The sequence below is a fragment of the Archocentrus centrarchus genome, chromosome 16 (genome assembly GCF_007364275.1).
Source record: "Archocentrus centrarchus isolate MPI-CPG fArcCen1 chromosome 16, fArcCen1, whole genome shotgun sequence".
NCBI classification, from domain to species: Eukaryota; Metazoa; Chordata; class Actinopteri; order Cichliformes; family Cichlidae; genus Archocentrus; species Archocentrus centrarchus.
Genome location: NC_044361.1, coordinates 15,957,704 through 16,101,882, shown reverse-complemented (window position 1 = coordinate 16,101,882; position 144,179 = coordinate 15,957,704). Strand labels below are relative to the sequence as shown.

The 144,179-nt window shown below is 39.8% G+C and overlaps 9 protein-coding genes, 3 long non-coding RNA genes and 3 pseudogenes across 19 annotated transcripts in view; 6 read left to right on the top strand and 9 right to left on the bottom strand.

Annotated features, from left to right (window-relative positions):
- LOC115794840 (C-C chemokine receptor type 2-like) overlaps positions 1–3,029 on the bottom strand; it is a 5,402-nt gene extending 2,373 nt beyond the window's left edge. For both annotated transcript variants that reach the window (XM_030750504.1, XM_030750505.1), the window contains exons 1-2: positions 2,897–3,029; positions 2,642–2,744 (exon numbers count right to left, since the gene is read on the bottom strand). The gene's annotated coding sequence lies outside the window, so the exon portion shown is untranslated. The remainder of the gene's footprint in view (positions 1–2,641; positions 2,745–2,896) is intronic.
- An 8,716-nt stretch (positions 3,030–11,745) lies between these two features.
- On the bottom strand, positions 11,746–14,238 carry LOC115794882 (C-C chemokine receptor type 2-like). The gene is made up of 3 exons (XM_030750572.1): positions 14,131–14,238; positions 12,901–13,053; positions 11,746–12,691 (listed from the first exon to the last, which is right to left on the bottom strand). Exons 1-3 carry the CDS (start codon positions 14,135–14,137, stop codon positions 11,787–11,789), a joined length of 1,065 nt encoding a protein of 354 aa, XP_030606432.1. The 5' UTR covers positions 14,138–14,238; the 3' UTR covers positions 11,746–11,786.
- Positions 14,239–18,468: 4,230 nt separating this feature from the next.
- LOC115794802 (C-C chemokine receptor type 4-like) lies at positions 18,469–20,886 on the bottom strand. Its single transcript, XM_030750455.1, has 3 exons — positions 20,780–20,886; positions 19,590–19,733; positions 18,469–19,367 (listed from the first exon to the last, which is right to left on the bottom strand). Exons 1-3 carry the CDS (start codon positions 20,784–20,786, stop codon positions 18,469–18,471), a joined length of 1,050 nt encoding a protein of 349 aa, XP_030606315.1. The 5' UTR covers positions 20,787–20,886.
- A 10,056-nt stretch (positions 20,887–30,942) lies between these two features.
- Positions 30,943–33,406, bottom strand: LOC115794886 (C-C chemokine receptor type 2-like). Its single transcript, XM_030750578.1, has 3 exons — positions 33,294–33,406; positions 32,099–32,236; positions 30,943–31,875 (listed from the first exon to the last, which is right to left on the bottom strand). Exons 1-3 carry the CDS (start codon positions 33,298–33,300, stop codon positions 30,980–30,982), a joined length of 1,041 nt encoding a protein of 346 aa, XP_030606438.1. The 5' UTR covers positions 33,301–33,406; the 3' UTR covers positions 30,943–30,979.
- Positions 33,407–36,755: 3,349 nt separating this feature from the next.
- LOC115794799 (C-C chemokine receptor type 2-like) lies at positions 36,756–39,543 on the bottom strand. Its single transcript, XM_030750449.1, has 3 exons — positions 39,415–39,543; positions 37,992–38,150; positions 36,756–37,741 (listed from the first exon to the last, which is right to left on the bottom strand). Exons 1-3 carry the CDS (start codon positions 39,419–39,421, stop codon positions 36,837–36,839), a joined length of 1,071 nt encoding a protein of 356 aa, XP_030606309.1. The 5' UTR covers positions 39,422–39,543; the 3' UTR covers positions 36,756–36,836.
- Positions 39,544–40,880: 1,337 nt separating this feature from the next.
- On the bottom strand, positions 40,881–45,254 carry LOC115794413 (C-C chemokine receptor type 2-like). 3 transcript variants are annotated; one of them, XM_030749916.1, is made up of 4 exons: positions 45,061–45,254; positions 43,634–43,883; positions 42,730–42,873; positions 40,881–42,584 (listed from the first exon to the last, which is right to left on the bottom strand). In XM_030749916.1, the coding sequence occupies exons 2-4, from the start codon at positions 43,638–43,640 to the stop codon at positions 41,689–41,691; spliced, it is 1,047 nt and encodes a 348-aa protein (XP_030605776.1). In that variant the 5' UTR covers positions 43,641–43,883; positions 45,061–45,254; the 3' UTR covers positions 40,881–41,688. The 3 variants fall into 3 exon arrangements, with proteins under 3 accessions (XP_030605776.1, XP_030605778.1, XP_030605777.1); XM_030749918.1 differs by having other exon boundaries at positions 43,634–43,795; XM_030749917.1 differs by having other exon boundaries at positions 43,634–43,737.
- An 11,086-nt stretch (positions 45,255–56,340) lies between these two features.
- LOC115794006 (C-C chemokine receptor type 2-like) lies at positions 56,341–58,712 on the bottom strand. Its single transcript, XM_030749232.1, has 3 exons — positions 58,706–58,712; positions 57,460–57,597; positions 56,341–57,236 (listed from the first exon to the last, which is right to left on the bottom strand). Exons 1-3 carry the CDS (start codon positions 58,710–58,712, stop codon positions 56,341–56,343), a joined length of 1,041 nt encoding a protein of 346 aa, XP_030605092.1.
- Positions 58,713–61,947: 3,235 nt separating this feature from the next.
- Positions 61,948–64,536, bottom strand: LOC115794822 (C-C chemokine receptor type 2-like; annotated as a pseudogene).
- Positions 64,537–65,773: 1,237 nt separating this feature from the next.
- On the bottom strand, positions 65,774–67,125 carry LOC115795095 (uncharacterized). Its single transcript, XR_004021224.1, has 3 exons — positions 67,056–67,125; positions 66,344–66,431; positions 65,774–66,246 (listed from the first exon to the last, which is right to left on the bottom strand). It is a non-coding gene; the product is annotated as an uncharacterized LOC115795095 (long non-coding RNA).
- Positions 67,126–70,938: 3,813 nt separating this feature from the next.
- Positions 70,939–72,965, top strand: LOC115794737 (uncharacterized). Of its 3 annotated transcripts, none has more exons than XR_004021197.1 (4): positions 70,939–71,002; positions 71,426–71,464; positions 71,546–71,575; positions 71,737–72,965. It is a non-coding gene; the product is annotated as an uncharacterized LOC115794737 (long non-coding RNA). The 3 variants fall into 3 exon arrangements; XR_004021196.1 differs by having other exon boundaries at positions 70,940–71,002; positions 71,426–71,460; positions 71,941–72,965; XR_004021198.1 differs by having other exon boundaries at positions 70,962–71,002; positions 71,426–71,460.
- Positions 72,966–82,484: 9,519 nt separating this feature from the next.
- On the top strand, positions 82,485–83,448 carry LOC115793992 (uncharacterized). The gene is made up of 3 exons (XR_004021151.1): positions 82,485–82,554; positions 83,177–83,264; positions 83,360–83,448. It is a non-coding gene; the product is annotated as an uncharacterized LOC115793992 (long non-coding RNA).
- Positions 83,449–85,148: 1,700 nt separating this feature from the next.
- On the top strand, positions 85,149–87,618 carry LOC115794005 (C-C chemokine receptor type 2-like; annotated as a pseudogene).
- A 4,439-nt stretch (positions 87,619–92,057) lies between these two features.
- Positions 92,058–94,372, top strand: LOC115794004 (C-C chemokine receptor type 2-like). The gene is made up of 3 exons (XM_030749231.1): positions 92,058–92,064; positions 93,116–93,253; positions 93,477–94,372. Exons 1-3 carry the CDS (start codon positions 92,058–92,060, stop codon positions 94,370–94,372), a joined length of 1,041 nt encoding a protein of 346 aa, XP_030605091.1.
- Positions 94,373–106,066: 11,694 nt separating this feature from the next.
- On the top strand, positions 106,067–110,445 carry LOC115794660 (C-C chemokine receptor type 2-like). 3 transcript variants are annotated; one of them, XM_030750277.1, is made up of 4 exons: positions 106,067–106,260; positions 107,625–107,726; positions 108,493–108,636; positions 108,782–110,445. In XM_030750277.1, the coding sequence occupies exons 2-4, from the start codon at positions 107,720–107,722 to the stop codon at positions 109,675–109,677; spliced, it is 1,047 nt and encodes a 348-aa protein (XP_030606137.1). In that variant the 5' UTR covers positions 106,067–106,260; positions 107,625–107,719; the 3' UTR covers positions 109,678–110,445. The 3 variants fall into 3 exon arrangements, with proteins under 3 accessions (XP_030606137.1, XP_030606138.1, XP_030606136.1); XM_030750278.1 differs by having other exon boundaries at positions 107,567–107,726; XM_030750276.1 differs by having other exon boundaries at positions 107,479–107,726.
- A 1,399-nt stretch (positions 110,446–111,844) lies between these two features.
- LOC115794661 (C-C chemokine receptor type 2-like) lies at positions 111,845–114,864 on the top strand (annotated as a pseudogene).
- Positions 114,865–144,179: the final 29,315 nt, after the last annotated feature.

Sequence of the window (144,179 nt, the reverse complement as noted above, 5' to 3'; positions counted from 1 at the left end):
TAAGGCTATAAGCTTGATATTGAAACAGCCACAAATAATTCAAAGAAGAACACAGCATATGTTTACACATACTCACACCTTCAGAAAATGGCTATTGGTTTTTGTATAAAGTCTCAGAGGGTTTGCTGGGATTGTTGCAAGCCAACACATCCCACTATGTACTGTCGTTGGCTAAATTCTTTGTTGTTACTTGATACCCGTATCCTCCCTGACCGTTTGTTGTAGAGACACTGATCTTGCACCAAATCAAACAGCTAAGCAGTGAGATGACCCTTTCTACTTTTTTAGTCTTTTCAAATTATTTAGGAATTTTTATTTGATTATAAGAAAAATTCCCCCCAAATGCCTTCCTGTTCAAGTGAATGAGAGGGCGAGAGTAGACTAATCAACCAGCGAAGTCGGAGAACCAGAAAAATTCCTGTGAAAAATTTATCTTCTACCTGCAGGTGAGTCCACAATTTTCACTCAACAGCCATCATTTCACCCCCAAATCACAGGAAAATGCATCTTCCTTATGAGGTCCTCCTCAATGCCAACAGATACTTTTTGATGTTGAAGCATGTGATTGCATCTTACTGCACCATATATTCTAATAAAAGCAGAAACTCTCTCTTTTATCACTCCCCTGACCATATTTTTAATACTATGAGTACACACGCACACAAAAAATAAAAAATAAAATAAGTCTGAAGAGCAACTTCTTGGAAGTCTCTCGATTTTTTAAAGCATGTGGATACAATTTACAGTTTGGAGTTTATAAGCTGCTTTGTGAGAGGTGTTGGCCACAATGGGCACACAGAATGCCATCACTGTGGCAACTTTAACTGCTGCTCTCCTGACAGGTGCAAGTATTTCCCACTTGATGAGATGATGCATTTGAATGCTGTCATCTGATTGGTTAGAATCCTCTCTCTCTCTCTCTCTGGTCTCTGTGAAAGACCACAGTTACGTCACTGCTCACCTCTCCCTGCGTCTGTGCCATTGCCATTGTCCGCATAGCAGAGCATCACAGCAAGGTGCTAACAGTATGCTAAGTGCACTGCAGTGGATGGTTAGCAGCAAAACACTTTGACAAAGAAAAAATAATTTACCATCATTTAACTGTAGGCTGTATTTTCAGGGCTTAAGCTGCTGTTGGAGAGCTCTTTGTGAAGAGGAACTGAAGTGCTCTTATGGTCAAAACCATCAGACTCTTCTGGGGAAATTTTTATTTATTTTTTTTACTTTGCAGAACACACAACCTGTTGCTGCCTCAGTAGGTTATTCTGTCTGTGTGACTGGTGTTTTAACACATTCATTTGAAAGCAGACTAATGTGTGAAACAGAGTTACACCCAGTCAATTACTTCAGATAATTACTTTAGGAACTGGACAACCTGTTAGTGTCTAGTTGGGCTAATTGTAGCTAACAAGCCTTGATCATATGTCAGAGCTCTGGGGAAAATAGACTATATTGCCAAAAGTATTCACTTTTCTGCCTTGGCATTCATATGAATTTGAATGACATTCTATTCTTATTCCATAATTCATCCCAAAAGATGTTCTGTCAGGTTGAGGTCTCTATGCAGGCTTCCACCCAAAACTCTCTCTCAGTCATGTTGGAACAGAGAGAAACCATCCCCAAACTCTTCCCACAAAGCTGGGAGCAAGAAATTGTCCAAAATGTCTTGGTGTGCTGAAGCTTTAAGAGTTCCTTTCACTGGAACTAAGGGGCCGAGCCCAACTCCTGAAAAACAACTGTAATCCCCCCCTCCACCAAACTTTACACTTGACACAATGCAGTCAGTCATGGACCGTTCTCCTGGCAGCCACCAAACCCAGACTTATCCATTGGATTGCCAAATGGAGAAGTGTGATTCATCACTACAGAGAACACATCTCCACTGCTCTAGAGTCCAGTGGTGGTGTGGTTTATACCACCGCTTTGCATTGCACTTTGTGATGTAAGGCTTGGATGCAGCTGCTCGGCCATGGAAACCCATTCCATGAAGCTCTCTATGTACTGTTCTTAAGTTAATCTGAAGCCCATGTAAAGTTTGGAGGTCTGTAGCGGTGGACACTGCAGAAAGTTGGTGACCTCTGTGCGCTCTACGCTTCAGTAACCGCTGATCCCACACAGGGACTTTTACATGGTCTACCACTTTGTGGCTGAGTTGCTGTTGTTCTCAATCACTTCTACTTTGTTATAATACAGTTGACTGTAGAATATTTAGTAGCCAAGAAATTTCATGACTAGACTTGTTGCACAGGTGCATCCTATCACGGTACCACGCTGGAATTCACTGAGCTCCTGAGAGCGACCCATTCTTTCAAAATGTTTGTAGAAGAAGTCTGCAGGCCTACGTGCTTGGTTTATACACCTGTGTCCATGGAAGTGATTGGAACACTTGAATTCAATGATTTGGATGGGTGAGCAAATACTTTTGGCAACTGAGTTTATAATGCTGAAGGATTTGCTTGTTTTTAACAATAAACTACAGATAAAACCAATATTGACAACTATGCCACTCTGCTCTGCTGAAATCAGGATTTTTGTGACTGACAAACTCATGTTGAAAACAAAAGCTGTGTTGAGAATTTGTATTTAAAATTAAAGTTCCTGCTCAGAGAGAAAGTTGGAAGCCAAGGAGTGTCTTGTTCACCTGCCATACTGTTACAGGATGAGCTGCAATGCTTCTATTGGCTGCTTCTCTGTCACTCACACATTTACTTCATGAAAGGGGCAGGTACTGATAACTACAGACACTGAAGAGAAAAATAGAGATGAACTTAACCTTACTGAAAGCTAACAATACACATTTGGTGGTTTATCTTGGATGGATGGATGGATGGATGGATGGAAGGATGGTAAGTGACAATTTGTAGAAGATGAGAAAACAGATGACTGGCCAACCTACCTGTCTGGAAAAAGCTGACATCTTAAAATTATTTTTTTGCTGTAAACTTATTTATGTTGTCTGTTTATAAAACCTGTGCTCGACAAATATGAATATTAACAATACTAAATGAAATTAAATTTTATTCATAAAGTGCCAAATCACAACAATCACATCAAGGAGTTTTAGACTGTAAGATAAAGACCCTACAATAATTACAGAGAAAACCCAACAGTCAAAATGACTCCCTATCAGCAAGCATACGGAGACAGTGGAAAAAGAAAAAAACTCCCTTTAAACAGGAAGAAACCTCCAACATAATCAGGCTCAGGGAGGGGCAGTCATCTGCTCCTTACTCCTCGGCCTCCTTTAGCAGTAACGGTACTTGTAATAAATGTAGTCTGTTTGTAGCTCTGGAGGCCAGGCTTTCTGAACTGGAGACTCGGCTCCGCACCCTGGAAAATCCTGTATCTAGCCAGGCCCCTGTAGCGGGTGCGGACCATGGTAGCTTAGCCGCCGTTAGCTCCCCCCCAGCAGATCCCGAGCAGCAGGGAAAACAGGCCAGCTGGGTGACGGTGAGGAGGAAGCGTAGTCCTAAGCAGAAGCCCCGGGTACACCACCAACCTTTTCACGTCTCTAACCGTTTTTCTCCACTCGGCGACACACCCGCCGAGGAACAAACTCTGGTTATTGGTGACTCTGTTTTGAGAAACGTGAAGCTAGAGACACCGGCGACCATAGTCAAATGTCTTCCAGGGGCCAGAGTAGGCGACATTCATGGAAATTTGAAACTGCTGGCTAAGGCTAATCGTAGATTTGGTAAGATCGTTATTCACGTCGGCAGTAATGACACCCGGTTACGCCAATCGGAGGTCACTAAAATTAATATTGACTCGGTGTGTAACTTTGCAAAAACGATGTCGGACTCTGTAGTTTTCTCTGGGCCCCTCCCCAATCAGACCAGGAGCGACATGTTTAGCCGCATGTTCTCCTTGAATCGCTGGCTGTCTGAGTGGTGTCCAGAAAACGACGTGGGCTTCATAGATAATTGGCAAAGTTTCTGGGGAAAACCTGGTCTTGTTAGGAGAGACGGCATCCATCCCACTTTGGATGGAGCAGCTCTCATTTCTAGAAATCTGGCCAAATTTATTAACCCTCCTAAAAACTGACTACCCAGGGTTGAGACCAGGAAGCAGAGTTGCAGTCTTACACGCCTCTCTGCAGCTTCTCTCCTCCTGCCATCCCCCCAAAACCCCATCCCCATAGAGTCGGTGCCTGCTCCCAGACCACCAAAAACCAAAGCTAAAATCAGCAAAAAACTCTTTAAGCATAAAAATTCAAAAACAATAAATAATACAGCTTCATCAACTGCACCAAAGAATAAAACAATTAAATGTGGATTGTTAAACATTAGGTCTCTCTCTTCCAAGTCCCTATTAGTAAATGATTTAATAATTGATCAACGTATTGATTTATTCTGCCTTACAGAAACCTGGTTACAGCAGGATGAATATGTTAGTTTAAATGAATCAACACCCCCGAGTCACAGTAACTGTCAGAATGCTCGAAGCACAGGTCGAGGAGGAGGATTAGCTGCAATCTTCAATTCCAGCTTATTAATTAATCAGAGACCCAGACAAAGTTTTCATTCTTTTGAAAGCCTGACTCTTAGTCTTGTCCATCCTAATTGGGAAAATCAAAAAGCTGTTTTATTTGTTATTATCTATCGTCCACCTGGTCCCTACTCAGAGTTTCTGTCTGATTTCTCAGACTTTTTATCTGATTTAGTGCTCAGTTCAGATAAAATAATTATAGTGGGTGATTTTAACATCCATGTAGATGCTGAGAATGACAGCCTCAACACTGCATTTAATCTATTGTTAGATTCAATTGGCTTCTCTCAAAATGTAAAGGAGCCCACCCACCACTTTAATCATACTCTGGATCTTGTCCTAACATATGGCATAGAAACTGAAGACTTAACAGTATTCCCTGAAAGCCCCCTCCTGTCCGATCATTTCTTAGTAACATTTACATTTACTTTAATGGATTACACAGCAGTGGGGAATAAGTTTAATTACAGTAGAAGTCTTTCTGAAAGTGCTGTAACTAAGTTTAAGGATCTAATTCCTTCATTGTTATGCTCTTCAGTGCCATGTGCCAACACAGTGCAGAGCAGCTACCTAAACTCTGCTCCCAGTGAGGTTGATTATCTCGTCAATAGTTTTACATCCTCACTGCGTATAACTTTGGATACTGTGGCTCCTCTGAAAAGGAAAGCTTCAAATCAGAAGTGCCTGACTCCGTGGTATAATTCACAAACTCACAGCTTAAAGCAGATAACCCGAAAGCTGGAGAGGGAATGGCGTCTCACTAAATTAGAAGATGCTCATTTAGCCTGGAAAAAGAGTTTGTTGCTCTATAAAAAAGCCCTCCGTAAAGCTAGGACATCTTACTATTCATCATTAATTGAAGAAAATAAGAACAACCCCAGGTTTCTTTTCAGCACTGTAGCCAGGCTGACAAAGAGTCAGAGCTCTGTAGAGCCAAGTATTCCTTTCACTTTAACTAGTAGTGACTTCATGGATTTCTTTACAAATAAAATTTTAGACATTCGAGAAAAAATTATTCATAACCATCTCAAAGATTATTCTTCATGTTCGGCTGTTTTCAGCACTGCTGGTATTTGTTTAGACTCTTTTGCTCCAGTTGATCTTTCAGAGTTAACTTCAATAGTTACTTCCTCCAAACCAGCAACATGTTTGTTAGATCCCATTCCTACTAGACTGTTCAAAGAAGTCTTTCCAATTATTGATGCTTCAATCTTAAAAATGATCAATCAGTCTTTATTAGTTGGCTATGTACCACAGACCTTCAAGGTGGCTGTAATTAAACCTCTGCTTAAAAAGCCATCACTTGACCCAGCTGTCTTAGCTAATTATAGGCCAATCTCCAACCTTCCTTTTCTCTCAAAGATTCTTGAAAGAGTAGTTGTAAAACAGCTAACTGATCATCTGCAGAGGAACGGTTTATTTGAAGAGTTTCAGTCAGGTTTCAGAATTCATCACAGTACAGAAACAGCATTAGTGAAGGTTACAAATGATCTTCTTAGAGCCTCTGACAGTGGACTCATCTCTGTTCTTGTCCTGTTGGACCTCAGTGCAGCTTTTGATACTGTTGACCATAACATTTTATTACAGAGATTAGAGCATACTATAGGTATTAAAGGTACTGCACTGCATTGGTTTGAATCATATTTATCTCATAGACTCCAATTTGTTCATGTAAATGGGGAGTCTTCTTCACACACTAAGGTTAATTATGGAGTTCCACAGGGTTCTGTGCTAGGACCAATTTTATTTACATTATACATGCTTCCCTTAGGCAGTATTATTAGAAAGCACTGCATCAATTTTCATTGTTATGCAGATGATACTCAGCTTTACCTATCAATGAAGCCAGATGACACACATCAATTAGTTAAACTGCAGGAATGTCTTAAAGACATTAAGGCCTGGATGACCTCTAATTTCCTGCTTCTAAATTCAGATAAAACTGAAATTCTTGTTCTCGGCCCCACAAATCTTAGAAACATGGTGTCTAACCAGATACTTACTCTGGATGGCATTACTTTGGCCTCCAGTAACACTGTGAGAAATCTTGGAGTCATTTTTGACCAGGATATGTCCTTCAATGCACATATTAAACAAATATGTAGGACCGCTTTTTTGCATTTGCGCAATATTTCTAAAATTAGAAACATCCTTTCTCAGAGTGATGCTGAAAAGCTCATTCATGCATTTATTACTTCTAGGCTGGATTATTGTAATTCATTATTATCAGGCTGTCCTAAAAGCTTTCTGAAAAGCCTTCAGCTGATCCAAAATGCTGCAGCTAGAGTACTGACAGGGACTAGAAAGAGAGAGCATATTTCTCCCATATTGGCTTCTCTTCATTGGCTCCCTGTTAAATCTAGAATAGAATTTAAAATTCTTCTCCTCACATACAAGGTCTTGAATAATCAGGCACCATCTTATCTCAAAGACCTCATAGTACCATATCACCCCAACAGAGCACTTCGCTCTCAGACTGCTGGCTTACTTGTGGTTCCTAGGATACTTAAGAGTAGAATGGGAGGCAGAGCCTTCAGCTTTCAGGCGCCTCTTCTGTGGAACCAGCTTCCAGCTTGGATTCGGGAGACAGACACCCTCTCTATTTTTAAGATTAGGCTTAAAACTTTCCTTTATGATAAAGCTTATAGTTAGGGCTGGATCAGGTGACCCTGAACCATCCCTTAGTTATGCTGCTATAGGCCTAGTCTGCTGGGGGGTTCACATAATGCACTGTTTCTCATTCACCTTATTTACTTTGTTTATACTCCACTCTGCATTTAATCATTAATTGATATTAATCTCTGGCTCTCTTCCACAGCATGTCTTTCTCTCCCCTCAGCCCAACCGGTCGCAGGCTCAGGGAGGGGCAGATGACTGCCCCTCCCTGAGCCTGGTTCTGCTGGAGGTTTCTTCCTGTTAAAAGGGAGTTTTTCCTTTCCACTGTCGCCAAGTGCTTGCTCATAGGGGGTCGTTTTGACGGTTGGGGTTTTTCTGTATTATTGTAGGGTCTTTACCCACACTACAAAGCGCCTTGAGGTGACAGTTTGTTGTGATTTGGCGCTATATAAATAAAATTGAATTGAATTGAATTGAATTGAATCTGCCACGACTGGTTGGAGCTGAGGGGAGAGAGACAGGACAAAAGACATGCTGTGGAAGAGAGACAGAGATTAATAATAACTAATGATTAAATACAGAGTGGGGTATAAACAGAGTAAAAAGTGGTGAATGAAAAGAAATACTCAGTGTGTTGGTCATTTTTTAGGGATCCTCATGTTCTTTTTGGACGAAAATTTAAACCCAATTAAACCCAAAGCTTCCAGAAAATCACTGGGATAAACAGGTTCCAGTGCAGGCTGTTTATTAGACAACTTAGTTACACAAAACACAGACAAAAACCATAACACAGGCAGTAACATAGTTAAGACTGAGATACACACACAGAGACAGAGAGAAGAAGAGACAAACAAAGTGACAGAGAAAGATGCAGAACCAGGAAGAGAAGAAGAAGAAGAGGACAGGAAAGGGTTAGAGCGTGAGACAAAGAGTAGGCCAACAATTATATCTTAAAGGTGGTAACTGCCCACTTCCCTTTGACCCCTCCTAATATACAGAAAGTCTCACCCCCTTAAACTTGAACCCCAACCAATCACCTGTTGAGGCTCTGCCAACTCTTTTCCCACGTGGGTTAAAGAAACAAACGTCACCAGGGTACCTCAGTGTTTACAACAGCTCTGGCAGATGTAATAGTGAAAGCTCTTCTTTCAATTAAAACCTCTGCTATGAAAACAATCCCCACTTAGCTACAATTTATCCCCTCATTAATTCATGCTACAAAAACACAGGTGGGTCTGCAAAGCTCCACTTTTGGAGACTACCTGTTATAAGACTTCCTAAAATACATCATGAGGTTACAATGTCATGTGAAACAGAGATGTTCCTGCATCCCACCAAGACCTCAAGTTTGTATGAGTAATAATGTAGATATGACAGGCCTTACCTTTACCCCAGTAACCTTAAAGCATACAGTGTTCATTAATTCAGTGTGTGACTAATATACTTTTAATACATGATATAAAATTGTGACAGTAAATACCAATATAAAAGAATATAAAAGAATTGTTGGGAAGAAAATTCCCAACAAGTGCATCATGGGAATCCCCCCAGCAGTTCAGGGTTCAGGGTCACCTGATCCAGCCTGAACTACAAGCTTGATCAAAAAGGTAAGCTTTGAGCTTAATTTTAAAAACAGAGAAGCCATCTGTCTCCCAAATCCAGATTGGGAGCTGGTTCCAGAGAAGAGGGGCCTGAAAGCTGAAGGCTCTGCCTCCTATTCTTCCCTTAAGTATCCTAGGAACCACAAGTAGGCCAGCAGTCTGAGAGCGAAGTGGTCTATTGGGTCAATATGGTTCTATGATGTCTTTAAGATAAGGAGGAGTTTAACTATTCATGTATGTGCATGTGAGAAGAAGAATTTTAAATTCCATTCTGGGAGCTGTTGAAGAGAAGCCAGTATAGGAGAAATATGCTCTTTCTTTCTATCTTCTCCATCGTCTCCAGCTTTCAGCTTATCTTCTTTAAGCTGCGTGGTTGTGAGTTATACCACGGAGTCAAGCACCTCTGATTTGAGGCTTTGTTTTTTGGAAGAGCATCAGTATCCAGAGTCATACGCAGTGAAGATGTAAATCTACTGATGAGATTATCGGCCTCTGTGGGAGTGCTCTGCACTGTGTTGGCACATGGCATTGAAGAGCATTATAATGAAGAAATCATATCCTTGAACTGAGCTTCAGCACTTTCAGAAAGACTTCTACTGTAATAAAACTTATTCTCGTTGTGACGTTGTGTCCCTGGGCAAGACACTTAACCCACATTGCCTAAGTGTATATGTGGTTGTGTGTTTGGTGGTGGTCGGAGGGGCCGTAGGCGCAAATTGGCAGCCACGCTTCTGTCAGACTGCCCCAGGACAGCTGTGGCTACATTAGTAGCTTACCACCACCATGTATGATTGAGCCTTGAGGTGTGAATGAATAGTGCATGACATTTTAATGTGTCTTTGAGTACCTTGAAAAGTGCTATATAAATGTAGTCTAATGCATTATTATTAAGAAATGATCAAACAAGAGGGGGTTTTCAGGGAATACTGTTAGGTATTCAGTTTCGATGCCATCTGTCAGAACAAGATCCAGAGTGTGATTAAAGTGGTGGGTGAGCCCATTTACATTTTGAGAGAAGCAAATTGAATCTGATAATAGTTTAAATGCAGCACTGAGGCTGTGATTTTTAGCATCTACATGGATGTTAAAATCACCCACTATAATTATTTTATTCGAACTGAGGTCTAAATACAGTCTGAGAAATCAGATGGAATACTGACTTCTTCCTGTGCTGTTACCTTAACAGGGAATTGGACAAGAAAACAAAGTTCCATCACATGCTTGAGAGTTCCTGAGACAAACCAAAGTGATGGGTTATGGAAGTTTAAACAAAATACTCTAGTACGTGCAGCTGGTCAAAGCTTATGTGTTATTGAATTATTTATAGGTAGGTGTATAAATGTAAATATTTATTTCTTGTGTTCTGTTTTGGTTCGATGCTGGTTTATGTAGAAATGTATCTTTTCATTTGGACTTGTTAAGCTGGAAGGTACAGTATAAAAAGAAGCCAGTTGCTTTCAAAGCGGTTTGGTGTGTGTGTGTCGGGGTATCTGTGAAGTTCCGATCAAACAATAAAGCAAGCTGGTGGATGAATTTTGGGATGATACCAAGAAAATATCCCCCACACCATTACACCACCACCAGCAGCAGCTTGAACTATCAATACAAAGTAGGATGGATCCATGCTTTCATGTTGTTTATGCCACATTCTGACTGTACCATCCAAATGTCACAACAGAAATTGAGACACATCAGACCAACCAACATTTTTTCATTTCTTACACTGTCCAGTTTTGGTGAGTGAATTGTAGCGTCAGTTGTTTTTAGCTGACTGGTGTGGTCTTCTGCTGATGTAGGCTATCTTCATGAAGGTTCAATTGCTTCAGGATTCAGATATGCTTTTTTCTATACCCTGATTGTAATAAGTGATTATTTGACTGTTGCTGGCCTATCAATTCAAACATCAGCATGGCATATTCATGCCGAGAACTGCCACTCACTGGGTATTTTTTTTTTCCTTTTTCAGACCATTCTCTGTAAACTCTAAAGATTGTTATGTAGATAGATCAGCAGTTTCTGAAACACTCGGTCCAATCCATCCACCATCAATAACCATTCAAAGTCACTAAAATCAACTTTCTTCCCCATTCTGATGCTCTTTTTGTACAAAAGCTTTATTTTTTAGTTGTTAACTATTTACCCCAAAATAAATTTTTTTGCATACTTTTCTAACAAATGTGCCTCTATGTGTTAATGTGAGGTGGGAAAATAGAAAGGGCAAAATGTATTCAAATGAAGAGTTTATTTTTTTGTTCTTTTCAGAATAATCAGATTGTTAACAGCAGCTTATCAGAAATTACAGAGCTTAACTTGCTAAACTTTACTTCAGAATACTCATATCTGATGAAATCTTTATTGTTGTTCATCCTTCACTAATGGCCCCCTATAGCAGATCATACTCCTGTTTTATAGTGGTAAACAGTTTCTACTTAATAAGTAAATTTGAGGCTATCTCACATCATATCTTGTGTTTTTGATCATCTCACTTTTCATGATTGTATACAGAATTTTGTCACTTAAATGTCGGAGGAACTATAATTTGAGAAAGAATCAAACTTGTGATTTTAGTGACAAAGACCACTTCAAGCTACTTCACTAAAAATGAGCAATGTAGTTGTCCATTCTGAAAAATTAAAGACCAAATTTGACTTTCATTTGAAGTAATTTCAAGATATGAAGTATCAGTTTTGTCTTAAAAAAGCTACCATACAAATCAGGACAAGAGAAGAGAGCGTGTCAGACTCATCTACATTGCCAAGATAACTAAAAAGAAGATCTGAAATAGCAAAAGTTACTGAAGCAAAAGAAAATAATTATTCATGATGTAAATGTAGGCATAGACACATTTGTACTGTTCATATATACAAAAGAGAGTCAAATTGCAATTCCATATCAAATTCCATTATAGATGTGCTTCTAAAACCAAGCTCCTTATTGCCATACATTTGAATGTAATACTTGTTCCACAGGCTCATTAGGAATATCTGAAGAAGAAATTAAACTTTTGCAGGCTAAGATAAGGTCTGCAGTAATAAGAGGGTGAAGCATTCATGCCAAATTAATTATAGCTGCCCCCAGCTTCTACATCACATTAGTGGAGGTGACTTCAGAGGACCTGGACATAACTGAGCTTCTCCTGAATGAGCTGTCAGACAAACCTCTGCTGTAACCAGGCACCAACTTTTTCAGCAGCTGCAAGGCTCTTCTCATAAACTTCTGTCCCACAAAAGCGTATATGATGGGATTCAGGCAGCAGTGAGTATAAGCAAAAGCCTCGGTGACTGTTATTGACATCCTTACATTTTTGTACCAGGTGTGATCGCTTGGGATTATGTTTCTATCCTGGAGAAATTTCAAGAAACGGGAAATGTTGTATGGGGCCCAGAGCAAGAAAAATACAACCACTATACAGATGATCAGCTTGACTATGCGGTGCTTCTTTGTGGTCCTCATGGTCACCAGCGTGGGGATGATCCTGGAGTAGCAACCTACCATCACCAACAAGGGAATCACGAGGCCCAGCACATTTACGGTGAACAGGTCATAGCGCTCCCAGACTGTGCTATTCTGAGGATAGTCACACTCGAACCTTTGGGAGTCTGAATCATTTTTCATTGCTTCTGTGAAGATAAAATCCGGCAGAGACACAAACAAGCTCAGCATCCAAACAAACACAGTCAGAATGATGGCTGCCCTCATCGTGCGATAACGTGCAACCCTGTGAGCGTGCACGATGATCATGTAGCGGTCCAGCGTCATGACAACCATGAAGAAGATACTGCTGAAGAAGCCAGTCTGGTGAGAGCCGGAGATTAAACGGCACATGAAGTCTCCAAATATCCACCGGCTGACCCTGACGTAGTGAGAGTAGAAAGGCAGCGTGAAGATGAAGAGGAGGTCGGAGAGAGCCAGGTTGAAGAGGCAGATGTCTGTCAAGTTGCTCTGATTGCGGTGCTTCACCAGGACACACACCACTAGTGCATTACCTTTGGGAGAAAAACATTATAGAGGTACCTGTCACACTGTCATATGTAAAAAATATCCCCTCTGTCTCTTTCTCTCTCTGTGTGTCTCAGGTCGCTGTTTTGCACATAAACACACCTGCATACATCGTTTACAGTCTTGGAAGGCAGGTCCCTGCACTTTGTAAACACAATCCAATCCCCACAGGATGCACAAAAGAGGACACACCTACCTATGAAGCCCAAGATGAAAACCAAACTATAGAGAGGGGTGAGAAACACTTGCTTGAAGTCCTTTACACTGCTCAAGTCATCAGGAGGGCAGGTTTCATTATACTCATAGAAAAAGGAGTAGTCGTATTCAGTAGTCATAGATGTGTTCTCGACTGCAGAGAGAGGGATTTGAAGTTATTATTGTTGCTATTAATTTTAGCATGGGCTGTGACAATTAAGGTACAAAATGGCATATCTAATAGGCTACACAGAGACAGTTTTATTGCTGTACACTGAGGCTGGTGGAGATAAACTGGACTTATTTTTGTGTACTCATCACATTAAAATCTCAAATCTCATTGTACATTCCATATAATGACAAATAAAGGCATTCTGATCTATTCTAAAATGTTTTCATTGGGACCAAAAAAAAAGAGGTGCCAGTTGAAGCAGCTACCGGTGCTGACACTGAATTGTTGTTTTTTTTTGTTTGTTTTGTTAAAGGTGATTTTTCCTTTGCTATGAGCACCGCAAATAATTCTCCATTGATCTCTTTTGTATTGTTGTTGTGGTCCCCGGTCAGCTGACATTGGGGGTGATTTTGCCACCTGTTGGCTGTCATAGGTACTCCCGCCTTGGAAACATGATTTTCATGAAGACAAAAGATACCATTACTTGATGAAAACAGGATTGAAACCTCCTATCTATGAGTTAAATCTGCGTCACTGTTGTAACTAATTTGAAGACAGGTCATATGAGGATCAAAGTTCATTATCAAAGTTCATTAGCCCAATGTCTTTGTATACCAACACAAAACTAAGACACTATTTTTGTTTTTATTTGTTAATTTATGTTATAGATTTCCCCTTTTTTGCATGTAAAGAAAATATTTAACATTATCAATATGATTTTTTCTATCTTATTATTATAATGTCTAACTCAGGAGACACATGATTGCAAGTGTAAATGCATTATGAAAGGTCACCTTCAAGGATACTGAGGTGGTGCATGTATTTTGTATGGTTTTGGAAACAATCAAAATAACAGTGAAAAATCTCTAGCTCATGAATAGAAAGAAAAATCATGAAGTAATTGTGACCTAATTTCAGTTACATGTGGATTGAAACTGCTGCAAAAATGTGTCCAGCTTTAAATATTGTACATTATCACACATGCATATTTTCAATAACGCTGCAAAATATTGCACTTTAAATGCACTGAATTCTGGATTACTGTAAAAATGTGTTCACCTGACATGGTGATATCTCAGTGATGGCTTTTCCAACCTGGTAGAGTCAGGAATTACTCTTCAAGGTTCCTTTTCTCCCCGTCTTTCATTGACGTGATGCCTTTAGATGTGCAGAAATGAACTAACAATGTTAAAGTCTGCAGTCCGTTAATGAGGTTCACAGAAACAGAAACGCAGATTTTGTTTCCTGTACGTCCCCAATTCAGATCTTTATCTTAACATCTAGACACCAAAAAATACCTCAAAGAGCAACACAGCACATGGTGACACAGATTCAGAAAATGACTGCTGGTTTTTTATTAAAGTGTGAGAAAGTTTATTATTATTTTTGTTATTAATATTATTTGTTTCATCGTCTTCTTGGTCTCATTGTTGTACATCACTGCTGAATATCATAGACTACACTCAAAGGACACTGTAGTAGGCACACCCTGGTAGTACTGGATTGGAAACAGTTTTGCCTTCAGAATTGCCTTAATTCTATTCAATTCAGTTTTATTTATATAGCACCAAAACACAACAGTCTCCTCAAGGTGATTTACATTGTAAGATAAAGACCCCACAATAATTACAGAGAATACCCAACAGTCAAAACGACTCCCTATGAGCAAGCACTCGGTGTGAGTGGGGAGGGAAAACTCCCTTTAAACAGGAAGAAGCCTCCAGCATAATCAGGCTCAGGGAGGGGCAGTCATCTGTTGCAGCCAGTTGGGGCTGAGGGGAGAGAGACAGGACAAAAGACATGCTGTGGAAGAGAGACAGAGATTAATAATAACTAATGATTAAATACAGAGTGGGGTATAAACAGAGTAAAAAGAGGTGAATGAAAAGAAATACTCAGTGTGTTGGTCATTTTTTAGGGATCCTCATGTTCCTCTTGGACGGAAATTTAAACCCAATTAAATCCAAAGCTTCCAGAAAATCACTGGGATAAACAGGTTCCAGTGCAGGCTGTTTATTAGACAACTTAGTTACACAAAACACAGACAAAAACCAAAACACAGGCAGTAACATAGTTAAGACTGAGATACACACACAGAGACAGAGAGAAGAAGAGACAAACAAAGTGACAGAGAAAGATGCAGAAACAGGAAGAGAAGAAGAAGAAGAGGACAGGAAAGGGTTAGAGCGTGAGACAAAGAGTAGGCCAACAATTATATCTTAAAGGTGGTAACTGCCCACTTCCCTTTGACCCCTCCTAATATACAGAAAGTCTCACCCCCTTAAACTTGAACCCCAACCAATCACCTGTTGAGGCTCTGCCAACTCTTTTCCCACGTGGGTTAAAGAAACAAACGTCACCAGGGTACCTCAGTGTTTACAACAGCTCTGGCAGATGTAATAGTGAAAGCTCTTCTTTCAATTAAAACCTCTGCTATGAAAACAATCCCCACTTAGCTACAATTTATCCCCTCATTAATTCATGCTACAAAAACACAGGTGGGTCTGCAAAGCTCCACTTTTGGAGACTACCTGTTATAAGACTTCCTAAAATGCAACATGAGGTTACAATGTCATGTGAAACAGAGATGTTCCTGCATCCCACCAAGACCTCAAGCATATATGAGTAATACTGTAGATATGACAGGCCTTACCTTTACCCCAGTAACCTTAAAGCATACAGTGTTCATTAATTCAGTGTGTGACTAATATACTTTTAATACATGATATAAAATTGTGACAGTGAATACCAATATAAAAGAATATAAAAGAATTGTTGGGAAGAAAATTCCCAACAAGTGCATCATGGGAATCCCCCCAGCAGTTCAGGGTTCAGGGTCACTTGATCCAGCCTGAACTACAAGCTTGATCAAAAAGGTAAGCTTTGAGCTTAATTTTAAAAACAGAGAAGCCATCTGTCTCCCAAATCCAGATTGGGAGCTGGTTCCAGAGAAGAGGGGCCTGAAAGCTGAAGGCTCTGCCTCCTATTCTTCCCTTAAGTATCCTAGGAACCACAAGTAGGCCAGCAGTCTGAGAGCGAAGTGGTCTATTGGGTCGATATGGTTCTATGATGTCTTTAAGATAAGGAGGAGTTTAACTATTCATGTATGTGCATGTGAGAAGAAGAGCATTATAATGAAGAAATCATATCCTTGAACTGAGCTTCAGAACTTTCATAAAGACTTCTACTGTAATAAAACTTATCCAACACTGCTGTGTTATCATTTGAAGTAAATGTAAATGTTATTAAGAAATCATCAGACATGATCAGACAAAAGGGGGTTTTCAAGAAATACTGTTAGGTATTCAGTTTCGATGCCATCTGTCAGAACAAGATCCAGAGTGTGATTAAAGTGGTGGGTGTGCTCATTTACATTTTGAGAGAAACCAATTGAATCTGATAATAGTTTAAATGCAGCACTGAGGCTGTGATTTTTAGCATCTACAGGGATGTTAAAATCACCCACTACAATTATTTTATATGAACTGAAGTCTAAATTAGATAAAAAAGTCTGAGAAATCAGATGGAATACTGACTTCTTCCTGTGCTGTCATCTTAACAGGGCATTGGACAAGAAAATAAAGTTCCATCACACGCTTGAGAGTATCCCCCATACCATTACACCACCAGCAGCAGCTTGAACTATCAGTACAAAGTAGGATGGATCCATACTTTCATGTTGTTTATGCCACATTCTGACTGTACCATCCGAATGTCACAACAGAAATTGAGACTCATCAGACCATGGTCAGTGACCATGGTGAGTGAATTGTAGCCTCAGTTGTTTTTAGCTGACTGGTGTGGTCTTCTGCTGATGTAGGCTATCTTCATGAAGGTTCAATGTGCTTCAGGATTCAGAGATGCTTTTTTCTATACCCTGATTGTAATAAGTGATTATTTGACTGTTGCTGGCCTATCAATTCAAACATCAGCATGGCATATTCATGCCGAGAACTGCCACTCACTGGGTATTTTTTTTCCTTTTTCAGACCATTCTCTGTAAACTCTAGAAATCTTTATGTAGATATATCAGCAGTTTCTGAAATACTCGGTCCAACCCGTTTAGCATCAATAACCATGCCATGTTCAAAGTTACTTAAATCAACTTTCTTCCCTATTCTGATGCTCTCTTTGAACTCCAGCAGGTCAACTTGACCATGTCTACATGCTTAAATTCATTGAGTGTCTGCCATGTGATAAGCTGATTAGATATTTGTGTGAATGTGCAGTTAAATAGTCATGTTTACTGATGTGAGCAGTGTGTAATTTTTCTTTGCATGGAACATTTTCAACTTGTATTTGGGGATGAGGTGACAAACTTTGCTCGGTTTGACAGTAGTTGTTATCGTTCAGATTCTCTGAATCTTTTAATAACATACTGTACCAGAAGATGTGAAAGTCCCCATGAAATTTATGTACAAAAGCTTTATTTCTGAGTTGTTAACTATTTACCCAAAAGACATTTTTTTTTTTTTGCGTACTTTTCTAACAAATGTGCCTCTATGTGTTAATGTGAGGTGGGAAAATAGAAAGGGCAAAATGTATTCAAATGAAGAGTTTATTTTTTTGTTCTTTTCAGAATAATCAGATTGTTAACAGCAGCTTATCAGAAATTACAGAGCTTAACTTGCTAAACTTTACTTCAGAATACTCATAACTGATGAAATCTTTATTGTCGTTCATCCTTCACTAATGGCCCCCTATAGCAGATCATACTCCTGTTTTATAGTGGTAAACAGTTTCTACTTAATAAGTAAATTTGAGGCTATCTCACATCATATCTTGTGTTTTTGATCATCTCACTTTTCATGATTGTATACAGAATTTTGTCACTTAAATGTCGGAGGAACTATAATTTGAGAAAGAATCAAACTTGTGATTTTAGTGACAAAGACCACTTCAAGCTACTTCACTAAAAATGAGCAATGTAGTTGTCCCTTCTGAAAAATTAAAGACCAAATTTGACTTTCATTTGAAGTAATTTCAAGATATGCAGTATCAGTTTTGTCTTAAAAAAGCTACCATACAAATCAGGACAAGAGAAGAGAGCGTGTCAGACTCATCTACATTGCCAAGATAACTAAAAAGAAGATCTGAAATAGCAAAAGTTACTGAAGCAAAAGAAAATAATTATTCATGATGTAAATGTAGGCATAGACACATTTGTACTGTTCATATATACAAAAGAGAGTCAAATTGCATTTCCATATCAAATTCCATTATAGATGTGCTTCTAAAACCAAGCTCCTTATTGCCATACATTTGAATGTAATACTTGTTCCACAGGCTCATTAGGAATATCTGAAGAAGAAATTAAACTTTTGCAGGCTAAGATAAGGTCTGCAGTAATAAGAGGGTGAAGCATTCATGCCAAATTAATTATAGCTGCCCCAGCTTCTACATCACATTAGTGGAGGTGACTTCAGAGGACCTGGACATAACTGAGCTTCTCCTGAATGAGCTGTCAGACAAACCTCTGCTGTAACCAGGCACCAACTTTTTCAGCAGCTGCAAGGCTCTTCTCATAAACTTCTGTCCCACAAAAGCGTATATGATGGGATTCAGGCAGCAGTGAGTATAAGCAAAAGCCTCGGTGACTGTTATTGACATCCTTACATTTTTGTACCAGGTGTGATCGCTTGGGATTATGTTTCTATCCTGGAGAAATTTCAAGAAACGGGAAATGTTGTATGGGGCCCAGAGCAAGAAAAATACAACCACTATACAGATGATCAGCTTGACTATGCGGTGCTTCTTTGTGGTCCTCATGGTCACCAGCGTGGGGATGATCCTGGAGTAGCAACCTACCATCACCAACAAGGGAATCACGAGGCCCAGCACATTTACGGTGAACAGGTCATAGCGCTCCCAGACTGTGCTATTCTGAGGATAGTCACACTCGAACCCGTGGGAATCATTTGTCATTGCTTCTGTGAAGATAAAATCCGGCAGAGACACAAACAAGCTCAGCATCCAAACGAACGCGGTCAGAATGATGGCTGCCCTCATCGTGCGATAACGCGCAACCCTGTGAGCGTGCACGATGATCATGTAGCGGTCCAGCGTCATGACAACCATGAAGAAGATACTGCTGAAGAAGCCAGTCTGGTGAGAGCCGGAGATTAAACGGCACATGAAGCCTCCAAATATCCACCGGCTGACCCTGACGTAGTGAGAGTAGAAAGGCAGCGTGAAGATGAAGAGGAGGTCGGAGAGAGCCAGGTTGAAGAGGCAGATGTCTGTCAAGTTGCTCTGACTGCGGTGCTTCACCAGGACACACACCACTAGTCCATTACCTTTGGGAGAGAAAAAACGATAAAGGCACTTGTCACATGTAAACAAAATACTATCACCTCTGTCTCTTTCTCTCTGTGTCTCAGGTCGCTGCTTGGCACATAAGCACACCTGCACGCATCGTTTACAGTCAGCAAGTTGGTAAATTGATTTCTATTCGAATTTCCTGCACTTTGTAAACACAATCCAATCCCCACAGGATGCACAAAAGAGGACACACCTACCTATGAAGCCCAAGATGAAAACCAAACTATAGAGAGGGGCGAGAAACACTTGCTTGAAGTCCCTTACAACGCTCAAGTCGTCAGGGGAGTAGGTTTCGTTATTGTCATAGAAAGAGGAGTAATCGAGGGATGTGGTGTTATATTCTGCAGAAAGAGGGATTTAAAATTATTATTATAACTATTAATTCCAGCACGGGCTGTGACAATTAAGGTACAAAACGACATATCTAATAGGTTACACAAAGACATTTGTATTGCTCTGCACTGAGGCTGGTCGAGACAAACTGGACTTATTTTTGTGTGCTCATCACTTTAAAATGTTTTCATTGGGACAGAAAAAAAGACGCCAGTTGAAGCAGCCCGTTTAAAAGCTACCGCTACTGACACTGAATTGCTGTTGGTTTTTTTGTTTTGTTTTGTTTTTTTGCTGTTGTTTGTTTGTTTGTTGGTTTATAAGGTGATTTTTCCTTTGCTATGAGCACCGCAAATAATTCTCCATTGATCTGATTTGTATTGTTGTTGTGGTCCCCGGTCAACTGACATTGGGGGTGATTTTGCCACCTGTTGGCTGTCATAGGTACTCCCGCCTTGGAAACGTTTTCAAGAAGACACAAGATGCAATTACTTGATGAAAATAGGATTTAAACCTCCTATCTATGAGTTAAATCTGCGTCACTGTTGTAACTAATTTGTAGATAGTTGATACGAGGTTCAAAGTTCATTAGCCCGGTCTCATGGTATTCCAACATAAAAGGCAGACAATTTATTTTTCATTTGTTAATTTATGTTATAGATGTCCCCTTTTTTGCATGTAAAGAAATTATTTAACACGATCAGCATGATTTTATCAATCTTATTATTATAATGTCTAACTCAGGAGACACATGATTGCAGATAAATGCATTATGAAAGGTCACCTTCAAAGACACTGAGGTGGTGCATGTATTTTGTATGGTTTTGGAAACAATATTCAAAAAAATAACAGTGAAAAATCTCTAGCTCATGAATAGAAAGAAAAATCATGAAGTAATTGTGACCTAATTTCAGTTACAACATGTGGATTGAACTGCTGCAAAAATGTGTCCAGCTTTAAATATTGTACATTATCACACATGCATATTTTCAATAACGCTGCAAAATATTGCACTTTAAATGCACTGAATTCTGGATTACTGTAAAAATGTGTTCACCTGACATGGTGATATCTCAGTGATGGCTTTTCCAACCTGGTAGAGTCAGGAATTACTCTTCAAGGTTCCTTTTCTCCCCGTCTTTCATTGACGTGATGCCTTTAGATGTGCAGAAATGAACTAACAGTGTTAAAGTCTGCAGTCCGTTAATGAGGTTCACAGAAACAGAAACGCAGATTTTGTTTCCTGTACGTCCCCAATTCAGATCTTTATCTTAACATCTAGACACCAAAAAATTCTTCAAAGAGCAACACAGCACATGGTGACACAGACTCAGAAAATGACTGCTGGTTTTTTATTAAAGTGTGAGAAAGTTTATTATTATTATTTTTGTTACTAATATTATTTGTTTCATCGTCTTCTTGGTCTCATTGTTGTACATCACTGCTGCATATACTACAGTCACAGGACACTGTAGTAGGCACACCCTGGTAGTACTGGATTCTAAATAATTTTGCCTTCAGAACTGCCTTAATTCTATTCACTTCAGTTCAATTTTATTTATATAGTGCCACATCACAACACACAGTCACCTCAAGGTCCTTTACACTGTAAGGTGACAACCCCACAATAATTACAGAGAAAACCCAAGAATCAAAACTACCCTCCATGAGCAAGCACTTGGTGACAGTGGGAACAAAATACTCCCTTTTAACAGGAAGAAACCTCCAGCAGAACCAGGCTCAGGGAGGGGCAGTCATCTGCTGCAACCGGTTGGGGCTGAGGGACGAGAAAAAGGACAAAAGACATGCTGTGGAAGAGAGCCAAAGATTAATGATAACTAATGATTAAATACAGAGTTGGATATAAACAGAGTAAAAAGAGGTGAATGAAAAGAAATACTCAGTCCATTATGGAAACTAACTAACTATACACTTGATCAAAAAGGAAGGTTTTAAGCCTAATCTTAAATACAGAGAGGGTGTCTGTCACCCAAATCCAAACTGAGAGCTGGTTCCACACAAGAGGGGCCTGAAAGCAGAAGGCTCTGACTCCCATTCTACTCTTAAGTATCCTAGGAACTATAAGTAAGTCAGCAGTCTGAGAGGAAAGTGCTCAATTGGGATGATACAGTACCATGAGGTCTTTAAGATAAGATGGAGCCTGATTATTCAAGACCTTGTATGTGAGGAGAAGATTTAAATTAAATTTTGGATTTAACAGGGAGTCAAAGAAGAGAAGCCAATATGGGAGAAATATGCTCTGTCTTTTTGGTCCCTGTCAGTACTCTGGATAAGCTGAAGGCTTTTCAGGGAGATTTTGGAACAGCCTGATAATAATGAACAATAAGAACAACCCCAGGTTTCTTTTCAGCACTGTAGCCAGGCTGACAAAGAGTCGGAGCTCTGTAGAGCCAAGTATTCCCTTCACTTTAACTAGTAGTGACTTCATGAATTTCTTTACAAATAAAATTTTAGACAGAGAAAAAAATTATTCATAACCATCTCAAAGATTATTCTTCATGTTCGGCTGCTTTCAGCACTGCTGGTATTTGTTTAGACTCTTTTGCTCCAGTTGATCTTTCAGAGTTAACTTCAATAGTTACTTCCTCCAAACCAGCAACATGTTTGTTAGATCCCATTCCTACTAGACTGTTCAAAGAAGTCTTTCCAATTATTGATGCTTCAATCTTAAAAATGATCAATCAGTCTTTATTAGTTGGCTATGTACCACAGACCTTCAAGGTGGCTGTAATTAAACCTCTGCTTAAAAAGCCATCACTTGACCCAGCTGTCTTAGCTAATTATAGGCCAATCTCCAACCTTCCTTTTCTCTCAAAGATTCTTGAAAGAGTAGTTGTAAAACAGCTAACTGATCATCTGCAGAGGAACGGTTTATTTGAAGAGTTTCAGTCAGGTTTCAGAATTCATCACAGTACAGAAACAGCATTAGTGAAGGTTACAAATGATCTTAGAGCCTCTGACAGTGGACTCATCTCTGTTCTTGTCCTGTTGGACCTCAGTGCAGCTTTTGATACTGTTGACCATAACATTTTATTACAGAGATTAGAGCATGCTATAGGTATTAAAGGTACTGCACTGCAGTGGTTTGAATCATATTTATCTCATAGACTCCAATTTGTTCATGTAAATGGGGAGTCTTCTTCACACACTAAGGTTAATTATGGAGTTCCACAGGGTTCTGTGCTAGGACCAATTCCATTTACATTATACATGCTTCCCTTAGGCAGTATTATTAGAAAGGATTGCATACATTTTCATTGTTATGCAGATGATACTCAGCTTTACCTATCAATGAAGCCAGATGACACACATCAATTAGTTAAACTGCAAGAATGTCTTAAAGACATTAAGGCCTGGATGACCTCTAATTTCCTGCTTCTAAATTCAGATAAAACTGAAGTTCTTGTACTCTGCCCCATGAATCATAAAAACATGGTGTCAAACCAGATACTTACTCTGGATGGCATTACTTTGGCCTCCAGTAACACTGTGAGAAATCTTGGAGTCATTTTTGACCAGGATATGTCCTTCAATGCACATATTAAACAAATATGTAGGACTCCTTTCTTGCATTTGCACAATATTTCTAAAATTAGAAACATCCTTTCTCAGAGTGATGCTGAAAAGCTAATCCATGCATTTATTACTTCGAGACTGGACTATTGTAATTCATTATTATCAGGCTGTCCTAAAAGCTCCCTGAAAAACCTTCAGCTGATCCAAAATGCTGCAGCTAGAGTACTGACAGGGACTAGAAAGAGAGAGCATATTTCTCCCATATTGGCTTCTCTTCATTGGCTCCCTGTTAAATCTAGAATAGAATAGAATAGAATTTCTTCTGTGGAACCAGCTTCCAGTTTGGATTCGGGAGACAGACACCCTCTCTATTTTTAAGATTAGCCTTAAAACTTTCATTTATGATAAAGCTTATAGTTAGGGCTGGATCCAGTGACGCTGAACCACCCCTTAGTTGTGCTGCCATAGGCCTAGGCTGCTGGGGGGTTACCGTAATGCACTGTTTCTTTTCATTCACCTTATTTACTTTATTTATACTTCACTCTGCATTTAATCATTAATTATTATTAATCTCTGGCTCTCTTCCAAAGCATGTCTTTAGTCCTGTCTCTCTCCCCTCAGCCCCAACTGGTCACGGCAGATGACTGCCCCTCCCTGAGCCTGGTTCTGTCGGAAATTTCTTCCTGTTAAAAGGGAATTTTTCCTTCCCATTGTCACCAAATGCTTGCTCATAGGTTGTTGTTTTGACTGTTGGGTTTTTTCTGTATTATTGTAGGTTCTTTACCACCAATACAAAGGTGACTATTTGTTGTGATTTGGCGCTGAACTGAATTGAATGAATTACAGTAGTCTAGCCTCGAAGTAATAAAGGCATCAATTAGCTTTTCAGTATCACTTTCAGACAGGATCTTTCTAATTTTAGAACTATTGTGCAAATGCAATAAAACACTCCTCCTAATCTGTTTAATATGTGCATTGAAGGACATATCCTGCTCAAAAATTATCTCTGTGTTACTGGAGGCCAAAGTAATGCTATCCATAGTAAGTATCTGGTTAGACACCATGTTTCTAAGTTTTGTAGGGCCGAGTACAAAAACTTCAGTTTTATCTGAATTTAGAAGCAGGAAATTAGAGGTCACCCAGGCCTTTATGTCTTTAAGACATTTCTGCAGTTTAACTAATTACATACAAAAATCACAACAACAGAATATCACATAAAAAAACATTCCCAAACCCATAACCACACACGCTTACATAGGTATACACAAAAGCAAATAAAACAAAACAAAAAAAAACATCAATGTTTACAAGTCTGTGTATATTTTAACAAATATTTCAGTCCATTTTTAAAACTGTTGATAGAGCTACAATTCTTAATATCGGGCAGAGTATTCCATTGTGCTGAGGCTTTCACAACAACTGCTGATTGTCCAAAAGCAGAATAACAAAAGGGTACAACACAGTGTTTAATTGAAGATTTTTATGTATTCTCTTGGACAAAAGTGAATAAAATGAAGCAGTGGAGGAGTGGCCAAACCATTTGAAATCCTAAACACATATTAGAAAATAATTTAACATTTTCAAATCTCATTAAATGATGCCTCTCCAAAATCTTGCAATATTATATTGCACAGATTTTTTTGTCCATCATTTTTAGAGTTTGTTATAAAGAAACTGCAGTGGTTTAACTGGACAACTGCTTCCCCAGCTTGTCCCCAACGTGTTATACAATACGACATGGGAAAAGATCACGGCATGTATGAAGGTCTTAGGGGCATCCATTGAAAGGTAGCCTCTAATGTGCCTGAAATTTATGAGATTGTATTTAATAGTTTCAGTCAATTTCTTTATGTGAGAATTTATGTTTATGTTTCTTTATGTGAAACTAAGATTTCATTTAATAATCATGCCAAGATATTCACAATTTCAATCTTCTAATTCTTAATAAAAATGTCTGCTCTAACAGACTGTTTTGCTTTGAAGAAGAACATTTCTTTAGTCTTACTTATACTAAGAGTGAGATAGGAGTGATCAAGCCACCCCATAATCCTTCCCATTGCAATGGTTAATTTCTTTGCTGAAAGCTCTGCAGTTTTTACATGTGCATATATGACAGCATCAGCCACATACATATATTAATGCTGTGGCAAACTTCTGGAAGGTCATTGATATAGAGGTTAAACAACAGAGGGCCTAACACAGAACCTTGGGGAACACCCAAAGAGCACTTAACATTATCAGACAGGATACTATTTACTTTAACACATTGTGACCTATCAGAGAGAAAACATCCATTTGAGGGCTTGAGATGAAAAATTTAACTTGGAAAGTTTTGAGAAAAGAACATTATGATTAACTGTGTCAAATGCCTTCTTCAAATCCAAAAAAACTGCACCAAGAACCCCTCCTCTGTCTATTGAAATTTTATCTGCTCTGTAGCAGTTTCATTGGAGTGGTAGATCGGAAACCAAATTGTATTGGATGTAGGTCACAGTTGCTAGTATGAAGGTAAGTCAAGTCAAGTTGAAAAACATCCCTACGTGTTGAACTTTTTATAGAGCTGATAATTTTATTCACTTCTGTGATGTGTGTTGAGGATAGATCAAAAGTCTTACCTGCCATAATGTGCATAATGGATGATTTAGACCCTTAAACTTAGCTTCAGTGCTTTTAGAAAGACTTCTATTGTAATAAAACTCATACCCCTCTGCTGTATAGTCCATTAAAGTAAATCTAAACATTAAGAAATGATCAGACAGGAGGGAGTTTTCAGGAGATATTAAGTCTTCAGTTTCTATATGTCAGAACAAGATCCAGAGTGTGGTGGATGGGCTCATTTACATTTTGAGAGAAGCCAACTGAATCTAATAGATTCAATTTTCAGCATCTACATGGATGTTAAAATCCCCCACTAAAATTATATTATCTGAACTGAGAACTAAATCAGTTAAAAAGTCTGATAAATAAGATAGAAACTCTATGCACCAGGTGGACAAGAGATAATAACAAATTACAGAGTTTTTTTAATATTCCAATTAGGGTGGACCGGGCTAAGAGTCAGACTTTCAAATGAATTAAAACTCTATCTGGGTCTTTGGTTAATTAATAAGCTGGAGTGGAAGATTGCTGCTACTCCTCCTTCTCAACCTGTGCTTTGAGGATTCTGACAGGGGTCTGGGGCCCAGTGAAAACTGCAGAGTCTGACATTTCGTTGGGCTTCTAATATCTAATTTTGCTTATTTAGATTCTTAGTTTATGTCATGTTCTGTATTTTGTTAGTTATTTATATTGCGTTCCTGGTTCCCTTTATTCCTGTCTCCAGTGTCTCTGTGTTCTAGTGTCTGTTTTGGCACTCTGCTTCATGTCCCTTTGCTTGTGTGTTCTTATATTTAGTTTTATTCCCAGTGTTGTGACTAGTCTGCGTCTCTGTCCCGTGCCTGCTCCTTTGAAGGACCTGGTGTAATTCAGGTCCTTCGAAGCCCACAAAAACGATCGGAAGTGAGCGGCTATGACATTGGATGGTTTAATTCAATTTCAATTCAATTTTATTTATATAGCGCCAAATCACAACAAACTGTCGCCTCAAGGCGCTTTGTATTGTGGGTAAAGACCCTACAATAATACAGAGAAAACCCAACAGTCAAAACGACCCCCTGTGAGCAAGCACTTGACGACAGTGGAAAGGAAAAACTCCCTTTTAACAGGAAGAAACCTCCAGCAGAACCAGGCTCAGGGAGGGGCAGTCATCTGCCGCGACCGGTTGGGCTGAGGGGAGAGAAAAAAGACATGCTGTGGAAGAGAGACAGAGATTAATATCAATTAATGATTAAATGCAGAGTGGAGTATAAACAAAGTAAATAAGGTGAATGAGAAACAGTGCATTATGTGAACCCCCCAGCAGACTAGGCCTATAGCAGCATAACTAAGGGATGGTTCAGGGTCACCTGATCCAGCCCTAACTATAAGCTTTATCATAAAGGAAAGTTTTAAGCCTAATCTTAAAAATAGAGAGGGTGTCTGTCTCCCGAATCCAAGCTGGAAGCTGGTTCCACAGAAGAGGGGCCTGAAAGCTGAAGGCTCTGCCTCCCATTCTACTCTTAAGTATCCTAGGAACCACAAGTAAGCCAGCAGTCTGAGAGCGAAGTGCTCTGTTGGGGTGATATGGTACTATGAGGTCTTTGAGATAAGATGGTGCCTGATTATTCAAGACCTTGTATGTGAGGAGAAGGATTTTAAATTCTATTCTAGATTTAACAGGGAGCCAATGAAGAGAAGCCAATATGGGAGAAATATGCTCTATCTTTCTAGTCCCTGTCAGTACTCTAGCTGCAGCATTTAAGCTTCATAGCTGTATCACCTGCTACTCCTGCCCTTACCTCAGCACAGCTCCTGTCACCTAGCAACCATGACAGCACGAATCACAGCTGTGGAAAAGACGCTGTTAAAATGGAGCCTGACCTTTTTTTTTGGGGGGGGGGGGGTCGTTGTTTTATGTCACCTTTAATTCAAAATAAGGTCTTAAAACAAGTACAACAAATTTCTACGTCAAAGAATTAAAATGAGCAAATCAGTCATTTCCAAATATACTGACAATGCTTCAATAAGACATTAAATTAATTAAAACTATTCAGTTATGAAGCTTAACTTTAATCTCAGCCACACCAGTCTGCTCAGGAACAATTGAAACACATAAAGCAATCATCAGATGGTAGGTATCATCTGAGGGAATTATATTTGTGTTTAACTTCCACTCAGCAGCGAAACCTGGTGGAAACAGTGAAGGAATTTATTCAGACCCACCTAAAACTCCCAGAAGACACAGTGAAGACCATCACTTTCCATCATGTTCACCATCTGAGCGAAGCGACCCGTAGGACACAGACCCAGACCAATTGTGGCCAAATTCAAACACTTCAAGCAAAAAGAGCTGGTGAAGAGGTGCGGCCGGGAGCTGAAAGGAACGGACTTCAGTGTAAACGATCAGTTTCCTAAAGAGATCCTGGAGCAACGCAAGGTTCTGTTGCCGATCCAACATAAGTACATCCAAGAAGGCTCCCAGGCTGTCATCGCAGTGGATAAACCATTCTGCTCTGATCTCCGACACAAGTCATTCTCATCAAGAGAACTGGTGGTCACTGGATATTTTTTCTTGTTCTCACCATTCTCTGTAAACTCTAAATGGTTGTGTAGATAGATCAGCGGTTTCTGAAACACTCAGACCAGCTGGACTGGAGCCAATAACAATGCCATGTATCTGTTGTATATGTAAATATATGTACACATGCATATATACATATATGTATGTTTTACTTTCGTAAACTGTTTTTAATTTTGATTGTTCGAAATAAATTCTAAAAAAAAAAAATCACTCAAATCAACTTTCTTCCCCATTCTGATGCTCTCTTACAACCACTATACAGATGATCAGCTTGACTATGCGGTGCATCTTTGTGGTCCTCATGGTCACCAGCGTGGGGATGATCCTGGAGTAGCAACCTACCATCACCAACAGGGGAATCATGAGACCCAGCACATTGGTGCTGAACAGGTCATAGTGCTCCCAGACAGTAATCACACTCGAACCTGTGGGAATCTTCTGTTTCCTCTCTGAAGATAAAATCTGGCAGAGAAACAAACAATCTCGGCATCCAAATGAGCACATCTAAAACCTGCAGGACACCAGCTCTCGCAGCCTGGATGTGAGGATCCCTGGTATACAGGAACATCTGTGCCGAGTAAGAGCTGGAAGTCCTGAAGTCAAAATGGGATGGGCGGTTGAAAATAACAGAGCTAAGATCCTGTGGGACTTCCAGATACAGACAGACAAACTTGTGATGGCTAACCAACCGGACATAGTAGTGGTGGACGAGAAAAGGAAGAAAGCTATAGTGATAGACATTGCAATACCAAGTGATAGCAACATCAAAAAGAACACAAGAAGCTCAAAAAATACCAAGAGCTCAGAGGAGAGCTACGTAGAAAGGATGTGGAAGGTGAAGGTAACAGTGGTCCCCGTGGTAATCAGAACACTCGGGGCAGTGATCCCCAAACTGAACAGGGAGAATGACTCAGAGAACAGTTTCCTGTTCTTAACTGACAGGAGCTTCACCACGTGTGGTCTTCTGCTGCTGTAGTCCTTCTGCTTCAAGGTTCAGTGTGTTGTACATTCAGAGATGCTCTTCTGCATGCCTTGATTGTAATAAGTGGTTATTTGAGTTACTGTTGCTTTCCTATCAGTTCAAAGCAGTCTGGCCATTCTGCTCTGATCTCCGACACAAACAAGTCATTTTCATCAAGAGAACTGGTGGTCACTGGGTATTTTTTTTCTTGTTCTGACCATTCTCTGTAATTTCTAGATGGTTGTGTAGAAAGATCAGCGGTTTCTGAAACACTCAGACCAGCCTGACTGGCACCAATAACAATACTATGTTCAAAATCAACCAAATTAACTTTCTTCCCCATTCTGATGCTCTCTTTGAAGTTCAGCAGGTGGTCTTGACCATATCTACATGTCTAAATGCATTGTATTGGCTGATTAGATAATTGTGTTGATGTGCAGTTGAACAGGCATACTTATTGACATGAGCAGCGAGTGTGGAGCTTTTCTTTGTATGGAACAGTTTAAACTTGTATTTGGGGATTCAGTGACAAACCGCTCAGTTTGACAGTAGCTGTTCAGATTCTCTGAATCGTTTAATAACATACTGTACCAGAAAATATGAAATCCCTAAAATCATTGATGCTTATATGGAAAAAGATTATTTTTGAATTGCTGAACTATTTGCCCAGACAGTCTTTTATGCAGTGGCAAAACCGTTTCCATCTTTACTTCTGAAAGAATCATCCTGTCTTTCCTCTTAAAAGAAAAAATACAGAGTGAATGGGCTTGTTGCTGCTATTCAGTTGAATTTATTTTGTGTTCTTTCAAATATACTTTGTAACTAATCTGATTGGCTGTTAACAACAGCTTATCAGAACTTGTCTCTTTACCATCTCTGTTTTCATGACCGCATGCAGAATTTATCATCACAGTAACAGTGAGAAATGGGAGGACACGCTCACTGCAAGCTATTCTTCTCAACATGAACAATGTGCTTCCCCAATATCATAAACCAGTTTATGACTTTCATTTGAAGTAAGTTCAAGAGCTGCAGCATCATTTATTGTCCTAAGAACACTACCATACAAAATAAGGACAAGAGATGAAGGGATCCCAGAATTAACTCACCTCCACTGCCAAGTAATGAGAAAAACAAGGAACCATAACATAATAAAATAAATGAATGTATAAGGTTAAACATCAGACTCTGTAGAAATATATGAATTAAAGTAAGACCGTGTACAGGTTTTGGTACAAAGAAAATCTGAAACAGCTGTATGCTCTTCTTAGTATGTTTCTGTGAACCTGGGGCCTCATAAAAAGTGTGTGAGGCATAAAACAAACTGCTAAGAGGTGCTATGAACAAAGTTTCATGAAGCCTGAGCAATCATTTTGAAATATTTACATCTGAATTCTTATGGTAAAAAATATATATGCGAAATCAAAGGGTCTAAATGTGTACAGACAGACTTTGATGATGAGACACTTGTGAAGAACATTGTGGCAATCAGAAGTGACCAAATTAACAAAACAAATCACTGTAAAAAGAAAAAGACAAAGTCTGAAGAAATAAGAGGGTGAAACATTCATGCCAAATTAATTACAGCTGCCCTCCACTTTCTACAGTTTAAAAGTGGAGGTGACCTCAGAGGACCTGGACATAACTGAGCTTCTTCTGAATGAGCTGTCGGACAAATCTCTGATGTAACCAGGCACCAACCTTTTCAGCAGCTGCAAGGCTCTTCTCATAAACTTCTGTCCCACAAACGCGTATATGATAGGGTTCAGGCAGCAGTGAGTATAAGCAAAAGACTCGGTGACTGTTATTGACATCCTTATATTTTTGTACCAGCTGGAATTATTTGGGATTATATCTCTTTCCTGGAGAAAATTCAAGAAAAGGGAAATGTTGTATGGGACCCAGAGCAAGAAAAATACAACCACTATACAGATGATCAGTTTGACTATGCGGTGCTTCTTTGTGGTCCTCATGGTCAACAGAGTGGGGATGATCCTGGAGTAGCAACCTACCATCACCAACAGGGGAATCACGAGACCCAGCACATTGGTGGTGAACAGGTCATAGCGCTCCCAGACTGTGCTATTCTGAGGATAGTCACACTCGAACCCGTGGGAATCTTCTGTTTCCTCTGTGAAGATAAAATCCGGCAGAGACACAAACAAGCTCAGCATCCAAATGAGCACGGTCAGAATGATGGCTGCCCTCATTGTGCGATAACGTGCAACCCTGTGAGCGTGCACGATGATCATGTAGCGGTCCAGCGTCATGACGACCATGAAGAAGATGCTGCTGAAGAAGCCAGTCTGGTGAGAGCCGGAGATTAAACGGCACATGAAACCTCCAAATATCCACCGGCCGACGCTGACGTAGTGAGTGTAGAAAGGCAGCGTAAAGACAAAGAGGAGGTCGGAGAGAGCCAGGTTGAAGAGACAGATGTCTGTCAAGTTGCTCTGATTGCGGTGCTTCACCAGGACACACACCACTAGTCCATTACCTTTGGGAGAGAAAACATTATAAAGGTACCTGTCACATGTAAAACAATATCCCCTCTGTCTCTTTCTCTCTGTGTGTCTCAGGTCGCTATTTTGCATATAAACACACCTGCACACATTGTTTGGGTTGGAAAATTGCTTTCCATTCCAGAAAGGGCAGCAGATCCCTGCAATGTGTAAATACAATCCTTTCCCTAGAGTGAACACAGAAGAAGACACACCTACCAATGAAGCCCAGGATGAAAACCAAACTATAGAGAGTGGTGAGAAACACTTTGTTGAATTCAGTGGGGATGTCAGGAGAGTAGGTTTCATTGTCATTATAATAGCTGTCGTCATAATAGTCCTCTGTGGCATTCCATTCTGCAGAGAGAGTTTTTTATTATTATTATTATTATTATTATTATTATTATTATTATTATTATTTCAACACAGGCTGTGAAAACTAAGAAACAGCACATACATATCTGGATACATATGCCTAATATGCTACATGAAAACAGTGACATCCTGTTACCATAAACACGTGCTGCTGCTGGTGGAGGTGAATAGAATTTCATTTCGGTGCTCACAGCATTAAAATGTTAGGTTACATTTAATAATGTAGCTTCAAACGTTTTCATTGGGACAGAAGAAGAAAGTGTCTGTTTAAAAACTGCTGACATGTTGTTTCTTTTTTTTTTTCCTTTGCTATGAGAACCACAAATGATTATTTCATTCAGCTCTGCTGTAGTGGGGTTTCAGGCCATAGTCAGGTGATAATTGATTGCCACCTGTTGGTTGTCATAGGTACTCCTTCCTTGGGAAAGCTCAGCACTCCTTCACATTACTGCTTTATGAAAATAGGATTTAAAGCTCTTTTATACTGTCTGTGATTTAAACCTGTAGCTATTCTGAAGACAGATCCTCTGAGGCTAATATAAATGAAAGAAAAGTTACTATTTCATTTGGTCTCTTTGTTAATGATAGTTTTTTAAACAGACACTTTTGGCATATAATGATATTATTATTAATATTATTTAACCATATTATTTAACGTGGGTACTATAATTTTACAATGATATTGTTACATTGTCTACCTTAAAAAAACACGTGTTTGTGGGCAAAATGATTTTAGATTGCAGCAAGTATTAAGGTCAACTTCAAATGCATGTGGCAGCGCATGTAGTTTGTACAATTTTACAAACATTGTTCAAACATAGTAGCCAAAAATCAAAAGATCACTAGACTAAATATAGACAAAATATAGAAATATAAATTATAAAGTAGTCGTGATAAAATTTCAGTTACAACATTTGGATTTAAATCAATAGAACAATGCGTACGGCCTTAAAGATTACAAAATTAGATTTTCAACAACTCTGAGAAATACGACACTTTAAACACAAAGAAATTCTGGATTACTGGAAAATGTGTTCACCTGACATGGTGATATCTCAGTGATGGCTTTTCCAACCAGTTGAGTCAGGAATTACTCTTCAAGGTTCCTTTTTCCCGTCTTTCATTGATGTGATGCCTTTCGAAGTGCAGAAATGAACTAACAATCTTAAAGTCTGCAGTCCGATAAATAGGAGCACAGAAACAGATATGTAGATTTTGTTTCCTGTATGTCCTCAAGTCAGATCTTTATCAGGAGTCTGCTCTACATCTAGACACCAAAAAATACTTCAAAGAGCAACACAGCACATGGTGACACAGATTCAGTTTCAGAAAATGACTGTTGGATTTTTCTTAAAGTGTCAGAAAGTTTATTATTTGTTATAGTTTTTGTTACTATTTTTACTTATTTCTTCTTCTTGCTCTCACCGTACATCACTGCTGCATATCGTGGGCTCTACACTCACAGGACACTTTAGTAGGAACACCTTCCTCGTACTGGGTTGGACCCACTTATTTCTTCATGGCATAGATTCAACTAGCTGCTGGAAACATTCCTCAGATTGTGGTTCATATTGATGTGATAGCATCATGCAGTTGCTGTATATTTGTTGGCGGCACAGTCATGAGGAGAATCTCCCATTCTATCACATCCCAAAGGTGCTCTATTTGATTAAATGTGGAGGCCATTTGAGAACAATGAACTCATTGGAGAAACCAGCTGGAGATGATTTGAGCTTTGTGACATAGTGTGCTGCACTGCGGAGAGCAGCCATCAGAGGATGTCATGAAGAGATGCACATGGTCAGCAACAATAGTCAGGTAGGTTGTAGTTTGTAAGCAATGATCAGTTGGTAGTAAAGGGCCCAAAGTGTGCCTTGAAAATATCCCCCTCATCATTACATCACCAGCAGCAGCTTGAACTGTTGATAGAAGGTAGGATGGATCCATCCTTTCAAGTTGTTCACAACAAATTCTGACCCTACCATCCAACTGTGGCAGCAGAAACTGAGAACCATCAAACCAGGCAACATTTTCCAAATCTTCTATTGTCCAATTTCAGTGCGTTTCCTGTTCTTAACTGACAGGAGCTTCACCACGTGTGGTCTTCTGCTGCTGTAGTCCTTCTGCTTCAAGGTTCAGTGTGTTGTACATTCAGAGATGCTCTTCTGCATGCCTTGATTGTAATAAGTGGTTATTTGAGTTACTGTTGCTTTCCTATCAGTTCAAAACAGTCCAGCTATTCTGCTCTGATCTCCGACACAAACAAGTCATTTTCATCAAGAGAACTGGTGGTCACTGAGTATTTTTTCCTTTTCTGACCATTCTCTGTAAACTCTAGATGGTTGTGTAGACAAATCAGCAGGTTCTGAAACACTCAGACCAGCCTGACTGGCACCAATAACCATGCCATGTTCAAAATCAACCAAATTAACTTTCTTCCCCATTCTGATGCTCTCTTTGAACTTCAGCAGGTTGTCTTGACCATATCTACATGTCTAAATGCATTGTATTGCCGCCATATGATTGGCTGATTAGCTAATTGTGTTGATGTGCAGTTGAACAGGCAACCTTATTGGCATGAGCAGCGAGTGTGGAGCTTTTCTTTGTATGGAACAGTTTAAACTTGTATTTGGGGATTCAGTGACAAACCGCTCAGTTTGACAGTAGCTGTTCAGATTCTCTGAATTGTTTAATAACATACTGTACCAGAAAATATGAAATCCCTGAAATCATTGATGCTTATATGGAAAAAGATTATTTTTGAATTGCTGAAGACAGTCTTTTATGCAGTGGCAAAACCGTTTCCATCTTTACTTCTGAAAGAATCATCCTGTCTTTCCTCTTAAAAGAAAAAATGCAGAGTGAATGGGCTTTTTGCTGCTATTCAGTTGAATTTATTTTGTGTTCTTTCAAATATACTTTGTAAATAATCTGATTGGCTGTTAACAACAGCTTATCAGAACTTGTCTCTTTACCATCTCTGTTTTCATGACCGCATGCAGAATTTATCATCACAGTAACAGTGAGAAATGGGAGGACACGCTCACTGCAAGCTATTCTTCTCAATGTGCTTCCCCAATATGATAAACCAGTTTATGACTTTCATTTGAAGTAAGTTTTTTTACTTCTGAAAGAATCATCCTCTTTCTTATTCATGATAGTAATAATTTACACAGTGAATGGTCTTGTTGCTGTTTATCCTATAACCTATTTTCCACACACCAAGGTATTTCTGTAGTTTTCTGGAAAGTGTACTATTTTGAGGCAGGAAAAGAGAAAGTAAAAATTTACTCAGGTGAGGAGTTTATTTTGTGTTCCTTCAACAATACTTTGTAAATGATCTGATTGGCTGTTACCATCAGTTATCAGGAATTACAGAGGTTAACTGGATCAATTTTACTTCAGTATAATCACAAATGATGAAATCTTTATTATGAAGAGGGAAATCTTTATTGTAGTTCCTCCACTAATGGTCCCTGGCAGTAGAACATGCTACTATTTTATGATGGGGACCCTAATAACCTACTTGATAAATTAATTTGGGACAGTCTCTTTACCGTCTCTCTTTTCATGGATGTGTACAGAATTTATCATCACAGTAGCAATGAGAAATGGCAGGACATGCTCACTGCAAGCTGTTCTTCTCCAATATGACAACACTGTTTATGACTTTCATTTGAAGTTAAGTTCGGGATCTGCAGTTTCATTTCTTGTCTTAAGAAAACTACCATACAAAATCAGGATCAGGAAACCAGTGTATAAGGCTGAACATCAGACTCTGTAAAAATATGTGAATTAAAGTAAGTGTACAGGTTTTGGTACAAAGAAGATTTGAAATACTAGTAAAAGTCACTGAAGCAACAAGGAGAATGTATTCAGGGTGTAAAACTCTACACTATATATACACACATATAATTATGAGACAGAAGTCAACACTGGAAAGGTTGTTCCACATCAACTTATCAAATTCCATTATAAATGATGGCATGTGAAACATGTAAAATGTACTTCTAGCACCTGACTCCATACTGGTGTACATGTGATTGAAACCGTTTTTGCACAAGTATAAAATGTTCTGTGTTATCTTCCTTGGTTTGTTTGTGTTGTTGTATGTTGTTTTTTTTTGTTGTTGTTTTTATTGGTATGTTTGTGTCAACTTGCAGGCACATTTAAAACGTGTGAAAAAACTGTGACAGCCTGCTGCAAACAACAGGTTCCATTTAAAACACCAGCAAGTGTCATTAAGCTTGAGCAGAAGAATGCATATTTGCATCACACACAAACACTTCAGATTCTGTAAAGCAGATGGCAGTGCTACAAGGTTACAATGATTTTATAAGTAAAGAGCCTTTACAGCTGAAATCTTACAGTCAAAACAAAAAATTATACCACTGCAAAATCAAAGAGTCTAAAGGTGTACAGACAGACTTTGAAGATGAGACACTGGTGAAGAACATTGTAGTATGAGGATAACAGAAGTGACCAAATGAATGAAACAAATCACTGCAAAAAGAAAAAGACATGGTCTGCAGTAACAGGGTGAAACATTGATGCCAAACTAATTACAACTGCCCTCCACGTTCTACAGTTTAATACTGGAGGTGACTTCAGAGGACCTGGACATAACCGAGCTTCTCCTGAATGAGCTGTCGGACAAATCTCTGGTGTAACCAGGCACCAACCTTTTCAGCAGCTGCAAGGCTCTTCTCGTGAACTTCTGTCCCACAAAAGCGTATATGATGGGATTCAGGCAGCAGTGAGTATAAGCAAAAGCCTCGGTCACTGTTATTGACATCCTTAAGTTTTGGTCCCAGATTTTATTGCGTGGGATTTTGTTTTCTTCCTGAAGAAACTTCAAGAAACGGGAAATGTTGTATGGGGCCCAGAGCAAGAAAAATACAACCACTATACAGATGATCAGCTTGACTATGCGGTGCTTCTTTGTGGTCCTCATGGTCACCAGCGTGGGGATGATCCTGGAGTAGCAACCTACCATCACCAACAATGGAATCACGAGACCCAGCACATTTATGGTGAACAGGTCATAGCGCTCCCAGACTTTGCTCTCCTGGGGATAGTCACACTCGAACCCGTGGGACTCTGAATCATTTGTCATTGCTTCTGTGAAGATAAAATCCGGCAGAGACACAAACAAGCTCAGCATCCAAACGAGCACGGTCAGAGTGATGGCTGCCCTCATCGTGCGATAACGTGTAACCCTGTGAGCGTGCACGATGATCATGTAGCGGTCCATTGTCATGGCGACCATGAAGAAGATACTGCTGAAGAAGCCAGTCTGGTGAGAGCCGGAGATTAAACGGCACATGAAGCCTCCAAATATCCACTGGCTGACCCTGGCATAGTGAGTGTAGAAAGGCAGCGTGAAGATGAAGAGGAGGTCGGAGAGAGCCAGGTTGAAGAGGCAGATGTCTGTCAAGTTGCTCTGGTTGCGGTGCTTCACCAGGACACACACCACTAGTCCATTACCTTTGGGAGAGAAAACACGATAAGGGCACCTGTCACATGTAAACAAAATACTATCACCTCTGTCTCTTTCTTTCTGTGTCTCAGGTCGCTCCTTGGCACATAAGCACACCTGCACACCAGAGTCTTTACCCTAAATTATTTACAGTCAGTAGGTTGGGAAATTGTTCTGTCTCCAGAAAGGGAGGGAGGTTTGTGCAATGTGTTAACACAACTGAGTTCCCAGAGCATACACACAAGAAGACACACCCACCTATGAAGCCCAGGATGAAAACCAAACTGTAGAGAAATGTCAGAAACACTTGGCTGAAGTCCTTCACATCGGTTATGTCGTCAGGAGAGAAGCCATCTATGTTGCCATAATTGTAAGAGCTGTAATCGTATGATGTGGTATTCTCTGTGGCATTTGCACCTGTAGAGAGAAAGAGAGAGAGAGAGAGTTTTTTATTATTAATAGTAGTATTTCAACACTATCTCAGCCATTTTCGTTGGGATAGGAGAATAAAATCCCAACTGAAGATACCAGATCAAAGGCTACTCTTGCTGAGCGGATGCTGTTTGAAGTTGATTTTACTAAGATCACCATGTTCCTTTCAGCTCTGCTGTTTTGGCCTTTCAGCCCACAGTCAGTTGATAATGGGGGTTATTGTGCCACCTGCTGGTTTTCATAGGTACTCCTGTCACAGCAATGTCCGTCACTCCTCACAGTGATGCCACTGCCCTCTGTTCTTTCTATGATTTAAACCTGTAACTAATCTGAAGACGGGTATATGAGGCTAAAAGCCAATTACCCCCATGTCACCATTTACCATCATAAACCTGGGCACTAAACATTAGTATTTCTTTTGTTCTGTTTGTGCATGTTACGATCTTTTTGAAAAACTTTTTTTTCTTTTGCATGTAATGAGATTATTCATAATGTTACCACAGTTGTACAGTATTATTATTATCCATGCATTCTCTTCCGCTTATCCTGCTCGGGAGGCAGGAGCCTATCCCAGCTCTCATAGGGCGAGAGGCAGAGTACACCCTGTACAGGTTGCCAGCCTGTTGCAGGTTTAACACAGAGAGACAGACAACCATTCACACTCACACCTATGGGCAGTTTAGAATCACCAGTTAACCTAACCCCAGTAACTGCATGACTTTGGACTGTGAGAGGAAACCGGAGTACCCGGAGAAGACCCACGCAAACACCACACAGAAAGGCCCAGGCCAAGGGGAAATCGAACCCAGACCTTTCAGCTGTGAACCACTATGCCACCATACTGCCCATATCATTATTATTATTATTATTATTATTGTTATTATTATTATTACATTACTTAACATTAAAGATAACATATACTTAACATATACATGTTTGTAGATGTTAGAAGATATAAAAGCCTTGTCAAAGGTCATCTTCAAAGACATTGTGAGAGTGCAGATATTTTTTAACTTTTTTGCAAACAATTTTCAAGCATAGTAACCTCAAATGAAATGTTCCCATGATTAAATATAGAAAAAGAAATCAGGAAGTATTTGAGGTATTAGAGCTTTTGAATTTAAACGCCTACAATAAAGTCTGCAGCCTTGAACATTGTGCATTATAACACAAATATATGTTCAAGAACGCTGCAAAATATCAATCTACAAATATTGCAGATTCTGGATTGCTGTTAAAATGTGTTCACCTGACATGGTGATGTTTCGGTGATTGCTCTTCCAACCAGGTAGAGTCAGGAATTACACTTCAAGGCTCCCTTTTCCCCCTCTGATGGACGTGATGCCTGTACACTCTCAAAGTCTGCAGTCTGATAAAGAGGAGCACTGAAACAGAAGTGCAGATGTTGCTTCCTGTATGTCCTTAACTGAGAGCTTTACCAGAAGACTGTCTGACATCAAGAAAGCCAAAAATAATTGCAAAACAGCTTGTGGTTAGATACATTTTCACACCTTCAAAACCGAATGTTGGCTTTTTTTTAAGCAACCAAAAAAAAAAAAAAAACGTTCAAACTGTTTATTTTTTCATATAGATTTACATTGATTTTTTTCTTTTCACTTAAATCGATTTGGAAAGCGTTGCGTTTGTTCAAATTATTTACAGTTTGAAAAAAAAAGTGCTTCATTCAATCAGAAAAGTTTGTGATTATTGATTATTTGGGTGGAAGTGAAAACCTCTTCCTTTGGTTTTGGTCATCACAATTTGCAGCTTTGATTAAGAAATGCACGTGCCTGATTTTAGTGTTTGTTCAAAGATTTCTGTTCAGAATTAGCTTTAAGTGTTTTGTGCAATATTACTCTAAAATAAAGCATACGTCTGTCCTCATGGTTTTGCTCTCTGTTTGCTGCCATTGTGGTACATCTCCACGTCATTTTTACCCAGACTGTCTTTTATGTAGTGGCATAAATGGCATCATGGTTACTTCTGAGACACTCATCCTGCCTTTCTTTTTTTTTTTCAAGTATGTCAATGAAGTATAGAGTCACCTGTAAAATTTCAACTGCACTCTTTATTTCATAGCATTACATATTTCCAGTTCTCTCTCTAAACTTTTGTGACTCAAAATAAGCATATGTTAAACACGCACACTTGCACGCACGCGCGCGCGCACACACGCACACGCACACACACACACACACACAGAGTTTCCGCATGTTGTAACTTGTCTTTGTACTATTTGAACTGCATATGACATTTGAATGATTTGCAAGACATTGCAATAATAATATTAATAATAACAATATTAATACACAGTGTCTCAGCTTTTTTGTGAGATGGTTGTTGCTTGCCCTGGAACTTACTTCCCCCCTACCAAGGTACTACTTTGGTTTTTTGAAAAATGTCCCTGTATGTATTAATATGTGTTGCCAAACAAAAATATACCTCTTATATAATTTGATAGGCTGAAAACAGCATTAAGCTTGTCAGGAGCTCAACCTGCTCAACTTTACTTGAGTAAAGAACATCCTGCTGTTTTTATGGTGAATAACAATTACATGCTTAGTAAATAAACTGGGGTATTTACAGAATTTGTCACTCCAGTGACAAAGAGACATGTAGGAAAGCACGCTCACTGCAAGCTGTTCTTCTCAAAATGTGCACCATCACTTATGGTCTTAAGAAAACCACCACACAAAACCAGGATGAGAGATGAGTCATGTAGATTTAATCAACTTTGTTGGCAAAGATTATTACAAATACAAGGAGTCATAATGCAAAAAAAAAGTAGTGCATAAAGTCAAACATGAGAGCAGATATCAATGTAAGACAATGAGCAGGTTTTGTACAAAGGGCATCTGAAAAAGCTGCAAATCTTACTGAGGTGAAAATAAAATGCATTCTATAAAACTCTATTCTGCACATATTTACAAAACTGGGACAAAACTCAACACTTGAAAGTTTGTTACATATCAATTCATCAAACTCCATTCTGAAAGATGGCATGTGACATGTGAAAGTGTGCCTTTAGCACCTCACTCTATATTTACATACATTTGAATGAAACGCTTTTTTGCACGTGAGAGTAAAATGTTCCATTTTGTCATGTTGGTGTTGTCTGTTTTCTATTTTTTGGTATGTTTGTGCTAAATTCCTGCTTATTATAAACATTTGTGAAGAAAACATATTGTTACAGGCCTCTGCAAACCACAGGCTCAGTTTAAAGCATGCAAGGTTCATTAAGTCTGAGCAGAGGATGAAAGGGCATTGCATAGCTGCATTACACAGAAAACACTTGAGATACTGTAAAGCAGATGGCAGCGCTACAGCTGAAATCTTATGATCAAAAAAAAGTATACCACTGCAGATTCAAAGGGTATAAACGTAAAGACAAACTTTGAAAACGAGACACCGGTGAAGAACATTGCGGTACGAGGCAGTTAGAAGTTACCAAATTAACAAAACAAATCACTGCAAGAAAAAATAAGATATGGGCTGCAGTAATAACATTCATGGCATCCACCCTTTACATCACATAAGTGGAGGTGACCTCAGAAGACTTGGAGATAACCGAGCTTCTCCTGAATGAGCTGTTGGACAAATTTCTGATGTAACCAGGCACCAACCTTTTCAGCAGCTGCAAGGCTCTTCTCATAAACTTCTGTCCCACAAAAGCGTATATGATGGGGTTCAGGCAGCAGTGAGTATAAGCAATAGCCTCGGTCACTGCTACTGACAGCCTTAAATTTTTGTCCAAGGTGAGGTCCTGTTGGATTATTGTTTTTTCCTGAAGAAACTTCAAGAAACGGGAAATGTTGTATGGGGCCCAGAGCAAGAAAAATGCAACCACTATACAGATGATCAGCTTGACTATGCGGTGCTTCTTTGTGGTCCTCATGGTCACCAGTGTGGGGATGATCCTGGAGTAGCAACCTACCATCACCAACAGGGGAATCACGAGACCCAGCACATTGGTGGTGAACAGATCGTAACGCTCCCAGACTTTATTCTCCTGGGGATAGTCACACCCAAGTCTTTGGGATTCTTTGGTTTCCTCTGTGAAGATAAAGTCCGGCAGAGACACAAACAAGCTCAGCATCCAAATGAACACGGTCAGAGTGATGGCTGCCCTCATCGTGCGATAACGTGCAACCCTGTGAGCGTGCACGATGATCATGTAGCGGTCCAGCGTCATGACGATCATGAAGAAGATGCTGCTGAAGAAGCCAGTCTGGTGAGAGCCGGAGATTAAACGGCACATGAAGCCTCCAAAAGTCCACTGGCCAGCGCTGGCATAGTGAGAGTAGAAAGGCAGCGTGAAGACGAAGAGGAGGTCGGAGAGAGCCAGGTTGAAGAGGCAGATGTCTGTCAAGTTGCTCTGGTTGCGGTGCTTCAGCACAACATACACCACTAGCGCATTACCTGTGGGAGAGAAAACACAAATAGTATGACTTTCATACTGTTGCATGTAAAATAGTAACAATAAGCAAGTTGGGAAAATTGCTTTCTTCTCCCAGAAAGGTCCCTGCAATGTGTAAACACAACTCACACAAGAGGACACACTTACCTATGAAGCCCAGGATGAAAACCAAACTATACAGAGTGGGCAGAAACACTTGGCTGAAGTTCTTTACATCACTGAAATTGGAAGGAGAGTAGTCACTCGGGTCATCATAGTAACCAGAGTAATCGTAGGATGTGCTGTTCTCATCTGCAGCGAGAGATTTTTGTGATTATTTTTTATTATTTCAACACATGCTATAAAATTTTACCATTAAAATGTTACATCACACTTAGCAATGCACATTATCAACAGTTTTAATCTGGACTGAAGAAAAAAAGTGCCAGTTAAAGTTATCTGTTTAAAGAAAGCTGTTTTTATTTATCACTTTGGTTGGCTGAGAGTACCATAAATAATGATCCTGTATTGTGGTTAAGGCAGTTGATAAAGAGACTTATTGAGACACCTGGTGGGTGAACAGAATTTAAACCTCCTGTCTGTAAGCCTACGTCACCACTGCAACTAATTTGAAGTCAGGTCCTATGAAGCCAAAAACCCCTTAGTGTCACAACATACCATTGAAAAACAAAGAGTGGATATTTCATTTGGTCTGTTTGTTTATGTTATCATAATTTTGCACCCCTTTTCTTTTGTAATCATATTATTTAACATGATTAGTGTTGAATTTTACAATAATGGTGTAAAAAAAGATGATAGAAGATATCAAAACCTTGTTAAAGGTCAGTTTCAACAACATTGTAAAAGTTCATATATATCTACTTTTTTGCAAACAATTTTAAAGCATTGTAGCCACAAATGAAATGTTCCCATGAATAAATATAGAGCTAGACTTCAGGAAGTATCTGTGGCTTTTTACACACTGTAACACAAATATTTTCATGAACTCTGCAAAATATGACACAATAAATATGATACACCAGATTCTGGATTACTTTTAAAATACATTCACCTGACATGGTGATGTTTCAGTGATGGCTCTTCCAACCAGGTAGAGTCAGGAATTACAGGTCAAGGCTTCTTTTTTTCCCCCCCTGTCTGTTACTGACGTGATGGCTGTAGATGCAGAGATAAACTAACACTCTTAAAGTCTGCAGCGAGATGATGATGAGCACTGAAACAGAAGTGCAGATGGTGCTTCCTGTGTGTCCTTAAGTCAGATCTTTATCAGTAGTATGCTGTTCAAGCTTTGAATGATACATCTAAGCAGGCAAAAAAATACAGAGCAGAACATGTGGTTAATGCATTTTCACACCTTCAGAAAACCAGTTGTTACTTTGAACAAAATGTTTATCATTATTATTTTAACATGTAGATTTCTATCGGGGGCGGGGGCATTATTCTTTGGTTTGCCATATTTCACATCACACATTACAACTTTGACTTCTATTCAGAATTAGCTTCCCCGTCTTCTGTGTGTGTGTGTGTGTGTGTCTACACACACACACACATATATATATATATATATATATATATATATATATATATATATATATATATATATATATATATATACACTTTTTGTGATTTTTTTTATTGTTCTTCTTCTTTTCTTTGTACATCTCTGCTGCATATCATTGACGCTTCATGAAATTATTCTCATACAGTCATTTCTGCGTATCCGTTGTACTCCGTTATTGTTGTCGTATGCATGGTCAACGGCGTCCTCTTGTGGTGGAGAACTATAAAAATAATTCCACCATCTGCGCTCTGTGGTTAATTTAGGTATTTACGTAGTAAAAGCTCACCATCCAATATCCATTAAGACCACTGTTTTTCGGGGCAAACTCATCAGCAGCTGACAATGTTGATGAGGTGAATAACATTTGGATCTTTTTTTTTTCCCCACTGCGACTTTTTAAGAGAAGGTTCCTGATACTCTGATTCCAGACACTGAAATATTTTTTGGCCACATTCACATGTCACGAAGTCACGAAGCTGGCAGTGGACGCAACATTACTACTCAGTTCAACCCTCATGAAACGCAACTTCTAAAACCAGATTAACACACAGCACGCTGGTCACTGAGTAGTCACACGAGCAGGAAACAGACTTTCTTTCTTTTTTGGATGGAAGTTAAATACTTCCCTGGCTAATCTGAACAATGTGCGTGTGTGCGGATGTGTCAGTGCCTGGAAAGTTTTTATTTTTGTTTTTTTTTTGTGAAACTGTTGCCTGAAATGAGTAATAATTATTATTATTACTTATAATAATAATAAGTAAAGAAAAAAGACTGTAATTAAGTATGGATCCAGTAGAGACCAGTTTTATTTCTCCCCCAGTAAGATCAAAGGCATAATAAGTCAGGATGTGTCCTATTGCGTAGAATGAAAGGACCCAAACGCAGAATCAGGCAGTATTAATCAACAGGAAACGCACCTTTGGAAGGTGGAAAATCCAAACAGGCAGTCCAAACAAAATCCAGATGGTGAAAGAAAAAAAATGCAAACTGAATCCAAGAAACAGGCAGGGAGCGCAGAAGTGAGATTACTGAAGAGTACGACAAACGCCACAACCAAGAAAGAAGCGAGACACGCCTATGAGTGAATACCCTGGACAATCAGGAGAAAACGTGTCGGACACTCAGCACAGGGAAACAGCAATGGAAGGAAGTAAAACTTGGGACAAGACACAAGACAGAGAAACTAATAAAGTAAAACAGGAAGGAACTAACTAAACCCTTCATAATAAAGGAATTATTAAATATGAATAAGCATAGTAACATGTACAAAATGCCTCTGTCTCCTAAACCAAGATAGTAAAAGTAAAAAAAGAGGGATGCTTGTGTCGTGGCTCCAGGGTTTTTGTGCTTTTGCTTAGAGTTTTTTGATGTTGTGAATATTTAGAGCTTCATTGTAACTTATTTTCATTGTTTTGTTTTTTTTTTAACTTGAGTACTGTTGCAAACATAGTGCGCACGTGCGTGTCACCCGTTTTCAGATCACCCCGGTTTCAAGCCTTTACATGAGAACACAAGCCGGTGTGTTTCTGAAACGGTCCGCTCTGGACCCTGTTTCCAAAAGACCCAAAGACCAAAAGATGTGTTTGTGTACATACCCCACATGCTTCCCTGGTCCATGTCCCTGTGAATATAATGTTCCCTTCATACTTTAGATTTCATATTTTTATTTATGGTGTTTTGCAACAGCCTAATTAAATGGCCCACATACTTAAGTATGCAAATATTATCAGCAAAGTTTTTTAAAAAAAAGCTTACCTATGAGTACTTTCATACAAGCTACTGTCATACTTGTATGGGTGAGATGAAGAATATTCCCACAGTCATAATCAAAGACTGCCTTGATTTGGATATTCTAGAAACAATGTGACTGGTACTGTAAGTTCAGGAAATTTGTATTTTACTGCATATTGTTTGAGGACATGTCCTTTTCCAACATGATGAGAAGTTTTTTAATTCCCACTTCAACTACCCATAAATAGGTACTGTAAATAGGCACAGTAGCAGGAGCACAAAATTTCAAGGAAATAGTTGCCATGCCATGCCAGCAAACAGGAAACATATTTGTTGTCATGGCCAAGATAAATTGTACTGTATCTGACATGTTATTATGCTGAGTGCTTCATTTCTCTGAGTCACAATTGCAGAAGGAAGAAAATGAAACTGCAGCTGGAATATCTGCATGACAAACATGGTAGGTTTGCAAACCTTTACCCCCTGAAATGACCTGGAAGGGATTTGGAACACATAAATAAAGATTAAGCCAATGTTTATATTGATACAGCTCATATTTTTACTTCATATTCAGTTCTACTCACTCTCACAAATCTACCCTTATTCAGCCATTTTATAGTAGATTTGCTGCTGTGTTTGGGATTGCTACACGTATTTTCAGCCAAGCTTCATCTGTCAGACAGATGGCCTCACATTTGACTCTATAATACTTTGGTACAGAGAGGAGCTCATGGTCTACTTAATGACTGCAAGCTGCCCAGGTCCTGTAGCTGTATAACAAGGCCAAATCCTCAGCCTTCCACCACCGTGCTGACAGTTGGTATGACAGCGCCATGTTTGGTTCTCTCCAAACATGGCGCTGTGCAGTGAGCTTATGACCAGACATCACCACTTTGATCTCATGTGTCCAAAGGACATTGTTCCAGAGGTCTTGTGATTTGTTCAAATGCAACTTTTTAAACCTAAGCTGTGCTGTCTTGTTCCTTTTAGAGAGAAGAGGCTTTCTTGTGGCAACCCTTTTAAACAACCCATCAGTCTTTTTCTAATTGTACTGTTTAACATTTAACATTTAACATGCTAACTGAGGCCTATAGAATCTGAGATCCCCATCTCAGTATTTCTCTGGGCATGGCGAGGTCTGATCTTGTAAATAAGATCATAAATAAGATCCTCTTTTCACAGGACTGCATACAGTCCTGTGAAAACTTTCACATAAATGTATCTTCGTAGTTTACCTCATGATTAGCTGTAAATATTTTTTAAAAAAAGAAAAAAGCAGCATATTATATCTTGTCTTTGTCTTAATTAATTAAATAATGGGTCTGAGTCATTTTTAAAACATTACTTTAATTTTTCTTTTCTTTTTTTGTCTTTCATGCAAGGTGTTAGTTTCTTGTAAATAGGCTTGTTTGCTGCTTATCCTGCCAATTACTTTCCCCCCACCAAAGTGTTGATGTGGATTTCTGAAAAATGTATCTTTATTTATTCAGGTGGGAAAAGAAAAGAAAGGGGGAAATGTATTCTATTACCTTTACCTGAATACACTCAGTAACAATAAAATCTGTATCATAGTTCCTCTTCTACTGATGGTCCCTTGTAAATAACGCTGCTGTGTTATGGTGATAAACAGTTGCTTACCTAATGAATTAACTTGTAACTATTCATCTTTTTTTCAGCTAAATTTTGCTTTGAGAAGAAATACAATGCAGTAACAGTGAGAAAGAGGAGAACATGCTCTGTGCAAGCTATTCTTTTTAAAATGAACAATGTACTTCTCTAGTATAACAGGAACATGTGCACATGAGTCAGAAATTTGCTTTCTGTGCCCCATTCTAGGAACCAAGTTCATCAAAAGTTTAAAAATAAACTAAGTTGATTGACTCTGAGATCAGCAACTCAGTTTCCTGTTCCAGAAGAGCTCATTAATGTAAGTTCAATGAACTCTGAGTATGTTCACTTCAGGTTTAAGTACAGAAAGAAATCCGTCATCAAACCATCATCTCCCATAGCCCCTATGTGGTGGTCTATGGGAAAAAAGTAGAGGTGGCTGAAGTTTCTGGTGAATCAGCTTGTTCATGTGTATCCAATGTTCTGTGGTTGGCAAGAATTTGGTTGGGCAGTCAATATAGGAGGAGGACCCGGTCCTCAGTTACTTTCAGGCTTTGTGACCACGGAACACTGGGTTTACTCACCCTATGTTGACTTTTGATCAACTCTGAGCTCAGCAACTCCGAGTTTCCCGTTCCAGAACAGAAAAGTCAGAGATAGTTCAATCAACTCTGAGTATGTTAGCCCTGAGTAAAGTGGGTGCATGAGTAGAGAAAGAAAGCCATCAGCAATGGAGATTCACCATAGCAATGGGTAACTAAAGAGCAGAGCATTCATTTTAACCCAGTGGATCGAGGAATATGATCACGTGTCAGTGCTGACTGTAACTGTCACGAACCGGGCCGCACGGCCATGACAAAAAAGGGAGACACACACAAATGCCAATTAAAAGGTTGTTTATTTTAAAGGAACAGAGGGAGAACTTAAACTAACCACGATATGTGTAGTCAGTACAGTCAGTGAGTGCATGAGTGAAGAAATAGTATATGCAGTGTTGTCAAGTGCAAGAAACCTGACCCAAAACCAAAGAAGTGTCTCACGGAGGAGAGCCCCACATCAACTGATCTGTGAGAACTTATATAGAGCACTGGCACACATTTGGCCCAGGTGTTGCCAGTGTCACTGATTGGCAAACGAGCCACTCCAGCTCTCTAATGCTTGCAGGAGTTCTGCGACACAAGCAGACCAAAAGGTAGGCAGAGTGGGTTGTCACACCCCCCTCCAAAAAACCAGAGTCCTGCACAGGATCTCTGGTCCCTTAAATAAAGTAAAATGAAAGAACAAATTCAAACAATGCATGACAATTTTACTTCCAGTGACAATGGTACAATCATTAAAAAATCAAAAATTAACACTTGAGCCTACATGTCCGCAGCCGCAACATCACAACGTTTAATGAGTTGGCCATTCAGATCGTTAGACTGGAAAAAATAATGGCCACCAGGGAAACCAAGCACAGATGTCAAACACAGCAGAGACTCAACGTTCAAAGCGTAGCATTCAGACAGCCACACACTGATCCAATAAGAAGTCCTCTCAAGATACTAACACTGTTCCATGTCTCTCTGCAATTTTGTTTACCCAAAAAAGCATTTTAAGACAAAGGCAGATAGACTAGCGAGAGACAAGTTACACAAGGAGGTTTACAACATGACTGGTTTTTAACCCCAGCCATAACAACCACCCTTACACAAATGTTGTACAGTCACTTCAAGCAATAATAACATACCCAAAAGTGCAACAGTCACAAACCAGAGGACCATCTAAACAAAGTTACTATTACTACTAAGTTACTATCCACAAAAACCCCAACAAAACCTATAGTAACAAATAATCCTCACCAAAAGTAACCTGTCGCAATCACAAACATTAAGTTACTCAAAATATTAAGCACTCTATATCAACTTCACTGAAGTAACTTCACAAAGACCCCTTCCTTTTGTTGGGGGATTTTTGGTATCACCTTTATACTGATATCTACTGTCACTATTTTTATATCATGTGATAAAAGTATATTAGTCACACACACTGAATTAATGAACACTGTAGGCTTTAATGTTACTGGGGTGAAGGTAAGGCCTGTTATATCTGATGCGCACATATGCTTAAGGCCTTGGTGGGAGGCAAGAACATCTCTGACCTTGACCTTTGTAACCTCATGTTGTATTTTAGAAAGTCTTATGACAGGTCAACTAGTGTGTTGCGCACTCAGGCAGGGTTGAGGTATTAACAGTGACTGCATGGTTACGTATCTAGTGTAGTGTGTTTTGGCTAATATGGACTCTCCCTCTGTAGGAATAGGAACATGGTTTTTTTGGACCTGTTGGTTTTTTGTTTTTTGTGTAGTGTGTGGTAGTGTGGGGAGGATGAGCCATTTTAAATAAAGAACACAGATGGTGTCAGGAAAAAATTAAGCCATTATGAATGGATCAGGATTGGATGACCTGGGAAATGACTGGAGTGTGAACTGGAAATGGGCCTTATCCTTTCTGATTCCATGATCCTTCTCCCTCCTGCTGTGCGAGTGGACTGTACAAGTGAGCCTATGATCCCGTTGGGCGTTTCCGGTTCTGAGTAGGTTCACTGAGACTGATGTACGTGATTTTCAGTGGAAAATATGTCAAGATTCATGCTCTGAATTTCGAACACCATAACTTTAAGCATTTAAGTCACATTTAAGCCACTTTAAATACATTTACTTCAGTTTTCAAGTCATAAAGTAATTTCAGCCTCATCAACATTTACATCATCTCCAAGATCCAAACATTTTTCCATCAGTGTGACTTTTTACAACACGACAAAAGATCCATCATTGATCAGTGTTTTATGTATTTAAAGCTTTATACATTTAAACTGTGATTGCTACAGTAACATATATTTCAGATGAACTGACTGACAGCCTGACAGCTGCTTTACTCTGCAAAGAGTCACAGAGTTACAAAGATGGAGACTTTATTCTGACTAACAGACAACATTTATTTTATTCTAAGCTGATAATAAATCTGTAATGTAATTGCTGTCTCCATCCTTATAGCCTATTGACAATAAGAGCTCATATCAATTAGCTGTGAAAGCGCTCATGTTGCGTGCGAGAAATAATGAAAGGATGTCTAACTGGGATTTCAATGCTTGTAAAAACATAAACATCTTCAAATTAATTCCCTCCTCTGATCGAATGAAGAAACAAATCAGTGTGTCAGACAGGTTCAGGTGCAGCAGAAGGGGAGGAGTCAGAGAGACACTCAGAGCTTGTTGAAGAAAATGTTCACAGAGTCTGTTACCATGGTAAGTGACTCACTGAAAATCCAAGTTTGTCTCATTTCAGGGTTAACAAACTCAGAGATTTAGCTGAACCTGCTTCCTGGAATAGAGACAGAGAAAAAGTTAATATGAGAAACACAATTAACTCTGGACATAATGAGACAGACGACATATTCAACTCATAGTGGTAGTTCTGTGTTCTTTGTTGGTGTTTTCCAAAGCCACAAAATCTTCTCAGTTTGTCCTTAGTTTAGTTTTGGTTAACTAGAGCTATCCTGTATTCACTGATCAGGCATTGTGTTGGTCCCCCTTCTGTTGCACTAACAGCCCTGACCCGTCGAAGCATGGATCCACTAGACCCCTGAAAGTGTGCTGTGGTGTCTACACTGGGAAGTTAGCAAACAATCCTTCAAGTCCTGTAAGCTGCGAGGTGGGGCCTCCGTGGATTGGACTTATTTGTCCAGCACATCCCACAGATGCTCGATTGGATTGAGATCTGAGGAATTCTGAGGCCACGTCAACACCTCAAACTTGTTCCTGTGCTCCCCAAACCATTCATGAACCAATTTTGCTTTGTGGCAGGGCACATTGTCCTGCAGAAAGAGGCCACAGCTATCAGGGAATACTCTGAAAGCGTGTACAACAATGGTCTGCAACAATGCTTAGGTAGGTAGTATGTGGCAAAGTGTCATGGTCCCCCAGTCCTCCTGGCTGGCTGACTCAGTTTCCCTCTCTAGCTTTCTTTCCCTCTCCCTCTCACTCTGTGTGGATGTGTCAACCACACCTTGTGTTCCAGGGGCGGGCCTTCTTCCTTCCAGCTTCATGCACCTGGGATGATTAACGTACCTGTGAGGAGTTATGAGATCAGTGGCTTTGGACTTACACCAGTTTACATTGCTGTTTTTTGCTGTTTCATTGTTGTAAATAAATGCACTGAACTTCATTCTGCAAGTTTGAACTTTGAGTCCAATTAGACAATCAATTATGACACAAATTAACATCCACATGGGCGGCAGGACCTAAGGTTTCCCAGCAGAACATTGCCCAAAGCATCGCACTGCCTCCGCTGCCTTTCTCCCATAGTGCATCCTGGTGGCAAGTGTTCCCCAGCTACCACTGTTAATGGTTTTGTATCGAACAGCTGTCAGCATGGGCAGAGTGACTGGTCTGCTGCTATGCAGCCCCATCTGCAACAAACTACAATCCACTGTGTATTCTGACACCTTTCTATCCGAACCAGCATTAATATTTTCTGCATTTTGAGCTACTGTTGGATTGGCCCACACGAGTCAGGCTTGCCTCCCCACATGAATCAACGAGCATTGGTCACCCATGACTCTGTCACAGGTTCACCACTGTTCCTTCCTTAAACTGGTCTGCAGTGGTCTTTTCTTGAACCACTGCAGGCAGAAGGATACCAGGAAGAGCTGCAGTTTTGGAGATGCTCTGACCCAGTTGTCTAGCTATCACAATTTGGCCCTTGTCAACATTGCTCAAATACCATTTTTCATGATTCTAACACATCAACTTTGAGGACAAACTTTTCACTTGCTCCCTAATATATCCCACCCACTAACAGGTGCCATGATGTTATCCACTTCATCAGTCAGTGACCATAATGTTGTGCCTAACGTTACGCCTTTTGTCTCATATTGATTTTTTGATGTCAATCCCAAATGTTTCCAGTCTACTGCAAAAATAAAGGGACTGGCCTCACTTTTCCAAAACTATTTTTTTTTTTTTTTTTGGGCAGGGGGGGGGGGGGGGGTACAAAAAAAAAGGGGTACCTCCAAAAGTAGGTCACTCGTGTTATCAGCTGGTTGTCTCCCACTGATAAAAGCTGATCTGATCAGGACCAAAAATGCGTCAAGCTCAAACCCTTTAGATTTTACTTTGAGGCCCTCAAGGCTGCATGTTTAATGATAGATTTCCTCTAATTTATTATACTTAAGAGTAGAATGGGAGGCAGAGCCTTCAGCTTTCAGACCCCTCTTCTGTGGAACTAGCTCCCAATCTGGATTCAGGAGACAGACAGCCTCTCTATCTTTAAGATTAGACTTAAAACTTTCCTTTATGATAAAGCTTATAGTTAAGGCTAGATCAGGAGTCCCTGAACCATCTCTTAGTTATGCTGCAACAGGCCTAGGGTGCTGGGGGGTTCCCATGATGCACTGAGTGTTTCTTTTTATTCACCTCTTTTTACACAGTTTATACCCCACTCTGCATTTAATCATTAGTTATTATTAATCTCTGTCTCTCTTCCACACCAGTCTTTTGTCCTGTCTCTCTCTCCGCAGCCCCAACCGGTCACAGCAGATGACTGCCCCTCCCTGAGTCTGGTTCTGCTGGAGGCTTTTTTTCCTCCCTATCGCCAAGTGCTTGTTCATAGGGGGTTGTTTTGATTGTTGGGTTTTCTCTGTAATTATAGTAGGGTTTGTACCTTACAGTATAAAACAACTTGAAGTGAATGTTTGTTGTGATTTGACACTATATAAATAAAATTGAATACCACTGACTGACCCACTCTTGCCTGATTAAATCAATAGAACAGCTCTGTGACATTATGCTTTGGTCCATCTGATGCTGCCAGGTTGCACCTCAGACTGTCCAGGAACTCAGTAATGCCCTGGTCCAGATTTGGGAGGAGATTCCCCAGGACACCTTCCATCGTCTGATTAGGAGCATGCCCCAACATTGTGAGACATGCATAGAAGCATATGGGGCCCATACAAACTACTGATTACTATTCTGAATTGCTGCAATGAAATTTCAGCAAAATGGGCCAGCCTGCTGCCTCGTTTCTTCACTTTGATTTTTGGGGTGTCTTTGAATTCAGCCCTTTGTAGGTTGATCATTTTCATTTCCATCAAACAATGTGATATCCTTTCATTACTAACACATTACCCAGTCCATATAAGTATAGATATCAGCATGATTTTTTTTTTCACCCGATTGAGATTTTATGTGTTTTCAGTGTTTCTTTTTGAGCAGAGAATAAAAGTCTTATTAAAGGTCAATTTGTCGCAGGGCATTTGTACTCTTCTGCAAACAATTTTCACTAGTAGTAGTGCAAAATAATGTGAACTCTAGTATTTTTTTTTTTTTTTTTTTTATTTTGGTATTGACGTGATGTCTGTAGATGTCCAGACCTGACACTGGAAAAAACAGCAGCTGAACAATGAGGAGGACAGAAATAGAAGAGTAGATATCATTTCCTGTGTCTCGCTAATTAAGATCTTTCCCAGACGCCTGTGTAGACAAATTTCACAGCATGTGGTTACACACATTCACACCTTCAAAGAGTTTTTTTTGCTTAAGGCTTGTTGTTGCTGTAGGCAGAATTGTTATCATACTTTATCACAAGGATTTCTATTCATTTTTGTTGTCTTTTTTATTTTTTAATTTGGAAAAAGATTTTCTTAAATTTCTTTACAGTTTGGATGAACCTTTAATTCAAAATTCAAAAACTTATAATTACTGTGATATCTGATTATCTGGGAGGAAGTGATAAATTATGTTGGTTATTAGAGTCTTGGAACCCTGTTTGTTTACATTTGATTATCACACCTTGTGGCTTAGATGCTTTATGTGCCTAATGTCCAGCTTGACATTTCTTTGTTTCCATTTCTTTCATTATTACCACTCTACTTCTTCTTCCTCTTATCGGTCTTGCTGCTGGACATATTTGCAGCATATTGTAGATTCTATATAAAGATCTTCAGCTTTCAGTGTGGTCAGTGTAATCGCAGACAGGATATTTTGTAACTAAATGCAGCCTATATCTTTTACACTGAGTTGTATGCACACACCATGCAAAGAGTGCTTGCTGTTTGCATGGTGTATGGCGACTTCTTGTGGTGGATAATGAGCTGTGCACAGTTTTCTCCTGGTACAAAGCATGCTGGGAGAAAAGATTTGAATACTCATTGCATAATTTCAATGAAGCTTTATCAGAGACATATGGCCAGATTATGCTCATAACCTTTGTTCAAATTGCAGCTCAGACTTTAGTAGATGTAGACCTGATAATCTACAAAATAACTAAAATAAATAAATTAAAATAAATAAATCAACAATAGCGTTTCAATTTTTAAAATTATATATAAAACACCAGCCCCCCAAATTGCCCCCAAACTGAACAGGGAGAATGACTCAGAGAACAGTTTCCTGGTCTTAACTGACAGGAGCGGCACCCGGTGTGGTCTTCTGCTGCTGTAGTCCTTCTGCTTCAATTTTCAGTGTGTTGTACATTCAGAGATGCTCTTCTGCATACCTTGATTGTAATAAGTGGTTATTTGAGTTACTGTTGCTTTCCTATCAGTTCAAAGCAGTCTGGCCATTCTGCTCTGATCTCCGACACAAACAAGTCATTTTCATCAAGAGAACTGGTGGTCACTGGGTATTTTTTCCTTTTCTGACCATTCTCTGTAAACTCTAGAGATGGTTGTGTAGATAGAACAGCAGGTTCTGAAACACTCAGACCAGCCTGTCTGGCACCAATAACAATGCCATGTATCTGTTGTATATGTAAATATATGTACATATGGATATATACATATATGTATGTTTTATTTTCGTAAACTGTTTTTTTTTCTTTTAATTTTGATTGTTCGAAATAAATTCTAAAAAAAAAAAAAAAAATCACTCAAAACAACTTTCTTCCCCATTCTGATGCTCTCTTTGAACTTCAGCAGGTCAACTTGACCATATCTACATGTCTAAATGCATTGTATTGCTGCCATGTGATTGGCTGATTAGATAATTGTGTTGATGTGCAGTTGAACAGGCATATTTATTGAGATGAGCAGTGAGTGTGGAGCTTTTCTTTGTATGGAACAGTTTAAACTTGTATTTGGGTTTCAGTGACAAACTTCGCTCAGTTTGACAGTAGCTGTTCAGATTCTCTGAATCATTTATAACATACTGTACCAGAAAATATGAAATCCCTAAAATCATTGATGCTTATATGGAAAAAACATTAATTTCATATTGCTGAACTATTTGCCCAGACAGTCTTTTATGCAGTGGCAAAACTCTTTCCATCTTTACTTCTGAAAGAATCATCCTGTCTTTCTTCTTAAAAGAAAAAATACACTGAATGGGCTTGTTGCTGCTATTCAGTTGAATTTATTTTTTGTTATACTTTGTAAATATCTTATTGGGTGTTAACAACAGCTTATCAGAACTTGTCTCTTTACCATCTCTCTTTTCATGACCGCATACAGCTGTATGCTCTTCTTAGTATTTTTCTGTGAACCTGGGGCCTCATAAAAAGTGTGTGAGGAATAAAACAAACTGCTAAGAGGTGCTATGAACAAAATTTTCTGTTTAAAGCACCAGCAAGTTTCATGAAGCCTGAGCAATCATTTTGAAATATTTACATCTGAATTCTTATGGTAAAAATATATATATGCGAAATCAAAGGGTCTAAAGGTGTACAGACAGACTTTGATGATGAGACACTTGTGAAGAACATTGTGGCAATCAGAAGTGACCAAATTAACAAAACAAATCACTGTAAAAAGAAAAAGACAAAGTCTGAAGAAATAAGAGGGTGAAACATTCATGCCAAACTAATTACAGCTGCCCTCCACTTTCTACAGTTTAAAAGTGGAGGTGACCTCAGAGGACCTGGACATAACTGAGCTTCTCCTGAATGTGCTGTCAGACAAATCTCTGCCATAACCAGGCACCAACCTTTTCAGCAGCTGCAAGGCTCTTCTCATAAACTTCTGTCCCACAAACGCGTATATGATAGGGTTCAGGCAGCAGTGCGTATAAGCAAAAGACTCGGTGACTGTTACTGACATCCTTACATTTTTGTACCAGCTGGAATTATTTGGGATTATATCTCTTTCCTGGAGAAAATTCAAGAAAAGGGAAATGTTGTATGGGACCCAGAGCAAGAAAAATACAACCACTATACAGATGATCAGCTTGACTATGCGGTGCTTCTTTGTGGTCCTCATGGTCAACAGAGTGGGGATGATCCTGGAGTAGCAACCTACCATCACCAACAATGGAATCACGAGACCCAGCACATTGGTGGTGAACAGGTCATAGCGCTCCCAGACTGTGCTATTCTGGGGATAGTCACACTCGAACCCGTGGGAATCTTCTGTTTCCTCTGTGAAGATAAAATCCGGCAGAGACACAAACAAGCTCAGCATCCAAATGAGCACGGTCAGAATGATGGCTGCCCTCATTGTGCGATAACGTGCAACCCTGTGAGCGTGCACGATGATCATGTAGCGGTCCAGCGTCATGACGACCATGAAGAAGATGCTGCTGAAGAAGCCAGTCTGGTGAGAGCCGGAGATTAAACGGCACATGAAACCTCCAAATATCCACCGGCCGACGCTGACGTAGTGAGTGTAGAAAGGCAGCGTGAAGACAAAGAGGAGGTCGGAGAGAGCCAGGTTGAAGAGACAGATGTCTGTCAAGTTGCTCTGATTGCGGTGCTTCGCCAGGACACACACCACTAGCCCATTACCTTTGGGAGAGAAAACATTATAAAGGTACCTGTCACATGTAAAACAATATCCCCTCTGTCTCTTTCTCTCTGTGTGTCTCAGGTCGCTATTTTGCATATAAACACACCTGCACACATTGTTTGGGTTGGAAAATTGCTTTCCATTCCAGAAAGGGCAGCAGATCCCTGCAATGTGTAAATACAATCCTTTCCCTAGAGTGAACACAGAAGAAGACACACCTACCAATGAAGCCCAGGATGAAAACCAAACTATAGAGAGTGGTGAGAAACACTTTGTTGAATTCAGTGGGGATGTCAGGAGAGTAGGTTTCATTGTCATTAAAATAGCTGTCGTCATAATAGTCCTCTGTGGCATTCCATTCTGCAGAGAGAGGTTTATTATTATTATTATTATTATTATTATTATTATTATTATTATTATTATTATTATTATTATTATTATTATTATTATTATTATTATTATTATTATTTCAACACAGGCTGTGAAAACTAAGAAACAGCACATACATATCTGGATACATATGCCTAATATGCTACATGAAAACAGTGACATCCTGTTACCATAAACACGTGCTGCTGCTGGTGGAGGTGAATAGAATTTCATTTCGGTGCTCACAGCATTAAAATGTTAGGTTACATTTAATAATGTAGCTTCAAACGTTTTCATTGGGACAGAAGAAGAAAGTGTCTGTTTAAAAACTGCTGACATGTTGTTTCTTTTTTTTTTTTTTTTTCCTTTGCTATGAGAACCACAAATGATTATTTCATTCAGCTCTGCTGTAGTGGGGTTTCAGGCCATAGTCAGGTGATAATTGATTGCCACCTGTTGGTTGTCATAGGTACTCCTTCCTTGGGAAAGCTCAGCACTCCTTCACATTACTGCTTTATGAAAATAGGATTTAAAGCTCTTTTATACTGTCTGTGATTTAAACCTGTAGCTATTCTGAAGACAGATCCTCTGAGGCTAATATAAATGAAAGAAAAGTTACTATTTCATTTGGTCTCTTTGTTATTGATAGTTTTTTAAACAGACACTTTTGGCATATAATGATATTATTATTAATATTATTTAACAATGTTATTAATGTGGGTACTATAATTTTACAATGATATTGTTACATTGTCTACCTTAAAAAAACACGTGTTTGTGGGCAAAATGATTTTAGATTGCTGCAAGTATTAAGGTCAACTTCAAATGCATGTGGCAGCGCATGTAGTTTGTACAATTTTACAAACATTGTTCAAACATAGTAGCCAAAAATCAAAAGATCACTAGACTAAATATAGACAAAATATAGAAATATATGTTATAAAGTAGTTGTGATAAAATTTCAGTTACAACATTTGGATTTAAATCAATAGAACAATGCGTACGGCCTTAAAGATTACAAAATTAGATTTTCAACAACTCTGAGAAATACGACACTTTAAACACAAAAAAATTCTGGATTACTGGAAAATGTGTTCACCTGACATGGTGATATCTCAGTGATGGCTTTTCCAACCAGTTGAGTCAGGAATTACTCTTCAAGGTTCCTTTTTCCCGTCTTTCATTGATGTGATGCCTTTCGAAGTGCAGAAATGAACTAACAATCTTAAAGTCTGCAGTCCGATAAATAGGAGCACAGAAACAGATATGTAGATTTTGTTTCCTGTATGTCCTCAAGTCAGATCTTTATCAGGAGTCTGCTCTACATCTAGACACCAAAAAATACTTCAAAGAGCAACACAGCACATGGTGACACAGATTCAGTTTCAGAAAATGACTGTTGGATTTTTCTTAAAGTGTCAGAAGTTTATTATTTGTTATAGTTTTTGTTACTATTTTTACTTATTTCTTCTTCTTGCTCTCACCGTACATCACTGCTGCATATCGTGGGCTCTACACTCACAGGACACTTTAGTAGGAACACCTTCCTCGTACTGGGTTGGACCCACTTATTTCTTCATGGCATAGATTCAACTAGCTGCTGGAAACATTCCTCAGATTGTGGTTCATATTGATGTGATAGCATCATGCAGTTGCTGTATATTTGTTGGCGGCACAGTCATGAGGAGAATCTCCCATTCTATCACATCCCAAAGGTGCTCTATTTGATTAAATGTGGAGGCCATTTGAGAACAATGAACTCATTGGAGAAACCAGCTGGAGATGATTTGAGCTTTGTGACATAGTGTGCTGCACTGCGGAGAGCAGCCATCAGAGGATGTCATGAAGAGATGCACATGGTCAGCAACAATAGTCAGGTAGGTTGTAGTTTGTAAGCAATGATCAGTTGGTAGTAAAGGGCCCAAAGTGTGCCTTGAAAATATCCCCCTCATCATTACATCACCAGCAGCAGCTTGAACTGTTGATAGAAGGTAGGATGGATCCATCCTTTCAAGTTGTTTACAACAAATTCTGACCCTACCATCCAACTGTGGCAGCAGAAACTGAGAACCATCAAACCAGGCAACATTTCCCAAATCTTCTATTGTCCAATTTCAGTGCGTTTCCTGTTCTTAACTGACAGGAGCGGCACCTGGTGTGGTCTTCTGCTGCTGTAGTCCTTCTGCTTCAAGATTCAATGTGTTGTGCATTCAGAGATGCTCTTCTGCATGCCTTGATTGCAATAAGTGGTTATTTGAGTTACTGTTGCTTTCCTATCAGTTCAAAGCAGTCCAGCTATTCTGCTCTGATCTCCGACACAAACAAGTCATTTTCGTCAAGAGAACTGGTGGTCACTGAGTATTTTTTCCTTTTCTGACCATTCTCTGTAAACTCTAGAGATGGTTGTGTAGACAAATCAGCAGGTTCTGAAACACTCAGACCAGCCTGTCTGGCACCAATGACCATGCCATGTTCAAAGTCACTTAAATCAACTTTCTTCCCCATTCTGATGCTCTGAACTTCAGCAGGTCAACCTGACGATGTCTACATGTCTAAAAGCATTGAGTGTCTGCCATGTGATTGGCTGATTAGATAATTGTGTTGATGTGCAGTTGAACAGGCATACTTATTGACATGAGCAGTGAGTGTGGAGCTTTTCTTTGTATGGAACAGTTTAAACTTGTATTTGGGGATTCAGTGACAAACCGCTCAGTTTGACAGTAGCTGTTCAGATTCTCTGAATCGTTTAATAACATACTGTACCAGAAAATATGAACTCCCTGAAATCATTGATGCTTATATGGAAAAAACATTAATTTCATATTGCTGAACTATTTGCCCAGACAGTCTTTTATGCAGTGGCAAAACTCTTTCTATTTTTGCTTCTGAAAGAATCATCCTCTTTCTTATTCATGATAGTAATAATTTACACAGTGAATGGTCTTGTTGCTGTTTATCCTATAACCTATTTTCCACACACCAAGGTATTTCTGTAGTTTTCTGGAAAGTGTACTATTTTGAGGCAGGAAAAGAGAAAGTAAAAAATTTATTCAGGTGAGGAGTTTATTTTGTGTTCTTTCAAATATACTTTGTAAATGATCTGATTGGCTGTTACCATCAGCTTATCAGGAATTACAGAGGTTAACTGGATCAATTTTACTTCAGTATAATCACAAATGATGAAATCTTTATTATGAAGAGGGAAATCTTTATTGTAGTTCCTCCACTAATGGTCCCTGGCAGTAGAACATGCTACTATTTTATGATGGGGACCCTAATAACCTACCTGATAAATTAATTTGGAACAGTCTCTTTACCATCTCTCTTTTCATGGATGTGTACAGAATTTATCATCACAGTAGCAATGAGAAATGGCAGGACATGCTCACTGCAAGCTGTTCTTCTCCAATATGACAACACAGTTTATGACTTTCATTTGAAGTTAAGTTCAGGATCTGCAGTTTCATTTCTTGTCTTAAGAAAACTACCATACAAAATCAGGATCAGGAAACCAGTGTATAAGGCTGAACATCAGACTCTGTAAAAATATGTGAATTAAAGTAAGTGTGCAGGTTTTGGTACAAAGAAGATTTGAAATACTAGTAAAAGTCACTGAAGCAACAAGGAGAATGTATTCAGGGTGTAAAACTCTACACTATATATACACATATATAATTATGAGACAGAAGTCAACACTGGAAAGGTTGTTCCACATCAACTTATCAAATTCCATTATAAATGATGGCATGTGAAACATGTAAAATGTACTTCTAGCACCTGACTCCATACTGGTGTACATGTGATTGAAACCGTTTTTGCACAAGTATAAAATGTTCTGTGTTATCTTCCTTGGTTTGTTTGTGTTGTTGTATGTTGTTTTTTTTTGTTGTTGTTTTATTGGTATGTTTGTGTCAACTTGCAGGCACATTTAAAACGTGTGAAAAAACTGTGACAGCCTGCTGCAAACAACAGGTTCCATTTAAAACACCAGCAAGTGTCATTAAGCTTGAGCAGAAGAATGCATATTTGCATCACACACAAACACTTCAGATTCTGTAAAGCAGATGGCAGTGCTACAAGGTTACAATGATTTTATAAGTAAAGAGCCTTTACAGCTGAAATCTTACGGTCAAAACAAAAAATTATACCACTGCAAAATCAAAGAGTCTAAAGGTGTACAGACAGACTTTGATGATGAGACACTGGTGAAGAACATTGTAGTATGAGGATAACAGAAGTGACCAAATGAATGAAACAAATCACTGCAAAAAGAAAAAGACATGGTCTGCAGTAACAGGGTGAAACATTGATGCCAAACTAATTACAACTGCCCTCCACGTTCTACAGTTTAATACTGGAGGTGACTTCAGAGGACCTGGACATAACCGAGCTTCTCCTGAATGAGCTGTCAGACAAACCTCTGCTGTAACCAGGCACCAACCTTTTCAGCAGCTGCAAGGCTCTTCTCGTGAACTTCTGTCCCACAAAAGCGTAAATGATGGGGTTCAGGCAGCAGTGAGTATAAGCAAAAGCCTCGCTCACTTTTACTCACATCCTTAAGTTTTGGTCCCAGATTTTATTGCGTGGGATTTTGTTTTCTTCCTGAAGAAACTTCAAGAAACGGGAAATGTTGTATGGGGCCCAGAGCAAGAAAAATACAACCACTATACAGATGATCAGCTTGACTATGTGGTGCTTCTTTGTGGTCCTCATGGTCACCAGCGTGGGGATGATCCTGGAGTAGCAACCTACCATCACCAACAATGGAATCACGAGACCCAGCACATTCATGGTGAACAGGTCATAGCGCTCCCAGACTTTGCTCTCCTGGGGATAGTCACACTCGAACCCGTGGGACTCTGAATCATTTGTCATTGCTTCTGTGAAGATAAAATCCGGCAGAGACACAAACAAGCTCAGCATCCAAACGAGCACGGTCAGAGTGATGGCTGCCCTCATTGTGCGATAACGTGTAACCCTGTGAGCGTGCACGATGATCATGTAGGGGTCCAGCGTCATGGCGACCATGAAGAAGATGCTGCTGAAGAAGCCAGTCTGGTGAGAGCCGGAGATTAAACGGCACATGAAGCCTCCAAATATCCACTGGCTGACCCTGGCATAGTGAGTGTAGAAAGGCAGCGTGAAGATGAAGAGGAGGTCGGAGAGAGCCAGGTTGAAGAGGCAGATGTCTGTCAAGTTGCTCTGATTGCGGTGCTTCGCCAGGACACACACCACTAGTCCATTACCTTTGGGAGAGAAAACACGATAAGGGCACCTGTCACATGTAAACAAAATACTATCACCTCTGTCTCTTTCTTTCTGTGTCTCAGGTCGCTCCTTGGCACATAAGCACACCTGCACACCAGAGTCTTTACCCTAAATTATTTAAAGTCAGTAGGTTTTGAAATTGTTCTGTCTCCAGAAAGGGAGGCAGGTTTGTGCAATGTGTTAACACAACTGAGTTCCCAGAGCATACACACAAGAAGACACACCCACCTATGAAGCCCAGGATGAAAACCAAACTGTAGAGAAATGTCAGAAACACTTGGCTGAAGTCCTTCACATCGGTTATGTCGTCAGGAGAGAAGCCATCTATGTTGCCATAATTGTAAGAGCTGTAATCGTATGATGTTGTATTCTCTGTGGCATTTGCACCTGTAGAGAGAAAGAGAGAGAGAGCTGTTTGAAGTTGATTTTACTAAGATCACCATGTTCCTTTCAGCTCTGCTGTTTTGGCCTTTCAGCCCACAGTCAGTTGATAATGGGGGTTATTGTGCCACCTGCTGGTTTTCATAGGTACTCCTGTCACAGCAATGTCCGTCACTCCTCACAGTGATGCCACTGCCCTCTGTTCTTTCTATGATTTAAACCTGTAACTAATCTGAAGACGGGTATATGAGGCTAAAAGCCAATTACCCCCATGTCACCATTTACCATCATAAACCTGGGCACTAAACATTAGTATTTCTTTTGTTCTGTTTGTGCATGTTACGATCTTTTTGAAAAACTTTTTTTTCTTTTGCATGTAATGAGATTATTCATAATGTTACCACAGTTGTACAGTATTATTATTATCCATGCATTCTCTTCCGCTTATCCTGCTCAGGAGGCAGGAGCCTATCGCAGCTCTCATAGGGTGAGAGGCAGAGTACACCCTGTACAGGTTGCCAGCCTGTTGCAGGTTTAACACAGAGAGACAGACAACCATTCACACTCACACCTATGGGCAGTTTAGAATCACCAGTTAACCTAACCCCAGTAACTGCATGACTTGGACTGTGAGAGGAAACCGGAGTACCCGTAGAAGACCCACGCAAACACCACACAGAAAGGCCCAAGCCAAGGGGAAATCGAACCCAAAACCTTTCAGCTGTGAACCACTATGCCACCATACTGCCCATATCATTATTATTATTATTATTATCATTATTATTATTATTATTATTGTTACCATTACTATTACAATACTTAACATTTAAGATAACATATACTTAACATATACATGTTTGTAGATGTCAGAACATATAAAAGCCTTGTCAAAGGTCATTTTCAAAGACATTGTGAGAGTGCAGATATTTTTAACTTTTTTGCAAACAATTTTCAAGCATAGTAACCTCAAATGAAATGTTCCCATGATTAAATATAGAAAAAGAAATCAGGAAGTATTTGAGGTATTAGAGCTTTTGAATTTAAACGCCTACAATAAAGTCTGCAGCCTTGAACATTGTGCATTATAACACAAATATATGTTCAAGAACGCTGCAAAATATCAATCTACAAATATTGCAGATTCTGGATTGCTGTTAAAATGTGTTCACCTGACATGGTGATGTTTCGGTGATCGCTCTTCCAACCAGGTAGAGTCAGGAATTACACTTCAAGGCTCCCTTTTCCCCCTCTGATGGACGTGATGCCTGTACACTCTCAAAGTCTGCAGTCTGATAAAGAGGAGCACTGAAACAGAAGTGCAGATGTTGCTTCCTGTATGTCCTTAACTGAGAGCTTTACCAGAAGACTGTCTGACATCAAGAAAGCCAAAAATAATTGCAAAACAGCTTGTGGTTAGATACATTTTCACACCTTCAAAACTGAATGTTGGCTTTTTTTTAAGCAACCAAAAAAAAAAAAGGTTCAAACTGTTTATTTTTTCATATAGATTTAGTTAATTTGTTACTTTTCAGTTAAATCAATTTGGAAAGTGTCGCTCTTGTTCAAATTATTTACAGTTTGAAAAAAAAAAGTCCTTCATTTAATCGAAGGGTTTATGATTACTGATTATTTGGGTATAAGTGAAAACCTCTTCACTGTAAAATTTGACAAGTTGACCTTACTTAAGAAAATCTTGGAAACCGATTGCCCTGAAAAATGTAAGTAAGTATAACTATTAAGTCTTATGTTTGTTTACTTAACATATACTTGTTCAGTGTACTTAAGACCTTGTTGTGTGAACTTAATCGTGTTAAGTTAAATTAACTTAGTTTAGTGAAGTTGTTTCAACTCAGAAATAGCAAGTAAATTGACCTGTTCTAAACTTAGCTACATCAAGTTAGTCCAACTTACATGAACAGTACAGTTTACTTAGTAGACTCTAGGAAACCGATTGCCTTAAATGAATGAAGTAACTACAACAAAACATGATAAGTTCACAAGGTTCAATGTTTTATTTTTAACAAAATACTATCCTTATATTCTTAACAAAAGGCCAATGTGGCCACACATGAACAAATACAAAACTAATCACGTTTTTACCCTTCCACAGGGCTCAATAACAGTAATACCAGAAAGATGCTTAAGTAAGCTTACAGGCTGAATGAGCAGCAACTGAAACAGTTTATTTTGAACTGTAACAAGTAGGCACTCTAGCACTGTAACATTTTTTAAAAAAGTGATTTAAGTAGTTATATATGGAGGACAGATTCTGACATACTTGGCAATAAACAGAAATAAATAAATAGCTTGATGAAGTAATTCATGTGCCAAACATTGCATCCAACAAATACAAAATAAGAACTTTACCAACTTATTTGATAATACAGTGCAACAATGAAAAAAAAAAATCAAATTAAAGTATGATAGTAAGTTAAAAAAAAATATTAAATGAATACACAATATGAAAAAACATAGAAATACAAGTAATGGCATAAAAAAAGAAACCAGACTGAGCATCAGTCTCTGAATGAAGTCAAAGGTGCTTTTTAGGACTGTCAGGATGGAGGGCATAGATCAGTCCAAATATGAAAGGCATAGATCAGTCCAAATATGAATGGCATAGATCAGCCCAAATATGAAAGGCATAGATCAGTCCAAATATGAAGGGCATAGATCAGCCCAAATATGAAAGGCATAGATCAGTCCAAATATGAAGGGCATAGATCAGTCCAAATATGAAGGGCATAGATCAGCCCAAATATGAAGGGCATAGATCAGTCCAAATATGAAGGGCATAGATCAGCCCAAATATGAGACAAACAGCTTGATGGTGGCGTTCAGTGTCAACCATGACAATTGTACCTTCCAGAATGATAACATGCTGGATGGTTCAAGGTGAAGAGCATTCGGACCTGGTTGCTGACTGACTTCAGGAATAACAGGCAATAATCCCACAGGAACCTGGGTGAAGTCTGCCACGGCATCTGAATCCTGTTGATATTAAGAAAAAAAAAGAGAAAAAAAGAATGGGGTGAAAATCTTGATTTCCAAGTGCAGAACCTCTAACAAACCAAATTGCAATACGTACAAAAGAGACATTGTAGAAGTCTCTTTCATCACCCCCGAGGAAAACCGAGACATCGCAGGACAGCAGTCCTCATGGCAACATCACTGGTCTACAAGAAGGGAAAAACAATAAAAGTAAGCAAAAGCATCTTCTGAAGAAAATGAATCACATTCTTCACAATAAGTGATACAAAATAATTGTTCTGCTCGTTGAGAGCACTTATTTAGTGGAATGCATTGTATTTTTTTCTTCCATGCTTCCATGTCCAGAGCATTATAAGCAAGCAAAGTCGTAAAAAAACAAAGAACGGCTCTCACTGGCCGCTTTTCCACCGACGGGGTTCTGGTGCCAGTATTTGAACCGTTCAGCAGTTTTTCCACTCGAGGCTTGTTCCTGAACGTCACATTAACCTCCATGACCGAGTGAAATTAAGGCTACACGAATGTTAGCAGGCCTGGTTTACGCTTACAAACATGCTAACATACTGCATTTGAAATACAGGTAATTAATGTTAAGAGCTCTTATCATGGACAAAACATTAAAGGCTCTCAAGTAAAATACAGTACATGGCAGTTTTAGCTAATATTGGCCCCATAAGCCCATGCTAACATTAACATTAGCATTAGTCTGCAAATACGTTTATGCATCATCATGCAAAACTAGCCTGTAACAATACATTGAATAATAAAGTCATACATGACACATAAAAATATAATGAAGATGAACAGCTCACCTTTAGAGAAGATTAGCTTCTTCCAATGTGTAAGTCCACAGGGTTTCTGGAAGCTTCCCGCACTTCTGTACTGCGCATGTGCACTGCTGAACTCACCCCAGCATTCACTCCAATAACAAAAATATTCAAGTCCAGTTTACACACTAGAACTTAGCCTTGTACCTTTCTCAGGCTAAACATGTACATTACTCACATTGCTTGAGTTAACTCAACAGTATAGTGAGACTTAAGTAAAGCACACAAACGTAATTTAAGTAAGAATAGGTATTACCTTTTAGAGTGTTCCTTTGGTTTTGGTTTTGAGACCTTTTGCTTTTCAACATTTTGCATCACAATTTGCAGCTTTGATTAAGAAATGCACGTGCCTGATTTTAGTGTTTGTTCAAAGATTTCTGTTCAGAGTAAGCTTTAAGTGTTTTGTGCAATATTACTCTAAAATAAAGCATATGTCTGTCTTCATGGTTTTGCTCTCTGTTTTCTGCCATTGTGGCACGTCAGTTTTGCCTCGACTGTCTTCTATGCAGTGGCATAAATGACATCATGGTTATTTCTGAGACACTCATCATGTCTTTTTTTTTCAAGTATGTCAATGAAGTATAGAGCCAGCTGTAAAATTTCAACCGCACTCTTTTATTTCATAGCATTACATATTTCCAGCTCTCTCTCTAAACTTTTGTGACTCAGAATAAGCATATGTTAAACATGTGCACGCATGCGCGCGCACGCACACACACACACAGTTTCCGCATGTGGTAATTTGTCTTTGTACTATTTGAATTGCATATGGCATTTGAATGATTTGCAAGACATTGCATTGTCTTTTTTTCAATAACAGTTTTAATAATAATATTAATACACAGTGTCTCAGCTTTTTTGTGACCCTATGGTTGTTGCTTGCCCTGGAACTTACTTCCCCCCCACCAAGGTACTGCTTTGGTTTTTTTGAAAAATGTTCCTGTATGTATTAATATGTGCTGCCAAACACAAATATACGTCTTATATAATCTGATAGGCTAAAAACAGCATTTACCTTGTCAGGAGCTCAACCTGCTCAACTTTACTTGAGTATACTCAGTTACTGAGAACTGTTGTAGTTCCTCCTCCACCAATTGTCCCTTATCCACAGTATTCCTGACTTCGCGCCACTACCCTTAATTCATAGCGGAAATCGGTTGTTTACTTCCGTTTGTGCTGTTGTTCACGGTTGCGGGCTTACACACTTGCCGTTCAGTTTAACATTTTAACACTGCAGTTTCTTTTACCTGGCCTAAATGGTACATCGGAGGTGGAGACAAGGAGGTATAAGGTACCACCTTCTGTCAAATGCATGTCAAGATCTTATCAGTAATAGATAAAGATCTATAGCATAGATAAGATAAGCAATTTTCATATAGATGACGTCATATTTTTAATTGAATGTAGATTATAAAAATTGATAATATTATGTAAGGGGTATATGGAAATGAATGTCAGGGTTGGTGCTTATGTGTCACTATAGGGGAGGTGGGTGAAAGTATACATAAATATATATATATATTTATATATATTTATATATATATATATATTTATATATTTATTTTAATTGGGTATTTTCTTTTTATTTTGTAAACATAAATAAATAAAAAGGCACAGGACTTGTCATTTCATTTGTGTGAGACATTACAGCATGTATAGTTTGTTTTTTTTTCTTTTCATTTTTCATTCAGCTATGACTGAAACATTTTGCTGTGGACCACATTGGAAATCTTTACTTAATTTTATTTGTATATGTTTAATTCCGTCTAAAAAAAGTAATGAAATCAAGATTCGTTTTACCCGATTTTCGCAAAGAAGACAGCACCAGGACACCGTTAGTGAGCCTACTGAGACCTCTGTGTGCCACCACGAAAGTGATCATAAAATAAGTCAGACAGAAAGGTCGGCAAGCCTGAACTTTCGCCCCCTCCTCCCTTCCTCTCTGCCCCCGCCTCTCTCTCTCCTGCTCCTCCTCCTTCTCAGTTAGGGTTTTGTGTTTAATTCTTCTGAGGAAAAAGAAAAATTAAAAAATGAAATTGTAAATTAAAAAATATAATTGAAAATAAAAGCAAATAAAATAAAGAAAAAGAAGAAAAGCAAATGAAAATATATAAGCAAAAAAAAATAAAAGTAAATGACAAAAACTAAAAAGTAAATGAAAAACAAAAAAAATGAAAGCAAATAAAATTGAAAATTAAAAATAAAATTTGAAAATAAAAAATAAAATTGAAAATTAAAAAATAAAATTGAAAATTAAAAAATGAAATTGTAAATTGAAAATAAAATGTAAAAACTAAAATGTAAAAAATACAATTGAAAAATAAAAGTAAATGAAAAAAATGAAAGCAAATGAAATTGTAAATTAAAAAAAATAAAATTGTAAATTTAAAAATAAAATTGTAAATTAAAAAATAAAATTTAAAAAGTAAACTAAAAATTAAAATTTTAAAAAGTAAAATAAAAGTAAATTAGTGAAATCATCTGTTTTTTTTTTTTAAAAGTTTCTGTTTTCTAGTTCCACTGACCTGTAACAGAAAATAGACACTAAAAACCTCCCCTCCCTCCTCCCTCCTCCCCCCTATGTTGAGCCTCTTTGAGATCTTATCCACCTCTCTGTATTACAGTGTATTACGGTATTGAAAAAAGAAAACCAATAATTTAGACTTCAGTGGGGGCCACACCTATGCCCCCTATTCAGGGCCTCTCTTTTCACGGTAACACCTCTGTTTGCTTTAGGTAAGATACAGAAAAATAACGGTCACCGAACCTCTTTAGCTTGCTGGACACATCTGTTTTTGTAAGATAAGAACCCCACACCCCTTTTCCATAAAATTGAAAATTAAAAAATAAAATTGAAAATTAAAAAATTAAATAGAAAATTAAAAAATAAAATTTTAAATTTAAAAATAAAATTACAAAGTAAATAAAACTAAACAAAAAATTAAATTTTTAAAAAGTAAAATAAAAGTAAATTAGTGAAATCATCTGTTTTTTAAAAAAAGTTTTCTGTTTTTCTAGTTCCACTAAAAAACCTCCCCCTCCCTCCTCCCTCCTCCCTCCTATGTTGAGCCGCTTTGAGATGTTATCCACCTCTCTGTATTACAGTGTATTACGGTATTGAAAAAAGAAAACCAATAATTTAGACTTCAGTGGGGCCCCACCTATGCCCCCCTATTCAGGGCCTCTCTTTTGACAGTAACACCTCTGTTTGCTTTAGGTAAGATACAGAAAAATAACGGTCACCGAACCTCTTTAGCTTGTTGTACGCATCTGTTTTTGTAAGATAAGTACCCCACCCCCACCCCACCCCTCTTCCGATCAATCAGTTTCGTAAATGGTCCAGACTTTTACCGTGAGCACATCAGAGCCTGTCTCGTTTATGAAAAAAACAACTGAACCTACTAAATAGAATAGAATAGAATAGAATAGAATGCCTTTATTGTCATTATACAGGATGTACAATGAGATGGGAGGGCCACTCCTGTTCAGTGCCATACAACAGAAAATCAAACTCTCTAAAATAAAAATAAAAATATTATAACCTAGTATAATCAAGAAATATACAGAAAAGCAACAATGTATAAAATATACAAAAAATAGAATGTATAAAAAATATATACATACATTGGTGCATCTGTACATTGTAAGAAAAGTAAATAAGTGTATACATATAATAATAATGAAGATGATGAATATTGCACTTGGCGAATGAATATTGCACTAGTGAATGAATACTGGATATTACACAATATAGGAATGTTAGATATTGTTCAGTATGAATAATCTAATATTGCACAGAGATGTGGGTGTTGCACAGTTACGGTGGGTGAGTGTGAGAGTTCAGGGTGGTGATTGCTCTGACAAAGAACCTGTTCTTGAGTCTGTTTGTTCTGGCAACCGTGTAAAACAAGTGATTGGCAACTTTAGTTAAGGTAAGTTACGTTTATTTCCCCTTTGTATGTATAGTTCCAGCCTCATAACTCAAAAAAAAAAAAAAAAAAAAAAAAATATATATATATATATATATATATATATATATATATATATATATATATATATATATATATATATATATAGGTTATTATAGATCACAGACCTGCCTTAGAAAGAAGAATGATAAAATCTGCCATTTGGGTGTAAAAGCTAACTGTCAAACACACAAACCTATAAAGAGCCTCAGTGTAAATATGTTGTTAGTTTGTTCCTCTAAATGTGACTCTTGGACGGTCGCTAGGATTTTTGTAAAGACATGGTTTATACAGGTATATCAAACTCTGTTTTTAGGTTGTAGGTCATTTAAAAAATACTTTCTAAATTTTTTTTTTTTTTTTTTTTTTTTTTAACTTTTGTGTTAGATCACACGCTCATGGGCTCCATTTCAGATACAGATGTCAGTAAGTTTTTTTTTTTTTTTTTTTTTCACGGCATGTCTTGATGAATAAGAGGGTCATAGAACTTTTTTTTTTTTTCTTCAGATGCTGGATTGATTGGGGAGGCGGATATTGGTATGTTTTGGGGTTTTTTGAGGGGTTTTTTTTTTTTTTGGTATTTTTGTTTTTCAGACAAAAAAAACAAAATGCTTTAAAAATAAGAAACTTTTTAAACCATTTCAGACATATTTGAGTTAGACCTCTATCTTCACATTCAGAGACCTTTGTCCCCTCAGTAACAGGACTGGGCTCAGCTTCTAAGGGCAGCAAGCTAGTGGAAAGCCAAAGATAGAATCTCCGTGGTGCAACCTCAATAGGAAAACATCTCACAGTTGACAGAAGTGACAACCCTGCCCCAAATTTTGTCACATAAGTTATTAAAAATAGGTGAGTATGTTTACTATGTTTGTTTTATTAATTTAAAAAAATCTGTCTTTCAGGAGGTAAAGGTGTTATTGGAGCTCGCATACCAATACGCAGAAGGACGTGGAGAAATGAGAGGAGGTGCAGGGGCCTATACACTAGGGTTCTTTTGTAAAACATTTACACCTGTGTTAGAATTATTAACCTTAATAAAACATTTACAGTCATGTCAGAGTTATTGACCTTAATAAAATAAGTTTTTTGTTTTTTTTAAACTGGATTTTATTGAACAATAAAATGTCTAGTAATGATTATTTTAGAGATTTAAATGCAGCTTTAGCCTTGTTAGAGGGTGAAAATAGAGAGAACGCTAGTCAATCCAATCCTGAAATCATCTCTTTGACTCCTGTTATTGATGCTGTGAACTCTTTCAACTGGCTACAACTATTGGACCCCCAACTCTCCCCGTGTTGATAATACATGAGATAACCCTATTGAACCCCCTCAAAATCAGACACCCAGTCATGATACATTTGATGTTTTTGATGCTATCGATAATGTTCTAGCTCAATTACAGTCTAACCAACAACCTATACCGTCTGAATTAATAGCCTGTTAAAGCAGAGACCCCGTGAAAATCCCTGTCCTTACTGTAAGGACGGCAATTGCAGTGAGATCAGCAAATGCACTGGGCTTGACATGCATGGAGTTCTGCTCCTGATTTATACTGTGTGTAGTTAAGTTATAGTTTTATTAAAAAGGCCCATCAAGGCCAAACTGTTATAATCTCTTGTGGTTTTCTGTCCTACTCTCTTATCTCTGCTGATTTTACTAGTACAGTCTACTATATTGCAATGAAATGCAGTATATTCTTTCATTTGGGACAGATCACATATTTTTAAATGACTATGCATAGTATATTTACATATTTGGTATTGCTGGATTTAGAAAATAAGCACATTAATTCAACAAGCCTACTGTGTTATATGACAATACATGCGACATAATAAAACTTGGGACTGAAGACTCAATTTTGTCAATACTTTTCAGTTGGGGCACTTCATACATTAAGTGACTTAACACCCTGATTATGCAGGCCATATTTACATATGTATTGATGGATTCAGCACAACCTCATCTTTCCAACAAGCCATCATATATGTTTCTATGACAAACCCTGGCAAAGCAATTACAAAGTAAATAAAAACATTTTGCATAGATATATTTTTTCCATGTTTGCCTATTTTAGGTATGTGTTCCAAGGTCTCTATCTACCATACTTTAAGATATTTCCATCCATTTTTTTCTAGTGGGTAAAGCAAAGTCCTGACTACATACATGCCTATTCTGAAAGCTCTCAGGCCTTATGTTATTAATCTACATCAGTTTTGGGGGTTAACCCCATATGGACAGGCTGTACTTGAGTTCTTTTTTAGTTTTGGGTATATAACAATATCTATCAATTTAACCATCTTGGCAGTAAAATATTTTTGGCCAAGAATCCATTTCGTATAGGGAAGACATCAGAGATGAGGAAAAACATGGTTGGGTTTAGTTCTACCTCCAGTAGGTGTATGTCAAAATTTGGGGGGGGCATTGTCACTAGCCTAGTGGATACAACGCCACATTGAGTGGGTGGGCCCCGTTTCTGTGATACGTCAGTGTATATGTCTATGGATTTACTGAGCTAGCGGAAATCCTGCTGACTGAAGGATGGAAGTTTGTTCATTCAGTCTGTTTACATGTTTTGTTATCTTACACAGGAGGAAGCACTTTTGGTGAAGTCTACTTCACTGCAGACTGTCTTTTTAAAGAATAAGTCAGCCTTTAGCTGTTTTTGCTCTGTATCTTTTCTGTTTACATTTTAATAGCACAGCTGTTAGTCTTTTCTTATGAAGGAAAAAAGCATTAATTTATTTGAGGAGCATTATTATTTAAATATGCCAGTGGTTTATTTTTCAGCAATCCCTCATGCACATCTACAGCTGAATGTTAATAAAAGTGTCTGTGTGACATTTGGGACATGTAGCTTTGACTCAGAAGTACCTTTTTGTTTATACCTTTGGGAAGAAAAAAATATCAAGATATATTTCTTATATCGCCATTCAGATAAAAAAATTTTGAGATATTATTTTGGTCCATATTCCCCAGCCCTAGTAGTTCTAAACATATTTAGGGTGTTTTTTCTTTACTTTTTGTCTCTTTTTCTTTACTTTTTGTCAGCTGGTTTACCAAAAGAAGCCATCTCATGCCATGATATGAGCTGTAAGAATCCTCAACATAGCGCTGAGTTATGCACTATGTATGAGAATGCTGTGACGCCCCTTCTTACCTCAAGTAAGCCTCTGTATAAAACCAGCTCACATGGTATCAAGCCAGGCTGGAATGACTATGTAGGAAAGCTTCATGGAGGGTCCAGAAGGGCTCTTAAAGCATGGGTTGATTTGGGTAAACATAGACATGCCCCTTTGTTTGAGTATTAAAAAACAGGCAAATGCAAATTTTAAATATGCTTTAAGATTTATAAAGAGAAACAAAAACACTATGAGGTCTGACTCTTGCAAGAAAGATAAAAAATAGGAGGATGCTGCACCTACAGCAGCATCCCCGACATCACCGACATCCCCGACATCACCGTTTACATCATTAAAAGATTGAACTTCCACGGTGTTACATATCGATGTTGAATGGGAAATTTGATATCTAATGTGAGAGGAGCATGGTCAGAGATGACAATAGGATGATAATTAACAGTCAGCACATCTGGAATTAGTTTAGTATCAACAACGACATCGGTGATGTCGGTGATGTCGGGGATGTCGGTGATGTCAGAAATGTCGGTGATGTCGGGGATGTCGGTGATGTCGGGGATGCTGCTGTAGGTGCAGCAGCCCAAGCAGCATCCCCTAGAAGTTGCTATATGACGCCATCACCTAATGTGCATAATTGATTATTTGCATGTAGTTGCAATCAAGGCTGTCGGGGGAAAGGAATATCATCTTTGGAGACTAAAAGGCCAGTGAAACACATAGAAAGTAGTGGACAGAGTTTTCTACTTGCATTTTTCAGATGCTCAGTACAAATGTTATCCATACCACATGCCTTATTGTCTTTCAGTGTCATGATTGCATTATGTATTTCTTGAGGGGAGACAATCACATTCTCATTACTATGTATGTCACCCACCACATAAGCGTTACTTTTGACACAATTAAACAGCTCAGTGTAGTGTTCCTGCCGTAACTGAGTAATTTCTTTTACATCTCTGACACCATCAATAGTAGTTGGAAGTGATGTTTTGCAATTATTTATTTTCTTAATTTCTAGTCCTAGACATTATTTTTTAACTTTCTTGCAAGAGTCAGACCTCATAGTGTTTTTGTTTCTCTTTATAAATCTTAAAGCATATTTAAAATCTGCATTTGCCTGTTTTTTAATACTCAAACAAAGGGGCATGTCTATGTTTACCCAAATCAACCCATGCTTTAAGAGCCCTTCTGGACCCTCCATGAAGCTTTCCTACATAGTCATTCCAGCCTGGCTTGATACCATGTGAGCTGGTTTTATACAGAGGCTTACTTGAGGTAAGAAGGGGCGTCACAGCATTCTCATACATAGTGCATAACTCAGCGCTATGTTGAGGATTCTTACAGCTCATATCATAGCATGAGATGGCTTCTTTTGGTAAACCAGCTGACAAAAAGTAAAGAAAAAGAGACAAAAAGTAAAGAAAAAACACCCTAAATATGTTTAGAACTACTAGGGCTGGGGAATATGGACCAAAATAATATCTCAAAATTTTTTTATCTGAATGGCGATATAAGAAATATATCTTGATATTTTTTTCTTCCCAAAGGTATAAACAAAAAGGTACTTCTGAGTCAAAGCTACATGTCCCAAATGTCACACAGACACTTTTATTAACATTCAGCTGTAGATGTGCATGAGGGATTGCTGAAAAATAAACCACTGGCATATTTAAATAATAATGCTCCTCAAATAAATTAATGCTTTTTTCCTTCATAAGAAAAAACTAACAGCTGTGCTATTAAAATGTAAACAGAAAAGATACAGAGCAAAAACAGCTAAAGGCTGACTTATTCTTTAAAAAACAGTCTGCAGTGAAGTAGACTTCACCAAAAGTGCTTCCTCCTGTGTAAGATAACAAAACATGTAAACAGACTGAATGAACAAACTTCCATCCTTCAGTCAGCAGGATTTCCGCTAGCTCAGTAAATCCATAGACATATACACTGACGTATCACAGAAACGGGGCCCACCCACTCAATGTGGCGTCGTATCCACTAGGCTAGTGACAATGCCCCCCCCAAATTTTGACATACACCTACTGGAGGTAGAACTAAACCCAACCATGTTTTTCCTCATCTCTGATGTCTTCCCTATACGAAATGGATTCTTGGCCAAAAATATTTTACTGCCAAGATGGTTAAATTGATAGATATTGTTATATACCCAAAACTAAAAAAGAACTCAAGTACAGCCTGTCCATATGGGGTTAACCCCCAAAACCGATGTAGATTAATAACATAAGGCCTGAGAGCTTTCAGAATAGACATGTATGTAGTCAGGACTTTGCTTTACCCACTAGAAAAAACTGGATGGAAATATCTTAAAGTATGGTAGATAGAGACCTTGGAACACATACCTAAAATAGGCAAACATGGAAAAAATATATCTATGCAAAATGTTTTTATTTACTTTGTAATTGCTTTGCCAGGGTTTGTCATAGAAACATATATGATGGCTTGTTGGAAAGATGAGGTTGTGCTGAATCCATCAATACATATGTAAATATGGCCTGCATAATCAGGGTGTTAAGTCACTTAATGTATGAAGTGCCCCAACTGAAAAGTATTGACAAAATTGAGTCTTCAGTCCCAAGTTTTATTATGTCGCATGTATTGTCATATAACACAGTAGGCTTGTTGAATTAATGTGCTTATTTTCTAAATCCAGCAATACCAAATATGTAAATATACTATGCATAGTCATTTAAAAATATGTGATCTGTCCCAAATGAAAGAATATACTGCATTTCATTGCAATATAGTAGACTGTACTAGTAAAATCAGCAGAGATAAGAGAGTAGGACAGAAAACCACAAGAGATTATAACAGTTTGGCCTTGATGGGCCTTTTTAATAAAACTATAACTTAACTACACACAGTATAAATCAGGAGCAGAACTCCATGCATGTCAAGCCCAGTGCATTTGCTGATCTCACTGCAATTGCCGTCCTTACAGTAAGGACAGGGATTTTCACGGGGGCTCTGCTTTAACAGGCTATTAATTCAGACGGTATAGGTTGTTGGTTAGACTGTAATTGAGCTAGAACATTATCGATAGCATCAAAAACATCAAATGTATCATGACTGGGTGTCTGATTTTGAGGGGGTTCAATAGGGTTATCTCATGTATTATCAACACGGGGAGAGTTGGGGGTCCAATAGTTGTAGCCAGTTGAAAGAGTTCACAGCATCAATAACAGGAGTCAAAGAGATGATTTCAGGATTGGATTGACTAGCGTTCTCTCTATTTTCACCCTCTAACAAGGCTAAAGCTGCATTTAAATCTCTAAAATAATCATTACTAGACATTTTATTGTTCAATAAAATCCAGTTTAAAAAAAACAAAAAACTTATTTTATTAAGGTCAATAACTCTGACATGACTGTAAATGTTTTATTAAGGTTAATAATTCTAACACAGGTGTAAATGTTTTACAAAAGAACCCTAGTGTATAGGCCCCTGCACCTCCTCTCATTTCTCCACGTCCTTCTGCGTATTGGTATGCGAGCTCCAATAACACCTTTACCTCCTGAAAGACAGATTTTTTTAAATTAATAAAACAAACATAGTAAACATACTCACCTATTTTTAATAACTTATGTGACAAAATTTGTGGCAGGGTTGTCACTTCTGTCAACTGTGAGATGTTTTCCTATTGAGGTTGCACCACGGAGAATCTATCTTTGGCTTTCCACTAGCTTGCTGCCCTTAGAAGCTGAGCCCAGTCCTGTTACTGAGGGGACAAAGGTCTCTGAATGTGAAGATAGAGGTCTAACTCAAATATGTCTGAAATGGTTTAAAAAGTTTCTTATTTTTAAAGCATTTTGTTTTTTTTGTCTGAAAACAAAAATACCAAAAAAAAAAAAAACCCTCAAAAAACCCCAAAACATACCAATATCCGCCTCCCCAATCAATCCAGCATCTGAAGAAAAAAAAAAGTTCTATGACCCTCTTATTCATCAAGACATGCCGTGAAAAAAAAAAAAAAAAAAAAAAACTTACTGACATCTGTATCTGAAATGGAGCCATGAGCGTGTGATCTAACACAAAAGTTAAAAAAAAAAAAAAAAAAAAAAAAAATTTAGAAAGTATTTTTTAAATGACCTACAACCTAAAAACAGAGTTTGATATACCTGTATAAACCATGTCTTTACAAAAATCCTAGCGACCGTCCAAGAGTCACATTTAGAGGAACAAACTAACAACATATTTACACTGAGGCTCTTTATAGGTTTGTGTGTTTGACAGTTAGCTTTTACACCCAAATGGCAGATTTTATCATTCTTCTTTCTAAGGCAGGTCTGTGATCTATAATAACCTATATATATATATATATATATATATATATATATATATATATATATATATATATATATATATATATATATATATTTTTTTTTTTTTTTTGAGTTATGAGGCTGGAACTATACATACAAAGGGGAAATAAACGTAACTTACCTTAACTAAAGTTGCCAATCACTTGTTTTACACGGTTGCCAGAACAAACAGACTCAAGAACAGGTTCTTTGTCAGAGCAATCACCACCCTGAACTCTCACACTCACCCACCGTAACTGTGGCAACACCCACATCTCTGTGCAATATTAGATTATTCATACTGAACAATATCTAACATTCCTATATTGTGTAATATCCAGTATTCATTCACTAGTGCAATATTCATTCGCCAAGTGCAATATTCATCATCTTCATTATTATTATATGTATACACTTATTTACTTTTCTTACAATGTACAGATGCACCAATGTATGTATATATTTTTTATACATTCTATTTTTGTATATTTTATACATTGTTGCTTTTCTGTATATTTCTTGATTATACTAGGTTATAATATTTTTATTTTTATTTTAGAGAGTTTGATTTTCTGTTGTATGGCACTGAACAGGAGTGGCCCTCCCATCTCATTGTACATCCTGTATAATGACAATAAAGGCATTCTATTCTATTCTATTCTATTCTATTTAGTAGGTTCAGTTGTTTTTTTCATAAACGAGACAGGCTCTGATGTGCTCACGGTAAAAGTCTGGACCATTTACGAAACTGATTGATCGGAAGAGGGGTGGGGTGGGGGTGGGGTACTTATCTTACAAAACAGATGCGTACAACAAGCTAAAGAGGTTCGGTGACCGTTATTTTTCTGTATCTTACCTAAAGCAAACAGAGGTGTTACTGTCAAAAGAGAGGCCTTGAATAGGGGTGCATAGGTGGGGCCCCACTGAAGTCTAAATTATTGGTTTTCTTTTTTCCATACCGTAATACACTGTAATACAGAGAGGTGGATAACATCTCAAAGCGGCTCAACATAGGAGGGAGGAGGGAGGAGGGAGGAGGGAGGTTTTTTAGTGGAACTAGAAAAACAGAAAACTTTTTTAAAAAACAGATGATTTCACTAATTTACTTTTATTTTACTTTTTAAAAAATTTTATTTTAGTTTGGTTTTATTTACTTTGTAATTTTATTTTAAATTTAAAATTTTATTTTTTAATTTTCTATTTAATTTTTAATTTTCAATTTTATTTTTTAATTTTCAATTTTATGGAAAAGGGGTGTGGGGTTCTTATCTTACAAAAACAGATGTGTCCAGCAAGCTAAAGAGGTTCGGTGACCGTTATTTTTCTGTATCTTACCTAAAGCAAACAGAGGTGTTACCGTGAAAAGAGAGGCCCTGAATAGGGGGCATAGGTTCTTTTTTCAATACCGTAATACACTGTAATACAGAGAGGTGGATAAGATCTCAAAGAGGCTCAACATAGGGGGGAGGAGGGAGGAGGGAGGGGAGGTTTTTAGTGTCTATTTTCTGTTACAGGTCAGTGGAACTAGAAAACAGAAACTTTTAAAAAAAAAAAACAGATGATTTCACTAATTTACTTTTATTTTACTTTTTTAAAATTTAATTTTAGTTACTTTTTAAATTTTATTTTTAATTTACAATTTTATTTTTAAATTTACAATTTTATTTTTTTAATTTACAATTTCATTTGCTTTCATTTTTTGCATTTACTTTTATTTTTTCAATTGTATTTTTTACATTTAGTTTTACATTTTATTTTAATTTACAATTTCATTTTTAATTTTCAATTTTATTTTTTTAATTTTCAATTTTATTTTTTATTTCAAATTTTATTTTTAATTTTCAATTTTATTTGCTTTCATTTTTTTGTTTTTCATTTACTTTTTAGTTTTTGTCATTACTTTTATTTTTTTTTGCTTATATATTTTCATTTGCTTTTCTTCTTTTTCTTTATTTTATTTGCTTTTATTTTCAATTATATTTTTAATTTACAATTTCATTTTTTAATTTTTCTTTTTCCTCAGAAGAATTAAACACAAAACCCTAACTTAGGAGGAGAGGAGCAGGAGGAGGAGCAGGGGAGGAGCAGGAGGAGGAGCAGGAGAGAGAGAGGCGGGGGCAGAGAGGAAGGGAGGAGGGGGCGAAAGTTCAGGCTTGCCGACCTTTCTGTCTGACTTATTTTATGATCACTTTCGTGGTGGCACACAGAGGTCTCAGTAGGCTCAGTAACGGTGTCCTGTGCTGTCTTCTTTGCGAAAATCGGGTAAAACGAATCTTGATTTCATTACTTTTTTTAGACGGAATTAAACATATACAAATAAAATTAAGTAAAGATTTCCAATGTGGGCCACAGCAAAATGTTTCAGTCATAGCTGAATGAAAAAATGAAAAGAAAAAAAAACAAACTATACATGCTGTAATGTCTCACACAAATGAAATGACAAGTCCTGTGCCTTTTTATTTATTTATGTTTACAAAATAAAAAGAAAATACCCAATTAAAATAAATATATAAATATATATATATATATAAATATATATATATATTTATGTATACTTTCACCCACCTCCCCTATAGTGACACATAAGCACCAACCCTGACATTCATTTCCATATACCCCTTACATAATATTATCAATTTTTATAATCTACATTCAATTAAAAATATGACGTCATCTATATGAAAATTGCTTATCTTATCTATGCTATAGATCTTTATCTATTACTGATAAGATCTTGACATGCATTTGACAGAAGGTGGTACCTTATACCTCCTTGTCTCCACCTCCGATGTACCATTTAGGCCAGGTAAAAGAAACTGCAGTGTTAAAATGTTAAACTGAACGGCAAGTGTGTAAGCCCGCAACCGTGAACAACAGCACAAACGGAAGTAAACAACCGATTCTTCCGCTATGAATTAAGGGTAGTTGGCGCGAAGTCAGGAATACTGTGGATAAGGGACAATTGGTGGAGGAGGAACTACAACAGTTCTCAGTAACTGAGTATACTCAAGTAAAGTTGAGCAGGTTGAGCTCCTGACAAGGTAAATGCTGTTTTTAGCCTATCAGATTATATAAGACGTATATTTGTGTTTGGCAGCACATATTAATACATACAGGAACATTTTTCAAAAAAACCAAAGCAGTACCTTGTGGGGGGGAAGTAAGTTCCAGGGCAAGCAACAACCATAGGGTCACAAAAAAGCTGAGACACTGTGTATTAATATTATTATTAAAACTGTTATTGAAAAAAAGACAATGCAATGTCTTGCAAATCATTCAAATGCCATATGCAATTCAAATAGTACAAAGACAATTACCACATGCGGAAACTGTGTGTGTGTGTGCGTGCGCGCGCATGCGTGCACATGTTTAACATATGCTTATTCTGAGTCACAAAAGTTTAGAGAGAGAGCTGGAAATATGTAATGCTATGAAATAAAAGAGTGCGGTTGAAATTTTACAGCTGGCTCTATACTTCATTGACATACTTGAAAAAAAAAGACATGATGAGTGTCTCAGAAATAACCATGATGTCATTTATGCCACTGCATAGAAGACAGTCGAGGCAAAACTGACGTGCCACAATGGCAGAAAACAGAGAGCAAAACCATGAAGACAGACATATGCTTTATTTTAGAGTAATATTGCACAAAACACTTAAGCTTACTCTGAACAGAAATCTTTGAACAAACACTAAAATCAGGCACGTGCATTCTTAATCAAAGCTGCAAATTGTGATGCAAAATGTTGAAAAGCAAAAGGTCTCAAAACCAAAACCAAAGGAACACTCTAAAAGGTAATACCTATTCTTACTTAAATTACGTTTGTGTGCTTTACTTAAGTCTCACTATACTGTTGAGTTAACTCAAGCAATGTGAGTAATGTACATGTTTAGCCTGAGAAGGTACAAGGCTAAGTTCTAGTGTGTAAACTGGACTTGAATATTTTTGTTATTGGAGTGAATGCTGGGGTGAGTTCAGCAGTGCACATGCGCAGTACAGAAGTGCGGGAAGCTTCCAGAAACCCTGTGGACTTACACATTGGAAGAAGCTAATCTTCTCTAAAGGTGAGCTGTTCATCTTCATTATATTTTTATGTGTCATGTATGACTTTATTATTCAATGTATTGTTACAGGCTAGTTTTGCATGATGATGCATAAACGTATTTGCAGACTAATGCTAATGTTAATGTTAGCATGGGCTTATGGGCCAATATTAGCTAAAACTGCCATGTACTGTATTTTACTTGAGAGCCTTTAATGTTTTGTCCATGATAAGAGCTCTTAACATTAATTACCTGTATTTCAAATGCAGTATGTTAGCATGTTTGTAAGCGTAAACCAGGCCTGCTAACATTCGTGTAGCCTTAATTTCACTCGGTCATGGAGGTTAATGTGACGTTCAGGAACAAGCCTCGAGTGGAAAAACTGCTGAACGGTTCAAATACTGGCACCAGAACCCCGTCGGTGGAAAAGCGGCCAGTGAGAGCCGTTCTTTGTTTTTTACGACTTTGCTTGCTTATAATGCTCTGGACATGGAAGCATGGAAGAAAAAAATACAATGCATTCCACTAAATAAGTGCTCTCAACGAGCAGAACAATTATTTTGTATCACTTATTGTGAAGAATGTGATTCATTTTCTTCAGAAGATGCTTTTGCTTACTTTTATTGTTTTTCCCTTCTTGTAGACCAGTGATGTTGCCATGAGGACTGCTGTCCTGCGATGTCTCGGTTTTCCTCGGGGGTGATGAAAGAGACTTCTACAATGTCTCTTTTGTACGTATTGCAATTTGGTTTGTTAGAGGTTCTGCACTTGGAATCAAGATTTTCACCCCATTCTTTTTTCTCTTTTTTTTTCTTAATATCAACAGGATTCAGATGCCGTGGCAGACTTCACCCAGGTTCCTGTGGGATTATTGCCTGTTATTCCTGAAGTCAGTCAGCAACCAGGTCCGAATGCCTCTTCACCTTGAACCATCCAGCATGTTATCATTCTGGAAGGTACAATTGTCATGGTTGACACTGAACGCCACCATCAAGCTGTTTGTCTCATATTTGGGCTGATCTATGCCCTTCATATTTGGGCTGATCTATGCCCTTCATATTTGGACTGATCTATGCCCTTCATATTTGGACTGATCTATGCCTTTCATATTTGGGCTGATCTATGCCCTTCATATTTGGACTGATCTATGCCTTTCATATTTGGGCTGATCTATTCCCTTCATATTTGGACTGATCTATGCCTTTCATATTTGGACTGATCTATGCCCTCCATCCTGACAGTCCTAAAAAGCACCTTTGACTTCATTCAGAGACTGATGCTCAGTCTGGTTTCTTTTTTTATGCCATTACTTGTATTTCTATGTTTTTTCATATTGTGTATTCATTTAATATTTTTTTTAACTTACTATCATACTTTAATTTGATTTTTTTTTTTGCATTGTTGCACTGTATTATCAAATAAGTTGGTAAAGTTCTTATTTTGTATTTGTTGGATGCAATGTTTGGCACATGAATTACTTCATCAAGCTATTATTTATTTCTGTTTATTGCCAAGTATGTCAGAATCTGTCCTCCATATATAACTACTTAAATCACTTTTTTAAAAAATGTTACAGTGCTAGAGTGCCTACTTGTTACAGTTCAAAATAAACTGTTTCAGTTGCTGCTCATTCAGCCTGTAGCTTACTTAAGCATCTTTCTGGTATTACTGTTATTGAGCCCTGTGGAAGGGTAAAAACGTGATTAGTTTTGTATTTGTTCATGTGTGGCCACATTGGCCTTTTGTTAAGAATATAAGGATAGTATTTTGTTAAAAATAAAACATTGAACCTTGTGAACTTATCATGTTTTGTTGTAGTTACTTCATTCATTTAAGGCAATCGGTTTCCTAGAGTCTACTAAGTAAACTGTACTGTTCATGTAAGTTGGACTAACTTGATGTAGCTAAGTTTAGAACAGGTCAATTTACTTGCTATTTCTGAGTTGAAACAACTTCACTAAACTAAGTTAATTTAACTTAACACGATTAAGTTCACACAACAAGGTCTTAAGTACACTGAACAAGTATATGTTAAGTAAACAAACATAAGACTTAATAGTTATACTTACTTACATTTTTCAGGGCAATCGGTTTCCAAGATTTTCTTAAGTAAGGTCAACTTGTCAAATTTTACAGTGAAGAGGTTTTCACTTATACCCAAATAATCAGTAATCATAAACCCTTCGATTAAATGAAGGACTTTTTTTTTTCAAACTGTAAATAATTTGAACAAGAGCGACACTTTCCAAATTGATTTAACTGAAAAGTAACAAATTAACTAAATCTATATGAAAAAAATAAACAGTTTGAACCTTTTTTTTTTTGGTTGCTTAAAAAAAAGCCAACATTCAGTTTTGAAGGTGTGAAAATGTATCTAACCACAAGCTGTTTTGCAATTATTTTTGGCTTTCTTGATGTCAGACAGTCTTCTGGTAAAGCTCTCAGTTAAGGACATACAGGAAGCAACATCTGCACTTCTGTTTCAGTGCTCCTCTTTTTCAGACTGCAGACTTTGAGAGTGTACAGGCATCACGTCCATCAGAGGGGGAAAAGGGAGCCTTGAAGTGTAATTCCTGACTCTACCTGGTTGGAAGAGCAATCACCGAAACATCACCATGTCAGGTGAACACATTTTAACAGCAATCCAGAATCTGCAATATTTGTAGATTGATATTTTGCAGCGTTCTTGAACATATATTTGTGTTATAATGCACAATGTTCAAGGCTGCAGACTTTATTGTAGGCGTTTAAATTCAAAAGCTCTAATACCTCAAATACTTCCTGATTTCTTTTTCTATATTTAATCATGGGAACATTTCATTTGAGGTTACTATGCTTGAAAATTGTTTGCAAAAAAGTTAAAAATATCTGCAGTCTCACAATGTCTTTGAAAATGACCTTTGACAAGGCTTTTATATCTTCTAACATCTACAAACATGTATATGTTGAGTATATGTTATCTTTAATGTTAAGTATTGTAATAGTAATAGTAACAATAATAATAATAATAATAATAATAATAATGATATGGGCAGTATGGTGGCATAGTGGTTCACAGCTGAAAGGTTTTGGGTTCGATTTCCCCTTGGCTTGGGCCTTTCTGTGTGGTGTTTGCGTGGGTCTTCTACGGGTACTCCGGTTTCCTCTCACAGTCCAAAGTCATGCAGTTACTGGGGTTAGGTTAACTGGTGATTCTAAACTGCCCATAGGTGTGAGTGTGAATGGTTGTCTGTCTCTCTGTGTTAAACCTGCAACAGGCTGGCAACCTGTACAGGGTGTACTCTGCCTCTCGCCCTATGAGAGCTGGGATAGGCTCCTGCCTCCTGAGCAGGATAAGCGGAAGAGAATGCATGGATAATAATAATACTGTACAACTGTGGTAACATTATGAATAATCTCATTACATGCAAAAGAAAAAAGTTTTTCAAAAAGATCGTAACATGCACAAACAGAACAAAAGAAATACTAATGTTTAGTGCCCAGGTTTATGATGGTAAATGGTGACATGGGGGTAATTGGCTTTTAGCCTCATATACCCGTCTTCAGATTAGTTACAGGTTTAAATCATAGAAAGAACAGAGGGCAGTGGCATCACTGTGAGGAGTGACGGACATTGCTGTGACAGGAGTACCTATGAAAACCAGCAGGTGGCACAATAACCCCCATTATCAACTGACTGTGGGCTGAAAGGCCAAAACAGCAGAGCTGAAAGGAACATGGTGATCTTAGTAAAATCAACTTCAAACAGCTCTCTCTCTCTTTCTCTCTACAGGTGCAAATGCCACAGAGAATACCACATCATACAATTACAGCTCTTACATTTATGGCAACATAGATGGCTTCTCTCCTGACGACATAACCGATGTGAAGGACTTCAGCCAAGTGTTTCTGACATTTCTCTACAGTTTGGTTTTCATCCTGGGCTTCATAGGTGGGTGTGTCTTCTTGTGTGTATGCTCTGGGAACTCAGTTGTGTTAACACATTGCACAAACCTGCCTCCCTTTCTGGAGACAGAACAATTTCCCAACCTACTGACTTTAAATAATTTAGGGTAAAGACTCTGGTGTGCAGGTGTGCTTATGTGCCAAGGAGCGACCTGAGACACAGAAAGAAAGAGACAGAGGTGATAGTATTTTGTTTACATGTGACAGGTGCCCTTATCGTGTTTTCTCTCCCAAAGGTAATGGACTAGTGGTGTGTGTCCTGGCGAAGCACCGCAATCAGAGCAACTTGACAGACATCTGCCTCTTCAACCTGGCTCTCTCCGACCTCCTCTTCATCTTCACGCTGCCTTTCTACACTCACTATGCCAGGGTCAGCCAGTGGATATTTGGAGGCTTCATGTGCCGTTTAATCTCCGGCTCTCACCAGACTGGCTTCTTCAGCAGCATCTTCTTCATGGTCGCCATGACGCTGGACCCCTACATGATCATCGTGCACGCTAACAGGGTTACACGTTATCGCACAATGAGGGCAGCCATCACTCTGACCGTGCTCGTTTGGATGCTGAGCTTGTTTGTGTCTCTGCCGGATTTTATCTTCACAGAAGCAATGACAAATGATTCAGAGTCCCACGGGTTCGAGTGTGACTATCCCCAGGAGAGCAAAGTCTGGGAGCGCTATGACCTGTTCACCATAAATGTACTGGGTCTCGTGATTCCATTGTTGGTGATGGTAGGTTGCTACTCCAGGATCATCCCCACGCTGGTGACCATGAGGACCACAAAGAAGCACCACATAGTCAAGCTGATCATCTGTATAGTGGTTGTATTTTCTTGCTCTGGGCCCCATACAACATTTCCCGTTTCTTGAAGTTTCTTCAGGAAGAAAACAAAATCCCACGCAATAAAATCTGGGACCAAAACTTAAGGATGTGAGTAAAAGTGAGCGAGGCTTTTGCTTATACTCACTGCTGCCTGAACCCCATCATTTACGCTTTTGTGGGACAGAAGTTCACGAGAAGAGCCTTGCAGCTGCTGAAAAGGTTGGTGCCTGGTTACAGCAGAGGTTTGTCTGACAGCTCATTCAGGAGAAGCTCGGTTATGTCCAGGTCCTCTGAAGTCACCTCCAGTATTAAACTGTAGAAGGTGGAGGGCAGTTGTAATTAGTTTGGCATCAATGTTTCACCCTGTTACTGCAGACCATGTCTTTTTCTTTTTGCAGTGATTTGTTTCATTCATTTGGTCACTTCTAGGGTTTAATCCCGGGATCCGGGATTCCCGGGAAATGCGATCAGAACCATTTCCCGTTTCCCGGGAAACGTTAGACGGGAAACCGGGAAAAAAGTCGCGCGCGTCGATTTAGAAAGCTTCAGAAAGTTAAATTTAAGGAAATATTGAGAGAAGGGTTCGTTTAATGCGAAAAGCATTACTCTTCATTTCAGGCACGTTCAGCCTCCGTTTGAGGCTTCAGCCTTCATCTCAAGCGTTTTAATAGAGGTATTAAACAGTTGTACTTTTTTCCTCTTTAATTTGTTGAAATCGTAGGCAATGTGTTTACCCTAAGGTATTTTGTATTATATAATTCTATATTATATATTGTTATATTGCATTATATAGCCTATAAAATATGCCTGCCCTGAACAATAAAGAAATATCTGTTTAACTTCGAGTGTTTCTTTTCCTCGTTTGCAGCCGCTTACTAACAATCATGAATTAGGATACGGGCCTAATGTGTGAAGAAATTATCATGAAATAGATTGCTTTAACATATTTCGCTTTTAAAATGGAGTTGAGGAAAATGTATATTTTTTAGGCTATAAGGATTGGCCAGTTTTTCAAAAGACGATTCACAGCGAACCTACTTTAACCCTCAGACACGGTGTTATAAATTTGTTGTTGCCAGAATGGCAATGACCAAGTCGTAGTGCATTACTCAAGGCCCTGTGTTATGCCATATTATAGTGTAGTACGGTAGTTAACTTTTCAATGACTATTACAGCGTTCCACTGGTGGAGATATAGCGCAACAGATGTCGCCACGACAGCGTGGCTGAGCCTTTATCAATGCTGTGGAGATGAACCGTATTGTTTTGCACCAGCAGTTGTAAAATAGCTTGGTATAATTCCATGTACAATGGAGGAATATTTGAATTATATTTGTTAAGGGAGTGTTGAGGAACGATACAACACCGCATAGCTCGAGCACTCAAATGCTGAGATGTAGGTTTTATTGCGTTAATCAAGCCGACGTTACCCCCTACTGGGCATAACAGGACATAGCTGGAAAGCTACCTCTACAATATCACAATAGGTTAAGGCCGACACAGGCTACAGAAGGCCTAATTAAAATAAAAAAATAAATAAACTTTTTCCCGGGATTCCCGGGAAATGGCTCGTCATTTCCCGGGATTTGATTCATGTCATTTTCGGGAAAAATATTAAACCCTAGTCACTTCTGTTATCCTCATACTACAATGTTCTTCACCAGTGTCTCATCATCAAAGTCTGTCTGTACACCTTTAGACTCTTTGATTTTGCAGTGGTATAATTTTTTGTTTTGACCGTAAGATTTCAGCTGTAAAGGCTCTTTACTTATAAAATCATTGTAACCTTGTAGCACTGCCATCTGCTTTACAGAATCTGAAGTGTTTGTGTGTGATGCAAATATGCATTCTTCTGCTCAAGCTTAATGACACTTGCTGGTGTTTTAAATGGAACCTGTTGTTTGCAGCAGGCTGTCACAGTTTTTTCACACATTTTAAATGTGCCTGCAAGTTGACACAAACATACCAATAAAAACAGCAACAAAAAAAACCAACATACAACAACACAAACAAACCAAGGAAGATAACACAGAACATTTTATACTTGTGCAAAAACGGTTTCAATCACATGTACACCAGTATGGAGTCAGGTGCTAGAAGTACATTTTACATGTTTCACATGCCATCATTTATAATGGAATTTGATAAGTTGATGTGGAACAACCTTTCCAGTGTTGACTTCTGTCTCATAATTATATATGTGTATATATAGTGTAGAGTTTTACACCCTGAATACATTCTCCTTGTTGCTTCAGTGACTTTTACTAGTATTTCAAATCTTCTTTGTACCAAAACCTGCACACTTACTTTAATTCACATATTTCTACAGAGTCTGATGTTCAGCCTTATACACTGGTTTCCTGATCCTGATTTTGTATGGTAGTTTTCTTAAGACAAGAAATGAAACTGCAGATCCTGAACTTAACTTCAAATGAAAGTCATAAACTGTGTTGTCATATTGGAGAAGAACAGCTTGCAGTGAGCATGTCCTGCCATTTCTCATTGCTACTGTGATGATAAATTCTGTACACATCCATGAAAAGAGAGACGGTAAAGAGACTGTCCCAAATTAATTTATCAAGTAGGTTATTAGGGTCCCCATCATAAAATAGTAGCATGTTCTACTGCCAGGGACCATTAGTGGAGGAACTACAATAAAGATTTCCCTCTTCATAATAAAGATTTCATCATTTGTGATTATACTGAAGTAAAATTGATCCAGTTAACCTCTGTAATTCCTGATAAGCTGATGGTAACAGCCAATCAGATCATTTACAAAGTATATTTGAAAGAACACAAAATAAACTCCTCACCTGAATAAATTTTTTACTTTCTCTTTTCCTGCCTCAAAATAGTACACTTTCCAGAAAACTACAGAAATACCTTGGTGTGTGGAAAATAGGTTATAGGATAAACAGCAACAAGACCATTCACTGTGTAAATTATTACTATCATGAATAAGAAAGAGGATGATTCTTTCAGAAGCAAAAATAGAAAGAGTTTTGCCACTGCATAAAAGACTGTCTGGGCAAATAGTTCAGCAATATGAAATTAATGTTTTTTCCATATAAGCATCAATGATTTCAGGGAGTTCATATTTTCTGGTACAGTATGTTATTAAACGATTCAGAGAATCTGAACAGCTACTGTCAAACTGAGCGGTTTGTCACTGAATCCCCAAATACAAGTTTAAACTGTTCCATACAAAGAAAAGCTCCACACTCACTGCTCATGTCAATAAGTATGCCTGTTCAACTGCACATCAACACAATTATCTAATCAGCCAATCACATGGCAGACACTCAATGCTTTTAGACATGTAGACATCCTCAGGTTGACCTGCTGAAGTTCAGAGCATCAGAATGGGGAAGAAAGTTGATTTAAGTGACTTTGAACATGGCATGGTCATTGGTGCCAGACAGGCTGGTCTGAGTGTTTCAGAACCTGCTGATTTGTCTACACAACCATCTAGAGTTTACAGAGAATGGTCAGAAAAGGAAAAAATACTCAGTGACCACCAGTTCTCTTGACGAAAATGACTTGTTTGTGTCGGAGATCAGAGCAGAATAGCTGGACTGCTTTGAACTGATAGGAAAGCAACAGTAACTCAAATAACCACTTATTGCAATCAAGGCATGCAGAAGAGCATCTCTGAATGCACAACACATTGAATCTTGAAGCAGAAGGACTACAGCAGCAGAAGACCACACCAGGTGCCGCTCCTGTCAGTTAAGAACAGGAAACGCACTGAAATTGGACAATAGAAGATTTGGGAAATGTTGCCTGGTTTGATGGTTCTCAGTTTCTGCTGCCACAGTTGGATGGTAGGGTCAGAATTTGTTGTAAACAACTTGAAAGGATGGATCCATCCTACCTTCTATCAACAGTTCAAGCTGCTGCTGGTGATGTAATGATGAGGGGGATATTTTCAAGGCACACTTTGGGCCCTTTACTACCAACTGATCATTGCTTACAAACTACAACCTACCTGACTATTGTTGCTGACCATGTGCATCTCTTCATGACATCCTCTGATGGCTGCTCTCCGCAGTGCAGCACACTATGTCACAAAGCTCAAATCATCTCCAGCTGGTTTCTCCAATGAGTTCATTGTTCTCAAATGGCCTCCACATTTAATCAAATAGAGCACCTTTGGGATGTGATAGAATGGGAGATTCTCCTCATGACTGTGCCGCCAACAAATATACAGCAACTGCATGATGCTATCACATCAATATGAACCACAATCTGAGGAATGTTTCCAGCAGCTAGTTGAATCTATGCCATGAAGAAATAAGTGGGTCCAACCCAGTACGAGGAAGGTGTTCCTACTAAAGTGTCCTGTGAGTGTAGAGCCCACGATATGCAGCAGTGATGTACGGTGAGAGCAAGAAGAAGAAATAAGTAAAAATAGTAACAAAAACTATAACAAATAATAAACTTCTGACACTTTAAGAAAAATCCAACAGTCATTTTCTGAAACTGAATCTGTGTCACCATGTGCTGTGTTGCTCTTTGAAGTATTTTTTGGTGTCTAGATGTAGAGCAGACTCCTGATAAAGATCTGACTTGAGGACATACAGGAAACAAAATCTACATATCTGTTTCTGTGCTCCTATTTATCGGACTGCAGACTTTAAGATTGTTAGTTCATTTCTGCACTTCGAAAGGCATCACATCAATGAAAGACGGGAAAAAGGAACCTTGAAGAGTAATTCCTGACTCAACTGGTTGGAAAAGCCATCACTGAGATATCACCATGTCAGGTGAACACATTTTCCAGTAATCCAGAATTTCTTTGTGTAGTGTCGTATTTCTCAGAGTTGTTGAAAATCTAATTTTGTAATCTTTAAGGCCGTACGCATTGTTCTATTGATTTAAATCCAAATGTTGTAACTGAAATTTTATCACAACTACTTTATAACATATATTTCTATATTTTGTCTATATTTAGTCTAGTGATCTTTTGATTTTTGGCTACTATGTTTGAACAATGTTTGTAAAATTGTACAAACTACATGCGCTGCCACATGCATTTGAAGTTGACCTTAATACTTGCTGCAATCTAAAATCATTTTGCCCACAAACACGTGTTTTTTTAAGGTAGACAATGTAACAATATCATTGTAAAATTATAGTACCCACATTAATAACATTGTTAAATAATATTAATAATAATATCATTATATGCCAAAAGTGTCTGTTTAAAAAACTATCATTAACAAAGAGACCAAATGAAATAGTAACTTTTCTTTCATTTATATTAGCCTCAGAGGATCTGTCTTCAGAATAGCTACAGGTTTAAATCACAGACAGTATAAAAGAGCTTTAAATCCTATTTTCATAAAGCAGTAATGTGAAGGAGTGCTGAGCTTTCCCAAGGAAGGAGTACCTATGACAACCAACAGGTGGCAATCAATTATCACCTGACTATGGCCTGAAACCCCACTACAGCAGAGCTGAATGAAATAATCATTTGTGGTTCTCATAGCAAAGGAAAAAAAAAAAAGAAACAACATGTCAGCAGTTTTTAAACAGACACTTTCTTCTTCTGTCCCAATGAAAACGTTTGAAGCTACATTATTAAATGTAACCTAACATTTTAATGCTGTGAGCACCGAAATGAAATTCTATTCACCTCCACCAGCAGCAGCACGTGTTTATGGTAACAGGATGTCACTGTTTTCATGTAGCATATTAGGCATATGTATCCAGATATGTATGTGCTGTTTCTTAGTTTTCACAGCCTGTGTTGAAATAATAATAATAATAATAATAATAATAATAATAATAATAATAATAAACCTCTCTCTGCAGAATGGAATGCCACAGAGGACTATTATGACGACAGCTATTTTAATGACAATGAAACCTACTCTCCTGACATCCCCACTGAATTCAACAAAGTGTTTCTCACCACTCTCTATAGTTTGGTTTTCATCCTGGGCTTCATTGGTAGGTGTGTCTTCTTCTGTGTTCACTCTAGGGAAAGGATTGTATTTACACATTGCAGGGATCTGCTGCCCTTTCTGGAATGGAAAGCAATTTTCCAACCCAAACAATGTGTGCAGGTGTGTTTATATGCAAAATAGCGACCTGAGACACACAGAGAGAAAGAGACAGAGGGGATATTGTTTTACATGTGACAGGTACCTTTATAATGTTTTCTCTCCCAAAGGTAATGGGCTAGTGGTGTGTGTCCTGGCGAAGCACCGCAATCAGAGCAACTTGACAGACATCTGTCTCTTCAACCTGGCTCTCTCCGACCTCCTCTTTGTCTTCACGCTGCCTTTCTACACTCACTACGTCAGCGTCGGCCGGTGGATATTTGGAGGTTTCATGTGCCGTTTAATCTCCGGCTCTCACCAGACTGGCTTCTTCAGCAGCATCTTCTTCATGGTCGTCATGACGCTGGACCACTACATGATCATCGTGCACGCTCACAGGGTTGCACGTTATCGCACAATGAGGGCAGCCATCATTCTGACCGTGCTCATTTGGATGCTGAGCTTGTTTGTGTCTCTGCCGGATTTTATCTTCACAGAGGAAACAGAAGATTCCCACGGGTTCGAGTGTGACTATCCCCAGAATAGCACAGTCTGGGAGCGCTATGACCTGTTCACCACCAATGTGCTGGGTCTCGTGATTCCATTGTTGGTGATGGTAGGTTGCTACTCCAGGATCATCCCCACTCTGTTGACCATGAGGACCACAAAGAAGCACCGCATAGTCAAACTGATCATCTGTATAGTGGTTGTATTTTTCTTGCTCTGGGTCCCATACAACATTTCCCTTTTCTTGAATTTTCTCCAGGAAAGAGATATAATCCCAAATAATTCCAGCTGGTACAAAAATGTAAGGATGTCAGTAACAGTCACCGAGTCTTTTGCTTATACGCACTGCTGCCTGAACCCTATCATATACGCTTTTGTGGGACAGAAGTTTATGAGAAGAGCCTTGCAGCTGCTGAAAAGGTTGGTGCCTGGTTATGGCAGAGATTTGTCTGACAGCACATTCAGGAGAAGCTCAGTTATGTCCAGGTCCTCTGAGGTCACCTCCACTTTTAAACTGTAGAAAGTGGAGGGCAGCTGTAATTAGTTTGGCATGAATGTTTCACCCTCCTATTTCTTCAGACTTTGTCTTTTTCTTTTTACAGTGATTTGTTTTGTTAATTTGGTCACTTCTGATTGCCACAATGTTCTTCACAAGTGTCTCATCATCAAAGTCTGTCTGTACACCTTTAGACCCTTTGATTTCGCATATATATATTTTTACCATAAGAATTCAGATGTAAATATTTCAAATGATTGCTCAGGCTTCATGAAACTTGCTGGTGCTTTAAACAGAAAATTTTGTTCATAGCACCTCTTAGCAGTTTGTTTTATTCCTCACACACTTTTTATGAGGCCCCAGGTTCACAGAAAAATACTAAGAAGAGCATACAGCTGTATGCGGTCATGAAAAGAGAGATGGTAAAGAGACAAGTTCTGATAAGCTGTTGTTAACACCCAATAAGATATTTACAAAGTATAACAAAAAATAAATTCAACTGAATAGCAGCAACAAGCCCATTCAGTGTATTTTTTCTTTTAAGAAGAAAGACAGGATGATTCTTTCAGAAGTAAAGATGGAAAGAGTTTTGCCACTGCATAAAAGACTGTCTGGGCAAATAGTTCAGCAATATGAAATTAATGTTTTTTCCATATAAGCATCAATGATTTTAGGGATTTCATATTTTCTGGTACAGTATGTTATAAATGATTCAGAGAATCTGAGCAGCTACTGTCAAACTGAGCGAAGTTTGTCACTGAAACCCAAATACAAGTTTAAACTGTTCCATACAAAGAAAAGCTCCACACTCACTGCTCATCTCAATAAATATGCCTGTTCAACTGCACATCAACACAATTATCTAATCAGCCAATCACATGGCAGCAATACAATGCATTTAGACATGTAGATATGGTCAAGTTGACCTGCTGAAGTTCAAAGAGAGCATCAGAATGGGGAAGAAAGTTGTTTTGAGTGATTTTTTTTTTTTTTTTAGAATTTATTTCGAACAATCAAAATTAAAAGAAAAAAAAACAGTTTACGAAAATAAAACATACATATATGTATATATCCATATGTACATATATTTACATATACAACAGATACATGGCATTGTTATTGGTGCCAGACAGGCTGGTCTGAGTGTTTCAGAACCTGCTGTTCTATCTACACAACCATCTCTAGAGTTTACAGAGAATGGTCAGAAAAGGAAAAAATACCCAGTGACCACCAGTTCTCTTGATGAAAATGACTTGTTTGTGTCGGAGATCAGAGCAGAATGGCCAGACTGCTTTGAACTGATAGGAAAGCAACAGTAACTCAAATAACCACTTATTACAATCAAGGTATGCAGAAGAGCATCTCTGAATGTACAACACACTGAAAATTGAAGCAGAAGGACTACAGCAGCAGAAGACCACACCGGGTGCCGCTCCTGTCAGTTAAGACCAGGAAACTGTTCTCTGAGTCATTCTCCCTGTTCAGTTTGGGGGCAATTTGGGGGGCTGGTGTTTTATATATAATTTTAAAAATTGAAACGCTATTGTTGATTTATTTATTTTAATTTATTTATTTTAGTTATTTTGTAGATTATCAGGTCTACATCTACTAAAGTCTGAGCTGCAATTTGAACAAAGGTTATGAGCATAATCTGGCCATATGTCTCTGATAAAGCTTCATTGAAATTATGCAATGAGTATTCAAATCTTTTCTCCCAGCATGCTTTGTACCAGGAGAAAACTGTGCACAGCTCATTATCCACCACAAGAAGTCGCCATACACCATGCAAACAGCAAGCACTCTTTGCATGGTGTGTGCATACAACTCAGTGTAAAAGATATAGGCTGCATTTAGTTACAAAATATCCTGTCTGCGATTACACTGACCACACTGAAAGCTGAAGATCTTTATATAGAATCTACAATATGCTGCAAATATGTCCAGCAGCAAGACCGATAAGAGGAAGAAGAAGTAGAGTGGTAATAATGAAAGAAATGGAAACAAAGAAATGTCAAGCTGGACATTAGGCACATAAAGCATCTAAGCCACAAGGTGTGATAATCAAATGTAAACAAACAGGGTTCCAAGACTCTAATAACCAACATAATTTATCACTTCCTCCCAGATAATCAGATATCACAGTAATTATAAGTTTTTGAATTTTGAATTAAAGGTTCATCCAAACTGTAAAGAAATTTAAGAAAATCTTTTTCCAAATTAAAAAATAAAAAAGACAACAAAAATGAATAGAAATCCTTGTGATAAAGTATGATAACAATTCTGCCTACAGCAACAACAAGCCTTAAGCAAAAAAAACTCTTTGAAGGTGTGAATGTGTGTAACCACATGCTGTGAAATTTGTCTACACAGGCGTCTGGGAAAGATCTTAATTAGCGAGACACAGGAAATGATATCTACTCTTCTATTTCTGTCCTCCTCATTGTTCAGCTGCTGTTTTTCCAGTGTCAGGTCTGGACATCTACAGACATCACGTCAATACCAAAATAAAAAAAAAAAAAAAAAAAATACTAGAGTTCACATTATTTTGCACTACTACTAGTGAAAATTGTTTGCAGAAGAGTACAAATGCCCTGCGACAAATTGACCTTTAATAAGACTTTTATTCTCTGCTCAAAAAGAAACACTGAAAACACATAAAATCTCAATCGGGTGAAAAAAAAAATCATGCTGATATCTATACTTATATGGACTGGGTAATGTGTTAGTAATGAAAGGATATCACATTGTTTGATGGAAATGAAAATGATCAACCTACAAAGGGCTGAATTCAAAGACACCCCAAAAATCAAAGTGAAGAAACGAGGCAGCAGGCTGGCCCATTTTGCTGAAATTTCATTGCAGCAATTCAGAATAGTAATCAGTAGTTTGTATGGGCCCCATATGCTTCTATGCATGTCTCACAATGTTGGGGCATGCTCCTAATCAGACGATGGAAGGTGTCCTGGGGAATCTCCTCCCAAATCTGGACCAGGGCATTACTGAGTTCCTGGACAGTCTGAGGTGCAACCTGGCAGCATCAGATGGACCAAAGCATAATGTCACAGAGCTGTTCTATTGATTTAATCAGGCAAGAGTGGGTCAGTCAGTGGTATTCAATTTTATTTATATAGTGTCAAATCACAACAAACATTCACTTCAAGTTGTTTTATACTGTAAGGTACAAACCCTACTATAATTACAGAGAAAACCCAACAATCAAAACAACCCCCTATGAACAAGCACTTGGCGATAGGGAGGAAAAAAAGCCTCCAGCAGAACCAGACTCAGGGAGGGGCAGTCATCTGCTGTGACCGGTTGGGGCTGCGGAGAGAGAGACAGGACAAAAGACTGGTGTGGAAGAGAGACAGAGATTAATAATAACTAATGATTAAATGCAGAGTGGGGTATAAACTGTGTAAAAAGAGGTGAATAAAAAGAAACACTCAGTGCATCATGGGAACCCCCCAGCACCCTAGGCCTGTTGCAGCATAACTAAGAGATGGTTCAGGGACTCCTGATCCAGCCTTAACTATAAGCTTTATCATAAAGGAAAGTTTTAAGTCTAATCTTAAAGATAGAGAGGCTGTCTGTCTCCTGAATCCAGATTGGGAGCTAGTTCCACAGAAGAGGGGTCTGAAAGCTGAAGGCTCTGCCTCCCATTCTACTCTTAAGTATAATAAATTAGAGGAAATCTATCATTAAACATGCAGCTTTTTGACCCTTGAGGGCCTCAAAGTAAAATCTAAAGGGTTTGAGCTTGACGCATTTTTGGACCTGATCAGATCAGCTTTTATCAGTGGGAGACAACCAGCTGATAACACGAGTGACCTACTTTTGGAGGTACCCCTTTTTTTTTCTGCCCATGCTGACAGCTGTTCGATACGAAACCATTAACAGTGGTAGCTGGGGAACACTTGCCACCAGGATGCACTATGGGAGAAAGGCAGCGGAGGCAGTGCGATGCTTTGGGCAATGTTCTGCTGGGAAACCTTAGGTCCTGCCGCCCATGTGGATGTTACTTTGTGTCATAATTGATTGTCTAATTGGACTCAAAGTTCAAACTTGCAGAATGAAGTTCAGTGCATTTATTTACAACAATGAAACAGCAAAAAACAGCAATGTAAACTGGTGTAAGTCCAAAGCCACTGATTTCATAACTCCTCACAGGTACGTTAATCATCCCAGGTGCATGAAGCTGGAAGGAAGAAGGCCCGCCCCTGGAACACAAGGTGTGGTTGACACATCCACACAGAGTGAGAGGGAGAGGGAAAGAAAGCTAGAGTGGAAAACTGAGTCAGCCAGCCAGGAGGACTGGGGGACCATGACACTTTGCCACATACTACCTACCTAAGCATTGTTGCAGACCATTGTTGTACACGCTTTCACAGTATTCCCTGATAGCTGTGGCCTCTTTCTGCAGGACAATGTGCCCTGCCACAAAGCAAAATTGGTTCATGAATGGTTTGGGGAGCACAGGAACGAGTTTGAGGTGTTGACGTGGCCTCAGAATTCCTCAGATCTCAATCCAATTGAGCATCTGTGGGATGTGCTGGACAAATAAGTCCAATCCACGGAGGCCCCACCTCGCAACTTACAGGACTTGAAGGATTGTTTGCTAACTTCCCAGTGTAGACACCACAGCACACTTTCAGGGGTCTAGTGGATCCATGCTTCGACGGGTCAGGGCTGTTAGTGCAACAGAAGGGGGACCAACACAATGCCTGATCAGTGAATACAGGATAGCTCTAGTTAACCAAAACTAAACTAAGGACAAACTGAGAAGATTTTGTGGCTTTGGAAAACACCAACAAAGAACACAGAACTACCACTATGAGTTGAATATGTCGTCTGTCTCATTATGTCCAGAGTTAATTGTGTTTTTCATATTAACTTTTTCTCTGTCTCTATTCCAGGAAGCAGGTTTAGCTAAATCTCTGAGTTTGTTAACCCTGAAATGAGACAAACTTGGATTTTCAGTGAGTCACTTACCATGGTAACAGACTCTGTGAACATTTTCTTCAACAAGCTCTGAGTGTCTCTCTGACTCCTCCCCTTCTGCTGCGCCTGAACCTGTCTGACACACTGATTTGTTTCTTCATTCGATCAGAGGAGGGAATTAATTTGAAGATGTTTATGTTTTTACAAGCATTGAAATCCCAGTTAGACATCCTTTCATTATTTCTCACACGCAACATGAGCGCTTTCACAGCTAATTGATATGAGCTCTTATTGTCAATAGGCTATAAGGATGGAGACAGCAATTACATTACAGATTTATTATCAGCTTAGAATAAAATAAATGTTGTCTGTTAGTCAGAATAAAGTCTCCATCTTTGTAACTCTGTGACTCTTTGCAGAGTAAAGCAGCTGTCAGGCTGTCAGTCAGTTCATCTGAAATATATGTTACTGTAGCAATCACAGTTTAAATGTATAAAGCTTTAAATACATAAAACACTGATCAATGATCGATCATTTGTCGTGTTGTAAAAAGTCACACTGATGGAAAAATGTTTGGATCTTGGAGATGATGTAAATGTTGATGAGGCTGAAATTACTTTATGACTTGAAAACTGAAGTAAATGTATTTAAAGTGGCTTAAATGTGACTTAAATGCTTAAATTTTGAAACTTATGGTGTTCGAAATTCAGAGCATGAATCTTGACATATTTTCCACTGAAAATCACGTACATCAGTCTCAGTGAACCTACTCAGAACCGGAAACGCCCAACGGGATCATAGGCTCACTTGTACAGTCCACTCGCACAGCAGGAGGGAGAAGGATCATGGAATCAGAAAGGATAAGGCCCATTTCCAGTTCACACTCCAGTCATTTCCCAGGTCATCCAATCCTGATCCATTCATAATGGCTTAATTTTTCATCCTCCCCACACTACCACACACTACACAAAAAACAAAAAAACCAACAGGTCCAAAAAAAACCATGTTCCTATTCCTACAGAGGGAGAGTCCATATTAGCCAAAACACACTACACTAGATATGTAACCATGCAGTCACTGTTAATACCTCATCCCTGCCTGAGTGTGCAACACACTAGTTGACCTGTCATAAGACTTTCTAAAATACAACATGAGGTTACAAAGGTCAAGGTCAGAGATGTTCTTGCCTCCCACCAAGGCCTTAAGCATATGTGCGCATCAGATATAACAGGCCTTACCTTCACCCCAGTAACATTAAAGCCTACAGTGTTCATTAATTCAGTGTGTGTGACTAATATACTTTTATCACATGATATAAAAATAGTGACAGTAGATATCAGTATAAAGGTGATACCAAAAATCGCCCAACAAAAGGAAGGGGTCTTTGTGAAGTTACTTCAGTGAAGTTGATATAGAGTGCTTAATATTTTGAGTAACTTAGTGTTTGTGATTGCGACAGGTTACTTTTGGTGAGGATTATTTGTTACTATAGGTTTTGTTGGGGTTTTTGTGGATAGTAACTTAGTAGTAATAGTAACTTTGTTTAGATGGTCCTCTGGTTTGTGACTGTTGCACTTTTGGGTATGTTATTATTGCTTGAAGTGACTGTACAACATTTGTGTAAGGGTGGTTGTTATGGCTGGGGTTAAAAACCAGTCATGTTGTAAACCTCCTTGTGTAACTTGTCTCTCGCTAGTCTATCTGCCTTTGTCTTAAAATGCTTTTTTGGGTAAACAAAATTGCAGAGAGACATGGAACAGTGTTAGTATCTTGAGAGGACTTCTTATTGGATCAGTGTGTGGCTGTCTGAATGCTACGCTTTGAACGTTGAGTCTCTGCTGTGTTTGACATCTGTGCTTGGTTTCCCTGGTGGCCATTATTTTTTCCAGTCTAACGATCTGAATGGCCAACTCATTAAACGTTGTGATGTTGCGGCTGCGGACATGTAGGCTCAAGTGTTAATTTTTGATTTTTTAATGATTGTACCATTGTCACTGGAAGTAAAATTGTCATGCATTGTTTGAATTTGTTCTTTCATTTTACTTTATTTAAGGGACCAGAGATCCTGTGCAGGACTCTGGTTTTTTGAAGGGGGGTGTGACAACCCACTCTGCCTACCTTTTGGTCTGCTTGTGTCGCAGAACTCCTGCTTTTTTTTTTTTTTTTTTTCCTCTCAGCTCTCAGCGGAGACGGTCGCACTTTTCTTCTCTCCCCAGCCCTTCCTTTTTCCCCTGCTTTGCTGCTTGCTGCTTTAGAGCCTCTCTTCACACAACTTCCGAACTGGAATTTATAATTATGGATCTGGTCAGCTGGTCTCTCCATGCCATTGTTTTTGATCAATTTTTCACCATGAGGAGATTGGGGGAAGGAGAACCCTATTCCCTCTTATCAATTGACATTCCAGCTGGCTACGTTATGGATTCCTGTGTGGTGTGGAAGATGACGTGCCTGGCCGTATTGTTAATGGAATACACACACATTTGGCTTATTGACACTGGGATTTCTCCGAATTGGACCAGGAGATACCTGGCTTGTCGTTGCAATTCAGGAAGTCTAGGCAGCTGTCTGGCCTTGGTAAGGCTGCTTATGACGGGAACGCGGGAAGGGTACAGACTCAAACTCAGACTCTGTATATCTGGAGCTGATTCTGAGGGGTAAGATCTTGGAGATGTATGTATCTGTTTCTGCACGGCGAAGGAACGAACCAAGAAGATTCGGATGAATTGGATTTTTCGCCACAGAGAGGTGCCAGTAAGACTGAAGGCTGTCAACAATTTAATCAGTACAGTCTGTACCAAAACGAGTCATAGAATCAGGAATTTGGCTCCCTGGCGGCCTTGGACTGCCGCCTATCAAATTGTCTCCGGGATGTTTGTAAACAGATGCTCTACGCCCCCGCCGTCCTGTCTTGTGACCTGTGTTGGACTGATCTCCCTGACCTAGCTGCTGATGAACTCTACATCTTATCAGAACTGTTAGCTGAGGAGGGAGTTTGAGTCAGCCCCACAGTAGCACGACCCCCCCCCCCCCCCCCACTCGCCTCCGCTGGCTCCCCTGTCCATCCCTCCCCACCCTAGTGCTCCCATGCTATATGTTTCTGCCCTGTCGCAGAGGTTTTTGTAACCTTATACTGCGAATGTGTGAATGTATACAAAGTATGAGATGATTTTTTTCCTCACTCATCCCTATATGTTTTCACTATGGTTTCTGTCTTTTTAATGGCAGCGCCTCCAGAAGGGGGGGCAGCATGGCCACAGTTCACCTATCTCCCCATGTTTGTTCTGTTTGTCTTCTTGGATGGGTGTTCTGTTAACTGTAATTTCCCCATTGTGGGATCAATAAAGTATCATCATCATCAAGCATTAGAGAGCTGGAGTGGCTCGTTTGCCAATCAGTGACACTGGCAACACCTGGGCCAAATGTGTGCCAGTGCTCTATATAAGTTCTCACAGATCAGTTGATGTGGGGCTCTCCTCCGTGAGACACTTCTTTGGTTTTGGGTCAGGTTTCTTGCACTTGACAACACTGCATATACTATTTCTTCACTCATGCACTCACTGACTGTACTGACTACACATATTGTGGTTAGTTTAAGTTCTCCCTCTGTTCCTTTAAAATAAACAACCTTTTAATTGGCATTTGTGTGTGTCTCCCTTTTTTGTCATGGCCGTGCGGCCCGGTTCGTGACAGTTACAGTCAGCACTGACACGTGATCATATTCCTCGATCCACTGGGTTAAAATGAATGCTCTGCTCTTTAGTTACCCATTGCCATGGTGAATCTCCATTGCTGATGGCTTTCTTTCTCTACTCATGCACCCACTTTACTCAGGGCTAACATACTCAGAGTTGATTGAACTATCTCTGACTTTTCTGTTCTGGAACGGGAAACTCGGAGTTGCTGAGCTCAGAGTTGATCAAAAGTCAACACAGGGTGAGTAAACCCAGTGTTCCGTGGTCACAAAGCCTGAAAGTAACTGAGGACCGGGTCCTCCTCCTATATTGACTGCCCAACCAAATTCTTGCCAACCACAGAACATTGGATACACATGAACAAGCTGATTCACCAGAAACTTCAGCCACCTCTACTTTTTTCCCATAGACCACCACATAGGGGCTATGGGAGATGATGGTTTGATGACGGATTTCTTTCTGTACTTAAACCTGAAGTGAACATACTCAGAGTTCATTGAACTTACATTAATGAGCTCTTCTGGAACAGGAAACTGAGTTGCTGATCTCAGAGTCAATCAACTTAGTTTATTTTTAAACTTTTGATGAACTTGGTTCCTAGAATGGGGCACAGAAAGCAAATTTCTGACTCATGTGCACATGTTCCTGTTATACTGGAGAAGTACATTGTTCATTTTAAAAAGAATAGCTTGCACAGAGCATGTTCTCCTCTTTCTCACTGTTACTGCATTGTATTTCTTCTCAAAGCAAAATTTAGCTGAAAAAAAGATGAATAGTTACAAGTTAATTCATTAGGTAAGCAACTGTTTATCACCATAACACAGCAGCGTTATTTACAAGGGACCATCAGTAGAAGAGGAACTATGATACAGATTTTATTGTTACTGAGTGTATTCAGGTAAAGGTAATAGAATACATTTCCCCCTTTCTTTTCTTTTCCCACCTGAATAAATAAAGATACATTTTTCAGAAATCCACATCAACACTTTGGTGGGGGGAAAGTAATTGGCAGGATAAGCAGCAAACAAGCCTATTTACAAGAAACTAACACCTTGCATGAAAGACAAAAAAAGAAAAGAAAAATTAAAGTAATGTTTTAAAAATGACTCAGACCCATTATTTAATTAATTAAGACAAAGACAAGATATAATATGCTGCTTTTTTCTTTTTTAAAAAATATTTACAGCTAATCATGAGGTAAACTACGAAGATACATTTATGTGAAAGTTTTCACAGGACTGTATGCAGTCCTGTGAAAAGAGGATCTTATTTATGATCTTATTTACAAGATCAGACCTCGCCATGCCCAGAGAAATACTGAGATGGGGATCTCAGATTCTATAGGCCTCAGTTAGCATGTTAAATGTTAAATGTTAAACAGTACAATTAGAAAAAGACTGATGGGTTGTTTAAAAGGGTTGCCATAAGAAAGCCTCTTCTCTCTAAAAGGAACAAGACAGCACAGCTTAGGTTTAAAAAGTTGCATTTGAACAAATCACAAGACCTCTGGAACAATGTCCTTTGGACACATGAGATCAAAGTGGTGATGTCTGGTCATAAGCTCACTGCACAGCGCCATGTTTGGAGAGAACCAAACATGGCGCTGTCATACCAACTGTCAGCACGGTGGTGGAAGGCTGAGGATTTGGCCTTGTTATACAGCTACAGGACCTGGGCAGCTTGCAGTCATTAAGTAGACCATGAGCTCCTCTCTGTACCAAAGTATTATAGAGTCAAATGTGAGGCCATCTGTCTGACAGATGAAGCTTGGCTGAAAATAGGTGTAGCAATCCCAAACACAGCAGCAAATCTACTATAAAATGGCTGAATAAGGGTAGATTTGTGAGAGTGAGTAGAACTGAATATGAAGTAAAAATATGAGCTGTATCAATATAAACATTGGCTTAATCTTTATTTATGTGTTCCAAATCCCTTCCAGGTCATTTCAGGGGGGAAAGGTTTGCAAACCCACCATGTTTGTCATGCAGATATTCCAGCTGCAGTTTCATTTTCTTCCTTCTGCAATTGTGACTCAGAGAAATGAAGCACTCAGCATAACAACATGTCAGATACAGTACAATTTATCTTGGCCATGACAACAAATATGTTTCCTGTTTGCTGACATGGCATGGCAACTATTTCCTTGAAATTTTGTGCTCCTGCTACTGTGCCTATTTACAGTACCTATTTATGGGTAGTTGAAGTGGGAATTCAAAAACTTCTCATCATGTTGGAAAAGGACATGTCCTCAAACAATATGCAGTAAAATACAAATTTCCTGAACTTACAGTACCAGTCACATTGTTTCTAGAATATCCAAATCAAGGCAGTCTTTGATTATGACTGTGGGAATATTCTTCATCTCACCCATACAAGTATGACAGTAGCTTGTATGAAAGTACTCATAGGTAAGCTTTTTTTTAAAAAACTTTGCTGATAATATTTGCATACTTAAGTATGTGGGCCATTTAATTAGGCTGTTGCAAAACACCATAAATAAAAATATGAAATCTAAAGTATGAAGGGAACATTATATTCACAGGGACATGGACCAGGGAAGCATGTGGGGTATGTACACAAACACATCTTTTGGTCTTTGGGTCTTTTGGAAACAGGGTCCAGAGCGGACCGTTTCAGAAACACACCGGCTTGTGTTCTCATGTAAAGGCTTGAAACCGGGGTGATCTGAAAACGCGTGACTCGCACGTGCGCACTATGTTTGCAACGGCCACAGTTTTTCGCGCATGCGCAAAGTGATAAACAGTACTCAAGTTAAAAAAAAAACAAAACAATGAAAATAAGTTACAATGAAGCTCTAAATATTCACAACATCAAAAAACTCTAAGCAAAAGCACAAAAACCCTGGAGCCACGACACAAGCATCCCTCTTTTTTTACTTTTACTATCTTGGTTTAGGAGACAGAGGCATTTTGTACATGTTACTATGCTTATTCATATTTAATAATTCCTTTATTATGAAGGGTTTAGTTAGTTCCTTCCTGTTTTACTTTATTAGTTTCTCTGTCTTGTGTCTTGTCCCAAGTTTTACTTCCTTCCATTGCTGTTTCCCTGTGCTGAGTGTCCGACACGTTTTCTCCTGATTGTCCAGGGTATTCACTCATAGGCGTGTCTCGCTTCTTTCTTGGTTGTGGCGTTTGTCGTACTCTTCAGTAATCTCACTTCTGCGCTCCCTGCCTGTTTCTTGGATTCAGTTTGCATTTTTTTTCTTTCACCATCTGGATTTTGTTTGGACTGCCTGTTTGGATTTTCCACCTTCCAAAGGTGCGTTTCCTGTTGATTAATACTGCCTGATTCTGCGTTTGGGTCCTTTCATTCTACGCAATATGACACATCCTGACTTATTATGCCTTTGATCTTACTGGGGGAGAAATAAAACTGGTCTCTACTGGATCCATACTTAATTACAGTCTTTTTTCTTTACTTATTATTATTATAAGTAATAATAAAAATTATTACTCATTTCAGGCAACAGTTTCACTAAAAAAAACAAAAATAAAAACTTTCCAGGCACTGACACATCCGCACACACGCACATTGTTCAGATTAGCCAGGGAAGTATTTAACTTCCATCCAAAAAAGAAAGAAAGTCTGTTTCCTGCTTGTGTGACTACTCAGTGACCAGCGTGCTGTGTGTTAATCTGGTTTTAGAAGTTGCGTTTCATGAGGGTTGAACTGAGTAGTAATGTTGCGTCCACTGCCAGCTTCGTGACTTCGTGACATGTGAATGTGGCCAAAAAATACTTCAGTGTCTGGAATCAGAGTATCAGGAACCTTCTCTTAAAAAGTCGCAGTGGGGAAAAAAAAAAGATCCAAATGTTATTCACCTCATCAACATTGTCAGCTGCTGATGAGTTTGCCCCGAAAAACAGTGGTCTTAATGGATATTGGATGGTGAGCTTTTACTACGTAAATACCTAAATTAACCACAGAGCGCAGATGGTGGAATTATTTTTATAGTTCTCCACCACAAGAGGACGCCGTTGACCATGCATACGACAACAATAACGGAGTACAACGGATACGCAGAAATGACTGTATGAGAATAATTTCATGAAGCGTCAATGATATGCAGCAGAGATGTACAAAGAAAAGAAGAAGAACAATAAAAAAAAATCACAAAAAGTGTATATATATATATATATATATATATATATATATATATATATATATATATATATATATATATATATATATATATATAGATAGATAGATAGATAGATAGATAGATAGATAGATAGATAGATAGATAGACACACACACACACACAGAAGATGGGGAAGCTAATTCTGAATAGAAGTCAAAGTTGTAATGTGTGATGTGAAATATGGCAAACCAAAGAATAATGCCCCCGCCCCCCATTAGAAATCTACATGTTAAAATAATAATGATAAACATTTTGTTCAAAGTAACAACTGGTTTTCTGAAGGTGTGAAAATGCATTAACCACATGTTCTGCTCTGTATTTTTTTGCCTGCTTAGATGTATCATTCAAAGCTTGAACAGCATACTACTGATAAAGATCTGACTTAAGGACACACAGGAAGCACCATCTGCACTTCTGTTTCAGTGCTCATCATCATCTCGCTGCAGACTTTAAGAGTGTTAGTTTATCTCTGCATCTACAGCCATCACATCAGTAACAGACGGGGGGGAAAAAAGAAGCCTTGACCTGTAATTCCTGACTCTACCTGGTTGGAAGAGCCATCACTGAAACATCACCATGTCAGGTGAATGTATTTTAACAGTAATCCAGAATCTGGTGTATCATATTTATTGTGTCATATTTTGCAGAGTTCATGAAAATATTTGTGTTACAGTGTGTAAAAAGCCACAGATACTTCCTGAAGTCTAGCTCTATATTTATTCATGGGAACATTTCATTTGAGGCTACAATGCTTTAAAATTGTTTGCAAAAAAGTAGATATATATGAACTTTTACAATGTTGTTGAAACTGATCTTTAACAAGGCTTTGATATCTTCTATCATCTTTTTTTACACCATTATTGTAAAATTCAACACTAATCATGTTAAATAATATGATTACAAAAGAAAAGGGGTGCAAAATTATGATAACATAAACAAACAGACCAAATGAAATATCCACTCTTTGTTTTTCAATGGTATGTTGTGACACTAAGGGGTTTTTGGCTTCATAGGACCTGACTTCAAATTAGTTGCAGTGGTGACGTAGGCTTACAGACAGGAGGTTTAAATTCTGTTCACCCACCAGGTGTCTCAATAAGTCTCTTTATCAACTGCCTTAACCACAATACAGGATCATTATTTATGGTACTCTCAGCCAACCAAAGTGATAAATAAAAACAGCTTTCTTTAAACAGATAACTTTAACTGGCACGTTTTTTCTTCAGTCCAGATTAAAACTGTTGATAATGTGCATTGCTAAGTGTGATGTAACATTTTAATGGTAAATGGTAAATTTTATAGCATGTGTTGAAATAATAAAGAATAATCACAAAAATCTCTCTCTGCAGATGAGAACAGCACATCCTACGATTACTCTGGTTACTATGATGACCCGAGTGACTACTCTCCTTCCAATTTCAGTGATGTAAAGAACTTCAGCCAAGTGTTTCTGCCCACTCTGTATAGTTTGGTTTTCATCCTGGGCTTCATAGGTAAGTGTGTCCTCTTGTGTGAGTTGTGTTTACACATTGCAGGGACCTTTCTGGGAGAAGAAAGCAATTTTCCCAACTTGCTTATTGTTACTATTTTACATGCAACAGTATGAAAGTCATACTATTTGTGTTTTCTCTCCCACAGGTAATGCGCTAGTGGTGTATGTTGTGCTGAAGCACCGCAACCAGAGCAACTTGACAGACATCTGCCTCTTCAACCTGGCTCTCTCCGACCTCCTCTTCGTCTTCACGCTGCCTTTCTACACTCACTATGCCAGCGCTGGCCAGTGGACTTTTGGAGGCTTCATGTGCCGTTTAATCTCCGGCTCTCACCAGACTGGCTTCTTCAGCAGCATCTTCTTCATGATCGTCATGACGCTGGACCGCTACATGATCATCGTGCACGCTCACAGGGTTGCACGTTATCGCACGATGGGGGCAGCCATCACTCTGACCGTGTTCATTTGGATGCTGAGCTTGTTTGTGTCTCTGCCGGACTTTATCTTCACAGAGGAAACCAAAGAATCCCAAAGACTTGGGTGTGACTATCCCCAGGAGAATAAAGTCTGGGAGCGTTACGATCTGTTCACCACCAATGTGCTGGGTCTTGTGATTCCCCTGTTGGTGATGGTAGGTTGCTACTCCAGGATCATCCCCACACTGGTGACCATGAGGACCACAAAGAAGCACCGCATAGTCAAGCTGATCATCTGTATAGTGGTTGCATTTTTCTTGCTCTGGGCCCCATACAACATTTACCGTTTCTTGAAGTTTCTTCAGGAAAAAACAATAATCCAACAGGACCTCACCTTGGACAAAAATTTAAGGCTGTCAGTAGCAGTGACCGAGGCTATTGCTTATACTCACTGCTGCCTGAACCCCATCATATACGCTTTTGTGGGACAGAAGTTTATGAGAAGAGCCTTGCAGCTGCTGAAAAGGTTGGTGCCTGGTTACATCAGAAATTTGTACAACAGCTCATTCAGGAGAAGCTCGGTTATCTCCAAGTCTTCTGAGGTCACCTCCACTTATGTGATGTAAAGGGTGGATGCCATGAATGTTATTACTGCAGCCCATATCTTATTTTTTCTTGCAGTGATTTGTTTTGTTAATTTGGTAACTTCTAACTGCCTCGTACCGCAATGTTCTTCACCGGTGTCTCGTTTTCAAAGTTTGTCTTTACGTTTATACCCTTTGAATCTGCAGTGGTATACTTTTTTTTGATCATAAGATTTCAGCTGTAGCGCTGCCATCTGCTTTACAGTATCTCAAGTGTTTTCTGTGTAATGCAGCTATGCAATGCCCTTTCATCCTCTGCTCAGACTTATTGAACCTTGCATGCTTTAAACTGAGCCTGTGGTTTGCAGAGGCCTGTAACAATATGTTTTCTTCACAAATGTTTATAATAAGCAGGAATTTAGCACAAACATACCAAAAAATAGAAAACAGACAACACCAACATTTCATTCAAATGTATGTAAATATAGAGTGAGGTGCTAAAGGCACACTTTCACATGTCACATGCCATCTTTCAGAATGGAATTTGATGAATTGATATGTAACAAACTTTCAAGTGTTGAGTTTTGTCCCAGTTTTGTAAATATGTGCAGAATAGAGTTTTATAGAATGCATTTTATTTTCACCTCAGTAAGATTTGCAGCTTTTTCAGATGCCCTTTGTACAAAACCTGCTCATTGTCTTACATTGATATCTGCTCTCATGTTTGACTTTATGCACTACTTTTTTTTTGCATTATGACTCCTTGTATTTGTAATAATCTTTGCCAACAAAGTTGATTAAATCTACATGACTCATCTCTCATCCTGGTTTTGTGTGGTGGTTTTCTTAAGACCATAAGTGATGGTGCACATTTTGAGAAGAACAGCTTGCAGTGAGCGTGCTTTCCTACATGTCTCTTTGTCACTGGAGTGACAAATTCTGTAAATACCCCAGTTTATTTACTAAGCATGTAATTGTTATTCACCATAAAAACAGCAGGATGTTCTTTACTCAAGTAAAGTTGAGCAGGTTGAGCTCCTGACAAGCTTAATGCTGTTTTCAGCCTATCAAATTATATAAGAGGTATATTTTTGTTTGGCAACACATATTAATACATACAGGGACATTTTTCAAAAAACCAAAGCAGTACCTTGGTAGGGGGGAAGTAAGTTCCAGGGCAAGCAACAACCATCTCACAAAAAAGCTGAGACACTGTGTATTAATATTGTTATTATTAATATTATTATTGCAATGTCTTGCAAATCATTCAAATGCCATATGCAGTTCAAATAGTACAAAGACAAGTTACAACATGCGGAAACTCTGTGTGTGTGTGTGTGTGTGTGTGTGTGTGTGTGTGTGTGTGTGTGTGTGTGTGTGTGTGTGTGTGTGTGCGTGTGCGTGTGTGCGCGCGCGCGCGCGTGCGTGCAAGTGTGCGTGTTTAACATATGCTTATTTTGAGTCACAAAAGTTTAGAGAGAGAACTGGAAATATGTAATGCTATGAAGTAAAGAGTGCAGTTGAAATTTTACAGGTGACTCTATACTTCATTGACATACTTGAAAAAAAAAAAGAAAGGCAGGATGAGTGTCTCAGAAGTAACCATGATGCCATTTATGCCACTACATAAAAGACAGTCTGGGTAAAAATGACGTGGAGATGTACCACAATGGCAGCAAACAGAGAGCAAAACCATGAGGACAGACGTATGCTTTATTTTAGAGTAATATTGCACAAAACACTTAAAGCTAATTCTGAACAGAAATCTTTGAACAAACACTAAAATCAGGCACGTGTATTTCTTAATCAAAGCTGCAAATTGTGATGACCAAAACCAAAGGAAGAGGTTTTCACTTCCACCCAAATAATCAATAATCATAAACTTTTCTGATTGAATGAAGCACTTTTTTTTTCAAACTGTAAATAATTTGAACAAACGCAATGCTTTCCAAATCGATTTAAGTGAAAAGAAAAAAATCAATGTAAATCTATATGAAAAAATAAACAGTTTGAACCTTTTTCTTTTTTTTGGTTGCTTAAAAAAAAGCCAACATTCGGTTTTGAAGGTGTGAAAATGTATCTAACCACAAGCTGTTTTGCAGTTATTTTTGGCTTTCTTGATGTCAGACAGTCTTCTGGTAAAGCTCTCAGTTAAGGACATACAGGAAGCAACATCTGCACTTCTGTTTCAGTGCTCCTCTTTATCGGACTGCAGACTTTGAGAGTGTACAGGCATCACGTCCATCAGAGGGGGAAAAGGGAGCCTTGAAGTGTAATTCCTGACTCTACCTGGTTGGAAGAGCGATCACTGAAACATCACCATGTCAGGTGAACACATTTTAACAGCAATCCAGAATCTGCAATATTTGAAGTTTGATATTTTGCAGCGTTCTTGAACATATATTTGTGTTATAATGCACAATGTTCAAGGCTGCAGACTTTATTGTAGGCGTTTAAATTCCAAAGCTCTAATACCTCAAATACTTCCTGATTTCTTTTTCTATATTTAATCATGGGAACATTTCATTTGAGGTTACTATGCTTGAAAATTGTTTGCAAAAAAGTTAAAAATATCTGCACTCTCACAATGTCTTTGAAAATGACCTTTGACAAGGCTTTTATATCTTCTAACATCTACAAACATGTATATGTTAAGTATATGTTATCTTTAATGTTAAGTATTGTAATAATAATAATAATGATATGGGCAGTATGGTGGCATAGTGGTTCACAGCTGAAAGGTTTTGGGTTCGATTTCCCCTTGGCCTGGGCCTTTCTGTGTGGTGTTTGCGTGGGTCTTCTCCGGGTACTCCGGTTTCCTCTCACAGTCCAAAGTCATGCAGTTACTGGGGTTAGGTTAACTGGTGATTCTAAACTGCCCATAGGTGTGAGTGTGAATGGTTGTCTGTCTCTCTGTGTTAACCCTGCAACAGGCTGGCAACCTGTACAGGGTGTACTCTGCCTCTCGCCCTATGAGAGCTGCGATAGGCTCCTGCCTCCCGAGCAGGATAAGCGGAAGAGAATGCATGGATAATAATAATACTGTACAACTGTGGTAACATTATAAATAATCTCATTACATGCAAAAGAAAAAAAAAAGTTTGTCAAAAAAGATCGTAACATGCACAAACAGAACAAAAGAAATACTAATGTTTAGTGCCCAGGTTTATGATGGTAAATGGTGACATGGGGGTAATTGGCTTTTAGCCTCATATACCCGTCTTCAGATTAGTTACAGGTTTAAATTATAGAAAGAACAGAGGGCAGTGGCATCACTGTGAGGAGTGACGGACATTGCTGTGACAGGAGTACCTATGAAAACCAGCAGGTGGCACAATAACCCTCATTATCAACTGACTGTGGGCTGAAAGGCCAAAACAGCAGAGCTGAAAGGAACATGGTGATCTTAGTAAAATCAACTTCAAACAGCATCCGCTCAGCAAGAGTAGCCTTTGAACTGGTATCTTCAGTTGGGATTTTATTCTCCTATCCCAACGAAAATGGCTGAGATAGTGTTGAAATACTACTATTAATAATAAAAAAACTCTCTCTCTCTCTCTTTCTCTCTACAGGTGCAAATGCCACAGAGAATACAACATCATACGATTACAGCTCTTACAATTATGGCAACATAGATGACTTCTCTCCTGACGACATAACCGATGTGAAGAACTTCAGCCAAGTGTTTCTGACATTTCTCTACAGTTTGGTTTTCATCCTGGGCTTCATAGGTGGGTGTGTCTTCTTGTGTGTATGCTCTGGGAACTCAGTTGTGTTAACACATTGCACAAACCTGCCTCCCTTTCTGGAGACAGAACAATTTCCCAACCTACTGACTGTAAATAATTTAGGGTAAAGACTCTGGTGTGCAGGTGTGCTTATGTGCCAAGGAGCGACTTGAGACACAGAAAGAAAGAGGCAGAGGTGATAGTATTTTGTTTACATGTGACAGGTGCCCTTATCATGTTTTCTCTCCCAAAGGTAATGGACTAGTGGTGTGTGTCCTGGTGAAGCACCGCAACCAGAGCAACTTTACCTCCTCTTCCTCTTCACGCTGCCTTTCTACACTCACTATGCCAGGGTCAGCCAGTGGATATTTGGAGGCTTCATGTGCCGTTTAATCTCCGGCTCTCACCAGACTGGCTTCTTTAGCAGTATCTTCTTCATGGTCGCCATGACAATGGACCGCTACATGATCATCGTGCACGCTCACAGGGTTACACGTTATCGCACAATGAGGGCAGCCATCACTCTGACCGTGTTCGTTTGGATGCTGAGCTTGTTTGTGTCTCTGCCGGATTTTATCTTCACAGAAGCAATGACAAATGATTCAGAGTCCCACGGGTTCGAGTGTGACTATCCCCAGGAGAGCAAAGTCTGGGAGCGCTATGACCTGTTCACCATAAATGTGCTGGGTCTTGTGATTCCCTTGTTGGTGATGGTAGGTTGCTACTCCAGGATCATCCCCACACTGGTGACCATGAGGACCACAAAGAAGCACCACATAGTCAAGCTGATCATCTGTATAGTGGTTGTATTTTTCTTGCTCTGGGCCCCATACAACATTTCCCGTTTCTTGAAGTTTCTTCAGGAAGAAAACAAAATCCCACGCAATAAAATCTGGGACCGAAACGTAAGGATATCAATAACAGTGACCGAGGCTTTTGCTTATACTCACTGCTGCCTGAACCCCATCATATACGCTTTTGTGGGACAGAAGTTCACGAGAAGAGCCTTGCAGCTGCTGAAAAAGTTGGTGCCTGGTTACACCAGAGATTTGTCCGACAGCTCATTCAGGAGAAGCTCAGTTATGTCCAGGTCCTCTGAAGTCACCTCCAGTATTAAACTGTAGAAGGTGGAGGGCAGTTGTAATTAGTTTGGCATCAATGTTTCACCCTGTTACTGCAGACCATGTCTTTTTCTTTTTGCAGTGATTTGTTTCATTCATTTGGTCACTTCTGTTATCCTCATACTACAATGTTCTTCACCAGTGTCTCATCATCAAAGTCTGTCTGTACACCTTTAGACTCTTTGATTTTGCAGTGGTATAATTTTTTGTTTTGACTGTAAGATTTCAGCTGTAAAGGCTCTTTACTTATAAAATCATTGTAACCTTGTAGCACTGCCATCTGCTTTACAGAATCTGAAGTGTTTGTGTGTGATGCAAATATGCATTCTTCTGCTCAAGCTTAATGACACTTGCTGGTGTTTTAAATGGAACCTGTTGTTTGCAGCAGGCTGTCACAGTTTTTTCACACGTTTTAAATGTGCCTGCAAGTTGACACAAACATACCAAAAAAAAAAAATACAACACCACAAATAAAACAAAGGTGATAACAGAACATTTTATACTTGTGCAAAAACGGTTTCAATCACATGTACACCAGTATGGAGTCAGGTGCTAAAAGTACATTTTATATGTTTCACATGCCATCATTTATAATAGAATTTGATAAGTTGATGTGGAACAACCTTTCCAGTGTTGACTTCTGTCTCATAATTATATATGTGTATATATAGTGTAGAGTTTTACACCCTTAATACATTCTCCTTGTTGCTTCAGTGACTTTTACTAGTATTTCAAATCTTCTTTGTACCAAAACCTGTACACTTACTTTAATTCACATATTTCTACAGAGTCTGATGTTCAGCCTTATACACTGGTTTCCTGATCCTGATTTTGTATGGTAGTTTTCTTAAGACAAGAAATGAAACTGCAGATCCTGAACTTAACTTCAAATGAAAGTCATAAACTGTGTTGTCATATTGGAGAAGAACAGCTTGCAGTGAGCATGTCCTGCCATTTCTCATTGCTACTGTGATGATAAATTCTGTACACATCCATGAAAAGAGAGACGTTAAAGAGACTGTTCCAAATTAATTTATCAGGTAGGTTATTAGTGTCATGGATCAACGGTGATCTCAAGAGGCAGACTTCTGGGGAAAGTTTAGGGAGGTTGATTTACAAGTCAAGCAACTCAGGGGATAATGCAAGGTCGTCTTGGGCTAGGTGGTTGTGGGACTTCCTGTTTCTTTTCTGGTTTACTCCTCGGGTCTGTTTTCCTCTCAAGGGTATCTTGTCTCCTTCCACTTGCAGTAATTAGTTCCCAGTTAACAATCCAGTGAAGACTAGATGCCACTTGTCAGCTTCAATAGGAGTCATGATAGCCACATCAGGAACAGGTGTGTGGGTCAGCCTCCTGCAGCAGCTGGTTCAGTAGGCGGAGACCCAGGCTAGCCCAGCCCAGAAAACAAACGCCAGAGAGAGAGAGAGAGTGAGCGAGACCCCAGCAGAACAAGTCCAGGACTGCCAGGGACCATGACAATTAGGTTCCCCATCATAAAGTAGTAGCATGTTCTACTACAAGGGACCCTTAGTGGAGGAACTACAATAAATATTTCCCTCCGCATAATAAAGATTTCATCGCGTGATTATATTGAAGTAAAACTGATCCAGTTAACCTTTGTAATTCCTAATAAGCTGATGTTAACAGCCAATGAGATTATATTATAAGTATATTTGAAAGAACACAAAATAAACGCCTCACCTGAATACATTTTTTTTCCTTTCTCTTTTCCTGCCTCAAACCAGTACACTTTGGGCCGCATGGTGGACCCCAGGTCTCCCAGCTCAACGGGACCCCCTGTGGCCGGCGACATTCATTGCATGCGTGCTATTGCCCCCGCCCCCCAGTGGCCAGTGATAGTCATTGCACCGCGTGTGACGGGGACACTCGCGCGCACACACAGACATGCACGCACGCGCACAGAGACACACACTCGCACACACAAATGCACGCACGCGCACACAGACACACACTCGCACACACACACGCACACACTCACACAGACACACATACACACACACGGACACTCACACACACTCAAGCACAGGAAACCGCAGCAGACCGGACCGAAAGAGAGGCTACGCAAAGGCCGCTGCAATCGCAGGTCGAGGACTTGACGACGTGAACCCGGGGATCGCGATCACGATCACCATCGTCATCGTCATCGACTTCAGCATCGCCAAACAACCGCTCGATCGAGATTGTGATAAAAAAAAAAAATCGCACTCATGGGGTTGGCCGGCTTCATTTATGGATGAGGCGACATGACCTACGATCACCATCATCATCATCATCATCCATGAAGAAGAAGAAGAAGAAGAGGAAGGTGCCGGAGGGCATGATGAGGAGAGAGATCGCGACATGCAGGAGGAGGAGGAGGAGGAGGAGGAGGAGGAAGAGGAATCAATGATGGCGTCGAATCGAGGGACCGTTACGTGGAGATCGACTCCGTTCTCCTCCGATCGCCGGCATTGTTCCTCGCAACGTCTCCTCGTCTTCGTCGAACCCGGGTTCCACGGAGCGCGCCCGCGACGCCGTGTCGCAAAACTCGACGGCTTCGGCGTTCCTGGCGTACTTTGAACCCCAACTCGAGGACCGGGTGATCGTGATGACGAACCTGGAGGCCGGCAGGAGGGCCGGGGCGGGGAGGGGGATCGACGGCTGGCGACCCATGGGTCGAGCCGAGTTTCGCGCGTACGTGGGACTGCTGATCCTCGCCGGCATGTACAGGTTGAGGCGAGGCGTGCGAGAGCCTGTGGCACCGGTCGCTCGATATGTCGCGCGTCCATGCACCTCAAGACGTTCCGCGCGTACTCCGTGGCCCTGCGATTTGATGATCGCGACACCAGAGAGGCCAGGCGCCTGGCCGCCGGGCACAACAAGCTGGCGCCCATCAGGGAAGTGTGGGACGCGTGGTGCGAGAGGCTGCCTCTCCTGTACAAGCCCGGACCCGAGGTCACGGTGGACGCAAGGCTGGTTCCCTTCAAAGGTGCGTTGTGTGCGCGTTGTGTGTGTGTGTGTGTGTGTGTGCATGCGTGCGTGCGTGTGTGTATGTGTGTGTGTGTGTGTGTGTGTGTGTGTGTGTGTGTGTGTGTGTGTGTGTGTGTGTGTGTGTGAATGAATGAATGAAGTTTATTGCCATGTGGGTGAACAAGTTCACACATTGGAAATTGCAGTTACAGAACACCATCCAAGAATACACAAAACACAACACACATGGGGGGATATGTGTCCTGGGGTCATGCAGCCGACTTGCAGCGCTACCTTTGGCAGGAGGAGAAAACAACACATCATGGGGAAGTTAGGTTAAAAAAAAAGTCATCTGGTACAGTGCTCAAAAAGAGCACTATACCAGGGTCCAAAAAAACCACCTTAGCAAAGCATTTGCACATGTAACGCTAGGACAGCGGCGGTAGGTGAGGTCAGGTCAGGAGGGAATGCAGACGGAGACGAGAGGTGGGGGCATTGTGGAGCCAGATGCCAGGTTCCAGCCAAAACAGTTCGCTGATAGTGGTGGAATTTCATCAGCGGCCGTGGTACACCAGACCCAGCTTCACAAATCACAACGCGGAGTGGGGGGAAGAGCAGCCGCACACAGAGCCCTGGAGAGAGATATGGTTGCCAACCCAAGGCCGGCAGGGGAGCCGAATTCCTGATCACAAATGTTGTTTTGGAACAGGCTGCTTGTTTTTCCAACAGCCTTCAGTCTTACTGGGAAACCATTCAAAAATCCAATATTCCAAATTCGTTGATTGCCGTCCTCACTGTGCAGAACCAAACTATATCTCCTGATCTAACCCCTCTCGCCTGCGAGCCCGCTAATCTTGCGGCTCAGGTCCACCAGGCTTTGAGTCTGAGTTTGTACCGCTCTGCTCAGCCCTTCCACCTGGGTCGGCAGCCTCTGCAGATGTCGAACCGCCATCCAGATTTTCTTAATTTGCCAGTAAAGCAGGTATCCACCGAGCCCAAACAGAGAAGATACCGCTACCAAAAAGCCGAATATATATGCGTCTTCCACGTCTTCCACTCCAAGGGCTGAGAAGCACACCGGTCTCCACGAGCTCCAAGAGTCGATGACGTATCCAACCGGGTCTGTTCCACTCGGACACGCAGGCTCCCCTGTCCCGGATCTCATAGTGGAAAAAAATTCGATCAATGATGGAGAATGCCCAGTTTGCCAGATCCATGTTTCAATCTTGTTCTTATTCGGACAGTGTGTAAAAGACGCTCTCACAGCAAGCAGCAAGCGGAGAGATGGGGAGGGCAGGGAGAGAGAGATAGTGCGACCGTCTCCGACAAGAGCAGGAAGAAGAATGTGTGTGTGTGTGTGTGTGTGTGCGTGTGTGTTTATGACGGAGGTGGTGTGCAAGGTTTTACGCGTAATGAAGTGCTACCCAAAAGGGGGGGGGGGGGGGAGCAAACAAAAACTTCTATTCCGCACCCCACCCCCACCCCCTCACCCCAGGTCGATGTCCCTTCAAGCAATACATGCCCAGCAAGCCGGCCAGGTATGGGATCAAGCTGTGGGTGGCGTGTGACGCCAAGTCCAGCTACGCGTGGAAGACGCTGGCGTACACCGGGAAACGCGACAAGCGAGGTCCTCCCGAGAAAAACCTGGCGTCCAGAGTGGTGCTCGAGCTGACCGAGGGACTGGGACCGGGCCGCAACGTCACCTTCGACAACTTCTTCACGTCGTACGAGCTGGTCAGGAGGCTGTTCGTCCAAAGGGGCCTCACCTCGCTGGGGACCTTGCGCGCGAACAGGGCCGAGATCCCCAGGCGACTGCTCGAAGTCGAGGGCAGACCGGTGCCGTCATCGCGATTCGCGTTCTCGTCGACCGCGGAGCCTCCCGACGCGGCCGTGGTCTCCTACCTGGCCAAGCACAACAAGAACCTGCTGCTCCTCACCACGCATGAGCAGCACGTGCGCGCCCCGGGGCTGAGCGGGCGAGCGGGCAAGCGGACGGGAAGCCCCTGGCGGTGCTCCACTACAATCGCACCAAGGGAGGCGTGGACAACCTGGACAAGGTGTTGGGCACGTACAGTTGCAGGAGAAGGACGACTCGCTGGCCCCTGGCCCTCTTTCACAACATGGTGGACGTGTCCGCGTACAACGCCTTCGTGCTGTGGAGGGAGCTGAATCCCGCCTGGATGCCGGGCAAGCGCAACAAACGCAGGCTGTTCCTGGAATGGCTGGGCAAAGAGCTGGCGGCCGACGCAGCCGCCGCCAGAGAGGGGACGAAGGAGAGGGCGAGGGGTAACGGCGGCAACGGCGACGGCAAAAGCGACAACGCGACGGCAGGCGCGACGGCAGGCGCGGCGGCAGGCGCGGCGGCGAGTCTGTCGTAGTTTTAATTCTTACCTGCTTTTAAGTTGTCTAATGATTTTAATGGTTTTTACAATCGTTTTAATATTTATGATTTTACCGAGGAGCTTTCTGGTTTTAAGAGTGTGCCCTCAGATGTCACAAACACAGTACACATTGATAGTGGAACTGTTTGTAATGTCTTTCGGAAGACTAAGGAGAGAAAAAGCTCAGGTCCTGATGGCATTGGAGGCCGTATTCTTAAAAAACTGTGCCCTGCAGCTGGCAGATATCTTTAGTTTTCTTTTAAACATGTCTCTTAATACTCACAGGTTCCCTCAGCTTTGGAAAGCCTCAACCATTGTTCCTGTTCCCAAAAGTAAGGACACTCGGTCCTTGAATGATTTTAGGCCTGTTGCCCTCACCTCATTAGCAATGAAGACATTTGAAAAGATTATTAAGGGAATTCTTTTATCTAGAGTTAGAGAACATCTGGACCCACTTCAGTTTGCTCACACGACAGGCAGGGGAGTGGAGGATGCAACGGGAACCCTTTTAAACATGATTTTAAGACATCTGGAGGGCACAAAAACCCTTGCCAGGTTGGAGCAGTCAAAGTGGCACTCCTTAGTTATTGTACTTGGTGACTGTAACAGAGGAAACCTCAGCCTGGAAGTGCCCAAATATAGACAGTTTATTAAGTGCCTGACCAGACAAGACAATATTCTAGTTCCCTGTTAGACTACAGTAAGCAATGCTATCACGTGGTCCCTGTGACGTGCTTGATAACGAGATGTCAATCCAAATATGAGACCTGAAATGATCCTAATATGTTGCAAACTGACCACAAAGAGAGGCAACCTGGCTGTACACATAATCAAGGCTACAAAAAAAGATGTTAAAAAAAAAAAAAAAAGAGCCTTTGACATATTTAAGCTTGTCTCATATTTAATTCAATTCAGTTTTATTTATATAGCGCCAAATCACAGTCGCGTCAAGGTGCGTTTTAATTGTTGGTAAAGACCCTACAATAGAGAAAGAGAGAAAATCCAACAGTCAAAACGACCCCCTATGAGCAGCACTTGGTGACAGTGGGAAGGAAAAACTCCCTTTAAACAGGAAGAAACCTCCAGCAGAACCAGGCTCAGGGAGGGGCAGTCATCTGCCGCGACGGGTTGAGCTGAGGTGAGAGAAAAAAGACATGCTGTGGAAGAGAGCCAGAGATTAAAAATAATTTATGATTAAATGCAGAGTGGAGTATAACAAAGTATATAAGGTCAATGAAAAGAAACAGTGCTCCCCCCCCCCCCCCCCCCCCCCCCCCAGCAGCCTAGGCCTATAGCAGCATAACTAATGTTGTGTTTTTATACATATCCTGAATGTCTGGCAAAAAGAATGGCTAACACACAGAGAGAGAGAGAGAGAACCATTTACACTCACATTCACACCTATGGGCAATTTAGAATCACAATACCTAAATACTGCTTGACTATATTTATTCTTTTGCTGAATTTCTTTGTATTGTGGCAACATTTTTTGTAATAGGAAAAAGCCCTGGAATTGTCCCTTTCAGTCTTGGTGCTACAACTTTAATACAATACACGAGTATTTTGTAACAAAAGTAACAAAAGCAAAAGAAAACAAACTGTGTTTCATTATGACCTCATCAATCTGCATGCTGAGAGTTCCATACAATGATAATGTATGAAAGGAAAGAACATTCTAAAGATCACAGGACTTTTCTCATTATAAAGCTGACACTTCCAAAGCAGAAGTCATTTCACTGTCTTTCTATTGTGAGTGCACAGCGAAAGTCAGAGCTCGAAGTTTGGATTTCCAAACGTCTTCTATTGCCTTAAACCTATGATAAAATAAAATACAGAATATATCAATAAAAATATATATAATTACATTGCAATCTGAACAAATACATTATAAATTAAATACAAATAATAAATAATTAAATAGAAAGGTAATGTCAGATATCATGACTAATAATACTAGGAAGAAACAGGACCAAGTTATTGAGACCAAATAAATTTGTTCACATTTTAGCAGAGGTGGCAAAAGTACAGACATTCTGTACCTAATTAGAAGTACAAATACTTAGAAAAAAACAAAAAAAAAACACTCTGGTAAAAGTTGAAGTACTGGTTCAACTTCTTTACTCAAGTAAAAGTGAAAAGTACAGGCTCTGAATTGTACTCAAAGTAAGAAAGTAAAAGGAGCTATTTCTACCAGCTTTTTTCTGTGTAAAGCTATCTGGACCTGCTATCTTAATATAATAAGATTAAATAATATTACATGAGAATACAAACATTGTTCCAATCTAAATTTGAATCAGCTTGAATGTGTCATGTAGGACACAAGCTGTGAAAGGGAATTTAAAAACAACTCTATTTTCTGTTGCCTACATAGCAGAGGGTCACTGCGCCTCCACACCGAAACACAAAAATGAGGATACTCAGGGGTTCCAGTTGGATTCAGAAGGTGGGGGAACACTAAGATCAGTTGTAGTGGCTCCACATGGGGAGAAAAATCACAACTTTGTCTTGTGAGCGCCAGTAAATTTTCTTGGTGTGCAGGCTGTGATCAGCTGAGCTGTGTTGCTGCCTGAAGTTTACACTCCTCTCTGCACTGCACAGCATACACTATGTTGCTTAGCCTGCATTTGGGGGTTTTGTCCTTGGGACCAGTTTGAGTCTTAACCCCTTAACTGGCAGCAAATAAAATCACCTGAAACAACTACATAACACCCTCTGGTTATTATTGGCTCTGAACAACCCATTTCATAGCCTATTAATCGGCTGCGTCTGGTCCGCGGGCCGAATGAAGTGCATTTATATGGCAGGCTAGACCCGCCCATTTTGACTGACACCTCATTCGGCCAATCATGTTAAGAAATGGGTTTCCCAGAGCCAATAATACTCAGAGGGCGTCACGTAGCTTTGTCAGGTGATTTGGTGCAGCCAGTTACATGATTGGCCGAATGACGTGTCAATAAAAATGGGAGGGTCTAGCCTGCCATATAAAAGGGACTACAAACGGCCCGTCACCGGGCCCTTGCCAGTTAAGGGGCTACAGTGTGTCTGGGATGTTATGCTTGGAGCAAATTCTCCTGCATTTCTCTGACAAACCTGCTACATAAGAGATAATGTTAGTTGGTGTCTGCCTTTCTTTCCTGTGCATCTCCTCTGATTTGACGAAGGCCCAATTGGAATAACCACATGTGTTTTGAGGATGCCACTGTTCACATTTTGTACTGAGAACAAAGATGTTTTGAAAGAGGCCATCTATGTCCACTGTGAACGGCCAGCATTGAACAGAGGTGGTGGCTCGTGATAGCAGCTGTCAGCTTCCTAAAATACAGCCTAGAGATCCCTTCCAGGTGCCTCAAACCCCACTCACACCTATTGAGGTCACCTGAAGTGACAAGGTCTCACAAATCTCACAGTGCTTTCACAGGAAACCCTTTGTGGTAATGACCCACAAAAGTCCAGAAAGTACTATGACCTGGATGACTGAGTAGCTACACAGACAATGGGTCAACAACCACCTCCAAAGGGGACAACCCCCACTAGGGTTTAAATAAAGTCCAGTCACCTTTTTTGAAGTTCTTGAGAACAGCAGGAACGACACTTTGCCCGTCAACAGTGAGCAGCAGGTGGAAGCTATCAGGGATCAAAAAGCATCCAATTTCACCAAATTATGCTGTATATGCATATGGTCAATACGGCTCCTATGACCATGGCTGCAACCATCTTTACTTGACACACTCACCCACAGGTAAGTGCTTGCAAACTTCAATACCCATGAAAAAAAGAGACAAATTTGAAATATTTTAAACTGATAATCAGAATGTTCCTATTTGATTGACTGTCAGTTAATATTTCAAGATAAAACAGTCAGATGATCTCTTTCTTTAGAGACTGCATTGTGTCTGGGCTCATATTACAGTAGACCTGGCCTACACAAAGATGATTAACACTTTCACAGTCAATCAAACCTTCTGAGAAATATTCTTGTTGTTCCCGATTATCAGAAATCATTCAAATTAATAACTTCATTGGTGTTTTCAGTCTTTCAGTCCTATTTGAAAGCTTGAGGTTCAGATCAGTAGTTCAGACTTAGACATAAAAATATACTGTGGACCAAAATCTGTACATGTTTTGTTAAGCTGTAATCTTTACGGGGATTCTGCTGTAGAAACATGCACAGGTAGAGTCGAAGGCTGCAGTGCTGCAAGGCTGGCTGCTCGTCACTGCCTCTGTTACCTGTTGAAGATGAGGCTCTGGCTGCTGGGCTGGGGGTCAGCATGTGCTCAGCTTCATCACCACTCTGGGTTCTTGGCTGACTCTGTGTTAGCATGTTGTCTGTGCAGATACATGCAAAGAGCTGAAGTTGTGTTAGCAGTGTAACACACCTGTTTCTGTCCTGGAGGCAGTTTTCAGTTTACATCCAGCTTTTGTCCTTTTGCAGAATAAAAAAAAAGTATTGTCCATATACTCTTCTCATGAAAAGCTGTAGATGGCTCCACCGTTTTCATCCTCCTGCACAGGAACTCAAGTCAGCTGATTGTTGCAGGAAGAAAAAAAGCATGTAATTTTATTTTTATTTTCCCTTTTTGCCTGCCCGATGTGCAGATAACTGGAGGACCCAAGCATTAACATAATTGTAACTGTAATGTCATTAGTCAATTTAGCACAGTAATGAGTTATGTTATTTTGTTACTGAAAAATGTCATGTAATTACATTGATGCATTCCTTTGGAACACATTACAACCAACACTGCTGGTGAGGGTCACCATTCCACCGCAAACCAACATGCAGGAGGCACAGCGTTCACTCGCCCATCAAATAAATGTGGAGCAGATAAAGTGGCACTCCTTAGTTATTGTACTTGGTGACTGTAACAGAGGAAACCTCAGCCTGGAAGTGCCCAAATATAGACAGTTTATTAAGTGCCTGACCAGACAAGACAATATTCTAGTTCCCTGTTAGACTACAGTAAGCAATGCTATCACGTGGTCCCTGTGACGTGCTTGATAACGAGATGTCAATCCAAATATGAGACCTGAAATGATCCTAATATGTTGCAAACTGACCACAAAGAGAGGCAACCTGGCTGTACACATAATCAAGGCTACAAAAAAAGATGTAAAAAAAAAAAAAAAAAGGTGCTTTTGAATTATTGGTAAAGACCCTGCAATAGAGAAACAGAGAAAATCCAACAGTCAGAACGACCCCCTATGAGCAGCACTTGGTGACAGTGGGAAGGAAACACTCCCTTTAAACAGGAAGAAACCTCCAGCAGAACCAGGCTCAGGGAGGGGCAGTCATCTGCCGCGACGGGTTGGGCTGAGGTGAGAGAAAAAAGACATGCTGTGGAAGAGAGCCAGAGATTAAAAATAATTTATGATTAAATGCAGAGTGGAGTATAACACAGTATATAAGGTCAATGAAAAGAAACAGTGCATTACAAGAACCCCCCCCCCCCAGCAGCCTAGGCCTGTAGCAGCATAACTAATGTTGTGTTTTTATACATATCCTGGATGTCTGGCAAAAAGAATGGCTAACACACAGAGAGAGAGAGAAAGAACCATTTACACTCACATTCACACCTATGGGCAATTTAGAATCACAATACCTAAATACTGCTTGACTATATTTATTCTTTTGCTGAATTTCTTTGTATTGTGGCAACATTTTTTGTAATAGGAAAAAGCCCTGGAATTGTCCCTTTCAGTCTTGGTGCTACAACTTTAATACAATACACGAGTATTTTGTAACAAAAGTAACAAAAGCAAAAGAAAACAAACTGTGTTTCATTATGACCTCATCAATCTGCATGCTGAGAGTTCCATACAATGATAATGTATGAAAGGAAAGAACATTCTAAAGATCACAGGACTTTTCTCATTATAAAGCTGACACTTCCAAAGCAGAAGTCATTTCACTGTCTTTCTATTGTGAGTGCACAGCGAAAGTCAGAGCTCGAAGTTTGGATTTCCAAACGTCTTCTATTGCCTTAAACCTATGATAAAATAAAATACAGAATATATCAAAAAAAATTATATATATAATTACATTGCAATCTGAACAAATACATTATAAATTAAATACAAATAATAAATAATTAAATAGAAAGGTAATGTCAGATATCATGACTAATAATACTAGGAAGAAACAGGACCAAGTTATTGAGACCAAATAAATTTGTTCACATTTTAGCAGAGGTGGCAAAAGTACAGACATTCTGTACTTAATTAGAAGTACAAATACTTAAAAAAAAAACAAAAAAAAAACACTGGTAAAAGTTGAAGTACTGGTTCAACTTCCTTACTCAAGTAAAAGTGAAAAGTACAGGCTCTGAATTGTTCTCAAAGTAAAAAGGAAAAGGAGCTATTTCTACCAGCTTTTTTCTGTGTAAAGCTATCTGGATCTGCTATCTTGTAATAATAAGATTAAATAATATTACATGAGAATACAAACATTATTCCAATCTAAATTTGAATCAGCTTGAATGTGTCATGTAGGACACAAGCTGTGAAAGGGAATTTAAAAACAACTCTATTTTCTGTTGCCTACATAGCAGAGGGTCACTGCGCCTCCACACCGAAACACAAAAATGAGGATACTCAGGGGTTCCAGTGGGATTCAGAAGGTGGGGGAACCCTAAGATGAGTGGTAGTGGCTCCACATGGGGAGAAAAATCACAACTTTGTCTTGTGAGCGCCAGTAAATTTTCTTGGTGTGCAGGCTGTGATCAGCTGAGCTGTGTTGCTGCCTGAAGTTTACACTCCTCTCTGCACTGCACAGCATACACTATGTTGCTTAGCCTGCTGTAACACGTACAGGAAAATATATAAATGGATAGGTTTTGAATAATTCACCTACTTGCTGGACCAGGTTCTAGGTTCCTAGGAGGGTTAGGGCAGTGAGTGACATGCACAGAATGAATGGAGTCACGGATAGTGAACACAAAATCTTTTGGAAACTTGATGCTTGCTTCCACATATCCCAAATAGGGGACTGACTGACCATTTGCTCCTTCGACCTCAAGGAGATCAGTGATTGGCTTGATAGGGTGGTCAGATAAATGTTCTTGATAGAATGATTTGGCAATGGTCGTTACTTGTGAGCCTGTATCAAGCAAACAATTGCAATCAACCCCATTGATAGCAACCTTGGCTGTACATTTTCTGCCCACAAGTCTTTTTGGGAGTTTTGGTTTCTGGTTTACCTTAGTTGTTAAGCATGCAGCTTCTTTTGCTTTGGTTTTAGTGGGACGATATTTAGGCTCAGCTCCTGTTTGTCCCACAACAGAAGCTTTTCCTAGTTTAAATCAGGGTGTTCACTGACTTTGTGGTGGTGTTCCCACTCTCGCTGCTTTTGTTTGAAGGCATTTCTTTTTATAGCTACTAGTGCTGGGTTGTGGCCATTGCTGCAGCTGGAAGCAATATGGCCGTCCTCCCCACATCTGAAGCAATACCCGGGTTTAGGCTTGGGCATCGATACATTTATCTGTTGTGTCTCTCTCGATTCAACTTGGCTTTTGTTTTTATGCTTTGTCTCCTTAGGGTGCCTCTTGGACTTTTGCCCTGTTTTTTCAGCTTTGAGTTGTGCTATTTGAGTCTGGAGGTCTGCAATTTGCTTTTGGAGATCAGCAGAGGTGTCATTAATTGCAGGCTCTAGGCCGTTCCTACCTGATGAGCACGTGGACTGCATATTGGAGAAAACTCGTGGTTTTTGCATCCCCAGATGCTGTTTCATGCGGGTGATTTTACTTGCCTGTTTATCTTCTTCTGTCCGCAGTAGGAGAAGTAGCTCAGCAAATTGAGGTGGGTCATTCTTCCTTTGTTCAAGCTGGAGGCTGGCGATCAGCGGACTGTCCCAACAGCCTCGGCAAAATTGCCTCAGAAGTTGTTTGTTTGCATCACCCGGGGCAATTCCATTTCTGCTTACGACTAAGTTTAAGGCGGTGTGTAATCTCTGCAGGAAGTCTGAGGGTTTTTCACCAACATTCTGGTTGGTGTTCAAGAAACGAGCAAAGAGTTCATCACCATCTTCCACAGCAGAATAAGCAGAGTCAAGAAGTTCAAGGTAAGTTTGTGTGCTTGCTTTAGGCCCGAGAGATTTCACAATGTTGGCTGCAGGAGGGGCCAAGCTTTCAGCAATTTTCCTCACGATCTGGGTTTCTGAAAGTAAGGGATCAGTCAAGCAGAATTCTACACTCCTACGCCAGGTGTCATAATCGGTTTCAAAAGTAGGATGTGGAACTCTTCCCGAAAAGGGTTTCAACTTGCAAGGTAAGTTCGGGGTTGAAGCTATGTCACTGCTTTTAACAATGTGTTCAACAATGACACGTTGTACCTCAGGAGTGCTTAATAAATTGGCAGGTACCTGTGCTTCAACAGTTTCTGTGATTGGGTGAGGGTCATTATGAACAACACTGGCATGTCCACTAGTTGGTGACACAGGAGATGAGGCTGGGGGTGTTTCAGTAGAAGGCAATGCCTCTTCGACTGAGTGGCCAACAGTGTCAGCATGGATCGTTCCTCCCAATGACTCCCCAATCTTGGCCAGTTCCTCCCTCAAAATGCTTTCAAATAAACGGTTGCTTCGCAACGCCATATCTTTTAACTCTGACAGGTAAGTTGCTGTTGCAGAAGCACCAGACTCAATGCTATAAGCGCTGGCTAGGCTTTGAATGTGGTGAATAACCTCTGGTTTTGCAGTGCATGGTCTGTCAAGAGGCAAATAGCTTTTTTCCAGTTCTTTAGCAGTAGCTTCATGCTGAAACTATACAATGACCTTTACTGTACCTGTAGTGTGAACTTCAACTAGCCTATTGACAGGACCAAACTGTTTCAGGAAGTCAAAAACTTCATTGTCAATTTCACTGTTAGATAGACCACTGACTAAAACAGAATTTTGAACTTTAACATTCTGAGTTTTCACAACTTCCATTGTTAAGATACCTTTCTGTTCAGCAATGTGGATAGTCAAGTAGCTGTGAAGCTCCAGTCACTCTAGCTTAAGTCACTCAACGGTTGGATGTAAAATTTTAGAAAAGCCACAATTAACCCTCCTGGCTGGATCGCCAAGTCTGTAACACGTACAGGAAAATATATAAATGGATAGGCTCTGAATAATTAACCTACTTGCTGGACCAGGTTCTAGGTTCCTAGGAGGGTTAGGGCAGTGAGTGACATGCACAGAATGAATGGAGTCACGGATAGTGAACACAACAACTGTATTAATAACAATGAAAAACACAATAGAAAAATATGTACAACACTGTAATAACCCAATAATAGATTGTTCTTAACTCTTTGAGTTCAATTTAGTTCAGTTCAGTTCGGCCAGCAATAATTAGTTAAGTCAGTAGGGTAAGTCAGTCAAGTCACTTGCTCCGTGCCAGGAGGCAATGTCTTATGGCAGTAGCACGGCAATTGTCCTACCGCACAGTTGAGAGCTGATAGTGTGAAAGAACAACCCGTTCTTTGTAGGCCAAGGGTTGGGCCGCTCAGTTCCAGAATCTCAATGGGTGGCTCGCCATCCCCCTCATCAGGGGGAAATCCATCGGATCCAGTCCAAGTTTCACGATGTCTAAAAACCAAGACGCTCGGACTGCTCGAAACCACCGAGAGGTCGGTTCCGTCTCTCTCACTCGTGTACAGGTTTTAAGTCAACCAGGTTGTCGTGTTGTCCACTTCCTCCAGTTTATTTCCAAGTTTGAAACTCAGCTCGGCAGACACGCTGGCCTCTAGCCTCCTGCTCTCTGCGCTTCTGCAGCACGTACATGCCTCTGCTGCGTAGGTGGGCGGGGTTAGCAATTTCAGCCAATGGGGCTCAGATTACCAAAGATCAGTCCATAGAAGGTTTGAACAGAGGGGGGTATCTGTGATTGACACACAACTAAAACATGACATATGAATGATAGGGAGAAATGCGATTTTGAACCTACTGGGTTACACTGCGTTTGGGGGTTTTGTCCTTGGGACCAGTTTGAGTCTTAAAGTGTGTCTGGGATGTCATGCTTGGAGCAAATTCTCCTGCATTTCTCTGACAAACCTGCTACATAAGAGATAATGTTAGTTGGTGTCTGCCTTTCTTTCCTGTGCATCTCCTCTGATTTGACGAAGGCCCAATTGGAGTAACCACATGTGTTTTGAGGATGCCACTGTTCACATTTTGTACTGAGAACAAAGATGTTTTGAAAGAGGCCATCTATGTCCACTGTGAACGGCCAGCATTGAACAGAGGTGGTGGCTCCTGATAGCAGCTGTCAGCTTCCTAAAATACAGCCTAGAGATCCCTTCCAGGTGCCTCAAACCCCACTCACACCTATTGAGGTCACCTGAAGTGACAAGGTCTCACAAATCTCACAGTGCTTTCACAGGAAACCCTTTGTGGTAATGACCCACAAAAGTCCAGAAAGTACTATGACCTGGATGACTGAGGAGCTACACAGACAATGGGTCAACAACCACCTCCAAAGGGGACAACCCCCACTAGGGTTTAAATAAAGTCCAGTCACCTTTTTTGAAGTTCTTGAGAACAGCAGGAACGACACTTTGCCCGTCAACAGTGAGCAGCAGGTGGAAGCTATCAGGGATCAAAAAGCATCCAATTTCACCAAATTATGCTGTATATGCATATGGTCAATACGGCTCCTATGACCATGGCTGCAACCATCTTTACTTGACACACTCACCCACAGGTAAGTGCTTGCAAACTTCAATACCCATGAAAAAAAGAGACAAATTTGAAATATTTTAAACTGATAATCAGAATGTTCCTATTTGATTGACTGTCAGTTAATATTTCAAGATAAAACAGTCAGATGATCTCTTTCTTTAGAGACTGCATTGTGTCTGGGCTCATATTACAGTAGACCTGGCCTACACAAAGATGATTAACACTTTCACAGTCAATCAAACCTTCTGAGAAATATTCTTGTTGTTCCCGATTATCAGAAATCATTCAAATTAATAACTTCATTGGTGTTTTCAGTCTTTCAGTCCTATTTGAAAGCTTGAGGTTCAGATCAGTAGTTCAGACTTAGACATAAAAATATACTGTGGACCAAAATCTGTACATGTTTTGTTAAGCTGTAATCTTTACGGGGATTCTGCTGTAGAAACATGCACAGGTAGAGTCGAAGGCTGCAGTGCTGCAAGGCTGGCTGCTCGTCACTGCCTCTGTTACCTGTTGAAGATGAGGCTCTGGCTGCTGGGCTGGGGGTCAGCATGTGCTCAGCTTCATCACCACTCTGGGTTCTTGGCTGACTCTGTGTTAGCATGTTGTCTGTGCAGATACATGCAAAGAGCTGAAGTTGTGTTAGCAGTGTAACACACCTGTTTCTGTCCTGGAGGCAGTGGCGGTTTCTGATATGGGCGACATGGGCAGCCGCCCAGGGCGGCATTTCATCTAGGGCGGCATGACGCCCCCCTTCCCCCGACGCATTGCGATCGCCGCAGCAGCGCCTACCGCACTATTCCACTTGTGGGGTAATGGGCGCCCTCTGCCTGCTGTGTATTGCATGTAGCTTTCTGCAATGGTCAGACAGGTTGTAACAGAAGGAAAGGGGCAGGCGGGGGATTCTCTGTCTCGCTGTCACTGCTTCACTCGACCGTCACACACACACACAGCGCTGCCCCGCCCCCTTCTCCTGCGAGTCAAGTGAAGCAGTGATGGCGTGAGAGTGAGACAGTCAGCCGGGTTCATTCATTCATGCCTGTACAGTTTTGGCCTGGTTACAGCCAACAGTAACTGCTGAATTATAAATAACGGCAACTCACCCAAAGCTCTGTATATTTACCTCCGCCAAGGAGGTTATGTTTTCGGTCGCGTTGTTTGTCTGTTTGTCTGTTTGTCAGCAGAATTACTCCAAAAGTTATGAACGGATGTCACTGAAATTTTGTGGAGCGGTTGGAAATGACAAGAGGAAGAAGTGATTAAATTTTGGTGGCGATCCAAATCACGATCTGGATCCAGGAATTTTTTTAAGGATTCTTCAGTATTGCGGGATACAGGCAGAGCCTTCCCCTTTAAGAGACACCACCCACTTTTCTCTGCTCCGTGTGTGTGTATGCGGGCTAGCGTGGGAGACGAGCGCGAGGGAAAAAGTGTGTTCGGTGGCGGTGGAAAAAGGAATAAAAGTTCTGTTGCTAAAATCCTTCGACTTGCTGCATTTCTCCGCCTTGCTAAAGGTGACCCACATGGATGAGCAAGTTAGTTACCAGCCACGAGCCAAGCGAAGTAGAGACCAGAGGTCTCCCTACTACGGTTAGGAGCCACGATCTGGTCGAGGTAACACACTATTGCGGGATAGGGGGTTATTGTTGTCTGGGAAAGATGAAAGATTATTTCAAAGTATTTAGATACACGTATTACAGCGTCAGTGACCCTATGGCCTTGGCGGAGGTTTGCGCTCTCTGAGTGCTTCTAGTTAAATATATATCACACCTGGTGCTATTAACATGAGTTTCAATGGAGGTTTTGTTGTGTTGGGCTGGCAACTGTCAGTCAGATCTGACAACCCTGTGGATGGGCGGGGGTTATAACCTATTCAGCTTCAGTGCAAATTACGGCAGATGGAAAGGAAAAGGTCAAAGCCATCAGGTGTGCAGTTTAGGAAAAAGAGAAAAGAACAACAGGAGAAATAAACAAAGATGAAGGTAAGCAGAAGCTGTGTAATATTTCAGTTTCTTCCATGTTTTTTCAAATAAAATTTAAAAGAAATTCTGAGTGTGCCTGTGATGGTGGGGAGACCTTCAGTTAAAAGCTGTCTGTCAGACCATGGCAGAAAGCTACATGCACCACACAGCAGGTGCTCATTACCCCCCAAGTGGAGTAGTGCGGTAGACGCTGCTGCGCGATTGCTATGGGGGGTTGGGATGGGGGTGGGAGGGCGCCGGCAGGGATGCTCGCCCAGGGCGCCAAACAGGCTAGGACCGCCACTGCCTGGAGGCAGTTTTCAGTTTACATCCAGCTTTTGTCCTTTTGCGGAATAAAAAAAAAGTATTGTCCATATACTCTTCTCATGAAAAGCTGTAGACGGCTCCACCGTTTTCATCCTCCTGCACAGGAGCTCAAGTCAGCTGATTGTAGCAGGAAGAAAAAAGCATGTAGTTTTATTTTTATTTTCCCTTTTTGCCTGCCCGATGTGCAGATAACTGGAGGACCCAAGCATTAACATAATTGCAACTGTAATGTCATTAGTCAATTTAGCACAGTAATGAGTTATGTTATTTTGTTACTGAAAAATGTCATGTAATTACATTGATGCATTCCTTTGGAACACATTACAACCAACACTGCTGGTGAGGGTCACCATTCCACCGCAAACCAACATGCAGGAGGCACAGCGTTCACTCGCCCATCAAATAAATGTGGAGCAGATAAAGTGGCACTCCTTAGTTATTGTACTTGGTGACTGTAACAGAGGAAACCTCAGCCTGGAAGTGCCCAAATATAGACAGTTTATTAAGTGCCTGACCAGACAAGACAATATTCTAGTTCCCTGTTAGACTACAGTAAGCAATGCTATCACGTGGTCCCTGTGACGTGCTTGATAACGAGCTGTCAATCCAAAAATGAGACCTGAAATGATCCTAATATGTTGCAAACTGACCACAAAGAGAGGCAACCTGGCTGTACACATAATCAAGGCTACAAAAAAAGATGTAAAAAAAAAAAAAGAGCCTTAAAGAGCCTCAGCATGCAGATTGATTAAATGCAGAGTGGAGTATAACAAAGTATATAAGGTCAATGAAAAGAAACAGTGCATTACAAGAACCCCCCCAGCAGCCTAGGCCTGTAGCAGCATAACTAATGTTGTGTTTTTATACATATCCTGAATGTCTGGCAAAAAGAATGGCTAACACACAGAGAGAGAGAGAGAACCATTTACACTCACATTCACACCTATGGGCAATTTAGAATCACAATACCTAAATACTGCTTGACTATATTTATTCTTTTGCTGAATTTCTTTGTATTGTGGCAACATTTTTTGTAATAGGAAAAAGCCCTGGAATTGTCCCTTTCAGTCTTGGTGCTACAAGTTTAATACAATACACGAGTATTTTGTAACAAAAGTAACAAAAGCAAAAGAAAACAAACTGTGTTTCATTATGACCTCATCAATCTGCATGCTGAGAGTTCCATAGAATGATAATGTATGAAAGGAAAGAACATTCTAAAGATCACAGGACTTTTCTCATTATAAAGCTGACACTTCCAAAGCAGAAGTCATTTCACTGTCTTTCTATTGTGAGTGCACAGCGAAAGTCAGAGCTCGAAGTTTGGATTTCCAAACGTCTTCTATTGCCTTAAACCTATGAGAAACATCCCTGAAAATATCAACAAGATGATGAGTTTCTCAGAGGAAATGGAGGCCCTGGTGATAAAGCTGCAGGTAATGGCGACAGGCAGCAGTAGTTGAGCGCGTTGTGTATTCGTATTTTATACTATTTCTTATTTTTGTTATAGGGCAAATGTTAGAAAAGCAACAATCATGATGACTTACGCTTGCTTAGTGCACTTTTTTTTTAATCGTTTTGACACTTTTGTGTCACTTTTTGGGCGGACTCTGTGAACCAAGAACATCGGCATTGTAGTCGGGATTTCCTCCTCTTCCTGCGGGACTCAGGTGTGGGCTTTGTGGAACCCTCTGCAGTTTTTCCCATGGATATTCTCCGGATTGGAAACTCCACGGAGAATCGACGTTGGGAGCACAGGTTGTCTGGGGTCAGAAAACAGGGGAGACGCGGTGGTGTGCGGCAGAGCCTGAAGCGGCAGGGCCACCGTCGGATGCCACGTCCCACTATCATGTTGGCAAATGTCCAGTCACTCCGTGGGAAAATTGAGGAGCTTCAGGCAAATGTCAGGTATCTGGCAGAATACAAAAGTGCTTGTGTCTTGGCACTGACAGAAACATGGCTAAAGGATCATGACTTGCAGTCGGACTTAGAGATTGAGGGGTTCGGAGAGCCCATTCGGTTGGACAGAGACTCCACGGTGACAGGTAAATCACTCGGTGGAGGCTTGTGCCTTTATGTGAATAAAAAATGGTGCAGCACAATTGTCATCAGGGAGACGCACTGTACTCCCGATATTGAACTTCTTGCTGTGTCATTGCGCCCTTTTTATCTGCCCAGGGAATTTCCACAGCTTTTTATTACTCTTGTTCACTAGTGGAACAAATCAGAGCCGGGCCGGGGGCGGGGCAAATGACCGGGCCCTTTACACCCAAATAATAAAGCTCATCATAACATCATTTTATAACATACACATGCCCAGAACAGCGGGAATGTGTATGTTATGAAGTGCCACTCATGTTAGCTTAGTCCGTGAAAATGCTCCACCTAAGGCCTTTAAGGCCGTTTCACACCGGATGCGTTGCGTAAAAACATGAAATTCCGAATGATTCGGATGCGAACCTGTAACCTACACACACACCGGACGTGCTGCGTTTTTGCAACTAAATTGCCCTCATAAAACGCACTGTGAAAGAAAGGAAGTCGACATCAAACGATGATGTAATGAGGTTGTGATGTTTCTAAACAAGAGAAGGAAGAAAAAGAGATTCTGGGTTCATCCAACACATTAGAAAGCAGCAGCAGGGAGAGTTTCATGGTTTGATCCAGGAGCTGAAGCTGCATCACGGATGCTTTCGCACACGTTTCACATCATCAGTGGGCAGTTGTTGTTGGCAGAGTTGGGATCACATGTGAGGAGGCAGAGAATAATTTCAGAGAGCCGACTGACCCGGAGCAGCGAGTAGCTGTGTGTCTGAGGTAAAATAGTCCGAGTTTACTGTTCCCAGCTGTATATTCAGTACATCAGTGCGCGTTTTGAGCTATGAACTTACATGTTGCTAAATGCAGCGCTCTGATTTATTCGCAAAAACGCAGCGTGAAAGGGCCTTTAAAGCCAGTCACGCAGTCCAACATCTTATTCAACATTTTACACCTACTACATCACTGAAGTCAGTCAGTTTAGAGCAACCATGACTCAGTCCTGACTGTGGCAGCCTTTAAAACCCCCGTGTGAAACATGAATGATGGGTGATGTATAGTGGGTTGTATACTGTGCACAGTGAGCCATGCATATTGCGATATAATCAAGACAGGGCCCTCCTTCTCCACCTCGCCTCGGACGTGACAGAGGCCTGGCTACCTGAAATCTTATTCTCCTCTCCTCTCTCCCATCCGGGCCCCCGCTAGCCCCGGGCCGGGGGCGTGCTGCCCTCCCAGCCCCTCCAGAAGCTCCGCCCCTGCTCTTGTTTACATTCATCCTAAGGCCAATGTGGATTTAGCTTCTCAGGCTATTGGGAAGACCGTGCATCGCCTTCAGGGTATTTCCCCAGACGCTCCGAACTTTCTTATGGGGGATTTTAATCATTGCAGGCTCGGGAAGTCACTCGGCAACTTTTATCAGTATGTGACGTGCCCCACTCGACTTACGAAGTCCTTGGATTTGTGTTATGGGACGGTGAAAGACGCTTATAAATCCTTAAGCAGAGCCCCGCTCGGCTCATCGGACCACAGTGTTGTTTATTTGGTTCCGTCCTACAAACCTGCCCTGAAGAAACACAAGCCGGAGCGACGTTTGTTTCCGGTGTGGTCGGAGGAGTCTATCCGCTGTCTTCAGGACTCTTTCAGCTGCACTGACTGGGAAATGTTTAAAAGTGCATGCACTGACCTTGATGAGCTCACAGACACCGTCTCATCTTATGTCTCCTTCTGCGAAGAATCAGTCATCCCCAGGAACTCCATCACTATATTTCCCAATAATAAACCATGGATTTCCAAATCAGTAAAAGTTTAATTAACTTGCGAAATATAAGTTTTAATAATGGGCATATGGCTCGATATCACTTACTCAAAAAACAAGTGAGGAAGGAACTGAAAATAGCCAGGGTGAATTATAAGGAGAGGGTGGAGAATATGTTTAGGTCCAATAATTCTCGACTGGCTTGGGATGGGGTTAAATCTATGATGGGGATGCCAACCAAAAGGACTTGGATTAGTTTTAATTCTTTGCCTGCTTTTAAGTTGTCTAATGATTTTAATGGTTTTTACAATCGTTTTAATATTCATGATTTTACCGAGGAGCTTTCTGGTTTTAAGAGTGTACCCTCAGATGTCACAAACACAGTACACATTGATAGTGGAACTGTTTGTAATCTCTTTCGGAAGACTAAGGAGAGAAAAAGCTCAGGTCCTGATGGCATTGGAGGCCGTATTCTTAAAAACTGTGCCCTGCAGCTGGCAGATATCTTTAGTTTTCTTTTTAACATGTCTCTTAATACTCACAGGGTCCCTCAGCTTTGGAAAGCCTCAACCATTGTTCCTGTTCCCAAAAGTAAGGACACTCGGTCCTTGAATGATTTTAGGCCTGTTGCCCTCACCTCATTAGCAATGAAGACATTTGAAAAGATTATTAAGGGAATTCTTTTATCTAGAGTTAGAGAACATCTGGACCCACTTCAGTTTGCTTACAGGAAAGGCAGGGGAGTGGAGGATGCAACGGGAACCCTTTTAAACATGATTTTAAGACATCTGGAGGGCACAAAAACCCTTGCAAGGTTGGAGCAGATAAAGTGGCACTCCTTAGTTATTTTACTTGGTGACTGTAACAGAGGAAACCTCAGCCTGGAAGTGCCCAAATATAGACAGTTTATTAAGTGCCTGACCAGACAAGACAATCTTCTAGTTCCCTGTTAGACTACAGTAAGCAATGCTATCACGTGGTCCCTGTGATAGCATTGCTTACTGTAGTCTAACAGTAAGCAATGCTATCACGTGGTCCCTGTGACGTGCTTGATAACGAGATGTCAATCCAAATATGAGACCTGAAATGATCCTAATATGTTGCAAACTGACCACAAAGAGAGGCAACCTGGCTATACACATAATCAAGGCTACAAACTAAGATGTAAAAAAAAAAAAGAGCCTCTGACATATTTAAGCTTGTCTCATATTTAATTCAATTCAGTTTTATTTAATCACAGTCACGTCAAGGTGCTTTTGAATTGTTGGTAAAGACCCTGCAATAGAGAAACAGAGAAAATCCAACAGTCAAAACGACCCCCTATGAGCAGCACTTGGTGACAGTGGGAAGGAAAAACTCCCTTTAAACAGGAAGAAACCTCCAGCAGAACCAGGCTCAGGGAGGGGCAGTCATCTGCCGCGACGGGTTGGGCTGAGGTGAGAGAAAAAGACATGCTGTGGAAGAGAGCCAGAGATTAAAAATAATTTATGATTAAATGCAGAGTGGAGTATAACAAAGTATATAAGGTCAATGAAAAGAAACAGTGCATTACAAGAACCCCCCCCCCAGCAGCCTAGGCCTGTAGCAGCATAACTAATGTTGTGTTTTTATACATATCCTGGATGTCTGGCAAAAAGAATGGCTAACACACAGAGAGAGAGAGAGAACCATTTACACTCACATTCACACCTATGGGCAATTTAGAATCACAATACCTAAATACTGCTTGACTATATTTATTCTTTTGCTGAATTTCTTTGTATTGTGGCAACATTTTTTGTAATAGGAAAAAGCCCTGGAATTGTCCCTTTCAGTCTTGGTGCTACAAGTTTAATACAATACACGAGTATTTTGTAACAAAAGTAACAAAAGCAAAAGAAAACAAACTGTGTTTCATTATGACCTCATCAATCTGCATGCTGAGAGTTCCATAGAATGATAATGTATGAAAGGAAAGAACATTCTAAAGATCACAGGACTTTTCTCATTATAAAGCTGACACTTCCAAAGCAGAAGTCATTTCACTGTCTTTCTATTGTGAGTGCACAGCGAAAGTCAGAGCTCGAAGTTTGGATTTCCAAACGTCTTCTATTGCCTTAAACCTATGAGAAACATCCCTGAAAATATCAACAAGATGATGAGTTTCTCAGAGGAAATGGAGGCCCTGGTGATAAAGCTGCAGGTAATGGCGACAGGCAGCAGTAGTTGAGCGCGTTGTGTATTCGTATTTTATACTATTTCTTATTTTTGTTATAGGGCAAATGTTAGAAAAGCAACAATCATGATGACTTACGCTTGCTTAGTGCACTTTTTTTTTAATCGTTTTGACACTTTTGTGTCACTTTTTGGGCGGACTCTGTGAACCAAGAACATCGGCATTGTAGTCGGGATTTCCTCCTCTTCCTGCGGGACTCAGGTGTGGGCTTTGTGGAACCCTCTGCAGTTTTTCCCATGGATATTCTCCGGATTGGAAACTCCACGGAGAATCGACGTTGGGAGCACAGGTTGTCTGGGGTCAGAAAACAGGGGAGACGCGGTGGTGTGCGGCAGAGCCTGAAGCGGCAGGGCCACCGTCGGATGCCACGTCCCACTATCATGTTGGCAAATGTCCAGTCACTCCGTGGGAAAATTGAGGAGCTTCAGGCAAATGTCAAGTATCTGGCAGAATACAAAAGTGCTTGTGTCTTGGCACTGACAGAAACATGGCTAAAGGATCATGACTTGCAGTCGGACTTAGAGATTGAGGGGTTCGGAGAGCCCATTCGGTTGGACAGAGACTCCACGGTGACAGGTAAATCACTCGGTGGAGGCTTGTGCCTTTATGTGAATAAAAAATGGTGCAGCACAATTGTCATCAGGGAGACGCACTGTACTCCCGATATTGAACTTCTTGCTGTGTCATTGCGCCCTTTTTATCTGCCCAGGGAATTTCCACAGCTTTTTATTACTCTTGTTTACATTCATCCTAAGGCCAATGTGGATTTAGCTTCTCAGGCTATTGGGAAGACCGTGCATCGCCTTCAGGGTATTTCCCCAGCTTTTTATTACTCTTGTTCACTAGTGGTGTTGAAATATGAAGCAGTAATTTGTTCAATGGTTGTTAATGGAGTGGCTGTTGTGCTGCCATCTGTTGCGTCTGCTAAGTACTGCATCGTTGTTGTTCTGTTGTGTTAAATAAAAATGGCTGCTTTCAACAGGTTATGGGCCCAGAGCGTCGCTAAAAAAGCTCTGTAAACTGAGTTGCTGAGTCAGATAAACGGAGTTGTGGAATTCACAATGGATGATAAGACGTTTATTGACAAGCTGAGCGGACCAGAGAACTGGGCAACATGGAAGTTTCAGATGGAGCATTTGCTGAAAGCTAAAGGACTATGGGGTATGCTAACTGAGACGGATATGCTAACTGCGGATGCTAACGCACAAGCTACGGCAGAGTTTGAGAGACGGAGAGAAAGGGCATTTTCCTTGTTAGTGCTGAATGTGAGTACACCACAACTGTATTTGATAACAAGTTGCCAAACACCAAAAGAGGCTTGGGACATGCTAAAAGGACATTTTGAGAGAGACACTTTAGCAAATAAACTGTTTCTAAAGAAGAAATATTTCAGATGTGAAATGAAAGAAAAGGAAAGCTTAAATGATCATTTAAAACGAATGAAGGAACTGACTGATCAGCTAAAGGCAATAGGTGCTGTAATTGAAGAAGAAGATCAGATCGTAACACTCCTAGGTAGCTTACCACCAAGCTACGCTACAATTGTTACAGCTCTGGAGACAAAGATAGACAATTTGACACTGCAGTTTGTTCAGCAAGCTTTAATAAACGAAGAGCAAAAGAGAGCTAATGTTGATGACTACGGTGCTGCTACATCAGGTGGTGCATCAGCCAAGTCAACACAAGTTCACAGAGGAATGCAGATTGATTCAAAAGTAGTGGGAGCTGAAAGACAAAGTTCATGGAGATGTTACAAGTGTGGAAAAGAAGGACACATAAAGCGTAACTGTCCAAGCTGGAAAAAAACGAATCAAAAACCACAAAGCCAAAAATGTGATCTGTGAAAATGCAGAAGACTCCTCTGAAAGTGCATTCGTTGCTAAAAATGCGAATCTTACTGAAGGACCAAGACAAATTGAGTGGTTGATCGATTCCGGAGCATCAAAACACATGACGTGTGATAAAGAAATTCTTCAAGATTACCAGCAGTTCTCAAACCCACAGTCTGTAAAACTGGGTGATGGCAGAGTTGTTGAAGCCAAAGGTTTTGGCATTGTTAAACTGAACATGATCTTCAAAGTCAGTGATGCTAAACCTGCCACTATGTATGATGTGTTGTACGTTCCAAAGTTGTCTGGAAATCTCTTTTCAGTGGGAGCTGCTACAAGAAAAGGAAATACAGTGCAGTTCAAAGGATCTCGTTGCTACATACGTGACAAGGATGGAATTCTTCGAGGAATGGGAACACAAAGAGCTGATGGACTGTATCAGTTAGATGTTGAAGGAGCTTCACCTATCTGTTATAGTGCATCAAGTGCATCAGTGACAGCTAATCTGTGGCATCAGCGCTTGGGTCACACTACCAAGCTAAAGGAACTAGAAGGTCTGGTAAATGGAGTGAAATTCTCTGCAGACAAAGAGCTTCCCTTCTGCGAAGCATGTGTGGAGGGCAAGCTGACGAGACAGTCATGTAAGACAGTGGGAGAAATCCGTTCCAAACGTAAGCTGCAACTGATCCATAGTGATGTCTGTGGACCCATGCAGACTGAGTCAATAGGTGGATCAAAATACTTTGTAACATTCATTGATGACTTCTCTCGCTGCTGTAAGGTTTACTTCATGAAACAAAAAAGTGAAGTCTTAAGCAAATTCAAGGAATTTGAGAAAACATTCTCCAATGAGTGTGGACACAAAGTTGCAAGACTAAGATCAGATAATGGTGGGGAGTATATTTCAAGGGAGTTTCAAGACTATCTGAAGGCTCAAGGTATCCACCATGAAATGTCTGTACCTCATACGCCTCAACAAAATGGAGTTGCAGAAAGGAAAAACAGAACATTGATTGAAGCAGCTAGAAGCATGTTATTGCATGCTAAGCTACCAAATATGTACTGGGCTGAAGCAGTAGCAACAGCAGCCTACATACAAAACAGGTTGCCCACATCTGTTCTGAAGCAAGAGACACCTTACCAACGATGGTCTGGCAAAAAACCTGACATCAGTCATGTGAGAGTGTTTGGTTGTGTTGCTTATGCACATGTCCCAGATGCTGAAAGGCGAAAACTAGACAAGAAAGCAGTAAAGCTCAGATTTGTGGGCTATGCAAGCAACGCAAAAGGTTATCGTTTGTTCGATGAAGAGAAGAGAAGAATCCTGATTCGAAAAGATGTCATCTTTAGTGAGACAGAATTTGACTGGAAAAATGAGGTGGATGCTTCCTGTCCAGAAAAGGGAGTGACTATCATCACAGAAGAAAAGGAAACGACTGATGATGAAATCACTGTCGATGAAACTGTTAAAAAAGGGAGTAGAATCAGAAGTGCACCAAAGAGATATGGATATGATGAGTTTGCAGATATGGTGACTATTGATCATTGTGCTAATGTGTGTTCTGTCACAGAACCTGGTACACTGAAAGAAGCATTAAAGAGTCCAAATGCAAAAGAATGGCAAGAAGCGGCTGATTTGGAATACGAGTCACTGCTAGAAAATGAAACTTGGGATCTGGTGGAACTACCAAAGGACAAAGTGGTTGTAGGGTCAAGATGGGTGTTCAAAGTCAAGCATCAAAGTGATGGAGAAGTGGAGCGATACAAGTGCAGACTTGTTGCCAAAGGCTACTCACAGCTGTATGGTGCTGACTACAATGAAACCTTTTCACCTGTGATACGTTTTAGCTCAATTCGTACATTATTATCCTTTGCCATCCAGAATAACCTACATGTGCATCAAATGGATGTTGTCACTGCATTCCTAAATGGACACTTGGAGGAAGAAGTATACATGGAACAACCTGAGGGATACATCAAACCAGGTCAGGAGCACCTTGTGTGCAAGCTAAAAAAATCAATCTATGGACTAAAACAGTCTCCTCGTTGTTGGAATAAAGAATTCACACAGTTCATGAAGGATCTTGGATTTAAGCAGAGCACCTCAGATCCTTGTGTGTTTGTGAGGTCATCACAGGAGCTGGAGATCATTGCAGTCTATGTAGATGATCTGATGTTGATTACAGAGTCAACTGAAAGCATGGATGAGTTAAAACTAGCTCTCCAGGAGCACTACAAAATGAAGGACTTGGGTGAGCTGTCCTATATCCTGGGCATCTCAGTTGTTCAAGACAAAGAAGAAAACTGCATCGCTCTTCATCAGAAGCAGTACATTGAAACCATTCTTCAGAAGTATGGGATGGATAAAGCAAAAACTGTTGCAACCCCCGCTGACATCAGTGTAAAGCTGAAAAAGGATGATGGTGTCAGTAATCCTGTCAATCCAAGTATTTACCAGTCCATGGTAGGAAGTCTGCTGTATGCAGCGATGACAACAAGACCAGACATAACACAAGCAGTGAGTACAGTGTCAAAATTCAGTGCAAACCCAAATACTGCACATCTGACTGCTGTAAAGAGAATTTTTCGATACTTAAAGGGCACAGTTAATCTTGCTCTGAAGTATGACTGTACAGGGAACAAAGATCTGATTGGCTTCTCTGATGCTGACTGGGCTGGAGATCAGGATGACCGGCATTCAACAACAGGCAACATATTTCTGCTGGGTGGAGGAGCAGTGAGCTGGCTAAGCAAGAAACAAGCAACAGTTGCACTTTCAACAGCAGAAGCTGAGTATGTTGCTCTCAGTCAAGCAGCTCAAGAGGGTACCTGGCTGAGAAGATTACTAAATGATCTAGGTATGGTCACAACGCCTACAGTGATTCTGGAGGACAATCAAGGAGCTATTGCAATAGCAAAGAATCCAGTGAACCATTCAAGAACCAAGCACATAGACATTCGCTATCATTACATTCGTGAGTGTGTGCAGAACGGTGAAGTCAAGTTGGAATACTGTCCAACAGATGACATGAAGGCAGATATCTTGACAAAACCTCTTACAAGACAGAAATTTGAGTATCTCAGGAGAGAGATTGGACTTGTCCCGATGTAAATCTGTAATAGAATGTCTTGCTGTGTGGATTTGTTATAAAATGGGCAATATTTTTTTGTTGGATATAGCAAGACAGAAGTAAACTATAAACCGGAAGGAATAATAGGTTAGTTTTTGCAAGTTGAGTTAAATTTATTATTTCAGCATTACCTTGTGTCTTAGAACCATTGTAAAATTAAGTGGGAGTGTTGAAATATGAAGCAGTAATTTGTTCAATGGTTGTTAATGGAGTGGCTGTTGTGCTGCCATCTGTTGCGTCTGCTAAGTACTGCATCGTTGTTGTTCTGTTGTGTTAAATAAAAATGGCTGCTTTCAACAAGTGGAACAAATCAGAGCCGGGCCGGGGGCGGGGCAAATGACCGGGCCCTTTACACCCAAATAATAAAGCTCATCATAACATCATTTTATAACATACACATGCCCAGAACAGCGGGAATGTGTATGTTATG

What these genes read in the sequence shown, in the direction of transcription:
- LOC115794413 (XM_030749916.1), bottom strand. An exon ending in TTTCATCCTGGGCTTCATAG is followed by an intron (nt 42,585 to 42,729) that starts GTAAGTGTGTCC and finishes TCTCTCCCACAG; the next exon opens with GTAATGCGCTAGTGGTGTAT.
- LOC115794006 (XM_030749232.1), bottom strand. An exon ending in TTTCATCCTGGGCTTCATTG is followed by an intron (nt 57,237 to 57,459) that starts GTAGGTGTGTCT and finishes TCTCTCCCAAAG; the next exon opens with GTAATGGGCTAGTGGTGTGT.
- LOC115794886 (XM_030750578.1), bottom strand. An exon ending in TTTCATCCTGGGCTTCATTG is followed by an intron (nt 31,876 to 32,098) that starts GTAGGTGTGTCT and finishes TCTCTCCCAAAG; the next exon opens with GTAATGGACTAGTGGTGTGT.
- LOC115794004 (XM_030749231.1), top strand. An exon ending in TTTCATCCTGGGCTTCATTG is followed by an intron (nt 93,254 to 93,476) that starts GTAGGTGTGTCT and finishes TCTCTCCCAAAG; the next exon opens with GTAATGGGCTAGTGGTGTGT.
- LOC115794882 (XM_030750572.1), bottom strand. An exon ending in TTTCATCTTGGGCTTCATAG is followed by an intron (nt 12,692 to 12,900) that starts GTAGGTGTGTCC and finishes TTTCTCCCAAAG; the next exon opens with GTAATGCACTAGTGGTGTGT.
- LOC115794660 (XM_030750277.1), top strand. An exon ending in TTTCATCCTGGGCTTCATAG is followed by an intron (nt 108,637 to 108,781) that starts GTAAGTGTGTCC and finishes TCTCTCCCACAG; the next exon opens with GTAATGCGCTAGTGGTGTAT.
- LOC115794802 (XM_030750455.1), bottom strand. An exon ending in TTTCATCTTGGGCTTCATAG is followed by an intron (nt 19,368 to 19,589) that starts GTAGGTGTGTCC and finishes TCTCTCCCAAAG; the next exon opens with GTAATGGACTAGTGGTGTGT.
- LOC115794799 (XM_030750449.1), bottom strand. An exon ending in TTTCATCCTGGGCTTCATAG is followed by an intron (nt 37,742 to 37,991) that starts GTGGGTGTGTCT and finishes TCTCTCCCAAAG; the next exon opens with GTAATGGACTAGTGGTGTGT.